The sequence below is a fragment of the Nycticebus coucang genome, chromosome 15, assembly GCF_027406575.1.
Source record: "Nycticebus coucang isolate mNycCou1 chromosome 15, mNycCou1.pri, whole genome shotgun sequence".
NCBI classification, from domain to species: domain Eukaryota; kingdom Metazoa; phylum Chordata; class Mammalia; order Primates; family Lorisidae; genus Nycticebus; species Nycticebus coucang.
Genome location: NC_069794.1, coordinates 48201184 through 48345362, shown reverse-complemented (window position 1 = coordinate 48345362; position 144179 = coordinate 48201184). Strand labels below are relative to the sequence as shown.

Genomic DNA, 144179 nt, shown 5'->3' with positions numbered 1-144179 from the left:
TTTAATATTTTTGAACCTAGTTTAGTTGATTTGAAAATGTGGGACCCTTGGGCGGCGCCTGTGGCTCAGTGAGTAGGGCGCCGGCCCCATATGCCGAGGGTGGCGGGTTCAAACCCAGCCCCGGCCAAACTGCAACAACAACAACAAAAATAGCCGTGTGCTGTGGCGGGTGCCTGTAGTCCCAGCTACTCGGGAGGCTGAGGCAAGAGAATCACTTAAGCCCAGGAGCTGGAAGTTGCTGTGAGCTGTGTGATGCCATGGCATTCTACCAAGGGCCATAAAGTGAGACTCTGTCTCTACCAAAAAAAAAAAAAAAGAAAAGAAAATGTGGGACCCCCAGAGGAGGGTCATATTATTTTTTAAGTATAAAAATTTAATAAGAAATGCATTAGCTGCTATATTTGTGTTTCCTGGGGCTGCCATAACAAAGTATCAAATTTTTGGTTACATAAAGCAATGTAAATCTATTCTTTCACAGTTCTAGAGGCTACATGTCTAAATGTATGGTATTGGTAAGGTGATACTTTCTCTAATATCTATAGGAAAGAATCTTTTCCTACCTCTTCTAATTTTGGGTTTTTAGGCAATCCTTGGCATTCTCAGGTTTAGGGATGCATCAGCCTAGTTACATGACCATCTTACCCCCGCGTGTCTTCTCCTGGTTTTCTCTTTGTGTGTGTCTGTCTTTGTTCCCAAAATTTTCATCCTTGTAAGAACAATTACCAGTACAGAATTAGAGTTCAACTTAATGACCTCACTCTTACTTGACTGCCTCTGTAAAGACTCTATTTTCAAATAAGTTTGTATCCTAAGATACTAGGGGACTTCAATACATCTTTTTTGTGGGGATACAATTTAATTTATAGCAGCTGCCTAAGCTAATATGAGTGAAAACTAATAAATAATCATATATTTATAATCTTCGACAAGTTTTACAATAGTTTGAGAATTAAAAAAAAACCTCTGATATATTTTCTTTTTAGATATTTGTTACCCTAAAGCATTTCGGTTTTTTGTTTTTGTTTTAGTTTTTTTTTTTTTTTGCAGTTTTTGGCCAAGGCCAGGTTTGAATGCACCACCTCCAGTATATGGGGCAGGCGCCCACTCCTTTGAGCCACAGGCACCTCCCCCTAAAGCATTTCTTAAAAATTAACTTTTATGCTAACCTTAATCTTCTCATTGAACTTCTTTATGTTATTCATATTAAAATCTGGTCTTTACTGGCGTTTGGTTTTATCTTTGAAAAAGTAGTATGGATCCATTTTACCTAGAATGAACTACTTTACAGATAGAAAAGCTTAAAATCATCCTGGTATTTGATAATGAATAGGCCCATATCTCTACCTGTTGGTGCTATAAGGTAATATAAAAGCCCTTTCATCAAGGAGGAATTTGTCTACACTGTAGACTCTAAAGCATATTTATCCCTTTCATTTTTATAAATTGTTTTATGTTCACTATTTTATTTGAGTATTCTTATGTATCATTTGTACATTCCTGATAACGTATGATTCTTTAGCTGTTTAAACTTTTTTTTAATTTCAGAATATTACAGGGGTACACGTTTGCTTGCATAATTGCTTTTGCACATTTTAAGTCAAAGTCATAAATGTGTACATAACCTTGAAAGTATGTGATATACCCATTAGATGTGAATTTACCCATCGTCTCCTTCTCCCTCTTAGTTACTTGAATTTAATTGAGTTTGCATCCATATGTGCACATAAGTTTTAATGAACTAATTCCAACTTACCTTGTAGTGTTCATTGTTTTCCATTTTGCAATATTCCACAAAGGGGAATGGTCTCCAATTCCATCTAGGTGGTTAATTAGTCACCACTTTTTTATGGCTAATACTCCCTGGTATACATACAGCACATTTTATTAATTCATTCATGTACTGATGGGGACGTGGGATGTTTCCACATCTTTGCAGTTGTGAATTGTGCTGCTATAAACATTCAATTGCAATGAATGTATTTATGATAAAATGACTTAGTTTTCTTTCAGTAAATACCTAGTAGCAGGATTGTTGTATCCAATGGTAGGTCTAGTATTAGTGTATTAGTTCTTGAGGTATCTGTCAACTTCTTTCCATAGACGTTGTGCTAGTTTGCAGTCCCACCAAACAGAAACAAAAAAGTAAGTGCTCTAATGAGCTCAATCAAAAATGAAAATGAAGAAGTCACTACTCATAATACAGAAATACAAAACATCATCATTGAATACTATAAAAATCTGTATGCTCATATATTTGAAATGTGAAGGATATGTACAAATTCTTTAAATCACATTACCTCCTTAGACTCAATCAGGAGGAAATAGAACTCCTGAAATGAACAACACCAAGCAGCTAAATTGAAGCAACAATAAAAAGTCTTCCAACAACACAACAAAAAAAGCCCTGGACAAGACGGTTTCATGCCTGAATTTCACCAAACATAGAAAGAAGACCTTGTACCTATATTGGAGAAATTATTCCACAACATTGAGAAGAAAGGAACCCACCATAACTCAACTCATTCTATGAAGCAAATTTCCTTCATACCAAAACCAGGAAACGGCACAACAACAACAGCAACAAAACTACAGACCAGTATCTTTGTTTGATTGTGGATGCAGGTACACTCAATAAAACCTTAGAAAAATGAATCCAGTTGCACATCCAAAAAGTTACCTATCATCACCAAGAAGGCATCACCCCAGGAATGCAAATGTGGTTCAATGTACACAAATCTAAAAATGTTATTTACCACACAAACAGAAGCAGAACAAAGGACCATGTGATCCTCTCAATAGGTGCAGAAAAAAACACTTTATAAAATTCAGCATCCTTTGAATACTTAGGAAAATAGGCATAGAGGGGATATACCTCAAAATGGTAAAAGTCATCAATGACAAGCCTACAGACAACATCATACTGAATAGGAAAAAATCAAAAGCATTCCCACTTAGAACTGGAACCAGACAAGATTTCCCACTAACACCATTCCTATTCAACAGTACTGGAAGTCCAACACAGAGAAATTCAACAAGAGAGAAAAATCAAAGGTATGCAAATGGGGTAAGAAGAGGTCAAATTTTCACTCTTTGCCTATGATATAATTTTATATATTAATTTTTTTATTTTCACAAATCTTGAAAGTTAGTGTTAAATTGAATAAAATGTATCCAAATAGATAGCATAAAGAGGAAATACTAAAGAACTAGAAAATATAGTTATTAAATACAACTATAAAAGATGATTAAATTGAATTATATTTTTCATTACATAAATATCCCAATTTTTCTGCAAAAAAAAAAATAAATAAAAGGAACTCAAATTCCCCAAATAGGCCATTTATTAGACCCCTATGCTGTGGGGTATCTAAGTATGAAGGCATATCAGATTTTGCTTCTTAAATGGAAAAGTTCACATTTTAGTAATCAGACATACCTGAAGAAAAATCATTAGATGTAGTTTTAAGATATTCCATATTCATTATATTAAAGACATATTGTAGCTTTAAATATTGAGATGACAGTTACCAAATACCCTGTTACAAATATCCAGTGAAAAATGTTTAAACATACAAAAACATATGATCTTTAAATGAAACTTCAAGAATATAATTTTTCATGCTGATGTGTAGAATGAAAGCACAGTTCAAATACATAAATTATAAATGATTTGTGAGAGAGAACAATTGTTTTCTTATGGGAATGATTTTGATATTATTTAGTCTTACACATACAGAATCATGAAGTACATTTATTTACATTGACAACTCAGTGCTTCTTCAATGTCTTTCATTAATAACAACACCAATCTGAACTATAAATTTGCTTATTATATAAAAGTAAATATTTTCTTTTGACCAGTTTACATCCTTGTTCTCTTGAACTCATGTCAGAAATCAAGAGTCAGGCATCTTCACAATAGCAATAATGAAATATAAAGATTTGTCTTTGCAATACAACTAGTTAATTGTAATCTTGCTCTGGGTTGGGGGAATGTAAAGAAGAAAAAATATGTAAAGATGTCCAACATATTATAATAATGTTCTTATTCGTGGAAAAATCACATTGTGATTCTGTTTGTCTGAACCTCACTGATTTCCAGTTTGCATCAAGATTGATTTTTTTAGTGTTTTATACGGCCTCATCTTTTCTCACTGCCATATTTTTTACCTCCTTATTTTTAATCAATCATTCATACTGTCTGAACAATCAAAATTCAAATTGTTTCATAACTATTCAAGTATAGACCTTTTTTATATTTCCTAACTATGAACTTCTCTGTGATTATTTCTGGTAAGGATAGGCAGCTTTCTACTGAAAAAATAAATTTCTGTAACTTACACTTTCAATTTTTTTATATTGACATATTTTGATAGTTGGCACATATTTATTTGCTACCAAATTATTTCTCTATGAAGTGCATCACTTTATCAAAAATGTTTCTTTAAACATATCTATAAGCAGCATTCTACTTTGTAGTTTATTTTCTGAGACTAATAAATAAATCACCACAATATAGAATATTTTAAAAGAAAAAATTAGTTTTAAAGAGGCCAACAGAGGCATATAAAAGAAAACAGAGAAGATACTGGCATGCTATGAATTTGAGAAAGAGCTAATAGCTAGCATTTACAGAGCATGCAAATTCATCAAGAAAAGAGCAAACAATCCCATTTATAGGTGGGCAAGAAACTTGAACAAAAACTTCTCTGAAGAAGACATATAAATGGCCAACAAACACATGAAAAAAATGCTCATCATCCTTAATCATCAGAGAAATACAAATTAAAACCACTCTGAGATATATCATTTAACCCCAGTTAGAACAGCCAATATCATAAAATCCCATAACTGCAGATGTTGGCATGGATGTGCAGAGAAGAGAAGACTTTTATATTGTTGGTGGGGTTGCAAACTATATAGCCTTTTTGGAAAGAAGTATGGAGAGCCCTCAAAGAGCTAAAAGTAGACCTTTTTTTTTTTTTTTTTGATTCTGCAATCCTCATACTAGACATCTACCCAGAAGAAAAAAATCATTTTATCCTAAGGACATTTGCACACTAGTTGAGTGTACCTCAATTCATAATTACCAAAACATGAAATTAACACAAGTGCCCATCAATCCATGAACGGAATAATAAACGTGGTATATGTGTATTATGGAATAGCATTCAGTCATAAAAAGAAGGAGACTTTATATCTTTTATTACCTTAAGGGAGTTGAAGCACATTCTCCTCAGTAAAGTATTCCAAGAATAGAAAATCAAGTATCCAATGTACTCAATGCTAATAAGAAACTAATAGATAAACAACTTACATGCCCACAGGAGAGAAATGGCACAATTATATTAAAGAGGGGAGAGAGGAGGAGGGAGAGAGGAAAGGGAAGGAGAGAAGAATATTCCTAATTTCTTACCCAGTGGGCACAATGTAAGGGTATACAGCGCACCACCCTGGGGGAAGGGCTCGACTACAACTTGAACTTTACCTTAGAAGCACAATGTAGCCTAATATTTATACCCTCAGATTAATTAAAAATAAATAGTAACAAAAAAGAATAGAGGAATTAAACGGCTGTCGTGGACCAGCCACAACATGCAGTGGGTTTACTTCCTAGTGGCATTGTGGTGCCAGGAGACTGAAGAAAATTATTAGTAGGAGTTATAGAATATTAATATAGAGAAATAATAGACACAGACAAAGAGATAGTTTTAAGAGCAGCAGGGCTAGGGAGGCGGCGCACGCTTCCTCGTGAGGCTTCCAGTATGCGCGCGCCGAGTGTCAGGCTGGCTCTATATTTATTTCCTACATCAGGGTTACAGTTCTAAATCTCGTGAAAGCAAGGCAAACAATCCCGTCAAGGTTCTTGCTGCCCTTGCATTTCTACTAACTAGACTAACTCTACAGCTGATTATGTTAACTGCAAAGATTTACTTCTTGCTTTTTACTACTTCAAAGTAGAATGGTCTTAATGTAAACAGAAAGTCTTCATAAGGAATCCAAAGGCCAACTCAAGGATCACATCCTAGCTGACCCCCAGTCACACACCACAGATGTGATGTTTTAATACTCTGGCAGCCTTGTGTCCAAACAGATAGACTCCTCTGGCCCAATCAAGGTGACAGAAAAAAGATCTTTCTTCTCCTTACCTGTTATGTCGCAAGTCGTCCTGAGTTGGACAACGTTTAAAGAATTCACATTCTTAACTCCCAGAAACCACACCCTCAGAGCACACAGCCTTGCCCTGGCTGAAAGCTTCCAAGGCCCCAGCCAACAGCTGCGCCACAGCTGGGAGGAGAAGGGGAAATAAACAACACGCTAGACTACAGAAATATTAAAGTGATAGGATCTCTCACTTTGTGCTGAGCCAGGAAAATGGGTCCAACACGACTCCCTTTGTCTAGCCCTTGTTCCTTATTCCTAATAATATTTCTAATCTACTAACAATTAATAATCGACTATTAGTTTCTAACATATAAAATCATTATTACTAGCAATGCAAGCTCATCAAGATATAACTCCTCTCTTGTGCGGCGCCTGTGGCTCAGTGAGCAGGGCGCAGGCCCCATATACCGAGTGTGGCGGGTTCAAACCCAGTCCCGGCCAAACTGCAACCAAAAAATAGCTGGGCGTTGTGGCGGGCGCCTGTAGTCCCAGCTACTCCGGAGGCCGGGGCAGGACAATCACCTAAGCCCAGGAGTTGGAGGTTGTTGTGAGCTGTGTGACGCCACGGCACTCTACCCAGGGCCATAAAGTGAAACTCTGTCTCTACAAAAAAAAAAAAAAAAAAAAAAAAAGATATACCTCCTCTCTTAAGTCTTCCCACCTGCACCCTTCAAAAGGCAAAATAATCCAAACGCATTCCATTCTAAGTGATGAAGTAGATATATAGAAATATTGCTACCACAAAATAAGCAACAACCATAGCATTGTGAAACAAAAATTTAGAATCACCTTTTGACTGTACCCATACTACATTTTGGGATTGATACTACAATTAAAATCACTGAATTAAATGGTATCTGTGCATAGGGCTGTGTCTCTGTGTATGCGTTACTGTGCATACCTGAAAATTTTAGTATGGAGTATATGGCCATAGTGTAGCCTTAATATAACAGATCTCACAAGTTCCTGGAGCCCTTAGTGCAGTATATTGCATTAAAAAACACTGTACATAGATCAAAAGGAAAATCTACTCCCTAATATGAGGTTATAGCCCAATGGTACACTTAACTTGTCTATACAAGATTGACCAAAACATGAGCAAAGTGTTCATTGCAGGCCTGGATGCACACCTCCATCACCTAGGAAAAATAAGTAAATGCGTTGCTTTCAAGTCACAAAATATATGTATATATTTATCTATTTATTTAGAGACAGGGTTTCACTTTGTTGCCCTTGGTAGGGTGCTGTGACGTCACAGCTCACAGCAACCTCCAACTCCTGGGCTTTGGCAACTCTTGTGCCTCAGCCTCCTGAGTAGCTGGGACTACAGGCGCCTGCCATAACACCCGGCTATTTTTTGTTTCAGTTTGGCTAGGGCCAGGTTCAAACCCACCACCCTTGGTACATGGGGTGGTGTCCTACCCACTGAACCACAGGCACCACCCAGTTACAAAATATCCTAAAGCTCTAATTACTTAATATATTTAAATAGTAAAGCAACCACATAAAATTGTCCAAATAAATATTAAATTCTTGTGTATAGACATTCATAGTAACAAAATATAAATATTTATCCAATTTTCTTTTTTTAAATGACATAAAATTATTAGAAAAAATAAAATTTTAGCTGTGGTAAAAATTATAAAAATCTGCCATTTGGAGTCCAAAAATTTTGAAAGATAGTGAAAATTTGTCAATTTAAAATGGTTAAACTGATGAAGAAAATATAGAGAATACAGAAGTTTGTAGTACATGTAAAAAGTCAATATCCCAGAAGACCCTATAAATCCTAATAAAAAAATACAGATGAATGGAACTAACTCTAGGCTCAACATCAGAGTAGGTAACATACCACAGAAATTCTGAGCCAGTAATTCAAACTTTAGAAATTATATAAAATACCTTGCTGTGAATTATCCTCTTGCTATAACTAGTATCTATGTAATGTTTAAAGATTAGATTAAAGTTGTAGCGTGATGATTTTAACTGGATACATAGACAACATATTTTATTAATATTTAAAAGCAAAATTTAAAGTTAAATTTAAGTCTTCAATTCTAAAGTCTTTGCCTGACATTTGTTGGCTGTAGGCTATTATTGCTATTACTAACATTAACACTTAAGAGTAAGTTGCCCAAGAAGTTCCTCTTTAAGTTGGGCATGTTTTCTAGTGTTAATATGCCTACAAGAGGTAGCTAAATCACAATAATAAATTTTAAATATTCAAGTCATAGTCATGAAACTTGTGTATAAAGATTGCATGTCAGAAATTGATTTATAAGATAAAACATTAAATATCTTTATTGTACCTTATTAAGATAAGATTTATTATTGAAATAAATCCCAAAGTATACATTTTATTGTTGATTTGGTGATTGGGTTAGTCAAACATTTATTTTGAATTATTTAATTAGGATCATAAAAAAATGTTCAAAACAAACCTTAGCACTATTTTCAGTTTGGAAGTATTTAGTTTGATTTTTTTTTTTCCACACCAGTGAAATCCATTTTATGGATATGTACTTAACAGGGGATAGAAATTTTAATTCTACAAGCTAAAGGATGGGTCACAAAAGGAAAAGGACTCACACTTGATAAAAAGGATAACTGCACTCTAATGTTTATTGCAACACAATAATTGCAAAGGTATGGAATTAACCTAAGTGCCCATCAATTAATGAATTAATGACTGGAAAATAAAATGTTATATGTATGTGTGTGAGAGGGTATATATACACATGTAGTCTACATTTTGAAGTGCTACTCAGCCATGAAAAGGAATGAAATAATGTCATTTGTAGCAACTTGGAAGTGCTTGAAGCCTATCATCCTAAGTGAAATATCTCAGGACTGAAAAACAAAACACCCTATGTTCTCACTACTAAGTGGAAGCTATATAATGGGCGAAAATGGGCACAAGGTGATAGAAAGAATATGAGGAACTAAAAAGGGAAAAGGTAGGGGGGTGATGGATAAAAACTTACCTATTGGGTACAATGAGCACTATTCTGTTGATGGACACACCAAAGACCCTGATTTACTACATAAGGGTTATAAAAGGTATACATGTAACAAAAACACTCACATCCCCTTGAAATTTTAAAAAAGTCTTTCTAGAACTATTATTTACCTAAGTCAATTTTTGAATGAAGAATAGCAAGAAAAAGTTAAAAGACAGTACAAAGGAGTACGAATTTCCAGTCGAAATTTGCAGTCTGTTAAAGGTTGCAGGATAAGAGATTCTTATAGCTGACTCAGAAAGCTGGTATGTGAAGAGACTCACTGAATATTTAAAAACGAGGTTTCATGTATCTTCTCTGACATAAACTGCTGACTGGCCTTGTCAAATGCAACAGTTTAATAAGTGGAACACAGCAGAAAAGGATGGATGTGACAAGAGATAAACTATTTTGGCCTCAATTTGTTACATGCAAAATGAAGGTGCCCTTCAGATCTTTTATTCTACTTTGAGTGTTTTGAGTCACATCTTTTTTGCTGAACAAAATTGTTAGAAACTGTCTAACTTCTGCTCACACATTTGGTCAATTATTGAACTGAAAAAAATGAGTAAGAAGAAGTAATTTCTGTCTACAATTTTTTTTCTTCTATTTGTCTTCTTTTCAGTAGCCTTCATGGCATACATTAATGCACATACACATAAAATGCACAATTTTATAAATGTTGACCTACGTACACACACCCAAGAAGCCATCGTCACAACTGAGATAGGGATTTGTCACATTTGAACTTTCCTTTGGACCATTTATAATGCTTTTTACTCAACTTTCTCTCATTCCTCCTTCAGGCAAACACTGTTAATATAAATTAGTTTGCATTTTCTGGAATTTTATTTAAACCGAGTAATACAGAGTACAGTATATGTTCTTTTCAAGTTTGACGCCTTATTCACCAAAATTATTTTGAGATTCATCTATATTGTTGGATGTGTCAATATTCTGTTTTCTATTGCACAGCTCTACTTGATTGTCTACGTACTCCACATTTATTTTTCTATTCTTCAACTGACTCATATTTGTTTCTTTTGGGGTGATCATAAAAAAAATGGTACCACATTCACTGGTGTATAAATCATTGACGTACAAATCTTTGCATGGTATTATGCTTTTATTTCTCTTGGGAAAATACCTGGGATACATCCAGGTAGCCGGATCAAATAGTAGGTGTCTGTAAACATGTCTGTTCAAATGTTTGGTCTACATATTTTTTAAATCAGTTGTTTGTCTTTTTACTCTTGAACTGAGAGATTTTAAATATGTGTGTGTATACACATATTCTGAAAATAAGTACCTTATCAAACACTTGTGCAAATGTTTTTTCCATTCAGTGGCTTATATTTTAATTACATTAACACTCTTTCAAAGAACCAAGAGTTTTAAGTTTGATGGTCCACTTTTTTTGGTGAATTGTCTTTTGGCATCATATTTAAGAACTCTTTATACAACTTCAGGCTGTAAATGTTTTTTTCCTATGTTTCATGATAGAAATTTTATGATTTCAGATATGATATTAGGTCTATGATTTACTTAATTAATTTTAGTTCAAGTTTTATTGCATGAATCCAAGTTCACTTTTTGCATAATGGTATGTTGCATTCCAGTATTATTTATTGAAATAGCTATTCTTTTTTCCCATTGAATTACCTTGAAAATGTTCTGAAAAAAATTAATTGTTCATTTATGTGTAGATTTATTTCTGTATTCTGTTCTAATATTAGCTGCGCAAATATTTAATGTTGTTATTGCTTGGATTAATTGACTCTTATCTATGAAGTAACTTTTTTATTTTGTAAATATTATTTGATTGAAAATCTACTTCAATGTTCATATAGCTTTCTTTTGATTAGTGTGAACATAATATTATTTTTCCTATCCTTGTACCTCCAATTGGTTTTTGTCTTTATGATTACCAAGAGTTTCTTCTTTAAAGCACCATATAGTTAGGTCTAGCATTTTTATCCCATATAATAATATGTTCTTTTTTGATGGGTACTAACATCATTTACATTTAATGTGATAATTGTAAGGCTAAGTATATACCATCGAATTTTTTATTTCCCTTTATACCACCTATCCTTCATTTGGATGGAAGAAGTGGCATCCTTCATTTTCTATTTCCTTCTTTCTTCCTTCTTTGGAATAAATGATTATTTTTATAATTCAATTTTAACTCCTTGGTTAAATTAATGCACATAACTCTTGGTTTTCTTATTTAAGTGGGTCCTCTGGGGTTTCTAGCATCCATTTTCTTATTTTCTTTAGATATATAGTTCATCTTGATTCGTTTTCCCTCTTGCTAAAAGTCTTTAATTGTCGGTGTCGCTCGGCCGCCGACCAGCAGGGACGAACACACCAACGCAAACAGCTTTCAGCAAGTTTATTATCGGGGGCAAGCAGCTTGTCGGGGAGAGCAGGATGGAAAAGCTCTAACCTTGTTTACAGCACTCTATATTTATACTCTAGGACACTTCCTGTTGTCGGTTTCTTGACTTAGATATCTCTCCAATGAGCGCAAAGGGCACGGGGCGGCAAGGTTGTTGCCAGGGTGCAGCCTGCCGAGTAGGTTTCCTAAGGTACGCCTCCGCCATCCTGTTTTTGTGCCTCATCGACACATTGTATAAGGGCCCTCCACATTTAATATTATTTATACAGCAGGTATACTGGTGATGAAGTGTTCATTGCTCTAAAAACATCTTATTTCACTTTTGTTTTTGAAAGATATTTTCATTGGCATTCAAATTTTAGGTTGTCAGTTTTTTTTTTTTCCCCAATATTTAAAGATACAAATTTGCTGGCATCCTCATTGTGTCTCTGAAATTTGTATAATCTGTATGCAAATATCAGGGTATTCATATAATCACCTTGATCAAAATTTCAAGATACAGAATAAAGGTGTACACACAACATACTATTTTTCAAGTCATCTTTCCAATTGTAGTAACTCATATATATTTTAAAATAATTTAAAAAATTTTAAGAAAACTTGCTGATTTAGACACAAAAGATTACATTATGAAGAAGCATGTTTTAAATAACCTACTTTTAAATATTTTAAATAACTAAAAATTACATATCTTTTTATACAACATTTTGATATTTGTACACATTGTAGACTAATTAAATCAAGATAATTAACATATCTATCACCTTATTCTTTGTGGGGAGATATTGAAAAACTACTCTCCAATCCAGCATGCTTCACAAGAGATTTCCAGAATTTACTCCTTCTGTCTCATTGAACTTTGTATCCTTAGGCCACAGCCTCTTTGATCACATTATGCAATAGAAAGTGGAAGTATATCCCAATATTGTTTAATGGGTAGAAATGAAAAGTTGGTGTCTTATTTCAACAACCATTACTTAATAATAATGTAATACTTGGTTGTGGAATATCTGAGAACTTACTCAGCATTTTAAGCAATCTAATGGGAAAGAAGGAACTTTTCAATGACCTATCATTTACATATTAAAGCTTCCTCAGATAAAATAACACTAGAATGAGAAAGGAAAAAGAAAAAGAAAATAAAGATTGGCTAATTTCCCCTGAAGGGAACAGAGAGAAGGGACTTTGTATCCTAAGTCTTGACCCTCAAAACATCAATAAAAGAGTTATCTGTTGTTATTCCCCCAGTGATATTACCTTACATACATTAATAAACAGTGTAGTTTTTCTTATCAATTGGATTATGAGAAAAAAATAGATCAGTATCTTTGGAACTAAGAAGATTATCAGCAACAAGCCTGTGACAAGTAGATGGAGAAGAGAAGACAGATGGTTGTGTGTGTGTTGACAGAGGCACCTTAGTTTTATCTTGACTAGAGAGCCTATGAATCCTGGCCCAGGGAAGAAATGGCACTGCTAAAAAGGAGCCATCAGCAGAGACCAGAGAAGAATCAATGCTAGTTATAGACTTAGGCAACTGTAGGCTCACACATAATCAGGGTCATGGGTGAACACCTCGTGACAGCTGTGTCCAGGATCTTTGCAACTCATAGGAGTAATGCTACCAGTTCTTTAGTACACAGAACATGTACTAAAATAAGTTGTCAGATAAAATGAAGAATGACCAGATAAATTTGTATTTCAGATATACACAAATAATATTTTAATATAAGTATGCCCAAAATACTGCATGGGACACACACTAAAAAACAAACAAACAAAAAAAACACTGTATCTGAAATTCAAATTTCAATGAATAGGCTGCATTTTAATTTGCAAACTCTGCTATTCTTACTATAAAAAGACATAGTTCCACAGTGCACAGAGGACGAGGTAAAAGCACAGTGCCCAGAGCACAAAGTAAGTTATTTTGTGGGACAGAACAAATAGTTGCCTGTTCTTTCATTTGAATTATGTGTTCTCATCCTTTTTTCTTTTCTGCCCCATATCAGAAGAAGAGTTGCTTTGGGCCACATATCAAATACACAAACACTAATGAAAATTGATTAGTGGAGAAAAAAGTACATGCTTACCTTGCGTGATAGGTAAGCAAAAAAAAGTAAGTAAAAAAAAAGTCCTCACAAAATCAACATATGACCTGTGGGCCACAGTTTGGACACCCCTGGGCCAGCATCCTGCCCTGTATCCAGAGGAAAATAATGCACATTCCTAGTAAAATAGTACAATTTTCTTTAAAAAATAAGTAAATGAAAAAGGAATAAGAAGTCTATAAAATTATTGTTATCCCCATTTCCAGCTAAAACTATCTCAAACTGGAACATAAAATTTCATCTCTCTATCCTTCGTCACTCCCTTAAGCCTTGGGGGAGTAGGAAGAAGCAGATGTTTACTTTTTTTTTTTTTTGACAGGATCTCATTTTGTCACCCTAGATAGAGTGCCGTGGTGTCACAGCTCACAGCCACCTCAAACTCTTGGGCTTAAGCGATTCTCTTGCTTCAGCCTCCCAAGTAGCTGGGACTGCAGGCGCTTGGCACAACATCCGGCTATTTTTTAGAGACAGGGTCTCGTTCTCGCTCAGAGTGGTCTCCAACTCATGAGCTCAGGTAATCCACCCACCTTGGCCTCCCAAGTGAGGGCATTAATTTGATATTTTTTGAATTCAAGTCAGCTTCTTACACTCAGGACTTTGGCTTAATTACTTAATTGCTTTAAAAACATCTCTATGAACCTTCTTCTAGAAGTAAAATAAGATGTTTCTTCTTTTTTCAGATCCTTGTATACATTAAGATCTTGATAGTTAAATCCCCTACAATGTTAAGAACTTCCTTATGTCACAAATGGAAGAATATTTAAAGAAACAGACCTAAATATATTACAAAGGTATTATACTAATTTCATCATAGTGCTTCTGTTATAGAAGTGAAACGATTCTTGGTCTTAACGCCTTTGGCTAGTAGCTTGTATTTTTGTTGTTCTTTTAAAATTTGTGACTGCGCTCACCCTATCTATTCCTAAGGACTAAATCTTCACCTGTTAATGAATTCTGTTTTGCTCTCCCCAAAGAAGACAAATGCATCAATTTAAGATGAATATCTGGAAGGAAGGCTTCCTATAGCTCAGAATAACAAACATGCATCAGTATGTTTAGCTATGTTTATTTGTTTGTTTTAATCCCAAATTATTACACTTTTCATAGCAAATAAATAAATATAATTTCACGGCGCTAAAAGTACAGTGGTATCCATGGTACATGACTCTCAAAATCTCCTATGGTTCCACAGAGTATGTGATTATAATATGCCAAATATATTAGAGCTAATTCATTGCAAAAACATTATTCAGGTATCCATTGAAAAATCTGGTCATTCACAACTAATGTTCATTTGCTTCTCTTAATGACTATTCTGGTTATGAAAATGAATAACATGCTTCTATCTTGAGAAATTATAAGGGCAACTGCTATGTTTCCCAGAGTCATAATAATTAGAGGTGGAAAAGGACTGTTTGGTCATCTCCCCCATCTTTCTGTCTGAGCAAGCTTTTATCCTTGAGTAAATTCTCTTGCTCTGTCTAACATAGCACCAGTGGAAAACTTGGAAGACTTTAGTGAATCTAAAACATCTGGCTGCTGGAAATTATTATAATAATATTAAACATATTTTTGCTTTTCTTAATTTCCCACTAGTTTTATCTACATCACTTGGGAACAGCCTTAAGCAATTCTGCACACAACACACAAACTCTCCCCCTTGGTGTGCCACAATTCAAATCATTGTGAATGTTGGTCATGCCCAAACTAACAAATTTAATCTTGTTTGACAAAATGATTTGTATCAATTTTAGGAACACTATGTCTGCCAATCCCCCTAGCATCTTTGAAATTAATAAATTTAATTTCTAACAGATGAAGATAAAATTCTAGTAAGAAACAATTAATGACGTCTATCATAGGAGGAAACATCTGAGACTTTTTAGTTAATGTAGTCTAGGGATTATTGGTTCAGAATATGAGAACATAGAGAATATGCCATGAATATCTTCAGAAATATCGTTATTTCCATTTATACATTTTTTTGGATCCAGTTTCCCAGGACTCATGCTTTAATTCATTAGCTGCTAGCCACATTCCAAGTGCTTTTTGTCCAAGGCATTAGTCCAATAACAACCAAAAAAAAAAGGCTTTTATCCTATAAATAACCCACTTAATAACTGCCTAGTAAATTGTTAACAAGTCCAGACTAAAATAGAATGAATGTTAATACTTGTCTTCTAAGAAATATTTACATTTGAATGTAATAATTAGAATAGTAATGCTATGAAATAATAATGTAGAAAATTCAGGCAAGATAGAGAATTGGCAGAAGGTGGGGGCATTTTTAAAGCGAATATCACTAGAATGGAAGTTCTATAATGGCAGAAGGTTTTGTTTCTTTCACTGATGTACCCTTAGTTTCTAGACCCATGCATACAAGTTTAATGGATAAAGAGTTTCTTTCTCAATAACTCAAATCACAAGTGGTAGGGCAAATGAAGATGATCCAATTTATTGCTTACCACTAAATTATTCACTGGGAAAATTTTCTTGAGCATCATAATAATTTTCTCTACTTATTTCTCAAAAACTAGTGTTTCAGTATGAATTGAGGCCTTTATTATGGAAATAAAAGAAGTGGCTATGAGAATTTACTGAAGGCAAAAGGAGAAGGATTGCTTAATGGTTATTATTACATAATCTTTAAACGCTATCAAGGATTCTTAGACCATAGCAGCTCTGAAGTAATGTCTTGGTTTGACTAAGAAGGAATATATCATACAGACTCTGAATTTTAAATGGACCCAGGGTGAAAGTTAATCTTAATAATGAAGTCATCAACTCATTGAATACACTGTCCAGCTTTCTATCTTGACTAAAGGAAGCATCTAACATACAGTATTTTCATTAAGCAGTTTAAGAAGGAACCTCATAGTCCTAGAGCAGGGTACTCAAAAATTAAGCATAGCTATGCCATCTGAGAGTAACAGCTTTCAAAAGATGTCTGCGGGCTGCCAAACATGCAACCAAGAAAGCAAGTTTCTATCCAATTGCTTTCTCCAAAGGAAAGTAAATACAAATGCAAATCAATCGTGTGCAATCTGCTATATTTGAAAAACTAAATACAAAATATCATTTTATTTTCATTCACTTTATTTACAAAGGGGCATGTTCAAAAACAAGAGGACATTCAAAATAAACATCCATTTTAAAATTACAAAGCTTTATAGCTCCTGTCAAAATCAGAAGACCTAAAGACTTATAGCTGTTTTTATCTTCACAGAATAGCTATGTTTGATCAATTAGAATTTATAAAGATGGAAATCAATTTCCTTTATTTCTGCTACTAAGAAAAATATGTACGAATTTTTATAATGGAATCTGTCAGTTGTCCTAAGTGCTGACCATCTCACTTAAATTGCTGAAAGCAGTGTGGGGAAATTTTCCTGTCAAGGAATTAATTGTGAAGGGTTAGGACTGGAAGACTATTACTAATGTCATGGCAATGATTAAAAAAAGCTCTAGTTTTAATCCCTTCTGGCTTTATTGAAAGAACTACCAAAGTGACAGAGTGTCTTAACCCACAGACAGATTTATTAGGGTGGAAATCTCTCTTGCTTTGTATTTAATTAGCTTAGTCTGTGTAGAGAACCTGGTAGTAGGGAAATCTCTCACTCTGACACAAAACATTGAACAAGGAAGCGCACTTCAAGCTACTGAAAAAAGGGTAAGGACATTCTAATAAATTAACTACTAAGGAGAAAATATGGCTATCAGATCATATCTTTAGATTCTATGCCTACATCTTTGTTACATAATGTAAAAGCTTCAGTTTGCCTGATTTTGCTTGGGACATTAAGTGGGAAAATCGAAAAAATTGTGGCATTTAAGATTGTTAGTATTAAAGTGTAATACTGTAGGTGCTAATTATTATAAAACAATTATTGAAAATTGACCAACGTATGTGTATTTGTGTGTGTATACACACAAATATAATGATATAATGCCATTAGTAAGTTATAATAACAACAAAACTGAATGTTAAATATCAAATAATTTAACATAAAACCTTATTCAAGAAAAAAGAAAACTCAAGAAACTATCCAGATTTTTCTTGAGTTTATTAAGCAAATTATTACATTTTATTCAATTTGCAGTGATCACAGGTAAAAAAAACAAAAAAAAACTTCTTTCTGGTGTGTACTAGTGCATTAAAAAAACAAAGATAAAAGTTTATTTATAGAAATTTGATAACTAGATATATTAAAAATACATTTCAAGATTTTTTAACGTGTTTGTACAGCAGAACCTTTTAGTATTTTCAATGTCTTTGTGGACTAAGTAATTTTTGATCGCTAGTCCACTTTAAGCATTTGAGAAATAAACAAATAGAAAATGACTAAGAAACAGTGAAAGGAGAGCTCTAAACAGTAGTAACAGTATTAATACCAGGAATAAATCTAACAAGATATGTAATATTTAAAAAGAGATTATCACACACTGAGATAAATCAATGAAGACATGAAGAAATGGTAGCTCTGACTCAATTTCAGTTAAAATCTCAACAGAGTTTATTTAGGTAATTCATAAGTTCTATTTTTGTAGTTTTAAAAGGAAGAGAAGGAACATAGCAAAAATAATCTTCAAGTCAATTGCAATACTTATATAGGACTATGAGGACTGTGTATTAAAATATCATAAAGTTGTAAGTAAGAAAATAGAGTATTGCACTATGGGCAAACAATTATATTGATGAAACAGTAAACAAAGAAAAAAAATATATATTGGCCCAAAGGCACATAATACATGAAAATCAATTCCAAGTAGAGCAAAGCTCTTGATACAGACTAATAGCTCTTTCTAAAGGATAACCTAATAAAAACTTCCAGGTCTTAAGATGGGCAAAATTATTTTTAAACAGGCCAGGGAGAACAAAAAAAAGGAATAATTAGTATCTTGGTCCATATTTTTATTGATTCCTTTTTCAAAAAGTACCAGAGATTCTAAAAGCAAGTTAGAGGGAAAGTTTTACATAACAAATATCATTATAAACAGGATTATAAAAACAAAAAAAACTACAATAAGATAACAACATATGCATACCTCAATTACTAAATTTAAGCAAGCAGAAAATGCTAAATGTTGTACAGATGTGAGGTAGCTGAAATTCTAATACTCTACTTCAGAAAAACTGAAGCATTTCCTAAAGCTGAATGTATGTTGACCCTACAAAGGAACATTTCTGCTCTTGAGAGTATATTCAACCTATCTCTGAATATATGTACCAAAACCAAGCAAGAATATTCAAAGCAGAAATATCTGTAACAGCTTCAAGTGTCAGTTCATTAGAATGGATAAATATCCCTATTTCTACAATGGTCAAATGGGGAGTGAATGATAATAAAAATTAACCAAATATCCCTACATCTTACAACGTAAACAAATTTCACTAACATAATGTTGAGCAAAATAAGCCAATTAGAAAAGTGTACATACTTAAAATTGCACATACATAATGAGCAAAATCAGGCAAATTAAATGCATTTTGATGGACCTGGAGAAGTGGTTATCTTCAGGTAAGAAAGGCAAGTACTTCTCAGCACAAGGAACATGGGCTCTGACAGACTCAATTCCTATCAAGGGTGTTCAACCTTTTGGCTACCCTGTGATACATTGAAAATGGAATACTTGTCTTGTGTTACACAGTAAATACACAAACACTAAACAAGCAAAATAAGTCCACACATAATTTTTTTGATATCTGCCACTAAAAATTAACAAAAAGTCTTCACATATACTGGCCCATGGAACTAAAAAGTTTTCTTTTTCTTTTTTTGCAGTTTTTGGCTGGGGCTGGATTATGAAACCACCGTCTCCGGCATGTGAGGCTAGCGCCCTACTCCTTTGAGCCACAGGCCCCACCCAGAACTAAAATGTTTTCTTACCTTTAAATTGGAATACAGGAGAGGAAGAACAACACAACCGTGTCCTATTCAGTCTTCACTTGGGATACACATGGTAACAAGAAATGAGGCTGTGTGATCCGTGCAACCCAGCTCAGAGAATCCTTCTGAGTTAGGGTTCTTTCCCATTTATATTTAGTCTGTGCCTTCTGAGGTGTGTGTCACTAGCTTGTCTTGTATCTTCCTCAAGGTTAAGTGATTAGTGGCCATTATTCACCACAGCTGCATCTAATCAATCCCAGTGGCTTAATACTGTAGAAGGACAGGTGCTTGGTTTGGTACATCAGCTTGAATTTGATAATCAACTCATAAAAATTAGACCATAAATGATTCATGGGTGGTTAGGACCAAAGTTAAATTTTGACTTCCCTGAAGCTAAATGGAAGGTAGTCTGTTTGTATTTCATTTCCATTTACATGGTACTACAATGAAAAAATTACTTAAGTTAAAAAAAAAAAGTTTCCCTCAATGTAACTTTAAAAATCACTTTTTTCTTAGAATGATTGAAGTTCATTTTAGAAATCAATTGTTCTACTCCAAATACTTATAATCGGTTTATATTTTATTGCAACATAATAAATTACATTTTTACAGAAATATGATTCATATTACAGGTGCATCATTTTTACTGTATGTAAACTATACTTTTTTTTTGACTCATCTAGAGATATTATAGCAAATGGTGTGGAAAAGAGCAAAAGTAGGTATGGGCAAGGAAAGAGAGCAATTGGATAAAGCAGACTTGCAGTAAATTCAGAGGAAATTCAGAAAAAATTTTCTCTTTCTTTGCTTATGACAGGTCATTGTAGTTTTACTTACTTATTTTATATGTATGTATCTTTTCTCCCTCACACATTATCCATGAAAACATATTGCATACCTAAGCTTTTTTTTTTAAAGAAATGTATTTTTAGTATAGAACTGTGCCTAATTTTGATCTTAGTTTATTTAATAATAATTTTATGTGTGGTGCCTGTGGCTTAGTGGGTAGGGCACCAGCCCTATATACCAAGGGTGGCAGGCTCAAACCCAGCCTCAGCCAAACTGCAACAAAAAAATAGCCGGGCGTTGTGGCAGGCGCCTGTAGTCCCAGCTACTCAGGAGGCTGAGGCAAGAGAATCACCTAAGCCCAGGAGTTGTAGGTTGCTATGAGCTGTGATGTCACAGCACTCTACCGAGGGCAACAAAGTGAGACTCTGTCTCTACAAACAAAAAAAATAATTTTTACAATATTAAAATTTCAAATGTGAGCACTTGGTTCCTGGAGTCTCTGACTACCCTGATAATGCTTTTTTTTCTTTTTAAATTTTCTTTCTCTTATCCCTGGACTACCACAAGGTAAAGCTTAAAGGGAAAGTTATGGGAAAGCAGGTTGGTGGTAACTTTGTAAATTGAAAGGAGAAAAATGAAATTAACTTACTCTAATATGACTGTGTGTAAGGTGTTTAATATGAACTTTTTCCCCACCTGGACTCTCCCAACTCTTACCTACCACACTTTTGAAAACATTTTAAAACATCTTTAATTTAACTAAAATTTATAGAATTGTGTTAGATAAACAGATAAGCATGTAACAGGAACTAAGGTAATGGAATGATTGACAATTAAATGGGAAGACTATATCCCATATATCTTGGAAATGAGGACAATATCTTTATTGAGTGAACTACAGAGAAAATGAATTTTAGCTATCTATATTAATCCTGACACTGTTGTGCCAGCATTTGAATTGGCAAAATTCTTCATATTAAACCATTCTTATAATATCTCATTAGAGAACATTCTCCTTCAATTCAGGTTAGGAAACTTAGATTAAGCATGCCACTTTTGCGGTATTTTTCTTGGTGTTCTATAACTTTAATGTAAGACATTTGTTTTTTCATTTTTCTAACTATTCCTTAGAACATTACTGTAATACATTTTGGCTATGTTTCACATTTTAATTTTATTTCCATAAAAATCCAATTGTAACTACAAAAGAAAAAGATAGCCAGATGCATGTTATCTCTCCTTTTTGATCACTTGAAAGGCTAACAAAATGTTTAAAAGGAATTATTTAGAAGGCATATCAAACCTTTGCCTTGGATGTTCAAACTTACTTTGATATGTGTATAGATTTAAAATGTCCATAAAAATCATACACAGCAAATGGTTCAACTCATTATGTTTAAATTAAGATATGTGCTCTTATTTTAGATTAAACTAAAAAATAACTCAGTGAAATATTTAATTGCTTCACTTCCTTTAATCTTAGATGGTATACTAAGTAGTTGTTTAAGGAACAGGTAAGAAATTGAAAGGACTATCAATATGAGCACAGGGGATGCTGTCTATGACTTCATTATGATATAGGGCTGGTGGCACCCCAGCCAGTGCAGCTAGAGCTGAGGGGAGGCCCTGCCATCTCCACCCTGGGGGTCTTGGTACATGGCTGCCAGCAGAGGAACCAGTAGGTTGGGTGGGCACACAGGAGGCTCTAGTAGCAGGAGGGACCAGACACCTGCTTCAGAGACCCCTCCAGATTGCCAGCCACGGGAGCTCCCTCGTGTCTCTGCCCAGACACTCCCTGCCCTTGCACTTGGCACTAAACCAGAATCCCTTATTTCCCAGGCCTGGTCAATTTCATGTAACTGTTCTAGGTCTGGGAACCAAGGAATTATATTCATTCATTTGTTGAGCTATACATATATATACTAGACAAAGGACCCAGGAGGGGAGATATTTTTCTGATTTGAGTTATTCCCTCTGCCAGAAACTCCGATGCTTTCTCTGTATTTTTTTGTATAAAATAAATCCTGTCTTACTACTGATCTGTGGTCTGTGGATTCATTCTTTGAATCCGCGAGACCAAGGATCTACTGGAGAAGAAATTCTGGTATCAATTATATGTATCAAAATAAGTTATGTGATGACAGTGTTGATTAAATGTGTTAAATATTACTTTTATTTGCTTTTAATAACAGTATTAGGCACAAAAAACAAAATTATTTTAAAATCTTTTGAAACTTGAAGTCATTTTCTCCACTAAATTTGACAATCCTCATGAAAATTTGGATTTCCATAGAGTAAAATATTTAAGCATATTAAAATCTGCACAGAAAACTCCAAGAGCAAATTTTCTGTTTTCTTGTACTTAATAACTTGGAAATAAAGAAAATTAAAACTAAAACAAAGCATGTTTGTATTTTCAAAAATTAACCAAAATAATAAACTTCCAAATATGTTTTAATTGGAGCAGATGTAAGCCAAATCTGTTTTCCACTAAACGTTTTTTTTTTTTTTTTTAATCATAGCTGTGTACATTAATGCAATCATGGGTACAATGTGCTGGTTTTATATACAATTTGAAGTATTTTCATCTAATTGGTTAACATAGCCTTCACGGCATTTTCTTAGTTATTGTGTTAAGACATTTATATTCTACACTTAGTAAATTTCACATGTACCCCTGTAAGATGCACCACAGGTGTGGTCCCACCAATTTTCCTCCTTTCGTCCACCCACCCCTCTCCCCTCCCCTCCCTCTCCCCTTTCCCATATTCTTGGGCTATAATTGGGTTATAGCTTTCATATGAAAGTGTAACTTGGTTTCATAGTAGAGCTGAGTACTCTGAATATTTTTTTCTTCCATTCTTGAGATACTTTGCTGAGAAGAATATGTTCCAACTCCATCCATGTAAACATGAAAGAGGTAAAGTCTCCATCTTTCTTTAAAGCTGCATTATAGGCTAAAAGCCTATATGCTTTGTGCCCAAGTGGCCTGAGAAAAGCAGTTTAGATTTCTCACTGCCCTAGGTTTCATTTTAGGCCTGGCAACCTCAGAATGTGGCTGTTAAGCCTGAGGGCACTGGAGCCAAAACTCCACTCCCAGAGATACCACCCAGAGGCTGATGCATGCAAGTCATGTAATCAATACTCTGTACAGCCTCCTGACCATGGTTAAGCAGGATACTAAATTTCTGCCTCTCAGGTTCTTATGGGTTTCCAGGGATTTTAAAGAACAATCTACTCTTTCTTTATTGTGGTCTTGTGGTTTATAGTCTCACAAGCAGAGCAGCTGTTTTGGGTTAGAAAAATGTATATTAGTTAATCAGCAGGCACCAAGAAAAAGTTAATCGGATTTTGCCGTATGTTTTGTAAAGCTATTGTTAATTATAGATCAACAGTGTGTACGTGACTAGCTGGCTATTTAAGCTAGCTGGAAATAAAGAATATCGCTACTTGCCATCATGGACTTGTAAGCCGTTTCTTGCCTTCATACCATTTCAGGAGCTGGTTTTACACCTGTGACGCCAGTCACTCCAGGATCCCTCGCGCAACACTGCATAATATTCCATGGTGTACATATACCATAATTTATTAATCCATTCATGGGTCGATGGGCACTTGGGCACTTAGCAATTATGAATTGGGCAGCAATAAACATTCTGGTACATATATCTTTGTTATAATGTGACTTTTGGTCTTCTGGATATATACCTAGTAGAGGAATTGTAGGATCGAATGGCAGGTCTATTTTTTGATCCCTAAGTGTTCTCCAAACGTCTTTCCAAAAGGAATGTATTAATTTGCATTCCCATCAGCAGTATAGAAGTGTTCCCTTTTCTCCACATCCACGCCAACGTCTCTGGTCTTGGGATTTTGTGATATGGGCTAATCTTACTGGACTTAGATGATATCTCAAAGTAGTTTTGAGTTGAATTTCTCTAATAATTAAGGATGGTGAGCATTTTTTCATATGTCTGTAGGGCGTGCGCCTGTCTTCTTCAGAGAATTTTCTCTTCAAGTCCCTTGTCCACTCTTAGATGAGATCACTTGTTCTTTTCTTGCTAATATGTTTGAGTTCTCTGTGAATTCTGGTTATTAAACCTTTGTCGGAGACATAACCTGCAAATATCTTCTCCCACTCTGAGGGCTGTCTGCTTGCTTTACTTGTTACTTTAGTAACTTTCATTTTTATGCTTCACATTTCATTATTTTTTATACTTCTGATCCATTTAAAAACTTCAAAAGAAGAACTAATTTAATGTTACATTCTTCAAGTATAAAGTGATTATTCACTTTCATTTGTCATCTTCATTACCAGAATTAATATGTTTAGAAAGCATTTTCAAATTTAAGTAGTGAATAAAACCATTTTTTCCCTAAAACTTAGCTGGAAAAATGTATCACTTTTTATAATTATAAAATATAATCATTGATATTATTTTTTAATGTTTTGGTCATGTTTTGAATTTTATTTATGATTGTCATGTTTTTATCTGCCTGTCACTGTCATTAAAGAATGCTTCTGGGGGTGGGGATTGATAAAAAAAAAAAAGAATGCTTCTAACACTGTAATTCTTTATGTTGTAAAATGACTTGATTAAACCTCTCAATAACCAAAAAATATTCTTAGTATTATAAAAGTTGTAGAAGTAGCCTCTCTACAAAGGGTTTGTTAATAATTATTATATTTAATAAATAGAGCACAAAATTTTTCTTAATATCAACTTCAGACAAAAAATTCCTAGTAATATGTAAAAGGGAAAATGTAATCCTATTCTCAGGGACCAAAAAATTATTAATTTAAAATAACTTGGAAATATTGCTTGCATTTTTGTCAATATTTTGCAACATTTATAACCATGCCTGGCTCACAGTATAAGCTCACTAAATATTTAAAAATAAATTCTGTAATTTCAGTTGATCAGTATCACTTAAAGAGTATCTGCTTATCAGATAATTTACCAAATTATTTTTAAAAAACACAAAGAATTATCTTAGAATAACATTTTATACAAAACATATGGGAGAAATATAATGTTATTTAGTAATAATATGATAAATTTTAGAAGAAGCAAAATTTACTTAGTTTAAGATCAAAGAGAAAATGACATTTTTTTATTTTAGGGTGGATTCTCAGATGCCTAGCTATAATTCCCATCACTGTTAGGTGCACAAAGAGTGAAATCTTAAGGAAAAGCCCTAGAAGTTTAATAACCTCAGATATTATCTAAATGTATGAAACATTTGCCAAGGTTTATAAACATTGCTATTTCTTAAGAAACACTCTGTACCTAGCATCTTTTAATACATTTTTTGATATAACTGCTATGTCCTGAATGACTGTGTCTTACTAAAATTCATATGCTGAAACTTAATCCCCAAGTATTAAGAGGTGAGTGTTTTAGAAGGTGATTAGGTCGTTAGGGCTGAGTCTTTTTGCATGGCATTAGCACCCACCTAGCAAGTTAGTTTGTCTTTCCTCCAAGTGAAGACTCAGTGCAGTGAGAGGTGCACTCTATGAGAAAGCAGGCTTTACCAGAAGCTTAAGATGCCAGAACTTTAATCTTGGACTTCTCAGCCTGCAAAATTGTGAGAAATAAGATTCTGCTGTTCATAAACTACCCAAGCTATAATATTTTGTAATAGCAGCTTAACATTCCCAAGATATCATAGCTAGTAAATATCAGGAATATCATACATAGTACTTAGCTCCTAAACTCATGCCCTTAGTCATTTTAGCAAATCAGCTTCCTCATAGCAGTTGTGCAAACAATAGTATGATCCTTCATTCTCATGCTTTCTTCTTAACAATACACTTTTTCTCTTGATGCTATTAATTAAATATATATTTTTATCATATGATTAAGCAGATTTTTGTGGAAATAGTAAAATAGTTCCCTTTTTCTTTTTAAATTTCCATGTTTTTGCATATTTTTTAAATTAATTGTTTCTTTTAATTTGCACTTTTTTTCCTTTCCTTTTTATTTTTTCCTTTTTAATTAGAGAATTATCTGATTATTTGTGTCATTACTGTCTATATTCAGTGCTTTGGAATTATTATATAAAAATATTTGAAAATAAATTTACATTTCTCTGACAGTTTATTATAGTTATTTCTAGTGTTCCTTTTTGTCTACAATTATCAAAAATGACCAATAATTACCTATTCTCATTTAAATGGCAACAAAATAATAACAATGACACTTAATATTAAGCATCTTTTCTTAACAAATATATTTCACATTGAGGAGAGCATATTTCCACTGTTGTTAAATTAGTCTAGTAGTATGTAGCAATTTAATTGAATATAGACGGAGTATTTACATTAAAATAAACAAAATATTGTCCAGATCCCCTGAGTCTTGTCCTCTCCTTTTTCTCCTGCGACATCATGTCCCTCACCATTCATTCCACCACCTTCTCACAGGGATGGCCAGAGGCCTGGCCATGGGGATGGCAGGGGGTCTGGCAGGAATGGAGGGTATCCAAACTGAGAAAGACGCCCCGCAAGAATTGAACCTGAACAGAGTGAGAAATCTGGAGACTGATAATTGGAGGCTGCAGAGAAAAATCTGGGAAGACCTTCAGAAGAAGGGGCCCCAGGTCAGAGAGGGGGCACACTACTTCAAGACCATTGAGGACCTGAGGGCTCAGATCTTTGCAAGTTCTGTGGGCAATGCCCACATCATTCTGCAGATTGACAATGCCTATCTTGCTGATGATGACGTTAGAGTCAAATATGAGACAGAGCTGGCCATGAGCCAGTCTGTGGAGACCAACATCCATGGGCCCCTGCAAGGTCATTGATGACATCGATGTCAGTCGGCTAAAGCTGGAGACAGATGGAGGCTCTCAAGGTAGAGCTGCTGCTCATGAAGAACAACCAGGAGGAATTAAAAGCCCTACAAGCCCGGATTGCCAGCTATGGGTGGACCATGGAGGTAGACACCCCCAAATTCCAGAACTTAGCAAGATTATGGCAGACATGTGGGCCCAGTATGATGAGCTGGCTCGGAAGAATTGAAAACTGGACTGGTACTGATACCAGCAGGTTGAGGAGAGCACCACAGTGGTCACCTCACAGTCTGCTGAGGTGATGCTCACAGAGCTGAAACGGACCTTGGAGATGGAACTGGACTCCATGAGAAATCTGCAGTCCAGCCTGGAGAACAGCCTGAGGGACGTGGAGACCCGCTATGCCACGAAGATGGAGCATCTCCATGGGGTCCTCCTGCATTTGGAGTCAGAGCTGGCACAGACCCCAGCAGAGGTGCAGCGTCAGGCCCAGGAGTAGGAGGCTCTGCTGAACATCAAGATCAAGCTAGGGGCTGAGATCACCACCGCCTGTTGGAAGACAGGGAGGACTTCAACCTTGGTGATGCCCTGGACAGGAGCACCTCCATGCAAACCATCCAAAAGACCCCCACCGGCAGGATGGTGGATGGCAAAGTGATGTCTGAGACCAATGATACCAAATTTCCGAGGCACTGAGGCTATAATGGAGTGATAAGGGCGGATGGTGCCCCAGCTCCAGCTAGAGTTGAGAGGAGGACCTGCCGTCTTCGCCTTGGGAGTGTTGGTGCAGCAGCAGACTCCACAGCAACCAAAGAGTTGGAGGTTGGGGGCGCAGCCGCTGGAGGCTCCAGTGAGTAGCCGGAGGGGCCTGACAACTGCTGGAGGGACACCTCTAGGTGGCCAGCTCAGGGAGTGCCATGGTGTCTCTGCCCGGCGTCTGTCTCCTTCCCCTTGCACTTGAGACTGAAAGGGGAACCTCCCCATTTCCCAGGTTTGGTCAATTTCATGTAAATTTCCTAGGCCTGGGAATGTATCCATTCATTTGTTAGGCTGTGTATATATACCTCCTAGACAAAAGACCCAGGGGGGAGATTTTTTTCCCACTTGGGTTTTTCCCTCTGCCAGGAGTTCTGGTGCTTTTTCTCTGTATTCTTTTCTATAAAATAAATTCTGTCTTACCACTGAATGGTGGTCCTTCAATTCATTCTTAGAATCCCAGAGACCAAGGACCTACTGAAGAAGAAATTCTGGTCACAGAAACAGGGTGTACTTCCACCAACAAAGCTTTCAGAGGTCACTGGACATCAAAACATATATAATGATAAAAAATAAACTAAATATTTTAAGATATAATCATTTAAAATGTTATTATAATCATTTCATTCTTTAAAACAACAGAATACTGAAATGCAATTAAAATACTCTGATTTCAAGTAACTAACATGTCTAGAGAAGGAAATCAGTGTTGTTTAAATGTTGAAAAAAATCTTGTTTTTGATTCAAGCACTGACTTTTATTATATTATAAACTGGTATGCAAGTAAGTGTCTTACTTTTGTTCATAGCTTAAGTCTAGGCTTAGCTCTATTGGGAAAGCTACTATCATGCACAGTTTTTATCTAATCACATTTTATCACCATATTGAGTTTATGATCAATGTCAAATAATAAGAAATTTAAAATAACATAACCATTAAAAGTTTCTTTATTCCCCATCACCTTTTTTCTTTAAAGGGCTAGAAAAAAACAAAAAACAAAAAACAAAACTGTAGACTTTGCAGCCAGTCAAGTCTGAGGTCTGATTACCTCTGCCATTATAGTATGAAAGTAGCTGTAAGTAATACATGAATGAATGAGCAAGGTTGTGATCCATTACTACAACTTTATTTATAAACAATAAGATTTTAATTTTACAGAAATTTTATGTATCATGGAGTATTATTTTTTACTTTTTTATTATTATTTAATTTAAAATCCTAACTGTATGCATCTACAGGGTACAATGTGATGATTTGATATACAATGTGGAATGCTTAAATCAAACTAATTAACATAGCCATCATCTCACTTACTTATTTTTTGTGGTAACACATTTAAAATTTACTCTTAGTTATTTTGAAATATACCCTTCATTATGAACATTAAGTGAGATCTTGCTTATTCTTTTCATTTTTGAAAATAAATGTTTTTTTTTCTTTTTTTTTTAGACAGAGGCTCACTCTGTCACCCTTGGTAGAGTGCCCCGATGTCATAGTATAAAGCAACCTCAAAGTCCTGGGCTTAAGTGATCCTCTTGCTTCAGCCCCCTGAATAGCTGAGACTATAGGCATATGCTACTACACTAGGCTGTTTTTTCTATTTTTAGTAGAGACAGAGTGCCAGTCTTGGTCAGAGTGGTCTTGACCTCCTGAGCTCAAGCAATCCTCCCACCTCAGCCTCCCAGAGTTCTAGGACTGCAGATGTGAGCCACCCTGCCCAGCCAAAAAATGTAAAGCACTCTCTGCACTTGGATCTTACAAAATCAGGCATATTGGGTCTAATTTGGTCATAGGCCATGGTTTCCTCCCTTAGATAAATATAAAAATGATAAGTTTTCCTTCTCTCTAAATAAAAATAGGATATTTTTTGAACATTTCATTGCATTAAAAATAATCATAAAGCATTAGAATTAAAGACATTTGGGCTAACACAATTATTAAATCATAGAACACATTTTATCTCAGTTCAATATCTTAAGTTATAAAATAGAAAGCATTTTTAAATTACAAATTTCTATTCTCCAATTCTTTTTTTTTTTTAAGAAACTCTCTGATGAAATACTCTTCAATTTAATCTGACTCATTTTTTTTCTCATAAGTGAAATGGATTATTTTTCAGCTTTCACCATTTATGCCTAATTGCCATTTGATGTTCAGATCTTTTACACTGTGTCTTAGAATCCATTCTATTTTAAATGTTATAAGACTTCAGAATATCTTATTATATAAGTCTCATGTAAGTCAGCCTTTGAAGAATAATGATGGTTTCATATTTGACTCTTACTTCAATAATTCCTTTTAGTATATTAACTTCTGTTTGCTCTCTCCCCGTTAGGCTTAATCATAAGACCATTTATTTGAAGGTGTCTTTTTGTTCAGTTTTGAATTCCAACGAATAAAAGGCATATTTTACTTTTAAAAATTCTCCTAAATAGTTTAACTACTTTGAGAAATAGAAGAGAATATATTAGTTTAAGAATTAACACAAGATACAAGGAATAGATGTCATTTTGATTTCATAAATTATCCATTTATTCATAAGAATGCCACTCTCAGCCTGATTAGCTTGCCTCAAATTAGACAAATTACAGGGTGTTCTAGTGCTTTTGTAGACCTCCTACTTTGCATCACTATACCATGGGGGATTTTAAGTTATTAACAACTTAAACTTCATCTTCTTAGAACCAGTTGTATCTAATTATAACAAAACATGCTCAATTCCCTATCTGAACTCACCATCAATATTGTTAATAGACCTGTTACTTCTTTGTTCACAAAGTAAGGAATTTCTCATATACAAAGGATGAACTTGTGTTTATTTCCCACATAAGGGCTTAAATTTGCCTTTTCTTAAAGGAAAAAAAAAACTGTAGAATCCATCAATAAAATCTCTTCTACTTCAGCTTAGCAGACTAAAAATTATTGTATGGCAAAAGTTCTAAAATCTGGATTTAAAACATTTATGCAAAAATAAGACCTTTTTTCTCACCTTGGCTGTTGCAGTTCAAGGGTTTCAATATTTTTTCCAGAGTTTTTAAAAAAGTATTTTCTATAATCTATTAATAACAACTGTCCTTTGAAAGAAAGAAAAACATGATGTGATAAGTGTCAAATGTTTAAAAGTCAGTATGTATTGGAGTTACACTTTACACTACCGCTAGTACTGGTTTTATTGTTCAATTCCATGCTATCGCAATGTCAAATTTAGCACATCCTCAGAGGCTGTCCTCAATTTTCTCCTTGCGCACCTTCAGAAAATAATTTTTTTTTTTCAAAAGTAAGTGAGAATGCTCAGAAAAACAGTGCAGAGAATATTTTTTTCAGTATTTATTCTTTACCTCCTAAGTTTATCATACAAACATAAATAGATAGATATATCAAAGATAGGATCTCAGTGGATATAAGGAAAACATAGGTTTTTTTTTTTCCACAAAATGTTGAACTGAATTACAAAAGAGTTGGCTTGTAAGATCTTGAATGTAGGTGCTGTCAATATAGCAACCATGGAGTGATTTTGGAAAATGTCAAAAAGCCAGTTCATTTCAAAGAGTATTTATGTGATGTGTTATTTTCACTTGACATGCAGAGCAAATGATTGCTCATCACTATTTTTTTTTTTTTTTTTTTGCATTTTGTTTGTTTCTTCTCTTTAGGTTTAAGCGCCCAGAAATCAGCTCATGGTTCTTTTCATTTTGTATTTTTTCCTGGTGATCTTATTCACTCCCTAGGCTGTTACTATCATCTGTATAGCAGAGACTTCCATTGCTATATATCCAACCCAAATCTTCCCCTAAACAGTCTTTAAGTTGTATCCAATTTCTTTCCTCATTCCTTCACTTTACTGAATAACTTGAGTTTTCATACTGTGCAAGGTGGCCTGCAAATCTCCCCCTCAAACATGCTCCAACAATAGCCTTCTGTATCTCAGATGATGACATCTCTGTCTCTCAGTATATTCAGACCAAAAATATTGAAGCTGTTCCTTTTTCTTTATATCACACACCATGTAAAATCCATCAAGACATTCAGCTAATACTACATAAAAAAAAAAAATACTTTCATAATCTGAGCACTCCCCAAGCCTCACACCCACATCACTAACATCCCGATTTAAGCTCCCATTATCTTTTACCTGGATTAGAGCAAACGTCCAGTAGCCTTTTAATTCGTCTCTCTACTAACACATTTGTAATTTTGAAATTCTTTTTCAACATGGATGATGGAGAAACATTTCAAATGCAGATCATATTCCTTTTATTCTCAAACTTCTTCATCTGTTACCAGTTCACAGTGTAAAGCCTAAGTTATTGGAAAATCCTGCAAATACTCAACACACTCAGACCCTCACCTACCTGTCTGATCTTTCTTATCACTCTTCTCATACCCCTGCTTTGCTTCATGAGTCTCTTTGTTGTTCTTAAAACACCCTAGGGATGTCAGTCCTTATGGGCTTCTTTATTTCTTTTCTCTAAAATGCTCTTCTCCCATAACCTTATGACCTCTCTAAACTCCACAATGTCCTTGTTCAAATGTCACTTTTGAAATGAGGCTTACCTCAATACTTACATTCTTTTTTTTTTTTATTGTTGGGGGTTCATTAAGGGTACAATAAGCCAGTTACACTGATTGCAATTGTTAGGTAAAGTCCCTCTTGCAATCATGTCTTGCCCCTATAAAGTGTGACACACACCAAGGCCCCACCCCCCTCTTTCTGCTTTTCCCTCCGTCCCTCTTTCTGCTTTTCCTCCTCTTATTCTCCTAAATTTATTCGGCTTTTTTCCTTTATTTGATAATACTTTATACCTTCTAGTCTAACATACAATGAACTTATTTTATGTGTATTGTTTATATTTGTCTCCTCTTGCTATAAAGAACTATTCCTTACATACTATAGGCTCATAATAAATGAACATAACTTGTGGGGATTCTCATTTTAAAAGATAATTCAAAATTAGTAAAATGCAACTTCTAGTCTCAATAGTTTATTGCATACTGTGAAAAAGGGAGAGAAGAGCAAGCAGACCATTCTAATGCAGAATGATGAATATTTCAGCAGAAATATTTATATGGAACTAAACCTTCAGAGAAGAGACATTCTAGACTATGAGTTAAGGAGAATTAGTTTCTTCCCCAAAGGCAATGTCTGAGCAGTGTCTTTTAAGTATGATTAGGAAGTATCACATTAATACAATTTGGAAAGTGAACGGCCATGAAATACCATGGAGCCTAGAATATTATATCTAACCCCAATGTACTACAATCAAGGCCCAGCATGGATTTGGGAATGAAGGAAGTTCATTTAGCAAAATTTTAGGAATGTTGTTAGAGAACTGTGGGGATTTTAGTGACAAGGTTATGAAATTAAATTAAGTGGTTATGAAGGCTGGAGTGACTAAAAGGAAGGGATTATGATTTGTCTTATAGGTAATGGCAACACACACATACTTAAATTTCAAAAAAGATGAGAGGTACATTATTTTCCATAGGAGTCTGATTATTTTAATAATTAGTTGGCATCTATGAATCTATCTATCTAATTTTTTGTGGCAGGAAAATACCAAATTGATGAGAGCTAAGCTAGAAATGGGGATACCAGCTGCTAGACAGTTGAAAATTACAGCTGAACCAAGGACAGGAGAGAAAGTAGAAATAGATTTAAATGACTGTCTTAACTAATGCATTGCTATTATACTATATGATACCAGAATTCATAGTGGCATTGAGTAAGACAGGGAAATGTACTTCTTAAAGAAACAACCACTTTTAAATAAGAATTTTACTGTATGAAAGCAAGAATATTTGGTGGCCAGTTAGCTATCTTGGCAATAGTGATGAATTTTTTAAATGTGAAAGAAAGAAACTATGAAACATAAAAATTTAGCTAGACTTGGTAATTTATTGAATGTAAAAGTAAGGGAAGTATAGGGAAGTAGAAAGATGTCCAAAATTTTATTGTTAACAGTTAGTCAATGATACTTTTAAAAATTGCAGAAGTAGGGGTGGCGCCTGTGGCTCAAGGAGTAGGGCACCGGTCCCATATGCCAGAGGTGGAGGGTTCAAACCCAGCCCCGGCCAAACCCCCCCCCTCAAAAAAAGAAAAATTAAAAATTGCAGAAGTAAATAGAGAAATAGTTTTTGATGAAGAGGCTGATTGATGCATTTGAGGATTTGGGGTAGTAGCCAATACAAAATTTCCAACATATATTGAACTAATAATTTCAAAATATTGAATGTAACTGGAATAGCAAACAAATAAAAAAAGGAAAAGGAACTTTGATCTCATAAAGACTATAGATGAAAATCAGAAAGTAGATAAGATTTAACTAATAAAGCATGAAAAGTAAAAAAAGCAAGGCTACCTCAGATTTCTGAAATAAAAATACTTAAGTGTAGGCAGAGGCAAAGAATACAATTGTAGCAACAGAAAGTGCATTGATAACCTAGTGTGTCATAAATACATTAACATATGTTTTACATGTTATCTTACTTAATATAATCCTTACCTTTCACAGACAGGGAAAACTGAGGCAGGAAGGTAGCATAGTTTTCTAAGATTTACATATATAGGTACATATATACATTTCAGATCAAATTGTGTATATATACATGCATATATACACACACATATACATATATATAGACACACATATTTGTATACATACATGAATGTATCTAGAAGAAGATTGAGCTATGTTTTTCATTTTCATAGGTAGTAGTACAATACTGATATCTGACTTTAAATTATTTTCTCACTTTTCAATGTTTAAAATTTTACTTTGGAAATGATGATGATGATGCCTACCACTTAAGAATCTAAGAAACATGGCTTGAGAAGTAGGAAGGAAGAGGACCAAGAGGTCCTTCCTTATTAAGATGCACAGAGAGTCAGTATACTCAGTGCAGCTGAGATGTCTGGAAATAGAAGCTAGAAAAGAAAAATGCCTTTTGGTTACTGAGAAGCCAAAAAGAGTAGTTTCAGAGGCTCTCCCAAATTATTTTTCTTTTTCAATTCTCAAAATTCTTACCATTAGAATCCCCCTTTCAGATCAAATTGCTTTCTTAAGTCTACAAATAAAATTCAATAACAATATATGGAAGTATTATGTTGGGTTATTATTTTTCATTATTTTATGGATAGAAATCTGTTTGTCACCATTACAATGGTGGTATAATTAGTAGAAAATTAGGGCACTGTATCTTGCTTTTAGCATCAGCTTTGCTAACTAAGAGTGATGGGACTCCTGAATGACTGCTAAATTTTCCTAAGATTCAGTTAGTTTTCCCTTCTTTTAGAACTCAATTAGATGCTATGTCAGGTAGGAGATCATATTTTGACCTCCTACACTGAGATTACTTCCTTGCCTATCTTACACTACTTCCATAGTTCCCTATTTACTATTGTACTTAGCACATTAAATTAGAATTATTATTTTTGAATTATTTTTTATGCTTTTTTAAGATTTTTTTTTTTTTTTTGTAGAGACAGAGTCTCACTGTACCGCCCTCAGGTAGAGTGCCATGACGTCACATGGCTCACAGCAACCTCTAACTCTTGGGCTTACGCGATTCTCTTGCCTCAGCCTCCCGAGCAGCTGGGACTACAGGCGCCCGCCACAATGCCTGGCTATTTTATTTTTTGTTGCAGTTTGGCTGGGGCTGGGTTTGAACCCTCCACCCTCGGCATATGGGGCCAGCGCCCTACTCACTGAGCCACAGGCGCCGCCCCGCTTTTTTAAGATTCTAAACTCATAAAGGATAGGTTTAGGGCTTAATTTTATTTATCCCTAGTGCACAATATCATGTTCAGCATATGAGGAACTGTCAGTAAATGATTGTTGAAGTGAAATAATACATAAATGAATCATTGATATGTACATGGGTCATAACTATTTTGAAAGATGAATTTAATTTACATGTGAAAAATTGTAAATAATTATTGCTCAATGTACTAAACTAATGCTCCAGCTCTTGAGGAGCTTATCTTGTATAGCAGATATGACTTGCAAGTGTGTGTTAATATTATACCAGAAGAAAAAAGATCTTAAAGAGTTACACACACTTGCAGATATTTTGGAGTGGTGATAGCAAATACTATCATTTGACTTTTATAAAGAATATACTAGTAAAAGAAACCAAAGTTTCTAAACAAACTTAGAAATTTCTGTTGGGACATCATAATAAAGGATGAAAGAAAAATACTGAGACTTGGAGCATTTATTCTGCCCAGTAGAAAAATGGATTTAAAAGAAAACCAGTTAAAATGAATTAAGGAAGAAAAATGGGAGAGAAGCCAAAGGCAATATAATTATAACTTTAAATTGGCAGTTCTAAACTCTGTGTGTGAGGGGGTGGGGGTGTTTGTTTATTACGTATAAAATGAATGTGAAATAAATGTTAATAAACTATAAATTAATGCTATTCCTTCCATTATGATATAGATTTTTGCTGACAAAGGACAGACACAAAACACTCAGGCTATTCATTGATCCTAAACATTGACTTATTTTATTAATGAGACAGATTTCCCATTCTTTATCATTAACATTTTGGCAGCAACCAATTATTATGGTATTTGTCCATCTACATAAGTTTTGGCTTTTAATTTTTGTCACATATGATCATGAATGTGTCTGTCATATTGAGTCTAAATTTTGATGTGTAAAGATTTGGAATTCTAGTCTAGGCTGTTAAAGAAGTGATAATCTGGGCTAACAAAGCTGCTGTAGAAAAAAAGAACCCCCAAAATGAGAAGCACTGCAGATGTACAAGACAAAGAGTTTAATAACTGCTTAGGTAGGAGAGGAAAACTATCATTGACACTCAGGGTTGACTTTAAGGCTTTGAGCATGAATGAGAGGAATTCCGGAGATAGAAAGAGATAACACAATGGAAAGAATTGGTTTGGGAGAAAAAAATATGAATTTACTATACTAAGTTTGATGTATCTTGGGAAAAATCTAAATTAAATCTAAATTAAATAATTTTTCAATATTAGAAATGTACTTAGGATATTATCAAGGCAGTTACCTGGCTAACGTCTGTGTAAAGTCCCTAGGGGCACCTCACTATGTGTTCCAACTAGGGAACAGTCTCTAGCCATAACTTAGTTCCTAATTTCTGCCCTTAGTAACTCCCCATAGTCTTCAACTTATGTAGGAGAGAAGCTACATACTACGTAGGAGAGAACCTACATAGTATATACCCTCCCAGGCCCAGTTGCTCTCACACTACCTGTCAGTGAGAAATGCTGGGGCTAGTCAGAAAGAGAGAAACTGAGGCAGGTATGACTACCTCCTCTGGTACCACACCCCCTGAGGGTAGAACAGGCCATGTGAAGGCTAATGGTGCACACCTCACCCCCACCCCTTGCTGCATTGAGGGCCTGTTGAGTGTGAGCTTGGCCAAGCTGGATCCAGGGCACAAAGACACTGTGCCCAAGCCAGGCCAGCACCACCCAACAATCGGATGACTCTAGTGATATTCGGCAATGAGGTATGTAGCACTTTTTCTAGAATGAGTTCACAAAGTTAATTGTCCAACTTCAAAGGTACAACTAGATTTTTAAGATTTAAGTAATGCATGTAGAAAACCTCCTTACTGATGTAAGTGTGAACTAATATAAAATCCTAAGGCTCCCTACATAGCATCTGACTGGCTGGATACCCCCTTAGCCAAGAGGATCCCTGAAACTGAGTGGCTAGCCATGAGAAGGGAGATGAGACAGGCCTCCTCATGCCCCCCTCTCTTAGAGATGTCCTTCTGACTCACTAACAGGCCTAAGGCTAAGCAAGACCTACCAGCATGTCCTTGTTGTACACAACAAATCACTTGATCTCTCTGGTACTTTGTCTTTAATTAACAGACCCTTTATCTTAAGAATTTATTTTTACTGACTCCTGGTCTTTGAGATAAAGCCTAACTCTTTCAACCAATTATCAGCTAAAAAAAATCTTAAAACCCACCTATCACCTGTAAGTTCTCCCTCCCGCCCCCAGATATTGCACCTTTCTGGGCCAAACCAGTGTATGTTTTCCATGTATTGATTTATGACCTCATCTGTAATTCTTGTTTCCCGAAAAGGTACAATACCAAACTATAACCCCACCACCTTGAGTCCATTTGCTCAAGGCTTCTTGGGTGTGACTCTGGGACATGGTCCTTAAATGTGGTTCAGATAAACCTCCTTAAATTATTCTACATGCTATGGCTTCTTTTTCATACACGTAAGTAAGATTGTTGCAGGAAAATGAGGCCCAATGGAGAGAAAGAGCACACAAACACTGTGTTTAAAAGAAGAAGGACTTCATTTCAGCCAGCGGAGTGGAGGCAGACCCAGAGTCCCAAAATGGCCATGCTCCCTGACTGGCTCAGTCTTCTCCTTTTTATCCCCAGTCAAAAAGTTCTGGCCCAAGGGTACCTTTCTCATTGGTCTGTTTGAATCAAGCTGGGGGAGTGAGCTCCAGGTTTTACAGAACCACAGGCTTTTGCAGAAGCAGAAGCAAGCATTAGTTTCCAGGTCCCAGGAAGTTAAGTCTATAAATTCCTAAGAGCTGAGACACAATGGGGAGGACCCCACAGCTGTATCCTTGGGGTCTCCTTGAGACGACCTCTGTTCTCTCAGGCTTTTCTTTTTCCGAGTATCCTCTCTCAAGATTAAATATCAAATGTCCCCAAAGAGGAAAGTAGATAATCTCTCTGTCTCTCTTCCTTGATAGAAAGACAGATAGATAGATAGACACATATATACACTCATGCATTATGTAATATTATTTCAACAATGAGCCAGAACTATGACCATGGTCCCTAGATTATAATACTATATTTTTTACCATACCTTTTCTGTGTTTGGATATGTTTAGATACACACATACTTAGCACTGAGTTACAATTACCTATAGTGTTCAATAAAACAATATGCAGTGCATTTTTGTAGTCTAAGAGCAATATGTGCATAGCAGGCTATACCATCTAAATTTAAGTAGACCTTGTGATGTTTGCACAATGACAAAATTACCTAATGATGTATTTCTCAGAATATAGCACTGTCATTAAGTGACTTGTGACTCTGTGTGTATACAAAGCCATTATTCAAAAAAGAAATTCATTCACAAACACACATGAACCAAAATAAAATCTTAAGGCTCTCCTCCCACCCCACCCCCAGCAACTGATGGACTGGACTGGACCCCTCTTGGCCAAGAGGATCCCTGAAACTGAGTTGCTAGCTATGAGAAGGGACATCAGACAGGCCTTATCTTGCCCCCTCCTCTTCTGAGAGATGTTCTTGAGACTCACTAACAGGCCTATCGCTGTGTAAGACCTACCAGCAGGTCCTCAATATGCGTAACAGACCACTTGATCTGTCTGGTGCTTGGTCTCTGATTAACAGACCCTTTATCTTAAGCATTTCTTTTCACTGACTCCTGGTCTTTTATTTTATCTTATTATTATTATTTTTTATTAAATCATAGCTGTGTACATTAATGCGATCATGGGGCACCATACACTGGTTTTATAGACCGTTTGACACATTTTCATCACACTGGTTAACATAGCCTTCCTGGCATTTTCTTAGTTACTGTGTTAAGACATTTACATTCTACATTTACTAAGTTTCACATATACCCTTTCAACAAATTGTCAGCTAAAAAATTGTAAAAGCCACCTATCATCTGTAATCCCTCATCCCCCTTCCAGATGTTGCAACTTTCTGGACCAAACCAATGTATCTTTTCCATATATTGATTTATGACCTCATCTGTAATCTGTATTTCCCTAGAATGTATAAAACCAAACTGTAACCCCACCACTGTGAGTCCACTTGCCTAAGGCTTGTTAGGTGTGGCTTTGGGTCATGGTTCTCAAGTTTGGCTCAGAATAAACCTCCTTAAAATCATTTTACAGAACATGACTTTTTCACACACACACACACACACACACACACAGTGTCAAAAAATACACATTTTAAGAAAAGAAAAAACTATAACACTCAATAGGTACCAGAAACATGTGTTATCTCGTATATTGTATTTTGTCTCTCTTATAACTCCAAAAGTCAAACATGGTTTTACAATTTTAATACAATTTTTTCCTTCTTAAAATGTGTATATATTTTGTGGCCCCCTTTGTGTGTGTGTCTCTGTCTATGTATATACATGTAGACACACACATCCACACACACATATACAGGCAGAGTCTTCGGGTTACATTCAACTTGATATGAGGCACTCCATACTTATGAACTGGTCCCCAAGGCTCCTCATAAGGATAATTTATAATTAAATAATTAAACTAGCATTTTGGGAACTGCTTTTTCCATGCATGTAAACAAACGTGGTGGGAATGGGGAAACTGTGGCCTTTAGATTTCAATAATATTCTTTCTTAAGCACCAAAGGAGGCAAGGAAACTTCATCTTTCTCTGTCTTAAATAAAAGGATTTGTTCTGTAAAATTTGGATTCATTCAAAAGGTTACACTTAAGGGCCTAGAAGCTCTATGCAGGTTCCTACCCCTGGGGCAGCATGTTTACCCTGGTGGCTCCTCTCATTGTTTACATAGTCAGCCATTTTTGCACAGTGTTATTTTAGTCTTTTTTTGATTTTTTTTAGTCTCTGTTGACCCTTCTGACCATGGCTTCAACGTGAAAATGATCTGAAAACCTAGGTGAATCTGCAGTGAAGTTAAAGGTGATTACAATTAAAAATTAAAGCAGAAATAATTAAATGTTCAGCTAAAGGCCAGATTCCATCATTCATTGGGAAAGCATTTAGGCTTCAGTTGCTCAACAATTGACACAATTATAAAGGGTAAAGCAGAATAATAGAACATGTGAAATGTAGGGCTCCAATGAAAGCATCAATTTTTACAATACGTGCAATGGATTAACTACGGAAATGGAAAGTTATTATTGATTTGGTTAGAAGGTCAAAATAAGCATAACATTTCTATTAGCCAAGAGTTGATACAACATTAGGTAAGTGGAAAATGTCAATATTCATTTTTGAATTTTTTATCTCTAATCTATACTTATAACAGTTTGGTTTTATGTTCTGTTTGTTTGAATTAAAGAGCACAATAATTTCTAGAATTTATTATTGTAGTACAGGGGTGTGAATGTCATTATTATTATTACCATAGTTTTATACTGTATTGCTATTACTGTGTATGTGCTGTTATAGCATTTTTGTTATCATTATGATTATTATCATATACATGTGTGCTGTTGATCAGTGATCTGAGTTACACATAAATCCAAACTAAACATGTTCTTAGAAACACATCTCATTTGTAACTGAAGAACTGCCTATATATACGTACACAAACATAACAGTGATTACCTCAGATGATATGTCATAATGCAGACCCTGGGCACAGATAACAAACATTTTCTTTTGATGGGAAAAATAAAAAAAATTTAGGCTTTCAGAAGTCTGCTTTTTTGTTTTGATTTGAAAATTTTGATACAGGATTCTACCACACAGGTCTAGACAGGGAGCCAATCCTTTTTTTTTAGAGACAGAGTCTCACTATGTCACCCTCAGTAGACAAAGCTCACAGCAACCTCCAGCTCTTGGGCTCAGGTGACTCTCTTGCCTCAGCCTCCTGAGTAGCTGGGACTACAGGCGCCTGCCACAACGCCCAGCTATTTTTTTGTTGCATTTTGGCCAGGGCTGGGTTTGAACCCACTACCCTTGGTATATAGGGCCAGTGGCCTACTCACTGAGTAACAGGTGCCGCCCAGGGAGCTCCCATTCTCTAGACCCAGGGGAGATCAGAGGTCAGACTCCCATTTCCAGGCACAAGCAGACTGCCTTTTTCAGAACACACCCTCTAGGCTCTGATAAGATCATGAACAAAGCAAAGTTTTTTGGGTGGTTTCAGCTTGAGTAGGAGCACACACCTAATCCCTTCTCAGAAACAAAGACTGTAAAGGACCTGATAACCTTTCCCTAGTGGAGGAGGAACTACCTTCATTCATTTGTTAATACACTCACTAGCTTTGAAAAGATGTTTTTCCATCTACCAACTGCCTCCGTGTGTAATCCTCTAGACCTAAGACCCCCTAGATAAAAAAGATCACATGGAGACTCCCCAGTTATTTCAGTTCTTTCCCCCCTCCAGAAGCTCTGGTCCTTTTTATTTCTTCTGTATTCCTTTCTAACTTCTAATAAAAGTCCTATCTTACCACTGATCTGTGGTACCTCAAATCCCGGAGACCAAGGACCTACTGAAGAGCGAAATTCCAGCATCAGTTTGGTTTAATTGGTTTTCAGATTCTTTTAAAATGTAAAAGCCATTTGATTATAGTTCACAGACTGTAGTTTGCCAACCCCTGATATAAATTATTAATTTGGAAAATGGCCAACTACAAATCTATTATGCATACCGTAACACTGTTCTTAAAATGGCTATGTGTATTTGCAGTTTTGTATATGTATGGGTATTCATTTGCTGCTTAGAAGAGTAAAACTCTGTGTTGTGAGAATAGTGAATTTCCAATTGATATTTACACTTTTCTTCTGCTGTTCCCAAATTTTATTTCACAGACAAGACATGTTCAATAAATACTGACAAGTAAGATTTTCAAGGCTATCAATTGCACAGTCCAATATGTATCCCATATTGGTTAGTGTCTACAATTAGCTATACATTAAGTATTTCCTCTTAAAAAGCTGTAACACAAATCAGCACATTATAGGTTCTGAAAATATCTTAGAAAATCATTTATTTTTCTGTTTAACTATTCAATGAGTAAAAAACCCCTAAACCTTTTTACAATTGAAAATATGTTTCCAATGAGTTTTTCCTAATGCTAGTCAGAAAATAATTTCTTATAATTTTTTATGAGTATTATCTCTATGAATAGAAGAAAACTCATTAATTTTTTTATTAACGTTAATTAAAGTTAAAGAAACCCCTAACTTCAATTAATAAGCTAAGGTTCATAATAATATAGTCCTTGAGAAGTTATTTATATGACTATGTAAATAAAAATAACAGAAACCAGTTAAAAGGTTTTTTTCAGGCTATTATTATTCAAAACATAGATGTCATCTGTGTAAGACTCATGCAAATAAGCAAATGGACAAACAATACCACCACCATCACCATGACAAAGAGTTTTAAGAGTGTCCTAATAATTACAGATACTATTAGAAAAATGTTTGAGATAAATAATAAAATAAAGGGGTATATAAAAATGAGCTATTTATACACCAAGGCTGGCGGGTTCGAGCCCAGCCCAGGCCAGCATAACAACAATGACAACTACAACAAAAGAATAGTTGGACATTGTGGCAGGTGCCTGTGGTCCCAGCTACTTGGGAGGTTGAAGCACGAGAAACACTTGGGCCTGAGAGTTGGAGGTTGCCATGAGCTGTGAGGCCACAGCACTCTGTTTCAAAAAAAAAAAAAGGAGCATTTATATCACAATTTTGGACATACAACTAGAGTCACAAGATAATTTTATTTATTTATATTAAACGTACACAAGTTTATTCCAATCATTTTAAAATAGCTATTAAAAATGTGTATTTACGAATCCTATGGGGATAACATTTATTATTTATTACTTACAGGTATTTCTCTTGTAAATATTTTAAATGATTATAACTAGAAAAATCTGTCTATGGACTATTGAAACTATTTTTGTACTTTATGTAAAAAGTAGATTTTTGATGATGTATTAATGTTCCTAATAGTGTTTTAAGTAATATATGATGGATACACTTATAAACATATTTTCTCTTAACTTACTAACATAGGGCTACTGGGGAAAACAAACCAAAAAAATGATTTTAACACAGAAGTTCTTCCAAGCTGAGTTAAAATATCAGTCTTCTTTCAACTAAACATAATACAATGCCTATCCATTTATTTTCTAATTTCTTTTTTTTTTTGTAGAGACAGAGTCTCACTTTATGGCCCTCGGTAGAGTGCCATGGCCTCACACAGCTCACAGCAACCTCCAACTCCTGGGCTTAAGCGATTCTCTTGCCTCAGCCTCCCGAGTAGCTGGGACTACAGGCACCCGCCACAACGCCCGGCTATTTTTTGGTTGCAGTTTGGCCGGGGCTGGGTTTGAACCCGTCACCCTCAGTATATGGGGCTGGTGCCTTCCCGACTGAGCCACAGGCGCCGCCCCATTCTTTTGCAATATGTTAAAATCCCCAGGGTCCCTTTAATGAATAATGTATAACATTGAGTAGGTATGAAAGAATAGGATCTATAGATTAACGTGGAAATTTTTAGGGATTTCTCATTATTTAATTCTTCAGTCCTAGGAGGGATATATGTCCCTTAGGGTGAAGATTAATATACCTTGATCTACTGGTGACTGTATGATTGTTCATAAGTGATTAAAATTAAAATAACAGAATCTGCTGTACTACCTACATTTTAAGCTATTTTTCAAAGAACAGTTATTAATATCAACCATTGAAGAAAAATGCAATTATGTTATTAGTATGGCTCTATAGACTATTTTCAGGAGATCTGAATTATCAAACGTGCATTTCTGATGCTCAAAGTGTGCACCGATGTCTAAAACAATGAATAAGTAATAGCTACTGCTTTCGTCAGATAACATCTTTAATTGCACACAAAGATATTGAGTAGAATAATTGAAAAAGTAAAAAGAAAATATCTGTCATTAAGATTTAGGGAAATTAGTAATTCAGAATTTTAGTATAAAGTAACTTTCTAAGTTACACTCAGAATGTGGCAGTGTGAATTTGGATATTAAGTTAATTTCCCATTTAAAATACTAAATTTTTAACTGATACCAGCCTAGTAGCTAAAATCCAGAATTATAGAATCCGACATCATTGAATTTGCAGTCTGTCTCCAATATTTACTATCTGATTTTGTGCAAATTATTCAGCATATCTAACCATAAATTTCCTGATTTATATGATGGTAAATAACAGAGTGAAGGGTACTTTTGCACATTAAATGAGATGCCATGCTAATGAACAACAACAACAACAACAACAACAACAACAACAACAAAAGCTTGGTTAGTCATGGGATATATTAAGCACTCAAAATTGATTTTATTATCATTTACAATCTGAAAATTAAAGATAACAATAGACATACCCAGAACTCAACATTTTTATCAATATTAACACAAGACCAGGGAATGAAAAATCACCTTTAAAAATTAGAAAGTAATCACTTAGCCTTGGAAGACTGACCTTTGATTTACTGCTCTTTTTTTTTTCCTTTGTTGCCAACATACTTTTGAACTAGGATTATCTCCTCCATGCTAATTCCCTTTTCTGTGCTCTTATTCCCTTCTTTCCCCTTGCTTCAGATTAATTGCACTCTTCTGGGCATTGTTGTGGGTGCCTGTAGTGCCTGAGGCCTGATGTTTCCACATTACAAAATTCTAGTATCTCTTCTCTATTGGAATTTCAAGCATAAATTTGTCTCTTCAGATATTTGGTTCTCTTCTCTTCTCTATGTTCCACAAACAATTATATGATACTTAGCCATCTTTGCTGCCATTATTAGTCAAGGAATTTTCATGTGGCATCTCACTATGCCAACTTGATTGTAAACTCATACTCTTCACAGCTAGTGTGTTTTCCTGAGTGTCCTCTCTTTCACATTTTCAAAAAGTCTATACAATTTCATACTTTTTATAGATTGAATAAAGGGACTATATTTATATAAAGTTGACCCTTTGTATCTATGTGTGCTGTATCCACAGATATCAACCAGAAATATAATTAATGTTTTGTATTAATATTAAAACATATTGGAGTGAGAGCAAGATGGTGGCTGAGTAACAGCTTCCCTGCAACTGGGCACCATGAGTCTGGGGAGATAAGACTCCAGGAATCTCTGGCTAGTGGGATCTGCCTATAATCATCACTTTGAGGATACAGGGATTATGCTGGCTTGAGGATACAGTTCTGCCATTGTGACAGAACTGACCTGGCAAGCTCTGCCCTCAGGGTTGCAGAGCAAGGATCAGGTGGGAGCTAGTAACCTAGAGACTGAGGAGCCTAAAGGCGGGGACTGAGCTGCCTTACAACCTTAACCCTCAGAGGCAGAGTGAGACTGGTTTTGGCACACTGGGTAAGTGGATAGCCACTTCAGCAGTGATCCCAGTGACAAGCACTTTCCTGGGTAAGCTTCTGCTTAGCCAAGTTTAGAAGTTTAAAGTGCCTTTTAAGAGGGCTGAAGAGAGATTTAGGGTCTCCACCCTGTGGGGTTTGAGAAATCACTGGAGGCCTCAAGTTGTATCAGCATTGTAATTAACATCTCATACCCCAGAAGACCACCTGTTGCCCACACAATATTCAACAAGATATATATACTCCTTGTTTTTTATTTATTTTTTTCTGTTGTTGTTTGTTTATTTGTTTTTGGTTTATTTCGTCGTTGTTGTTTTGCTTTTGAATTGCAACCTTTTCCGTACAGATTTTTTCTTCTCTATGTTTCTTTTTCTTTCTATTCTTTCTCCATTTCTCTAGTTTAAATACAATTTCCCATTGCTGCCTTTTTCAGTAATTAGAACTTCATTTTTGAAGTGTTGCTAGTGTTTTGACCCCTATTATTTGATTTTTTCACCCAATTTTATCCCATAAAGTTTTCTGTTTCCTTGTTTTGGTTTGATTTATAGCATTTTTGTTTTTCCTCTGTACTTGGTAGAGGTGGGGTACTGTGTCAGATCAGGTTAGCAAAGAGCTGCTGACGTCAACGGAACCACCTAACTGGGCACCCCCAGAGGTTGGTGTTTTTTTAAGATTGTGTCAAAGTACCCTACTGTACACCTATATTGCTCTGTCTCCCTCTTTCTGTGCCTCTCTTCTTTTTTTTCAATATTCCCTTTTGCCCACTCCCTCTCTGTTCTCTATTTTCTTTTCTTTCTTTCTTTATTTTTCTTTTTTTATCCCTTCTTGCTCTTCAACCTTCTCATCCTTCTGTTCCTATACCAAAATGACTCATCAAAACCTTACTCCACAGGCAACAAAACTTAAAGAGCAAGATGAAATGAAAGGAAAAATAGGACAAGGAAACATACAAAAGAAATTACTCATGAGGAAGAATCAGCAGAAAACTCCTGGCAACAAGAAGAACCAGTCGAGAGTAACCCCTCCAAGGGACCATGAGGTAGCTATGGCAGAGGATTCCACCTATAAAGAAAATTTAGGAATGACAGAAAGGGAATTTAGAATACACATGATGAAAACAATGAAGAAAACTGCTAATAAAGTGGAAAATAATCAAAAGAAAATCCAAAAAAAGAATCAAATAAAAGATGAACTATATGAAGTATATAGAAAGAATATAGTGGAGCTGAAGGAACTGAAGCAGTCAATTAGGGAACTTAAAGATGCAATGGAAAGTATCAGCAACAGGTTAGATCATGCAAAAGAAAGAATTTTGAAGGTAGAGGACAAAGTTCTTGAAATAACTCAGATAGTTAAAGAGGCAGAAAAGAAGAGAGAGAAAGCAGAACGTTCAATGTCAGAATCATGGGACTTTATGAAGCGTTCCAACATACGAGTTATAGGAATCCCAGAAGGGGAAGAAGAATGCCCCAAAGGAATAGAAGCCATACTAGAGAATATTATAAATGAAAATTTCCCAAGTATCACCAAAGATTCTGACACACTCCTTTCAGAGAGATATTGGACCCCAATTCCCCTCAACTGTAACTGAGCTTCTCTAAGACAAATTGTGATGAACCTGTCCAAAGTCAAGACCAAAGAAAAGATTCTGCAAGCTGCCGGAAGTAAGCACCAGTTGACCTACAGGGGCAAATCCATCAGAGTAACTGAAGACTTCTTTAATGAAACTTTCCAAACAAGAAGACAATGGTCGTCTACCTTTAATCTACTTAAACAGAACAATTTTCAGCCCAGAATTCTATACCCTGCTAAGTTTAGCTTTAAAATTCATGGAGAAATCAAACATTTATGGATATACAAACATTGAGTAAATTCACCACAATAAGACTAGCTCTACAGGGAATACTTCAACCTGTTCTACACACTGACCATCACAGTGGATCAGCAGCAAAGTAAGAACTCAGAAATTAAAGGACAGAATGTAACTTCCACACTGAAGCAAAAGATAAAACTAAGCAATGGACTCTCACAAAATAAGATGAATAGAATACTGCCACACTTATCAATAATCTCCATAAATGTTAGGGCTTAAATTGCCCACTGAAGAGACATAGATTGGCTGACTGGATTAAAAAACATAAGCCATCCTTTTGCTGTCTGCAAGAAACACACCTGGCTTCAAAAGACAAATTAAAGCTCCGAGTCAAGGGTTGGAAGACAATTTTTCAGGCAAATGGAATTCAGAAGAAAAGAGGAGTTGCAATCTTATTTTCAGATACATGTGGATTTCAAGCAACTAAAGTCAAAAAAGACAAAGATGGTCACTTTATGTAGGTCAAGGGAAAAAAAATCAAGAAGATGTTTCAATTCTAAACATTTATGCACCCAATTTAAATGCTCCCAGATTCTTGAAACAGACCTTACTCAGTCTGAGCAATATGATATCTGATAATACCATAAGAACAAGGGACTTCAAACACTCCTCTTACAGAGCTGGACAGATCCTCTAAACAGAAATTAAACAAAGATATCTGAGATTTAAATGAGACCCTAGAACAACTGTCCTGATAGACACACCTAGAACACTCCATCCCAAAGATAAAGAATATACCTTCTTCTCATCACCCCATGGAACATTCTCCAAAATTGATCATATTCTGGGACACAAAACAAATACCAACAGAATTAAAAGAAGTGAAATTTTACCTTGTAACTTCTCAGACCATAAGGCACTAAAGGTGGAACTCAACTCTAACAAAAAAGTTCGACCCCAAACAAAAGCATGGAAATTAAAAAACCTTCTGTTAAATAACAGATGGGTGCAGGAAGAAATAAAACAAGAAATCATTAACTTCCTTGAGCTTAACAACAATGAAGACACAAGCTTCTAAAACCTGTGGGATACTGCAAAAGCAATTTTGACAGGAAAATTTATCACTTTAGATGCCTACATTTGAAAAACAGAAAGAGAGCGCATCAACGAACTCACAAGCCATCTTATGGAATTGGAAAAAGAAGAACAATCTAAGCCTAAACCCAGTAGAAGAAAAGAAATATCCAATATCAAATCAGAGATCAATGAAATTGAAAACAAAAGAATCATTCAGAAAATAAATTAAACAAGGAGTTGGTTTTTTGAAAAAAATAAATAAAATAGATAAACCATTGGCCAGACTAACTAGAAATAGAAAAGTAAAATCTCTAGTAACCTGAATCAGAAATGATAAAGGGGTAATAACAACTGATCCCACAGAGATACAAGAGATCATCTCTGAATACTACCAGAAACTCTATGCCCAGAAATTTGACAATGGGAAGGAAATGGATCAATATTTGGAATCACACCTTCTCTCTATACTTAGCCAGAAAGAAATAGAGCTCCTGAACAGACCAATTTCAAGCACTGAGATTAAAGAAACAATAAAAAACTTCCAATCAAAAAATGCCCTGGTCAGATGACTTCACACCAGAATCGTATAAAACCTTCAAGGAAGAGCTTATTCCTGTACTGCAGAAATTATTTCAAAAAACTGAGGAGGAAGGAACCTTCCCCAAAATGTTCTATGAAGCAAACATCACCCTGATACCAAAACCAGGAAAACACCCAACTAAAAAGAATTTCAGACCAATTTCACTCAAGAGTATAGATGCAAAAATTCTCAGCAAAATCCTAGCCAACAGATTACAGCTTATCATCAAAAAAGTCATACATCATAATCAAGTAGGTTTCATCCCAGGGATGCAAGGCTGGTTTAAAATACACAAGTCCATAAATGTTATCCACCATATTAACAGAGGCAAAAATAAAGATCATATGATCCTCTCAATAGATGCAGAAAAAGCGTTCAATAAAATGCAGCATCCTTTTCTAATTAGAACACTAAAGAGTATAGACATAGGTGGTACATTTCTAAAACTGATTGAAGCTATCTACGACAATATTAGCTCCACAGCTAATATTTTACTGAATGGAGTAAAACTGAAAGCTTTTCCAATTAGAACTGGAACCAGACAAGGTTATCCCCTGTCACCTTTACTATTCAACATAGTGCTGGAAGTTCTAGCCAATACAATTAGGCAAGACAAGGAAATAAAGGGAATCCAAATGGGAGAAGAGGAGGTCAAACTCTCCCTCTTTGCTGACGACATGATCTTATACTTAGAGAACCCCAAAGACTCAACTATAAGACTCATAGAAGTCATCCAAAAAATACAGTAATGTTTCAGGATATAAAATCAATGTCCACAAGTCAGTAGCCTCTGTATATGCTAATAATAGTCAAGATGAGAAGCTAATTAAGAACACAACTCCCTTCACCATAGTTTCAAAGAAAATGAAATACCTAGGAATATACCTAACAAACGAGGTGAAGAACCTCTATAAAGAAAACTATGAAATCCTCAGAAAGGAAATAGCAGAGGAGATTAACAAATGGAAGAACATACCATGTTCATGGATGGGAAGAGTAAACATTTTAAAAATGTCTATACTTCCCAAAGCAATCTACCTATTCAATGCCATCACTATTAAAATACCAACGTCTTACTTTCAAGATTTGGACAAAATGATTCTGTGTTTTGTATGGAACCAGAAATAACTCCGTAAAGCTAAGGCAGTTCTTAGTAATAAAAATAAAGCAGGGGGCATCAGCATACCAGATTTTAGGCTGTACTACAAAGCCATAGTGGTCAAGACAGCATGGTACTGGCACAAAAATAGAGACATAGACACTTGGAATCGAATAGAAAACCAAGAAATGAAACTAACATCTTACAACCACCTAATTTTTGATAAACCAAACAAGAACATACCTTGGGGGAAAGACTCCCTATTCAATAAATAGTGTTTGAAGAACTGGATAGCCACATGTAAAATACTGAAACTGGACCCACACCTTTCTCCACTCACAAAAATTGATTCAAGATGGATAACGACTTAAATTTAAGACACAAAACAATAAAAATTCTCAAAGAAAGCATAGGAAATACACTGGGAGATATTGGCCTGGGGAAGGACTTCATGAAGAAGACTGCTATGGCAATTGCAACAACAACAAAAATAAACAAATGGGACTTCATTAAACTGAAAAGCTTCTGTACAGCTAAGCAGACAACAACCAAAGCAAAGAGTCAACCTACACAATGGAAAAGGATATTTGCGTATTTTGAATCAGACAAAATCTTGGTAACTAGGATCTATAGCGAACTCAAATTAATCCACATGAAAAAATCCAACATTCCCATATATCAATGGCCAAGAGAACTTTCTCTAAAGAAGACAGACAAATGGCTAACAAACATGAAAAAATGTTCATCATCCCTATCTATTAGAAAAATGCAAATCAAACCCACCCTGAGATACCACCTAACCCCAGCGAGAATGGCCCACATCACAAATTTTGAAAACTGCAGATGCTGGCATGGATGTGGAGAGAAGGGAACACTTCTACACTGCTTCTGGAACTGCAAACTAGTACAACCTTTCTCCATACTTCTCAAGGAAGTATGGAGAAACCTCAAAGCACTCAAGCTAGACCTCACATTTGAGCCTGCAATCCTATTCCTGGGCATCTACCCAGAAGGAAAAAAAAAGGTGATAAGTGTCCTTATCATAAGGACACTTGCACTAGACTGTTTATTGCAGCTCAATTTACAAGTGCCAAAATGTGTAAACAGCCTAAATGCCCACCAACCCAGGAATGGATTAACAAGTTGTGATATATATATACCATAGAATACCATTCAGCCATTAAAAAAAATGGAGACTTTACATCCTTCATATTAACCTGGATGGACGTGGAAGACATTATTCTTAATAAAGCATCACAAGAATGGAGAAGCATGATTTCTATGTACTCAATTTTGATATGAGGACAATTAAAGACATGGTGTGGGTGGGGGAAGAGGAGAGCAGAGAGAGAAAGAAGGAGGGAGGGGTGGGGAAAGTAAGAGCAGAGAGAGGGAAGGAGGGAGGGGGGTGGGGCTTTGGTGCATACCACACCTTTTGGGGGCAAGACAGGATAGCAAGAGGGACTTTACCTAACAAATGCAATCAGTGTAACCTGACTTATTGTACCTCAATGAATCCCCAACAATTGATAAAAAAAGCAATTCCAAGAAAAACCAAACCAAACCAAAAAAAAATTGATAAAAATAATAACAGTATAACAATTTAGATAGCATTTTCATTTTATTATCTAGCACAAATAATCTAGAGATGATTTGAAGTATATGAAAGGATGTTTATAAGTTATATGAGAATACATAATTTTAAATAAAAAGCTTGAACATCTCTAGATTTTGGTATTTTGGGAGCTCTGGAACCAATTCCCCAAGGACGGCCAGTAATGACTCTACTTCCTATGATTTTTCTAACAGTTTTTGTGCTTTTCTCAAAGGTATTTGCAAACAGGCTTAGTGCCTGTAGCTCAAGTGGATAGGACAACAACCAAATGCACCAAACTGGTGGGTTCAAATCCAGCCCAGGCCTGTCAAACTACAATGACAATTACAACCAAAAATTAGCTGGGCATTTGACAATTGCCTGTAGTCCCAGCTACTTGGGAGGCTGAGGCAAGAGAATTGCTTAAGCCCAAGACTTTGAGGTTGCTGTGAGCTGTAATGCTGAAGCACTCTACCACACTTGTCACTCAAGGGTGACAGCTTGAGACAAGGTCTCCAGAAAAAAAAAAAAAAAAGAAAAAGGTATTTACAAACATTAGTCTTCTCTTGTTCACACAAATACTAAGCACACAATCTTAACTTGGGGAAAAGATTCAGAATTAAGAATAGTGTCTTACATGTTTTGTTGAGCAGTAAATATAATAGTAGATAGAATGTGCCTACAATAATACCTGTATATAAGGTACACATATTTGTGCAGAGAATACTCTACGTGTATGGAAATTACTATAAGGACTCTGCACACAGTTATTATCATGGCTAAAATTTATTTGGGGACTAGCAGGACCAAGTTTCCAAGAGTTATTTCCCAGTGAAATCATGAAGGACATGTTTAATTCTCTAGCAACAGGTGTGAAAACCTGTGAGACAGGTTGTCTACCAGGGAAGATCATTAGAAATTCAATACTAAGCATTTAATTAGAAACTAGTTACATAAATTCATTCTCCTGACCGAATTCTAGAATCCCAGATTAAAAGTCAGTGTTCAGCATAAATCACTTTGTTTGCACAAACAATTTAGGCATAATAAGTCTCTCTTATCAAGGTCCTAAAGTCAGACCCTATAAGCAGACCATTCTAAGAACAGTTAGTCTCACGCCTACTATGTTAATAGTTTTCTCCATGGTAAGCAATACTATCATTACTGTTGAGAACATTATTATATTATAAATAAAAGTAATAAGTAAAAAAATTGTATGCTAAGTGAAAATACATCTTACATTGAACATCAAAAATTATTGAGAAATCTTGCCAATAAGCCATTTATAGACATTCATGATATTTACTTTTACAAATAAAATTATATTTTTCTATTGATAATGGACTATAAATGTACAAACATCGTCAACCATTAGATAACAGAGTACTCTTTATTTTATATTTCCTATGCCAATAATAATAGTGTTGCAGAAAAACAAGGACAGATGGAGAGAAAAGAAACACCAATATATTTAATTTCCAAAATACTGTTCTTCTAGTATACTGGGTCTGATTATTTGCATAAAGTACAGTAAGAATAATCATTAGCCATCTAAGCTTTTCTTTTTTAAAAAATCGGCTTTGCTGAAACCTTTTATAAGGAATCTCAGGTTTGACTTGAAAGCTTCTCAATAGCCAATTTTTTTTCCATGCTATTAGATACCTGTATGCATTGGGTAAATTTCTCTTCTCTTGGGGTTCCAAAGCAAATTGGGATTCCCAGATTTGTCAGAAAGTGACATTCTTTGCTCATGACAGATCAGAAAATGTTATTGATGAGTTATCTGGCCAGTATTTACCATGAGCATTTTCACTGGCCTTATAAGGTCAACCTTAATTTCTTAGTGCAGACCGGACACTTCTGAAAATGTTATTCCAGTCTAAGTAAAATAACCAGTGTCTTTCACTGTGTCCTATATAACAAAACAGATTCTTACTGAACTTATGCAAATAACTGTTTTGTGAGAAATTAGAAATACTTACAAATGGTTTTCAAATTCCAGAGAAATCAAGAACAGAGAAAAATAAATATTTCAAATTTTGCTTGTATGTACATACATTGCTAAAACATACATAGCTCAAAAGGTGGAAAATTGTTTTCTTGACTTCTGTAAAACAGAACACAGAAAGAATCAGCAATGTTTCAAACAACAAGCCTAAAAGAAAATCAACTCAGTTCCATGTAACTGATTTCTGTTCTGTTTGAAGTTAGGTCAGCAATATTTATGGACATATTAGCTTTCTAATTAAAGTCTTAGAAGTTTGCTTTCAGCCAGATTATCAAAGTTATCAGAAATTTGTACTTAAGAGAACCTGCCAACCTTTCCATTATTTTCCTTGAAGGACAAACTTGGGACATAGCCAGTTACAAATACACCTTCTGAGGTGAATTAAAATTATTGCAGATAACATACACTAAGATAGACTAATATTTTATAACATTAGAACATATGTGTATATATAAACATAATCCAGAGAATATTACCCACCATTTCATATTTGACAATATTCCCTATACATTTTTAACACACCAAATAAGCCTAATAATGTCTTTTTCACACTTTCAGGTGTCTTAATATTTCAAAAAGACTAAATTTACTTTTTCATTATGAAAGGTTTGTCAAATATCAAAGGCTTAAAATATTTGTTCAAACAGGATTACAGATCAAAAGATTCTAAAGGCAACATACAGTTAACTGTATCATATGCAAATTCTTTCTCAAATTTCTTTTATGAGTTTTATTTAAACTGCACAGATAATTTACAAACTTCTTAAACCTTCTGGTTTGCCCTATCTTTTATTTTTCTTAAATAACCAGTCATTCTGTTTCATGACAGAATTCACCACACATGATCCTTTCTTACACAATGCTATTATCTTTTTAATCATTTTTTACCCTCATAAAACCACTTTTCACAAAACAAGATCACAGTTTACTATAAAGTTAGTTATTCACTTTGTTAAACTGATAATTAGAAGACTTAAAAGGCAAAAATCTTATTCTTTGACTAAGACTCAGTTTCCCAAACAATATGAATAATCAAATTATTACATTTTACAAATGACAGACATTTTATGAAACATAACATGACTTTACTGTTTTAAGTTACTGAAACCACAGCATAGGCATCATTTCTGATGTTTTTTCCTTGTCCTCCTAAGTCTCACATGACCATGTGGTATCAAAGATGGCTACAAAAGATAGGACCTATCTTTGTCCATAATTCATTTATCAGGTGCAGAGCTCAAGAAATAAAGCAGGTAACAAGAGCATTCAGTTTCTCTGAGAATAGCCAGGGGGCAAAGTTGGAGCAGGGAAGAAGGGGCCATGTGAGCTAAACTGTACCCTGTAGCTGATGGTCTAAGTATGGGGAATATGTCCTCTAGGCCTCACCATAGCTACTTCTCTAGACTTCAGTCTTCAGAAGCTCAAGATCCAGAACATAAGCTCATAGTCATATCTAGCTAATTTAGAAATATTACAGAAATGACAGTTTTATAACCTTTGAACATCAGAACTTTCATAAGAGGTTTAAAACTAAATTTATATCAAAGGATACCAAAGTCGCCTGAACAAAAAGGCATTTCAGTTCTTTTCTTTTTTCCTAATAAAATACTTGATATAAGTTTTTACTTTTTCTTTTTTAAATCTAATTAATTAGAGCTCCTTTGCATGTTTTGATAGTAAAATATCACAGGCACACGACCTGTATAGACACACAGATAGACAGACAGAGAGAAGCAGCACAGATAGGGGTAAAAAGGGAGATAATGGCAGAGGTAGTTATATAATCGTTTTTGCCCTATGGAGGATGGAGCACTACCTATTGCCATCCATTTCTCTCAGTTTCAAAGCACTCACGCACATACAATTCCACATTATTATTTCCTAACCTAGGCAACCTCGGTTTCCCTCCTGAACTGCTATGTGAGGTACTCAGGAGACATTGGTAGGTAATCAGGGTCCCCTTCTGTTTTTCAGGAGTAGGTCCCTTTTAATTTTTCCTGAGCAGTCTTACCACAGTTAGAAGTCTGCCAGTGCAGGTGTCAGTTCCTCTCAGTCTTAGACTCTTTTAAGAATTGCCAATGGACTCCTCTCTCTGTCTTGTTGAGGCATCCACAAAGGCAGGCAAAATTGCCTCCCTGGAGTGCTCAGTCGTTCACATCACCCAGGCTGATCAGTCACTGATGGGTCACCAGAGGGTTGGCAGCAACCACCAGATGAGTCTGATGCTGTTCTCTCCTTCCTTCTGCAAAATAACCTTGCAGAACCTGGAGTTAATTCCTGCTTGACAAAGAAACAGTGTATTCACAGTCAGTAAATACTGTGAGCATAGTTGTGCTGAACAGGAAGCAAGCAGTAAACTTGTGTAAACAATTAAGGGTCTAGTTCACTTTTACATTATTTTAGTCATTAAAAAAAGTCAGGATACTAAAATCTCAGGAGGCCTTGCTACAGTTTAGTTACCACAGTTCCTAAGCAAAGCCCTAATAGATATGACATTAACTCTTTTATAAAATTCATATTATTAAATAATGTTTCCAAATATTCAGAAAAATTTCCAGAGAAGCTGATTCTAGAAACAATAACTTTACTACAATAGGAAATAGTTTAAATGGTAAAGATCTATGTGAGTTAAATCATATTTCTTCAAGATCAAAAATGTTTCTTATACAAAAAGAACTTATGCTTTACCCCAAAATGCAATCTATATAGGTTTTCTTGGATATTTATTACAATAGAGTATCATGATGCCATGTTTAATATAAACAAATGAATGCCTTATTTTATAAATTATACAGCAACATTGTCTGTAAAATGCTTTTTTTTGTTACAAGATCTTGTTACGTCCTATGGGGTACAGGGCAACAACATCAATCATTGTATCTTACTGAAACTTTAAACTCTTGGGCTCAAGTGACCTTCCTGCCTCTTGAGTAGCTGGGACTATTGGCTTGTGCCACCACACTAAGCTAATTTTTCTACTTTTTGTAGAGACAGGGTCTCTGCTCTTGCTCAGGCTGGCCTCAAGCTCCTAACCTCAAGCAACTGTCCCTCCCTACTTCCCAACATGCTAAGATTATAGGCTTGGGACAGAGCACACCTCTCTACCCACATCTACCCACACTGCCACACTGTTAATTTATGTCATTAAAAAAGAAAACAGAACTCCCGAATAAACTATGACACTATGCTTTCTTCTGACAGGTAATTTTTAGACTACTTTTATTTATTTATTTATTTGTTTTAGACAGAGTCTCAAGCTGTCACCCTGGGTAGAATTCTATGGCATCATAGCTCACAGCAACCTCAAAGTCTTGGGCTTAAGTGATTCTCTTGCCTCAGCCTCCCAAGTATGTGAGACTATAGGCACCTGCCACAACCCCTGGCTATTTTGTTGTTGTTGTTGTTGTTGCAGATGTCATTGTTGTTTTAGCTGGCATGGGCAGGGTTCGAACCCACCAGCCTTGGTGTCTGTTTTCAGCACCCTACTCACTTAGCTATTGACACTGCCCCTTTATTCTACCTTTATGAGACAGCATTTTCAGACATATTTAGCCATATATATGTTTATATTTTTCACTGTTGTATGAATATAAAAATCAAAATATAGGTACAATTAATGAAGAATGTTAAATAATTTTCTACATTCTGAATCTGACAGCTAAATTATTCTCTGACTAAGATTCATAAAAGCATGAAAAAATACTAATTAACATAGTGTCAAATTTTGATTCTAGATTTCCACCCAAATTATTGACACTAATTTATCTAGTTCTGTTGGATTTCTGGAAAAATTTGATTTTTTTTTAGAGATTTATTAGCCTGTGGAAAAAAAATTTTTTTTTTTCGTTTTTTTGCCAGGGCTGGGTTTGAATCCACCACCTTCAGTGTACTGGTTACTCCTTTTAGCCACAGGTGCTGCTCACTGTGGAAAATTTTTAAAAATGTATACCATAGAAGGAATAATGTTAGTTCTATGGCTGAATAAAAAACCCTAAAATCTCCTTCCCTGACATGAACACATTGTTTTTTCATTAACTCCATGAACAAATTCCCATTATGAGAAATATGGAACCTAGTTGTGAGATTTCTGCACCACAGGCAAGCATGAAACCAAATACATAGAAGCTTGTAGGGAGATTAGGGATACCTTATCATAGTAATCTCCTCCCCTTTTGCAGTGGAATGATTGGAAGGAATTCTCATGCTTATACTTCTCTCTCGAAAAGAAAAGAGAACAAGTATCTCCAATGGGCTGAGAGTTGTCTAGAAGATTTGTCTTGTCTCTCATGGAGTTCTGACAGGACCTGGCATACTCAAGCTGCCTGGAACTAAATGAGAACAAAGACAGCTCAGAACTATCAGTCACTATAGCCACATCCTCAGAGGGTATTTGTATGTCAGATTGGAGATCTGACAAAGCTTGGTCCTCAGAAAGCTAGGAGAAGTTACCTACCCACAATTTATGGCCTTCCCACAATGGGACCAGAGACAGTCACTCCCCATTCCCCATCCCCCACTCCTTCACATGCCCACAACCCAGGTAAGTCACTCTAAACAGGTCCCTAAAATAGAAAACCCAGTGAGCAGCAAATGGTTGAAATTCCAGTGAAACAGAACATAGAACCCTTGGGGATGCTTTGCCCAGTGGCAAGAAGAAACCTTGGAACCTTAATTAAATTCTTATCAGAATTTATTCAGATGATGTGAGTCCCAATGAGTGAGAGAGACATGACTATAAATCCCCCTCTTCAGAGTGTCCTGATAGTAGCCACTGGGAAAGATTCACAACATTCTAACAGCAGCAGCTGCAGCACAGAGTTGGTGGTGATGGTGGAAGTGGGGGTTGAAGATACTTTTCTCCTTATAAAAAGGGAGGGGAGCCTTGAAGATACTTTTTTCTCCTATAACACAGTACTCACTATCTACTCTTAACCCTTTTACCTCTTCATCCTGTCATACCCAGCAAAGGGACCCCTAAAAGCCCCTAACTGTCTCAGCCTGTTTCAGCCTTAGTCCCTCATATGTCCTCCCACCCCAGTTAATTCCTCAAACAGGTGTCAGAATAGAACAAGGAAGTTCCCTGAGTTCCCAAGAACTCCTAGCAACAGGTAACAATGGTAGAACTTAAACAATGGTGAAATAAATTGTGTATGTGAAGTTCCCAAGGTACTGCATCCCCCACGTTGTCCCCATGCCAAGTTTGTCTCCATGCCAGCTGAAAGCCCCTGACTCGCTGCAACTGGTGCCAAGCCCCCCTGAGCCAATTCTGTAACTCCGCCCCTGGGCTAACTAACTGCCACTTTCTGCTTTTGTTTTTGCTTGCTTGCAGGGCAACAAAAAAGGTATAAAAGGCAACCTGCTTTTCTTTTCAGGGCCGCTTGCCCTTTGGGGGCGGTGGCCCACCTGCGCAGGTGGAATTAATCACCATCTGATTTATACCTGAAGTGGGGTCTGAATCTTTCTTACAGGTGGCAAATAAGTACAACAATCCAGTTAGTGTTTTTTGCATTTATAACATGCCAAAAGCCTTTTGTTCAGGGCTTTCTTGACAATGAAATAATTTCCCCTGTCTGTTCTTACTCATCTGACCCTTGCCCAGTGCCATTTGTTAGAAAAATGGGACACTGGAGGAGCTGGCACCTTCTGGCCTTTTGTTCATACTATCCTAGTAAGTGAATGAAGTCTTGTCTGTTACCTTCATTTTTGCTTGTTGTCTTAATAAACTAATTTGACGGCTGGCTGCTCATCTCTCTGCAGCTTAGCTCTTGACAGTGGGGATGTGTGGAAGGATCTCTGTTATGTCTCATTTTTTTTTACTGTGGTATTTTAATAAAAAGATTAGTACTTTAAGGCTTTGATAACAAGTATGCTCAGATAGCTTTTGCTAGATTAGGAAGAGAAATAAGACTAGATAACAAATCAATTTCAAGAAAGAAAGAAAAAGGAAGGAAGGAAAGAAGAAAGGAAGGAAAGAAGGAGGGAAGAAATGAGGGAAAAGGGAAGGAAGGGAGAGAAAAAGAGAGAGGGAGGGAAGTAGGGAGAAAGGAAAGAAGAAAGAAGAAGAAATGAAAGTGAGGGTGAATGGTAGGATCACACCTATGATGCATATGCAAGGGTACATGTCGGATCAATTAAGTACAGAGTATAAATGTCTTAACACAATAATTAAGTAAATGAGATGAGGTATATATTAACCAGTGTGAGTGATGTAAATGCTTCTAATTCAATATGAAATCAGTACATTGTACTCCATAAATGCATTAATGTATAGATGATCTATGTGTTTATGATTTAATAAAAAAAGAAATGAAAGTAGATTATAGACTTTAAAATGAATACCATTTTTTAATAATATCAAGTTGTAATAGTTGAGATAGTAAGAGAAAGGGTTACATACATCATGATTAGAGTAGATGAACAAGAGCATCCTATTCCAATCCTAATGATAATACCTTATTTTAAATAAATATAGGGTTCAAAATGGAAGTAGACATTTATAAGAACTATAAATATCACAGTTACATTTTACCAACAAATTGTGCTTATGATTTTAAACTATATTTTTCCACCAAAATGAAGAAACTAAGCCCCAGTACTACACTGTTTTGTTATTCATGCAGCACAGAGACTTATGCCTAAATTTGTATGAGTAAATAGACCTTCGCTTAGTGTGGTCTGGAAAAGGGACAACATAAAAGAAGTTCCAACAAATGACTTTATTTCAAAACTCAAACTTCTGAGAAAATATTCTGCAATCTGCATTTATGGCTTAATTTTACTTTCTATTTCACATTCAGCTTGTTAAATTTTTTAATATAACTCAACTGCTAACATTCTAGATCAGTTCTCAGTATAGCGCAAAGTCTAATCTTTATCTAAGATTATTAACTTTTTGTTTCTCAAGTAACACTGTTCCCTACATGTATATTCTACTTCAGAATCCACAGTGCCCACACACAATAGATAGAGAGGGGCAGGAAAATGAGTTAATTTTGCTACTTTATTTGTTGCATACTGAAGAATTAGAAGATGACGATTCATAAAACTACATCATAGGAAAGTAGGTGACTTAGGAAAGAAATTAGACTCTTGTGAACAATCAAACATCAAAGGAAATCATTAACGAACAGAATAGAAGAAGAAAGAAGGCACACATTCCCAGCAGCTTCTGCAATAAAGAATTCTGTCTGAAGTCCTTTCCATAGCAAACAGATGGAGGTGGCTAATGATATGAGACTTACTGACTTGCAAGCTTCTGATAAAACAGCCATGGAAACTTCCACAGTACTTAATTTTGACAGGGGGTCATTGACAGCAACTCAAGTTTAGGGTGAGGATGATAGATGTCAGAAGCTATCCCTTCACTCTGAAAATTATCTTACAGCATATTTCTATGTCTATCTACTTTTAGATATATTTTATTTAATACCCAGTCATAGCCAAGAAATTTTCAACAGACTTACTTTCAGAGATATATTCATTGCTATTTCTAGTATATGTTCCAGATTCTTCACCACTAGAAAAAAACACAATGTGGCTGCCAATTAGGTTTGCAATGTAGATAAACAGAATTGAAGCCTCTAAATTAGACCACCCTGGTTTATTTTCCTCCCTGAATCTCATTTTAGCTAGTTTCAATGTTTATTCTAGAAGTAGACTTCAGCTTATAAATCTAGACTAAAATTGATGTTGTTCCAAATGAGCATGAATCGATGTAATTCAATATCTAGGAGGATTCAAACTATGCATCTTTCTTTAGCTATCTTATACAGTAAAGATATTGATTTTCACAGCCTAACCATCATAAATAATTGATTTTAATCCATAGTTGTACACTTGGAATTTTATTTCTCTTTTAATGTTTTATGTTCTGAATGAGCCATACTTAAATCTTCTCTCCTTTTTTTTTTTTCTTTTTGGCATAAAACATTGTACATTTTTAAATGTCACATTCTCTCAATTGTCTTTTCCCCCCTTATCCCCAAATATGATCTGATCTACTTTGTTCTAAGGCTTAGGACAGTGCTCTCAGTCACTCCTGAAAGTTTCAATGACTGCCATGACCTCTGATTTTAAAATAAGGAGGAATATTTCTCAATCCAAATAACTAGTTAAGGTTTGTTTTCTTCCAAATTTCTTGACTTTAAGAGTGCTTTACTTTGACAATATTTTTATGTTAATGTAATCTCTTTCATTATGAAAGATTCTGTTCTTTATATAGTGCTGGTTTCCATACTTTAAAATTGAAAAGCATCTGAACTGTTTTCAAAATATAGAAAACATATTTTACTGACGAGTGTAGCCAAATCATTTTAATACACATTTAAACACCTTTCATGTAGAATAAATATAAGGAACTTTTCCTCGGACACTCCTCTCTTCTTGTATTTTTTTGAGAAAGACAAATTCACTCTGTCCCTTGTAGCATGTTACATACAGGACATACAAACGTAAACAAAACACAGTCTTTGTCCTTGAGATACTCACAGTCTAGTAAGGTAAAACAAGCAGGCATAAAACAAAAAAAGGATGTTCTAATGCAAAGTAGTGCTGCAAAAAACATGAATTGTGGTTATTATTATAAAACACCATTTATTGATGTGTACGTGTTTCTTGAATAGCAATATACTAAAAGAAGAAATTTTCTAAACAGAGCAAGGAACTGGCAAAAAAGAAAAGAAAGAAAGAGATATTTTCTATAAGAAATAAATAACCAAAATATTTTTGAATTCTAGAGAAGAATGTTATTTTCTAAATTAAAACTTTATCCACAAGAGATGATAATCATAATTTTAAAAATGTATATATTAGGACTTGCTGTGCAGTGTGTGAAAGCCTTTACTTGAATTTTTCCATTTTATAACAATTTTACAAGATATTTAATTATTAGTTATATAAATATAATGTATTGAGAATATTTCATTAAAATTTAATTTCACTGTTATGAGTTAATTATTATAATGTAATGTATATGGATTGAATAAATCTGATATCAAATTGAATATTTAAGATTAACTCATATTCATAATTATGCATAAAGGAAACAAATGCCAGGTATTCATTCTTGGAGAAAAGAAATCAGAATATTACATAGTCAGCATGATAAAGAGCATAAGATTTTATTGTACTTGCAAGTCAACTTACAAGTTAGTTTAGCATAGCTTCAAGGAAAATAGAGATTCTGCTAGAGCTGAGTAGGCTAAGTCCCTTTTTATTTTTAAGAAATCAATTTATCAATTTTACTTTTATTTTATTATAATACATAAGAATGCATAGCCAATGTAAAACTTTCCACAAATACACCATTTATACTTGATAAGAGAGACTTTTGGGGTTCCTCCTACATTTTTGGTCATTTTATTCCAAACTGACCCCCCTAAATGTGGGACTATCAGGCTGCAAAGTTATAAACTCTGCATGGGCAGATGTTCCATTTTCAAAAGAGCACAGCAGTAAGCCAATAGCTGTTCTTACAAAGGCGTGTGTGGTACCTGATAGTCATATCATGGAGAATGAAAGGTGAAAATCCTGGAGGCTCCCTCTCCCTGCCAGAAGCTCCCATCAAAATTTCCAATCACAGCCACTTGCCACTGTTTCCAATATCCATGTCTAAATAAGATGCTGGGGCTCCTTTTCTTGTTAGCAAGAGGAGGAAGAGACAGCAATTTTTCCTTGAGGAGGCATTAAGCATTTTGAATCTACAGCATAGTCTCAAGGGAGTCTACTTATTAAGCAGGGCCCAGAATTTTGTCAGGATTTGTCATTCACCCCTTCTTGGAGGAGGTGTGATAACAGTGTAGTCAGGACATGAAGCGAAGCTTCTGACATGCTTACCAGGACATGAAGCGAAGCTTCTGACATGCTTACTGTCACTACTTCACCTGTGTTGTGAAAGCTTTTGGTATCAGAGGCAGAAGCCCTAAGTTCTGATTCACTCTTTAGTGGCACTTCTCTGCCTTCCCAGATCACAAAAGCGTCCACTGGCACTCATAGGATGTGATGTACATGAGCCACACGACAGGTCAATCCCTACTATGCATTCACATGTAGACAAAAAAAAAAAAAACAATGCATTGAATTAACCTAAGGGTTTCCACTTACAAGGTCATGTTAGTTTTTCTTTAACATATTTTATTTGATATTTCTCTCTCTCTCTCTTTTTTTTCTCCTGAAGGCAGAGATTTTATTGCTCACAGCACAGCAGGCATCATGAGCATAACTCTCCAAGCCCATAACAGTGATTTAGACATAACATAACAGTGGATGTTCTGTAAATAGGGGTTTGTGTCACAGCTGAGAAGCCACAGCTTAAAAAAAAAACAAAAACCCTAAACTTTGAAAGAGGGCTGCTAGTAAACCTGTTCTACCTTTGCCCTTTGCCTGGGAAGAAGAGATTATGTTTATTATTCTGGTCAGGAAGTAAATTTTCCCTGTACCCTGGAGGGAGACACCATATCTTCCAAGATTGTTTGCTATACAACCATCCACAAAAACTTGTATGGATTTAAAGCTGAAGACACGCAGGAACATTAGAAACCCAAGAGATCTATCTATGATGAAAGACAATATTGTAAATCGGAATACTTCGTTCATTATAACTTCACTAAGGCAGGGACCAAGTGCTTATTGGTTTCTTTTCACAGAAATTTGCAAATTCTCTAGAACATAACAAGTACATTTTACTTGTTGAATAAATGGATGAAGTGAAGTATAACAAAATTAGATCTGTATTTATAACAAAAGTCACCACACACTTTAGGATTATAGTGGCACCCCTAGTCTAAAACGTTTGAAAATCTCCACAGTTAAAAGGTATTAGTATTAGTTATACTCAATTGAGAAAAATTTGTCAGAGTAGAAAAAGTTCCTTGGAGAATGCTGAAGAAAATGTTCTTTAGCTTGGAGAACTAAGTACAGAGAGGAAATAGTATTTTTTCCTAATATAGAAATGCTATTTATAAAATTAGAAGGTACAAAATATCCAAATTAGGGAAAAAAATTAAACATAACTGAAAATTTATTGGTTAGAAATGAAGACCGTTGTAATAGTAATATTGAGGTACTGCAAAGCTTTATGGTTTGAGATCAGTAAGATAATCCCAAACACAAATTATTTTGCTGGTAGAGTGAATTTAGACTTTAAACATCCTTCTCCAGACTTATTTTTCAATATTTGATTACATATCATTTATGCTTCTCATAAATCTAGGCTTCCCTGCTCTTGCTCTACATTACATTTATAATATACACATGCTCCAGATGTCTGTTGAGATCCTAATACTGTTTCAAGGGCAATTTCAAAGGGTAAGTCCCTAATGAAGTACGTACCTAGGTCCTGAAGCATAGACCCTCTCTGGGTCCACAGGATGTATTTTGAATAGTCTTCTTAGCTCTTTTGTGTCTTCTTCCCACTCCCTTCATCCTTCACCCTCTTCTCTTTCTGTCTCTCTTTTCTCATAGATTTTTCTTATAGTATTAGACCAGCAACAGTTACATTACATTGTGGGATTACAAAATTAAAAACCTGCACAAAATTTTGGTACTGAACTTTCACATACATGAATTTGCTTTGTATTTTGAAAATCAATAAGTAGAATATCAAGGCCATGGTGAAATCTAGAGCTGATATTATTCCACAGAAAGAAGTAACTAAGTAATGACTATTTTAAGCAGCTCAGTCTTTAAGTTAATTAGTAAACAATTCATAGCAACAAGAGAAAGCATAAAGGAAAGTATTTTGTGAAATATAATGAAAATTCACAATTAGGTGCAAATTTTTTCATTATATTGTGCAAATCACTCTATTTAGCATGCTTGAAAGATCTTCAAACATTTAAAAACTTTGGGCTGACTAAGTCCTATAGAGGTGTGAGACTAAAAATGTATTCCTATGAGTCTGTAATAGAATTTTACATTCCCTCACGAAACTAACCTAAGACTAGAACATGGTTTGTATTCTGAAAAGAACTTTCCTTTTTTTATAAGGAAAACTTATAAAATAATCTAGAAGAGTTACAAATGAAAAATTTACCTGCATATGGGAATTAATGAGTCCTCAGGGTATATATAATTCTCGAAATATTAAATATAATCCATGTTGAAATCTGCATTTTTCCCGTGTCCCTTATGACATCTTTTTGGTAATTTCCATATACTGTCACTAGGTTAGACTTGCTTAATATAATAAAAATAATATAAGATACCCTTTCTTAAATTCTTTGAAAAACATGGAAAAGATTGCAGCCCTAATGTAAAGAAATATATCTTTACATTGTCTGTTTGCAAGAGTTCTTCAGAGAAAGAAGCAAAATGTTTTTACAGCTCTACCTGTCAACAATGAGAAATGCAAGTAGGAGAAATAATTTAGGGGCTATAAAGAATATCCCTGCAGTATAAAAATTGATTAAATTTTAGAGCCACAGTTTAACTTATTACTTATTTAATAAATATTATTGGAGAGATAAAAACAGTCTATAAAAATTAGGTGAAAATGGTAACATTTTAATAAAACTTGACTCTTATATGTGTAAGATTTAAATTAAGGTAACTTGTACGAATACCATAAACCTAAAGGTATGGTATCATTAAACCTAAACCTATCATTAAAACTATTTATTATCAATTTATAAAATATTAAGATGGAATTTCTTTAGAAAAGTACATAATGAAATATTCAATGAAAAATTAAAAAATAAATTGAAAAATATTTTCCAGATAAACACATTAACTATAAGTCAATAACATTCAAGACATGTATGTACATATAGATAGAAATTTTTTTTAAATAGTGCGACAAATAGTGAAAATTTTTTTTTATATATTAGAATAATTTGTAAATATGGGGATAAAATCCATCTGATGATCATAACCATGACGGACAGACTGCAATGCAACAAAAATAGATTTATTTGTTTGCTGAAACAAAAGAGAGTTTCTTAGAGGAACCATTGAATCACCAAAAAAAATGGGACAGGGTTGATATAGGATTAGGGCAAGATTGTTCATTTGGTAAAATTTAAATAAAAGATGTGATTTGATAATCTCAGCAATGCAGGGCTATGTGTAAAGGGTTTAGTATCAAGTCTTAGATTCTTAGCAGTCCTAGATCCTTCGGAAACTAAAATGTTTAAGAAAAATGTGAAATATTGTGTTTGGAAACCTCTGAGCTGAAGTCTTATACCTCGAGTGAAAATTGGACGATGCTTCTCTATGTCACAATAACTCAGATCCTTCAGGTGAGAGCAGAATTTTCCACTATTTCATGATTTCAAGCAGCAATGGTTCTGATAGTCTATGATTTCAGAGAGTATTTCCTCCATATTATGTCTTTTTGTTAGTTGACATAAATACTATTCTTATTTACAACATGAAAACAGGATCCCGCAGTACACACATTGTAGTAAATCATGTTTGACTTATTACTCCCTATATTTATCAAAAGAAAAGACTATCAAATGGCAGTGTGGCTAAAGATGATAGTGTTTAGTCATAGTCTTTGCCTCAGAATAGGAGCACCACTGTTCCATTGGATTCTACTATTGAATCTTACTGTGGAAAAAAATCAAAGGTCAGGCTGATATTTTCATTTAATTGACATTTTTCTATCTGTGCACAGGACAATTTCTTATTTAATTTCTTTGTGTGTCCGTGGTCTTCTGAGAAATTTTAGTGCTTATTCCAACTAATCAAATGTGTATTATAGCTCTTTATAATTATGACTTATGGCATCTTATTGGACCCTTAATTAAGCATGGCCTGGAATTTATACTTCAATCTATACATTAGCCTGATATTTTATCTCCCCTACTTTACTTAACTCTCTCCAATAGCTCTCTCTACTTGACTCAAAATATGGTTGAGAGTAAAGTACTTGTATTGTTATGCCTTATTTTTAATACTTTGCAATGGAGGATGATCTTTTCCTCACCATCTCTGTTTGTCCTCCTTCCTTTCAGAGGATCATGTGAAGTTTATTGTCTATTTGCTTTTGTGTTAAGTTCTGTAAAACCAGAACCCTAACTGGGAGGATTATTAGTTCTATAAAAATATGGTCAATTTTTTCTTTCTACTTCACTTATCTACTATGCATTAAAGCAGACTAAATATTAAATTCAGGCACTGCTCTTTTTGCTCCTGAGAACCTCTGGGGGAGATGGGGTATTGACAGTTCCTGCACATTTGTGTTTTTCCTGATTTTTTTATCCCATTATCTTCAGGGTATGTTTGTTTGTTTGTTTGTTTGAGGGTCTTGCTGTAGTACCTGGGCTGAAGTAGAGTGATGTGATCATAGCTCAGGCTGACCTTGAACTCCTGCACTCAAACAGTCCTCCTGCTTCAGCCTCCTGTGTAGCCGGGATTAAAGGTACGTGTCATCAAGTCTTGCTATTTTTTTTTTTTTTTTTGAATTTTTGTAGAGAAAGGACCTTGCTATCTTTCCAGGCTGATCTCAAACTCTCTCCTCAAGCTATCCTGCTGCCTTGGCCTCCTAAAGTGCTGGAATTGACAGAGAGCCACTTTTCTCAACTAGTGTATGTTAATATGCAGCTCCAGAATCTGATCAGCCTGCCTTCCTTTCCAAGCTCTGATTCTGTGGTGTAGGTGTAGAGATGTAAGCCAGAGACCTCTGCTGAAATCTTTCTGTCTTTGGCCACTTGCATGAGGTTTCTGCAGCTTTGTTTTTCTGTGGTAGATAATGACTTTCCTTATTTTGTTGTTGCTACTTATTTAACAACCATTTTGGGGTATAGTTGTGGAAGGTTCCTTTTGATAAGATATGGAGAGGTAAGCAGAAATGAAATTAATTCCTGGGTCTTTACCCAGATCTTAAGTTATGATGTTTAGAGGATTGGAGGTTTGACATTGTTGAAGAAGATGGAGTATAAAATAAGGACATTTTTATATTTGTTGTCAAGATTGCGGGTAAGTTTTACATATTTAAATGCAAATTTATATTATATTTTTACTTTTCAAGGTTTTGATTAAAGGACGTAGACAGTTATATCCAATAAATAAAATATATAAATATGATCAGTTTTTCAACACTAAATGTATTGTGGACATTGTAATAAATGTGATTCTTTTATTATTGCTTAAACTAATTTTTAGAAATGTTTAAAATATTTTATAAGTGATAATTCAGAATTATGTTTATCATGTTACATACATATTATAGGTAGCATAATCATTGCCATTTTTCCATGCAATGGAGAAATATTTTCAAATAAATAATGAAATTGCTAAAAGTTATTCCACTTTCTTAAGTAGCTCTCAGGCACAGTATTGATTATCCAGTTGTTCTTACATACTTCTATCTTTTAATATGTTGAATCACATAGAATTAAAAGCTGCAAAGCTTTGTATCATGTTATCCCACCTCCTCAAATTTTTCTCATCCCTATGATTTTTGTTTAACCTTTATTAAACTGTACCAAAAGACTTCTTATTTTTTTGCTAATACTGACTGTAGTTCCTGAACCAAATCGCATAATGTGCATAAAGATACACACTATTTTAAAAAGTGATGTGCTTTAATTTTCTCCCATCCTTTTCCTCACAGACCATATATGTAAATATAAATATAAACAGAAATACTCTGCAATCTTAAAGATGATTGCTATATGATATAATATTACCTTCCTATTTTGATTATTTTAATTCTTAACTATAGTGTGAATAGAAATAAATACTATATTATTTTAGATTACTATGTAGATAAATGTATCATTTTTGCCTAATCTCCTTTTGATAACGTGCCCAGATATACTTTGGAAATTCAAATACGAACTCCCTAAAATTCTTTGATTTAAATCCTCAGAAACCATGAAAGTTTTTAATCTCTTTATTTTTACGAGTTGGTATACTTGCCATACACTTAATCTTATTCTAAATATAAAATTACATGCTATCAAATATTCATTTTGGTCTATAAATAGCCTCCAGATTTCCACCTCCACTCCGAATCCTACTCCTTAATTCCTTTGATCCACTTCTGCTTATAATCTTACCCACAGGGACTCAAAGATTGCCAGGTGTGTTACATAGTTTTTCATTTTTTTTTTTAACCCAGAAATGGTCTCTTTGGGGCTCTTTATATTTTACTACATTTTTATTTTTCTAATTCAGATCTCTTTCATTTGTTCACTAATCCTGTTCCATTAATAATTTCTGCTAAATTTTTCCTAATGTTTTTAACCAGTTATAGTTGATTTCAAAATAAGTTTTTCTACAATTACTCATATATTTGATAAATATTAAAAGACTTGCAGAAAAGCAATGACCTAAATGACATTTTTTCAAAGATTTATTAAAATCTATATTATATAGTTGCCTTCAGTACTATAGAAAATGAATGTTTTTAACCTTACTATTTTTTCTATAAGAATTTTATATGATTCAGTTTTATTATTTAACATACTTCTTCTAGTTGCATTAATAAATTTAAACTTAAGTGCAAGAATAACAAAAAACAATGAAAAAAGAATTAGATAGTTAAAAATACTTGCTCTGGCCTTTTCACAGGAAATTGCTTTAAATAACCACATTTGAACTTATAGCAGTATGTTTAGCAAACACACTTTTAGAAATTGCGCATATTCAATGTACAGTTTTAATCATATTGCAAAACGTGAACTGTTGAAAATAGCAAAATTAATTGATTGGAATAGCAAAGTATTTTTGACATTGAAAAATGTACAAAGAAAATGTCATTTCTTTATCTTTGAACAGAGCATGGATTATCACTTTATGAGTATAAAAAATTCAGTGTCTCATTTTCATAAAATCTCAGACTTATGATACAAATGGTAGTGGGAAACAGGTGGCTGAATAGAAACTCTAATTGTCTCTCCTCAAAAACATCACAGTTAACAATTATCTTTCAATTATCATGTAATGAAGCATCTTCAGAAGAACCAAAAGTCACGTGAGTTATCACAGTACTCCCTGATGGTAAAATTATGTCAAGGAAAGAGATAGTAAAGATGGTAGAAAAGATGGTCTTGTTTGCCTCTCTCTCATCCTTCTCTTTCATCTCCAGCACTATTGTGCCAGTGTGCCAACTAGAGAGAGCATCTGTGTTCCCAGAGGAGGAAGAGTGAAATAATTGTGGGACTTGGCATTGGAACTCAGGGCTGCCATTTCACACAGGGCAGAATTCTGCTTACACACACAGAAGGAGCATTTACACCAGCCTGACTGTAGGGAAATTCTCTCCCCCTGGCCAGTAATAGAAACTTGAGTTCCAGTAAGTGCTGACCCCAGCTAGCAAAAGATTACTTGGGTGTTGGAATAAATTTTGAAGGCAGCCTGGCCAAAAAGACAGCAGACCTTGGCTAATTTATACAATTGTGCTGTCTTAGAGCTAATGGACTTGGACTATATGTGACCCAGTGAGATACTAGCAGTGGTCGAAAAGCCAGTGCCTGTGCCACCTCTCCCCCAACATTAGTCGGTGTATCTTGGGGATAGCCTTCTTCTACTTGGGAAAAGGAAAGAGAAGAGCACAGTGGACATGGTTTTCTAACTTGGGTGCCAGCTTAGCCATAGGAAAATAAAGTACCAAGAAGACGCCTGAAGCCCTAATGGCAGGCCTTCATTCCTGGATAGCATTTCTAGATTTTCCCTGAACCAGAAAGAAACAGGATTCCCTAAAAGTGAGGACCAGTTCTGACAAGATTCACCAACCTGCTGACTAAAGAGCCCCTGGGTTTTGAATAAACACCAGAGGTAGCCAGTCACCCAGTTACCATCTGTGACACTGGGCTAGCATCTGTGTCATGTGGTGCAGTCACAGCTGAGGTGGCCATAAGGGAGTACCCACATTTGCCACCCTCCTCCCAGCTTCAGCAGCCTAGCACAGACAGTGAGAAAAAAGAGAAAAAACCCAAGAAATTCTTCCGTATCTCTCACTCAAGCCCGCCAAGGTGGCACCATCAGGAGTCTGCAAGAATCAGAACATTACTAGGCTTAAAGTACCCACAGTGAATTATGGCTGCAAGTTTCCAAAGACATAGATCATAATACTTGATTCACTTTAAATCTCTAGAAAGTATTCTCAAGAAGGACAGGTTCAAACAAGTTCAGACTATGAAGATTAAAATAAATACCTAACTCTTTAATGTCAAGACATTGATGAACATCCACAAGTATCAAGAACACTCAGGGGGATGTGACCTGACTAAATGAACTAAATAATACACCAATGACCAATCCTCGAGTGATGAAGATACAAACATTCAAAGTAGCTGTTCTGAAGAAGTTCAATACAAAAATATAAAAGCATATTTGCTCATGATTATGTAAAGGAGATATAACATATCATGGAAAAGTTTGTAGATTTAATGCTATAAATAAAGCTGCTAAAGGTTTTTCTTATGACTAATTATTTATATTCTTTTCTGAAACTAGTTTTTGCCAGGTAATTAGCTAACATTATAGAGAACAGAAGACATATGTCTTCCTTAATAATCTATAAGTGTGAAGATTTTTAAAGTCATGGTTCACCATGAAAAGATGTGATCATAAATAGCCTTAAAACTTACATGCCCTCATGATTCCCATATTAGGAAAGAGGGAGGGATAGTAAAAGAATCTAAGAATCCTGGTTAAAGAAAAAAATTATGTGTAACAGTTTTAAAATATTTATAAAATGACTTAATCACCCAAAGTTCCAAACTGAAGTGGTATAGGTGATGTTAATATTGTTAGCCATTAATTTGTTTAAACACTCAGTAAATTAGCTTGTACAGTTCTATACATTTTAATTAATATTATTATATAACAGTTCTTTGATGGGATCAGAAAATGACCTTGTGAGAATAATGCCAGAAAGTAGGGTCTTATTATTTAAAGAACATTTTAACATATAATGAAGTTAATGATTAAGTCTTTTTTTATTATTATTGTTTCAGGTTCATTGAGGATACAAAGAATTAGGTTATACTGTTTGAATTTGTTAGGTAAAGTTTCTCTTATAACTTATCATGCCCCCAAAACGTGTGCCATAGACCTAACCCTCCAGACCCCTTTCTACTCACATGTCCCCGCTCCTTCATTCCCATGTTCCTCCCCATGAATTGATTTGTGTTTTTCTCTTTCGTGGGTATGCATTAGATCATCTACTGGCTTCATATTTGAATTAAGTATGTTGGATTCTTGCTTCTCCATTCTTATGATTCTTGATTAAGAACAATGTGTTACACCTCCTCCAGGTTAATATAAAAGATGTAAAGTCTCAATCTTTTTTAAATGGCTGGATAGTATTCATGGTATACATATACCACAGTTTGTTAATCCATTCCTGGGTTGGTGGACATTTAGATTGTTTCTACATTTTGGTGATTGTAATAGAGCTGCAATTAACAGATCAAGCACAAAAGTCCTTATGATAAAAGGATTTATTTTTCTTCTAGGTAGATGCCTAGTAATGGGTTTGCAGGATCAAATGGGAGGTCTCATTTGAGTTCTTTGAGGATTCTCCATACTTTCTTCCAAAAAAGTTATATTAGTTTGCAGTCCCACCAGCAGGGTAAAAGTGTTCACTTCTCTCCATACCCACTTCAGCATCTGCAGCTTTCAGACTTTGTGATGTGGGCTATTCTCACTGGGGTTAGGTGATATCTCAGGGTGGTTTTGATTTGCATTTCTCTGACAATCAGGGATGATGAGAATTTTTTCAAATGTTTTTTGGCCACTTTTCTGTCTTCATCAGAGAAGGTTCTGTTCATATTTTTTGCCAAGTGTTAGATGGGATTGTTTGCTTTTTTTTTTTTTTTTTTGTCGTTGTTGATTAGTTTGAGCTCTCTGTAGATTCTAGTTATCAACCTTTTGTCAGATTCAAAGCCTTTTCTCATTCTGAAAGTTATCTTTTTGCTTTGCTTGTTGTGTTCTTGGCTGTGCAAAAGCTTTTCAGCTTATTAAGTCCCATTAGTTAATTTTTGTTGTTGTGATGGTCACTGGAGTCTGTTGTAAAACCTTTCCTGGTCCAACATCATCAAGAGTTTTCCTCACACATTCTTTTAAGACTTTTATCATTTTGTGTCTTAGATTTAAATTTTTATACATCTTGAATCAATTTCTGTAAGTGGTGAAAGTTGTGGGTCAAGATTCAGTCTTTTACATGTGGTTATCCAGTTCTTTCAGCACCATTTGTTGAATAGGAATTCTTTTCTCCACTGTATATTTTTGTTTGGTTTAACAAAGATCAGATGGCAACTAGAGACTGGTTTCATCTCTTGGTTTTCTATTCTGGTCCATATGTCTGCCTATTGTCTCTTTTTTTGGCAATACCATGCTGTTTTGATTACTGTAGATTTGTAATACAGTGTGAAGTCTTGTAGGTTGATGCCTCAAACTTTGTCTTTTTTACTAAGAATAGCCTTGGTTATATGGTTCCATACAAAATGAAGTACTGTTATTTCCAGTTCTTCAAAATATGATGTTGGTAATATAATGGGGATCGAATTGAATCTATAACTTGCTTTCGGTAGAAAATAACATTTTGAAGTTGTTGATTCTTTCCAGCCAAGACTATGGTATGTTCTTCCATTTCTTTTTTTTTTTTTTCTATGCTTATTTTTTTTTTTTGCCTTTTATTTAGTTTTTTTTTATTAAATCATAATTGTATACATTGATATGATCATGGGGCATCATACACTCGCTTCATAAACCATTTGACACATTTTTATCACAGTGGTTAACATAGCCTTTCTGGCGTTATCTCAGTTACTGTGCCAAAACATTTACATTCTACATTTACCAAGTTTCGCAAATACCCCTGTAAGATGCACCACAGGTGTGATCCCACCGATCCCCCTCCCTCTACCCACCCCCCCTTCCCACTTCCCCCTATTGTTAAGTTCTAGCTGGGTTATAGCTTTCATGTGAGAGTCCCAAATTAGTTTCATAGTAGGGCTGTGTACATTGGGTACTTTTTCTTCCATTCTTGGGATACTTTACTAAGAAGAATATGTTTCAGCTCCATCCATGTAAACATGAAAGAGGTAAAGTCTCCATCTTTCTTTAAGGCTGCATAGTATTCCATGGTGTACATATACCACAATTTATTAATCCATTCGTGGATCGATGGGCACTTGGGCTTTTTCCATGACTTAGCTATTATGAATTGGGCTGCAATAAACATTCTGGTACAAATATCTTTGTTATGTTGTGATTTTTGGTCTTCTGGGTATATGCCCAGCAGAGGAATTACAGGATTGAATGGCAGATCTATTTTTAGATCTCTGAGTGTTCTCCATATATCTTTCCAAAAGGAATGTATTAATTTGCATTCCCACCAGCAGTGCAGAAGTGTTCCCTTTTCTCCGCATCCACGTCAACATCTCTGGTCTTGAGATTTTGTGATATAGGCTAGTCTCATTGGAGTTAGATGATATCTCAAAGTAGTTTTGATTTGCATTTCTCTGATGATTAAAGATGATGAGCATTTTTTCATATGTCTGAAGGCCTTGCGCCTGTCTTCTTCAGAGAAGTTTCTCTTCAAATCCCTTGCCCAGCCTGCGATGGGATCCCTTGTTTTTTTCTTGCTGATGCGTTTGAGTTCTCTGTGGATTCTGGTTATTAAACCTTTGTCAGAGATATACCCTGCAAATATCTTCTCCCATTCTGAGGGCTGTCTGCTTGCTCTGCTTACTATGTTCTTAGCTGTGCAGAAGCTTTTTAGTTTGATCAAATCCCAGTAGTGTATTTTTGAAGCTGCTTCAATCGCCCGGGGGGTTCTCCTCATGAAATACTCACCCAGACCAATTTCTTCAATGGTTTTCCCTGCATTCTCCTCTAGTATTTTTATAGTTTCATGTTTTAAGTTTAAATCTTTAATCCAATGAGAGTCTATCTTAGTTAATGGTGAAAGGTGTGGGTCCAATTTCAGTCTTCTGCAGGTTGCCAGCCAGTTCACCCAGCACCATTTGTTAAATAGGGAATCTTTTCCCCACTGAATGTTTTTAATTGGCTTCTCAAAAATCAAATAGCGGTAAGTAGCTGGATTCATCTCTTGGTTCTGTACTCTGTTCCAGATATCTACTTCTCTGTTTTTGTGCCAATACCATGCTGTTTTGATCACTATCGATTTGTAGTAAAGTCTGAGGTCTGGTAGTGTGATTCCTCCTGTTTTGTTTTTATTTCTGAGTAATGTCTTGGCTATTCGAGGTTTTTTCTGATTCCATATAAAACGAAGTAATGTTTTTTCAAGATCTTTAAAATATGACAGTGGAGCTTTAATAGGGAGCGCGTTGAAATTATATATTGCTTTGGGTAGTATGGACATTTTGATAATGTTGATTCTTCCCAGCCATGAGCATGGTATGTTTTTCCATTTGTTAACATTCTCACCTATTTCTTTTCGTAGAGTTTCATAGTTCTCTTTATAGAGATCTTTCACGTCTTTTGTTAGGTAAATTCCCAAATATTTCATCTTCTTTGGCACTACTGTGAATGGGATAGAGTCCTTAACTGCTTTTTCAATTTGACTGTTGTTGGTGTATATAAAGGCTACCGATTTATGAATGTTGATTTTGTAACCTGAGACGCTGCTGTATTCCTTGATCACTTCTAGGAGTTTTGTAGTAGAGTCCCTAGTGTTTTCCAGATACACAATCATATCATCTGCGAAGAGCGAGAGTTTGATCTCTTCTGACCCTATATGGATACCCTTGATCGCCTTTTCTTCCCTAATTGCGGTGGCTAAAACTTCCATTACAATGTTGAAAAGCAATGGAGACAATGGGCAGCCTTGTCTGGTTCCTGATCTGAGTGGAAATGATTCCAATTTAACTCCATTCAATATGATATTGGCTGTGGGTTTGCTGTAGATAGCCTCTATCAGTTTAAGAAAAGTCCCTTCTAGACCAATTTTCTTGAGTGTTCTGATCATGAAGGGATGCTGGATATTATCAAAAGCTTTTTCTGCATCAATTGAGAGAATCATATGGTCTTTGTTTTTTAATTTGTTTATGTGCTGAATTACATTTATAGATTTACGTATATTGAACCAGCCTTGAGACCCTGGGATAAAACCAACTTGGTCATGATGTATAATTTGTTTGATGTGTTGCTGGATTCTGTTTGTTAGGATCTTGTTGAATATTTTTGCATCTATATTCATTAGTGATATTGGTCTATAATTTTCTTTTCTTGTTGGGTCTTTTCCTGGTTTGGGGATCAGGGTGATATTTGCTTCATAGAACGTGTTGGGTAGTCTTCCTTCTTTCTCTACATTTTGGAACAGGTTGAGTAATATAGGTACTAATTCCTCTTTAAAGGTTTGGTAGAATTCTGACGTGAAACCATCTGGTCCCGGGCTTTTCTTTTTAGGGAGGTTTTGTATAGTTGATGCTATTTCTGAACTTGATATGGGTCTATTCAACATTTCCACTTGATTCTGGTTAAGTCTTGGAAGGTGGCGTGCTTCCAAGTATCGGTCAATTTCCTTCAGATTTTCATATTTCTGAGAATAAAGTTTCTTGTAATATTCATTAAGGATTTTTTGGATTTCTGATGAGTCTGTGGTTATTTCGTCTTTGTTGTTTCTGATTGATGATATTAGAGATTTTACTCTTTTCTTCCTGATTAGGTTGGCCAGAGGTTTATCTATTTTATTGACCTTTTCAAAAAACCAGCTTTTTGATTTATTGATCTGTTGTATTATTCTTTTCTTTTCAATTTCATTTAATTCTGCTCTAATTTTGGTTATTTCTTTTCTTCTACTGGGTTTGGGGTTGGAATGTTCTTCCTTTTCCAGTTGCGTGAGATGTCCCATTAAGTTGTTAACTTCCTCTCTTTCCGTTCCTTTGAGGAAGGCTTGCAGTGCTGTAAATTTCCCTCTTAGAACTGCCTTTGCAGTGTCCCAGAGGTTCTGATAGTTTGTGTCTTCATTGTCGTTTTGTTCCAAAAAATTGGTGATTTCTTTCTTAATCTCATCTCTGACCCAGCTATCATTCAGCATAAGGTTATTTAACTTCCATGTTTTTGTATGGGTATGCAGATTCCTGTTGTTACTCAATTCAAGTTTTATTCCATGATGGTCCGAGAAGATGCATGGAATAATTTCTATTCCTTTAAATTTACTGAGGTTAGACTTGTGACCTAAAATGTGGTCAATTTTGGAGTAAGTTCCGTGGGCTGATGAGAAGTATGTGTATTCAGTTTTGTTGGGATGAAATGTTCTGTAGATGTCTGCTAAATCTAAATATTGGATGGTTAGGTTTAAATCTAAGATTTCTTTGCTCAGCTTCTTTCTGGAGGATCGATCCAACACTGCCAAGGGAGTGTTGAAATCTCCAATGATTATGGAGCTGGAGGAAATCAAGTTTCTCATATCTGTTAGAGTTTCTCTTATAAATTGAGGTGCATTCTGGTTGGGTGCATAGATATTAATAATTGAGATCTCGTCATATTGAGTATTACCCTTAACAAATATGAAGTGACCATTCTTGTCCTTCCTTACTTTTGATGGTTTAAAACCTACTGTATCTGCAAATAAAATTGCAACACCTGCTTTTTTCTGATTACCATTTGCCTGAAATATGGATGACCATCCTTTCACCCTGAGTCTGTATTTGTCTTTTAAGTTGAGATGTGACTCTTGTATGCAACAAATATCTGGCTTGAGTTTTTGTATCCAGTCAGCTAACCTATGCCTCTTTAGAGGACAGTTTAAGCCATTCACATTGATGGAGAGTATTGATAAGTCTGGTGGAATTTTTGGTATCGAGTTTTTGAAAGGTCCAGTGGACATTTTTAATCCTTTCGCCAGTGTGGAAGTTGGAGTTTGATCCAAAGTTTCTGAGTGAGTTTACTTTTGTGGTATAGGATTGGGTTGGTCATTGTGGAGGATAGGTCTGAGAACATCCTGAAGAGCTGGTTTACTTATGGCAAATTTTTTCAACATGTGAATGTCATTGAAGTATTTAATTTCTCCATCATAGATGAAACTCAGTTTAGCTGGATACAAGATCCTGGGTTGAAAGTTTTTTTGCTTTAGGAGATTAAAAGTTGATGACCAGCCTCTTGTGGCTTGAAAAGTTTCAGCAGAGAGATCTGCAGTTATTCTAATATTCTTACCTTTGTACGTTATAGTTTTCTTTTGCCGGGCTGCTTTGAGAATCTTCTCTTTCATGTTAAGTTTAGTGAAGCTATTTATGATATGTCTGGGGGATGACTTATTGGGGTTGAATCGTGCTGGGGTTCTGAATCTGTCTGCTATCTGAATTTCAGATTCTCTAGGCATGTCTGGAAAATTTTCTTTCATAATTTCATGCAGAAGGGCCTCTGTGCCCTCGGAGGCGACTTCATCGTTCTCAGAAATTCCTATAATCCTTATGTTGCTTTTTTTCGAATTATCTGAGAGTTCTCTGAGTGAGTGATCCGTTTTTGCTCTCCATTTCTCTTCCTCTTTGAGAGATTGGGAGCGTTCGAAGACTTTATGTTCAATGTCAGAAATCCTTTCTGCTGCTTGCTCCATTCTGTTACTGAGGGATTCTACTGTATTTTTCATATCTTTGAGGGCTGTAAGTTCTTGCTTCAGTGTGTCTAAGTCTTTGGTGGTTTTGTCTTTAAATTCGTTAAATTCTTGAGACAATTTTTGAATTTCTCCTCAAATTCCTAATTCCATTTTATTAATCTTGTCTGCAATCCAAATTCTGAATTCAATTTCTGACATCTCAGCCAGTTGTTTATGAATGGGATCTTCAATCACATCTGCTGTATCTTTTCTTGGGGGGGTTGATCTATTCTGTTTATTCATGTTACCAGTGTTTTTCCGCTGATTCCACCCCATGGTTATTTTACTCCCTTTGGTTTTTCCCTTGGGGTTTTATCGAGGGCCCGTACAGTGTTGTGGCCTGAGAAACTGGGGCCCTGTCTGGTGTGGTGAAGCAAAGTGGTTCTGTCTTGCTTTCAGCTAGTTTCTGTTCTATCCTATTGCAATTTCTACTCTGGCTTGAAGTCTCAGCTGTGTGGAAAAATCAGCAATTAAGTCACCCCGCCTGCCCACCTCTGGCCCTAGTTGGAAAAGGAGAATCAAACCTTCCTACATTCGCACACCCAGGGCACTGCCTGAAAAGTCCTCAGTCTATTAGCCCAGTTCAAAGGTCCAAATCACCTGTCTCAATCGGCACTTGTCTCGCGTGGGAGAGTTCAAGAGGTCTCTGGGAACTGGATCACAGGGGCCTGGTGACTCCTCTGACATGGCTCACCCCAGTGCAGCATGGAGTCAGGAGGAGCCACCCAGCAAACAGAGCAGTCTGGGAAGGTTGACGTCTCCTTCCCCACTTTGCCCCTCCGTCGGACCCAGTCACTGGTATCTCTGCAGATGGCTAACCCAGTTGCCTGCAGTGAACAGACACTCCAGGGGTTTGCACCTGCCTGAATCACAAGGAAGTCTTCCAGGCCCCCGCAGACTGCCGCTATCTAGCAGGAGGAGATGGGGCCTGACATCTTTGAGTGTTTGATGCAGGGGATGGGAAGGAGGTGTTCACTCAGGCTTAGCCCCGTCCCTGATGGATGCTGCTAACAGAACAGAACAGAACAGAACAGACAACTTTGTGGGGTTCTGTCTCTGTTCCTGTCGATATCGCCTACAGAAGACGGGCTGTTTTGAGTTCAAATGTCTTTGCTGCTGGAGATTTGCGTCCGAACACCTCTCTGGGTCGGCCCCGCCCTGGAAGCTTCCTGGGTTTGTGAGCCGTGTCAGGAAATCCCCCGCTCACCGGTGGCCTCCTCTGGTTCCCCAGGGAGACACGGGGTGTGACCTCAGAATATCCAGAAGTGAGCGTTCTGCCGTTAAAGAAAAAACGGCTGTTGATCTACCTCCAGGGAACTGCTGCTCTGGTGTGGGCACTCAGGCGACCCTTTTCTCCTCTGTCCCACGCCCCAGAGTCAGCACTGAGCGGCCGCAGTTTGTGCTGGGTCCACACCCTCAAGAGATCCCCCAAGAATCAGAATTCTTGGGGGATGGGCCCCCAGACCCCGATTGGGAGTGGGGGGGAAGCTAGAGTTTCATTCAGTTTTACGCAACACTACGGCCCGGGGAGGGCTCCTGCACTGCACCGCAGGGAAGTGCCGCCAAGGCTTGATTTCCCCTCAGCAGAGTGCCCTCTCCTCGCTCACGTGTCCCAGAGTCGGCACTGACCTGACGCAGCTCAGGCACTGTGCACTGCCCTTGAGAAATCACCCAAGGATCCGAACTCCTGGGGGATAGGCCCTCAGACCCCGAGTGAGAGTAGGGGCTCTCAGCTCTCAGCGGGGAAGCTAGAGTCTTATTCAGTCTTGTGCCCCGTAATGTTGCCCGGGGAGGGTTGTTGCACTGCACCACAGGGAAGTGCCGCCAAGGCGTGACTCCCCTTCAGCCCGGTGCCCTCTCCTCACTCGCGCGCCTCAGAGTCAATGCTGACCAGTCGCAACTCGGGGACTGTCCACTCCCCTTGAGAAATCACCCAAGGATCTGAACTCCTGGGGGACAGGCCTCCAGACCTCAGTGGGCGGGAGGGGAGCTCCGGGGATTCAGGGTTGCCGGCAAAGTAGTCCAAAAGTTTTATTCAGTTTTATGCCCGGCAGGAGAACGCCACGGCACCCCAGTAGGGGAGGTAGGTCCAGTTTTTAGAAGGTCTCTCCCTGGAGTGTAGTGGGAGGGCCTTTAATTTCTGCCTGCTTGTTCAATTGTGGGGCTCTTGAGCCAGTCTCATGGGGGAGGGAGACTCCCGTCCGCTTGGTGGTGGATTTTGTACCTTTTGTTTGCGTCCTTGTGATCATAGCTTGCCTCAGCGGTGTTGATGCGCGTTCTTCAACCTTCTCTCTTGGTGAGGCTCAAGTCCACCAGGATACTTACTAAATTCCTGTCCCTTAACTCTCCTTCTGGATGGAAGCCTCTGTTGAAAGCTGGCTTCAGTCCTCCATCTTGTCTCCCTCCCTGTTCTTCCATTTCTTAACATCTTCTGGTATTTCTTTTCTTACAGTTTTATAATTCTCTTTGAAAAGAACTTTTACTTCTTTTGTCTTAAGTATTTCATTTTCTTTGAGGTTACTGAGAAGGAAATTATGTCCTTAATTTACTTCTCAAGTTGGCTGTTACTGGCATATACAAAGGTTACTGATTTGTGGACATTGATTTTACACCCCGAGACACTACTGTATTTCCTGATGACTTCCAAAGAATTTTGTGATTGAATCTCTAGGATTTTATGTCAGCAGCAAAAAGCAAAAGTTTGGCCTCCAGCGCCCCCATTTGGATGCCACTTATATCTTCTTTCGCTGATTGCATTGGCTACAACTTCCAGCACAATGTTGAATAATAGTGGTGATAGTGGACAACCTTGTCTGGTTACAGTTCTAAGTGGAAAAGCTTTCTTGTCTAAGTGGAAAAGCTTCTTTCAATATGTTTCACTTGCATAATGCAAATAATAGGTGACAGGAAAAAAATAACAGTCATATGGAAAAATAAATTAGCTTTGAACGTCTATTTTTATATTCTAGATGACCTGGCATTAAATAAATTATCTAGCAATAGCCAGCCGTATGATAGTTCAAATATTCCCAGATATTCTACTAATATAGTAAATGTACTTATTTTACATCACCATATTTTCATATGCCACATTGTTATTATTACAAAGAAGAAACAGAATTTTGTTTAAAAATCACATTTGTTAATCATTTGACTTGTATCATTTTCATAGCATTATTGAAAAGCATTATAACTATTAATTATATTTTACATAATGTCTTAGTCTGTTTTGTGCTAGTACAACAAAAATATCTTAGACCACATAGTTTGCAAAGAACAGAAATTTATTTTTCATTATCTGGAATCTGGGAAGTCCTAGATCAAAGCATTTGCTTTTGGTGGCTGGTAAGAGTCTTCTTACTCTGTCTCAGGTGGCAGAGTCAGGAGGGCAAGCTAGCCAAACATCACATGAAGCTTCTCTTACAAACAGGTCTCAATCCCAGTCAGGTTGAAAAAAATCCTTCATGGACTAATTATATTTTATTAGCTCCAATTTCTAATACTATCATACTGGCAACACCAGAATTTTAGAGAAGACATGTTCAAACCATAATCCTTGAGTGGTAGTCAATAATTTTAACTGTTTTTCTGGTCTTGAAATCATGATAAGTAAATTAAAAATACTGTATTAGACATTTCTTAATGTACATTTTCTTAACCTATTTGTAAATATAATTGATCTTCATGATTCATGCATTATTCATTTGTGAATTTCCATCATCATTAAAATGTATTTTCATCCTACAAATAAAAAAATTGAGTCCCTGTATATGTATGTTTCCAGATGGGATAGAATGAAATCATGCTTTGCCTTCCTATTTCAGCTCTTATACTGTAGAAACCAATGTTCTTTTAGTCTCTTGTGTAGGGGCATGCTTTTCACATTGTACTTTCTGTTGGTAATTCTGTCTTTGAAGTGGACCCACTCTAGTACTGAGGTGCTATCTAGGGTTCCTAAGCATTAGAATACTGTGATGTGTCTTAACACAAAAAATATGTGTGTTAGATGAGCTTAATTTAGGAATGAACCATAGTGTTATTGGCCATGAGTTCAATATTAATGTATCTACAAGATGTCTGTTAAATTAAATTTCATTAAAGAGAAATATTCATCAAACAATGTATTGATTAGCACCCCAAAATGTGACTAAAAGTTCATGGCAACCTGATCTTGTATTTCCCACAGGAACAATGGTTCAGTATTCGTTATTTTAAGATTTGTAGTGATTTTATAGAACATACCTGCTGCTAATAATGTGAATCAACTGTATATATTTTAATAATTTAACAAGAACATGTGTGAATGTGATTCTTTGTGTAATTTTTCCTAGAATCAGATATAATAGATATATTATTTGGTGTTTCCCTTCTTTTGTTTTCACTTTGTTTCTCTTAGCCATGGGATGTTGACAATTTGTTTTTACTTTTTATGTCTATATCTCTCTTGCTAAATTCTATATGCAACATATTCATGCACACCTTACTTTGAAATCACGCTCTTTTACGGATTAGAAACTTCAGTTTTCTTATAGAAGCAATCTGTTCTTATTTCACATTTTTTCAGCTTTATTTTAATTGATATGACATAAAAGAAAAATTGATTTTTTAATCCCTTCATTCACTCACTCAGTATTTACAGACTATTTTTGAACTGAAGTGATTGTTCTTATCTACTTGCCATTTTTAATCGGGTGCTGCTCTTGCCTATTATTTATTTGTAAGAATTATTTTTATATAAACTATGATATTAGTTTATATATTAGCATTATATATTATTTTTATATAATCTAATTTCATAGTTTGTATAGCTATTTTTATTTCTATAGTGTAGAGTAAATAAATTAAACTAATACCTTTCTTTTATCAGACCTATATTCCTCTATCATCTTCTCCTAGTCTGTGAATTATCTTTGTTTTCATAGTGTCTTTTGAAGAAACAAAGTTTTTTTATTACTAACCAAAGTTTTAATTTTCATTAAGTCTAACATAAATTTTTAAAAAATCATTTGCATTTCTCTAAGACTTATTTGCCTAGCTAAAGGTCACAATGATGTTTTCTATGTTTTCTTCTAGGAATTTTATACATTTGTTTTTCTTATAAATCTGCAAATTATTTGAATTAATTTGTAATATGTTGTGAGAAATGTATACTGTTTTTATTTTTCTTGTGAAAGTCCAATTGTTCCAGCACCATTTGTTAAAACACCCATCTTTCTTTAAAGTATTATGTTGGATATGGCCTTGTTTTTATGAATCTGTTTCTAAAGTTCACTGATCCAGGTGTCTTTCCTTTTGTATATACAATACTGTTGAATTATGAGTATGGAAAGTTTTGAATCAGGTCCTGTTATTGTGAGAATGTTGTTTTTAATATTGGCTATCCTATCAACTTGTCAAATAATTTCACTTTAATATGCTTTTGTTGTATCATAAATCTTTATTTCTCTGCCAGGCCTAACTAAGTTAGCATTTGTGTAGCTTTCTCACATTGTGAAATAGTCTCAATATCATTGATCATGAAAATAGTATTTTCAAAATTAGTTTTAATTTCAAATAAAGATAAAAATTATGATGTGCCTACATTTATTTCATGGTGGAAGCATCTACACACACAAGTATTAATATATGTTTGTGTGCATTATATGTTTTTCAAATTTACCCAGGTAAAGGTAATAGTATAAAGACAATAATGAGATATATTTCCTTTAAAGTTTCTCAATCTAATGATTTTTAAAATGTGGCTGTTTGTTCTTTTGAATTATATTTATTTATATTGTTTTACTAAAAACTGTATAACAAATGCTCTAGAACACATAGTGCATTATTTATAAGGCTGTGAATAAATACTTCTGTTTAAACAATTATATTACCTTCATCATCATCTTTTTTTCCTAAATTATCATGTCTGATCAAAAAGGTCAGTTTGACTTATAATCCATACATTTATTGCAGGTTGAACATCTCCATCTGAAAAATCTGAGCTTCTCTTAAATCTGAAACTTTTGGAGCATCTACATGACACCATAAATAGAAGATTCCCTATCTGACCTTATGTGAAGAATGACAGGCAAATGTAGATAAAATTTTGTTCTCTTCATAAAATTATTAAAATATTGCATATAATCATGTTCAGGATATATCTATGAGGGGTATATAAAACCTAAATTTTGGGTTTTGATATAGGTCCTATGCTCCAAAAAATTTCATTATATAAATGTGAAAATACTGAAATCCAAAACACTTCTGGTCTCAAACATTTTAGATAAGGAATATCCAACCTGTATATGTATTGATATATGTATATCTAGATATCTATGTTCATATGGCGTAAAATAATAGCCTCAATTTTAGTACCATGAATATCTATTGCCTGTAGTATTCCTCACCCTTAGAACACATAATGAAGAAATATAATTATCTGCAAAATATCATACTGCTGTAGCTTCAATGGGGACTAAAGATATGAAATAAAAATTAGTTTTAAGATTTGGAGAAATGAAAATTGATAGCTTTCTTACTAGTGTCATTATTTAGTTTCTTATTAGTGTCATTATTTGAAACAGTTGTTAAGTGTTTTTCAAACTATTTTTCAGTTGATTAAAGTTTTATGTTAGCAAAACAGAACATCAGGCATAAAGTTGACTTGAAGTTAGTTGTTTGAAGTTGACTCCAAAGCAAATATAGACTTAAGAACAAAACCTTACATTTGGCAAGATGGTTCTGTGGTAAGAATTATGCTTTCCACTTTAGAAAATATTTTTTTATATTAAAGAAGAATTATACCAGTTTTCCCAAGTTTTCCTTTAATGAGAAAAGAAGGCAAAGAAAGAAAATTCATAAAGAAAGGATGAGTAGAGTAGTTGACATGAAATCACATTGCTGTAACCTGTGATTCATGAGTGCTATTTTACATAATTTGTAACACTTGTAAATTTGTCCTTTCACTAAAGAAAACTTTGATTTTCATGCAATTTCTCTTCAAAATTATATTACCACAATCATCAGCTTTAAACATGACAGGCTATTGTTCATGTTGCCAAAGAAAATGCATACGATAGTAATTATTTTCTACATTTATGTTTTATATTTTTTGCGGTCCTAACTTATTCTTAAGACTCTATGATTCAAGTGGTTGATTATTGTTATTACTACTTCCTATCTTAATCAAATGTGCCCATTCATTTGCCTGGACTTCTCATGTCTCACCAGTGTTAAATACAGCAAGGAGAAAGCCTCAGCTTAAATGCCACATCTTATGTATGGCAAGCTAGAAGATGGATAGGACCAGATGATGAGGTTAATATTTATCATGATTATTCATGATTATAAATATGTTTTTTATTTTTCTTTTTCTGTTTCAGACATTACACAAGTTTCTTATCTGTTAGAAGGATGTAAGGTTGAGAATAAAATCTAGAATCTAGTCCCATAGAGGCCACATCTTCTTTGCTATATATTTACTAAGTTTTCATTTGTTCAGAATTGGGTAAAAATCCAATAGACTCATATTTCCTCGATGGCTTACACACTGAAACATTATTCACTTACATTTACCATTTGATTTTTAATGATATTTTAAAAAGTAAAAATGTCATTATGTTCATTTTGCTTTTTAAAAAATAGCCCACATCACAAAGTCTCAAAGTTGCAGATGCTAGCATGAATGTGGAGATAAGGGAACACTTCTACACAGCTGTGGGACTGCAAACTAATACAAACTTTTTGGAAGGAAGTATGGAGAATCTTCAAAGAACTCAAATTTGACCTCTCATTTGATCCTGCAATCACATTACTGATCATAAACCCAGAAGAAAAAAATTCTTTTATCAAAAAGAATAGACTGTTATTGCAACTCAATTACAATCACCAAAATATGGAAACAGTCTAGATGCCCACCAACCCAGAAATGGATTAACAAGCTGTGGTATATGTATACCATGGAAGACTATTCAGCCATTAAAAAAAGATGGAGATGCCACACCTTTTGTATTAACCTGGAGGAGGTGGAGCACATTGTTCTTAGTCACAATCACAAGAATGGAGAAGCAAAGAACTCAATATACTTAATTCTAATATAACAACAGTAAATGATCTAATAAAAGGGGTGGAGTAGGGGAATGAGGGAGCAGAGAGAGGGGAGAAGGGTGGGTTAGGGGGTCACGGTATATGGCGCACCTCTTGGAGGTAGGACACAATTACGAAAGGGACTTTACCTAATAACTACAATCAGTGTAAGCTAATTCTTTGTACCTCAATGATTCCCAAGCAATATAAAAAAAAAAATACATATAAGGGTTCATGCTTTAAGTTAGATATACAGGTAGATAATTACTAAGGCTTTGTCATGGTTTCTTCTTTTTATTTCTTAGAAATTTTCTATTGTCTAAGCCATTTTTGAAGACATATGTGTATGTATGTGTTTGTGCTTATATATGTGTGTGTGTGTGTATGTATATAGTGAATTTGTATTTAGTAGTCACTCTTCCCAATTGGATATAATAGAGATTAAGGCATCTTATGAATGATGGGTAAATGGCCTATTATGTGAAATTATTTCAAACTTAGAAATCTCCACCTGGCATAACACTATTTGTTCAAACACAAACCAACTACTTCCTTTATTTCATTTCATATATCCTGGTCAACCATGAACCATTAATAACTACTTTTGAGTACCACACTCTGACAACCTTTACATCAAGCCAACAATAGCATGATCTACACCATATTTTCCTGGCTTGTTGATGAGTATGCCATGTGGGACAGAGTTAAGAGACTTCCTAAGGTCAAGCTCCATTACACTTCCTGTAGATTGAAGGAATCAAGGCCATTATTCTGTCATAGTACAAAATACATTTGGTTTGACAATGATTTGTACTCAAGCCATGCTATTTATAACTGAGCACTTTGTGATCCTCAAAGGGTTTGCAAATTGGTCTTTGAATGATAACCTGTGGTACCTTTCTCCATTTTAGTTAAAGTAGTTAGTCTATGGTATGCATCACTATTTTTCTTCTTTGAAAGGTACTTTCTTGTTGTTAAAGCTTGTAAAAATAGTATCAAAATGTGAATTGACATGGGACAACTAACTGTACAAGTATGATGATTTTTATAATAAAATGTTTTGGTACCAATATATATGGATCAGTTTCTAACAGAAAGATAAATAATTCAATTCAACTGTTCATGGGATATAATTTGCCAGCTTTTGCGATAATTCAACTAAGTGTTAAATCAGATATATCTGTAAACACTCAGCTGATCATTTTATAATAGCTAGCAGAACACAAGATCCTAATTTTCAAATCTGTCCTTGCCAGTTTGAAGGTTACTTGCCATCTTGATTAGAACTGTCAGGCCTCATGACATTTATTACATAGTGTTCTTGTTAGGGTTGCTTATTGAAACTATTAGCCTTTTCTTTTGACATTTGCTGTTCTGCATGAATGAGTGTGCTTAGGATCCTGTAAACTTGTATCACTTTGAAGGTAGTCTAAGTATAATTCAGATTAAATGAGTTGCAAAAATGTCATCTTAACTGAATTATTTTTGTTTAAAATTATAATCTAATGTTTTACTTAATGATTTTGCTTTCTTCCTTTTTTTCTTTTGTCAATCTACAGTATCTAATGAAGGCATTTGAAAATTTATCTTTAGAATTACAATAATAATAGTTAGTTCAAAAGTGCTAAGTGGCCAATAATAGGACATGAATACAGTGAATACATTTTAAAATGTATTTCAAAATAACAAGTTTTACTTCTCAGAAGGCTAACTTGAAAAACCAAAACAATCACTTTTAAACTACATGTAATAAGCCATAATTTGTGCCCCACATAAGAATTGATCTCTTTTTCTTCCATTCTCCAATTACAATATGTACTTACAGAGCACATTACCAAATGGTTGCCATATAGATAAGTAGGTACATATTTGTTTCATTATTTTGAGTGAATATAAAGGTAGGATAGGAGTTACATTTTTACTTTCTCAGTTCCCAACACAGTGTTTTTAATGATATTAGCTCTTCAATTTTAACTCAAGTGAATGAAAAATAAAATCCTTTTTTTTTCTTTTTTAAGAAATTGTTCGGGGGTATGGTGGCTCGCACTTTTAATTCCAACATTTTGGGAAGCTGAGATAGAAGGATTATCTAAGGCCAGGAGTTTAGATCAGTTTGGACAATATAGCTAAGACCTCCCTCTCTACAAAAAATTAAAAAGAAATAGCATGTTGTGATGCTGCACATCTATGGTCCCAGCTACTTGGCAGGTTGAGGCATGAAATTGCAGTGAGCTGTGATTGCAGCACTACACTCCAGCCTGGGCAACAGTGCCTGGCTCTGTCATAATAAATAAGTAAAATTGTTTGTAAAATTATGAAATAATTTATGAGTATTTTCCTTTGAGGCACTTTAAAATACAGTTTAGCTCATTACTAGCTATACTTTAAAAGTTTAGTAGTTTATAAACTTAAGATATATATTTATACTTCCATAGGTATAAAATCTGATTTCAAGAATTAAAGAAATGTGTTTGAGGCTAAGATTTAGTTCAGCAAATATTTTATACAAGTTGTCCCTCAGAATATGCAGGAGATTGGCTGTGGGATGTCTGTACCCCAATACATGCATACTCATGTTCCCCACATAAGTGGACCTGCGCAGTTCAAACTCATGTCAAGGGTCAATGGCAGTAAAAGAAGATTGCCTAATTTCATTTAGAAGCAATTTTAAAATTAGTGGAATATTTCCATGTAAATATAGACTGGTTTTCTTTAACTTGTTTTACTTCTCTCTGAATGCTCAAAAACAACAGATTTTGAAAAATAAAAACAGGTCATCGATTTGCAAAGTTGTCAGAATAAACATATAAATGGAAAGCAGTGAAAGGGAGGGGACCACCTCATGTGGTACAATTATCAATTTAAAGTATGTATATTTACATACACCACACTTTAATCTTTGTTCCAGTCCCCCTGGGCATGAAAAGCCTTTGCTGTTTGTTTTCTCTGCTTGCTACTATTGAGATGAACATTATATTGAGGTAGAAACAAAACAACTTTAATAATAATTTTCAGATGAAGGAATTAAGTCTCACAATGGGCCATTGGCTTTCTCTCAATCATATAATGCCAATATATATATTTTTCTTTTATAAGAAAGTGTCCACCAGAATTCCTAATTTTGTCACGTATTTTTCTAAAGACAACTGACATATCCCTGGTTTTTTTTTTTTTTGCTGTTGTTGTTTGTTTGTTTTTGTAGTAATATAGCAATATTGGGTATTACCCATTGGGCATTACCCATTCTTTGTAAGGACAAAGATATAATATGTACTACTTATTTGACAAATTTTTGCTCAGCCTCTATTAGCAAAGATATTCAGTCAAAAGTGCCACTCAAATACAAGATTCTGTCTACTGTACTGTAGAGATTTTAACAATATTTATTGGCACCATAGTTTAATAACATTTTGTGGTAAACATTGAAGATACAGATATATAAAGTTAGAAGGATGACAGAAAAGTGTGAATTAAAATACAACAGAGCTACAAAATCTATTGTAGGAGCAGAGAATATAGTCAAGACCTCTGGGATTGGCACTAGCTCAGCCTGGAGGGAAGACAGCTTCTCCCAGAGCCACTTTCTCTGTGTGGTAAACCTGTATAATCTGAACAATAGCCAACATAGGGTTGGTGAGAAAGGCATATTTCATTCAATAATTAGGCCAATAGATGAGATCAAACCAATGATAATGGAAAAAAATATTTAGAGCAAGTTGAAACCAGAAACAAACAAACAAAAAATACCTTGGAATCTGAGCTCAAAGTAATATTTTGTGTTTGTGGTCAGTCTACTTTGTGTTTCAATCCTTGGAGTACACTAACGGTTTTAGCCACAGAACAACTAAAATAGATTCTTCTCCTTCCATGTTGAAAAGGTAAATAGACAATATTAGAGTTCACCTAAATTTAAGATAACAATATTATAGAATGATAAATTAAAAATCTCAGGGAAAAATAAGTGTAGAAAAATCTGCTCCAGGAAAAACAGTCACCCTATAGTGTCATTGACTCTTTATTTCAACTCCTTTGCAATTTTTCATGTTGAAAAAAAATATATATTTCCTTTTTAAATATTCTAATCTATTGGCCAAGTCTGTTCTTTTCTAGGACTCACTGAAACAACTCTCTTACCCTCTACTCTGTACTTTTGCAGACTGACAGAGTGAGTGAATAGGTGTACAATTAAGAATTCAGGTGGGGGTGGTGCCTGTGGCTCAAAGGAGTAGGGAGCCAGCCCCATATGCTGGAGGTAGTGGGTTCAAACCCAGCCCGGGCCAAAAAAAAAAAAAAAAAAAGATTTCAGGTAGTTCAGGTCAAGGTGGGTGGTCCTAGTGATTTGGGCATAATCTTGCCCTAGTTGCTTCATATTGACGTCATGTATTCCTTTTGAAAATAATGATGTAAGTTTTCTTTATTGTTGAGTAAAACTACCATGAAATAGATTGATATAAGGAACAAAGCATTTCTTATTCAAGTCTTTGTATTGGTACATATTCGTGCCATCCATAAGCAGAAGTTGATTACTTGCCATTTAAATTCCTGTGCTATGTTATGTAAGTATTTAGGGGAGAAGAGATTATTGCCTACCTTGCCCAAAGCTCATTAGCTACATGATGTTTAGAGTATACAAGTCTCAAAGGGGAGATGAGCAAATCTCAAAACCTAAAATAATTTTAGCATGAAAGATTCTTCAGGTTAAATGTGCTTCTTTTTAGCTAAAAAAAAAAAAAAAAGCTGAAGATGTGAGTGCCACATTTTGTTTTATAGCTTCACATTACTTCACATTCATGTACTTATTACCTGTTGAAACCCGAACAATTAACTTGTAAATCCAGTGATGTCAACTTGTAAAAGCCAGCTGACCATGTACTAGAAATTCTGTTCAACTTGGCATTACCTAGGTTATCTATTACATATTTTGTTCTCAGGCTTTTAAGTCCTAAAATCTATGTATATCTTCATTTCTAAGTTGATTAAACTTGGATTGGTTATCTTGTCATATTTTTTTCCATTGAAGCTATCATTAAATAATATCCAAATATCTAAAGACTCAAACAAAGATGATTTATTGATATACTTGAATACTGAGACACTTATATGACGCTAAGATATTAATTGATACCAAAATACGAATTTATTTTATGAACTAGATTTCTAAAGGGAAGTCGTACTAATTTCCTAGGGTATTCTGCTTTCAAATTTTGTTTTTTATTAGAAGTGTATTGGTTGAAGCTTGACTTAGAAGCTTGAATTGTTAAGAAGTTTGGTTTCAGTTTGATCCTTACTTTGTCCACATGCTAGTGATGTGACTTTGAAAAAGTCGCTGAATGTTTCCATATTCCAATTTTGTTGTCCATAAAATGGGGTCAGGTTTGCCCATCGTCAGCATGATGATTGTTATAAAAGTAAAAGTCAGCCTCATTAACTCACATTTGAGTATTGAATACGTTGCCGGTATACTACTATAATCTGGGTGAATAGTGGTGAATCAAATAGGCCCAATGACTCTTGCTCTGGAGCAAACAGAATGATGAGGAAACAAACAAAGGACTAATAACTATGTAAATAAATATATACAGTGGCCTTCTGCATCTGTGAGTTACATATCTGTGGATTCAGCCAACTGTAGATTAAAAATAATTTAAAATATTGCATCTGTCCTACACATGTACAGACTTTTTTTCTTGTTATTGTCCCATAAACATGGCAATATAGCAACTATTTACATAGCATTTACATTGTATTAAGTGTTATATGTAATCAAGAGTTGATTTAAAGTCTACAGGAGGACGTTCATAGGTTATGTGCAAATATTGTGCCATATTGTATCAGGGACTTGAGCATGTGTGGAGTTTGGTTTCTGCAGAGGTTCCTAGAACCCATCCCCACTGATACCAAGGGATGACTATAACTATAAATGATAAATTCTATAACGAACTGAATGGGACCCAATGAGTGTCAGGAGTACAGACAATCTGCCTTGGACCAATGTGGTTAATTCGTATTTCTAAAAAGCAGTGATATTTCAGCTGAGGCTGAAGGTACAGGGTAGAACCAGCTTCTCAGTAGTGGTAAGAAGAGTGGGATGATCAGAAAATTCAGTACGAATTAAGGAACAGAAGTAGTCAGGTTGTTAGAGATTTTGTAGACCTGAAAAAAAAAAAAAGGTCAATCTTTCTAGACTGAGTTGAAGGAGGACAGAGAGAAAACAGAGAGAGGAGAAAGTGAATTTTAATCAAGAATGAGTCTTGATATAAAAATATGACTCTGGCTCCCATACAGAAAAACGATAAGGGGAAGGCAAGACTGGGAGTGACACTGATGAAGCTACATGCAAAGGGCATATGTAAAACCTCCCCCATAGTTATCAATAAATTATAATGGTTATCTTTGCTTAGAAGTATTTCATGTATAATTAGAAATTCAGCATCATCATAAAGTAGCTAATAGGTTTATAGGTCTTTGAACTGAAGGTCAAATTATCGATAGTCTTTTCACTTGCTGCTACAATCTTGAGTACTTACTAGCATATTTTATAAAACCCTGGTATTGATAGTATCAAAATTTACTTTAACCTGCACTCTGCTTTTCTTCAATTGTCTTTTACAATTCACTTATTCATGCCTAGGAGGTTCATTATCACATTATTCATAACTAGTTCTCTACAATTAGGTCTAATGAATCTTTCTACAATGTATACATACGTATCCATCAAAACATCATTTTGTACCCCATAAATATACATAATTATTATTTGTTAAAATAAAACAATAAAAATAAATAAATATAATAGTACTATGTTTTAAAATAAATTTCTCTTCTCTTATTTCTCGGAGAAATTATTTTCCTATTTCATCCTAAGGAAGCAATCTATTATTTTTTTCTGGGAACTAGCATCTCCCCTTATGCTATTCTCCTAGGACAAGAAGAATTAAACATTAATAGTATATGTGACAACGTAGTATCTGTAAACATAATCTTTTTAAACTTTATATTTTTAGAGTTGCTTTATGTTTATTTTTAAAAGATTTTTTTAGCATTAATTGTAGTCTTTTTTCTCCCTTTCTCCCTTGCTCCTCTCTTTTTAAGTACTTTTAATTCAAAGGGAATGGTCTTCCTACACCAAGTAATCTTTCCATACTAAAATAAGACAACATGTTATTCTTGGTGTATTATTGTGCTAAAAATAATGTGTTGTTTTTTTTTTTGTTGTTTTTGTTTTTACATTTTCTGTCTTTTTGCTACTGGATTTCTAGAAAATAGAGCCTATATTATGCCTCTGATTTTTTCATTTCTTGCAAAGTAATTTTTCTTCACTATTTTGCTCTCATGAAGGTCATTACCTCATAAAGGTCATTCAATAGAGAAGTAATAGGCTATACTGCAAAATATAAATGTGTGTAATTAGTTCTACATTTTAAAAATAACATTATATTTATCATGAGATATTTTCTATTTTAGGGGACTAGGGGAGAATGGTCTCAAAAACAAATTATGTGGGTTCTAATTTTGGCTTCACTAATTACTTGTTTTTGTTATCACAGGTTATTACAAGTAAATAGATTGCAAGTTATTTAAGTTTTCATATCCTCATATGTAAACTTGGGATAATAACAGCACGCCACTTACTGAGTTGTGAAGATTCAATTATTTAATAAATTTAAATATCCCAGAACAGTGTTTGGTCCATTGTAATTCCTCTGTAAGTGTCAAGTACTGTCATTATTAATGACATTACTTATTTTTCCTTTTATGGTAGTAATTCCTAACAGATCTCCTTCCTTTCAGAGTGGAAAATCTTCATGGGTACTGTAGTATTTTGGCCATCTGCAAGTGCTGGTTTGGAAAAAATTCTTTCAAGTTTTTCAAGCATAACAAAGTTTTTTCAAAGTAGCAGCTTAATTTGTACATGTTCACTCCTGTGTCTCATATTATGCCTGGCAAATTGTAAGTGGTGAGTGAATATTATTAGATGCATGTATGAATGAATACCACTTAAAGTGTTTAGTCCAAAAAACTCTGGTACAATCTCAAATAAAATCTTAGAAACACTTCAAAAGGACTAAATGGTCACTTATTTATATGCTATTTGTTAGTTTTTTTTTTTTTAAATAAATGGAAGGACTTTATTCACCAGCTTACGGCATACAAGAATTCCAAATGGTGGCGGGACCCCCTGACTGGCTTGGTCTTTCCCTTTCTATTGACAGTCAAAAAGTTCCACTCTATAGGTACCCTTCTCATTGGCCAGTTTGAATCAAGTAGGAGATGCTATTCCAGCCCCTACAGAACTACAGGATTTCACAGAACTTGGAAATTTCCAAGTTCCAGGAAATTAAGTTTACAAATTTTCAAGAGCTCAGACACCATGGAGAGGACCCTGCAGGTGTATCCTTGTGGTCTCCTCGAGAAGACCTGTTCTTCTAGATCTCAACCTTTTCAGGTACCCTCTCTCATTTCCCCCTTTTGAGACTCCAATATATTTTAATTTGGGGTCTCAAAATCAGCTTGTTTCTGTAGGTGCCGATATTAATTACTTTTTAGTACTGAGGTCTTAGGGACTGTAATTCTTCTTGGGTTCTCTACACAGGCTTTAATAGTACTGAGGTGGTGGACTAATATACATTTGAGTTTTTACTTTTCCCTGAATCAAAGATAGTAAGAATTGTTTAACTATGTTCTTTCCTTCCCAGATCATGGAAGCTCCCATATCCAAAGTGTAAACAGCCAAGTAGTAGTTTTTATTTTCTCTTATTTTATTATTTTCTAATATCTGTTGGCACAAACGCTATTTTAAAATACTTTTCAGTTAACATTGCACTTAAGACATGCTAACTTTTATGATACTCAGGAGTTCACAACGTGTAAACACAGATTCCTATTTTCAGAATATCCTAATTTTCACAACTTATTATGGAAGATGCATCTGTCAAATTAAAATTATTATGGTAAAAAATAGCAATCAAACAAAATATTGTATTAGCACTTACTTCTAAATATGTATCAGGAGAGGTGACAACTAATGTCACTTTATTCATAGACTCACTTTCTCCCCCAGTGGATTTTTGAATCATGGTGATGAACGAAGTGAAGACATGGAAAAGTGATTAAGTCAAAACTGATTTTTCAGAGGGCGGCACCTGTGGCTCAGCGGGTAGGGCACCGGCCCCACATGCAAAGGGTGGTGGGTTCAAACCCGGCCCCGGCCAAACTGCAACAATAAAATAGCCGGGTGTTGTGGCGGGCGCCTGTAGTCCCAGCTACTTGGGAGGCTGAGGCAAGAGAATCGCCTAAGCCCAGGAGCTGGAGGTTGCTGTGAGCTGTGTGACACCATGGCACTCTACCAAGGGCGATGAAGTGAGACTCTGTCTCTACAAAAAAAAAAAACAAACAAACAAAAAAACCCTGATTTTTCAGAACAAAGCTCAGGAAATTTGTGAGAAAAACATTACAGAAGATCCTTTATCTTGGAATGTGCACACTAGTATGAATAGAAAGGTAGCTAGTTGTAGCAGAAAATGAAAAATTGTACTGTGGATTTTGAAGAGTTTGAGAGAGATTTGAAAAGGACAACAAAGAGATTTAAGGCAGTCTTTAGAGTCTGTAAGTCTGAGATGCACGAATAAAGGAGGGATGGCAGGAGAACAGAGATAATGACGACATTATTTTATTTTAAGTATTTTATATTTTAAAATATTTTCCTCATGGTATAAAATGCAATCTTCCTTTTGCATTTCCGAGGGTCTTTGCTAAATTAAATGATTTTATCATTACTTTACATTATTGAACTGCAATGCTTTTAAATATAATTCTATGCCAAGCCCAGCTTCAAAGCAAGAGTGAGGTAAACTTGCCTTATGCATTTTATATCCTACTTATGGAAATAATTGTTTAAGAAAATATTACCTAGCTCAAGAGTTAAAATATCTGGAGTAGAACATATGTAGACAGATTTGACAAGGCAGCTATAACAATAAGAAAGGAAAGTAGTTGGTAATGTAGTTAATTTCCCCCAGGTAAAGGTAGATTGTATTTGTTTTCTCACATATGAATGATGTGAAATGTATCCAAGTTAAGTGGCTACCTTAGTGATATTCTGTGGAAGTACAAGGTAAAGGATTTGAAAGTTAAGAAAATTTCAAAAATAAATAAGAGTAAGCAAATGTAAATTATTATTAGTTTTTTGTTTCCATGGGAGTTTAAATTTAAGCAAATAATTTTTAAATTAAGTTACTTTGGGATTATTCTAATTTTTTTAAATGACAGACTAAGTTTGAATTTAGAAAAGAATGGTAATTTTTTTAAATATTACTATTATCCATTGTCTGCATTAGAGTGATACCATCTTCCAAATATATCAGAATAACTTTAGTTATCAAGAACATGATACGTATTTTTCTCTTAGATAATTTTTCCTAGTCCCTGAGACCATTAATTTCCATTTCAGAATGGTTAATTAGATGATGATTTTCTCTCCCTTTTGATGATTTGATATCACGCACTGTCATCCTCCTCATTATGAAACTACCATGACTGTCTTGAATTTTCCACTAATAATTACAAGTACCTAGATAGGTTATCACCTTAAGTTTGCATGGAAACCATCCTTCTCAAGGCTTATCACAAAGTGACTATAAATTCAGTACTCCTGGATTGACAGTGGGTCTTGGGTTTTTCATGGTTTTAGTACAAGAGGAAGCAGGAGTGGGAATAAAAAAGATCATTAAGAGGGGTTCACAGGCATTCTCTGAACTTGGTAGTGAACAAGAAGCCAGAGCTTAACTTATGGGACATATTTTTTTTTTAATGGTCCCCTAATGTCACTGGAAATATCAGCAAAGCAGCAGAGTGGGAGAAAATGTGCCTTCAGAACACAGGTAGTCTGATTTGGCCAGGGTAACTTTTTAAAAATATCATTTAGTTATATGTGGCACTTTACAATTATTTTTCTTTTTTCTTTTTCTTTTTTCTTTTTTACTTGTATAAATTGTTAGTATGTGTGAGTAGATAAGAAAATATGAACTCAACAAAGTACTGAAATTTTCACTGAAAGTCAACAATTAAGTCATAGTTTAACATAACATTGTCACACTGTCATTCTTCTTTGCTGAAAGTTTTCTAAGCTGAAGCAAAACTGGACTAAGTTGACCTTACTTATGTATTCTGTGTGACTTTACCCACCTACCTTCTACCTTCTTAGTGCCTGTCTTGAATTAAAACTCTTGCTGTTAGAAAGCCCAATTCAATTCTATCACCCTTTTCACAAAGATTTTTCTCCACTGTGAGAAAATCCATCAACTTTACAATTTGCAAACTATGATTAAATTGTTCCCTAAGGAAAAAAATATATAAAAGAATAACATAAAATATGACACATATTTTATGCTCAGAAATTCTTTTTGTGTATTAAATAATATGATATTAATGGAGAGTTTCTGTGTCATTAAGTAAAACAGATTTTATTTTAAAAATTAAAATATTTAAGCTGGGCGTTGTGGTGGGCCCCTGTAGTCCCAGCTATTTGGGAGGCTGAGGCAAGAGAATCACTAAGCTCAAGAGCTGGCGGTTGCTGTGAGCTGTGATGCCATAGTACTCTACTGGGGCTGACATAGTGAGACTTTGTCTCAAAAAAAAAAAAAAGAAAAGAAAGGAAAATTAAAGTTTTTAATATGAGTGCCAGATATTTTGAAAAGTAGGGTCCATCATACTTTCAAAAAGGAAAAATTAGATCCCTTTCAAAGTCATTTAGTAGACCTAACAAAGTGTTAGATTTTCTCATCATCTTTATTTTTTCTCCTAATTTACACACTGAAATCAACCAATATGTGTTTATTAATTGTCCCCTCTTTGTCACAGACAGGGGTGGAAAATAAGATAGAAGAGAGAGATTGAAGAATACATCCCCAAATCAATTACATCATGGATGTTAAAAACCATGAAGGGTCTGAGATTTTACCTTAGTTTCAAACTAATAAATTACCTACCCATCGTTTCCTGTATCCTGACTGAAGATGTGAGACTTCTGGGTCAGAAAAACACTACTATTATTCATAGTACAATAGGGAGCATGAACATTCTAAGCATGGCAGTTCTCCCAACCTACCCGCACCAAAGTCTCCCATGGTTCTTAGGCTCAGTTAGATGCTACACATGCAATGGGCTTGCAGTAGAGCAGAAAACCTGCGATTATGAATCTCAGATAGTTTTATTTCTGTATCTTTATTCAGGTCATAAACACATTAAAAACTGACATATAATTCATTTTCTAAAAAAGCATCTATTTAAAGTGAGCAGTTAGTTTTTTGAATATTCAATTTATGCAATCATCACCAAGATCTATTTTAGAACATTTTTCATCACTTTCCAAATAAATCTTATATTTATCATGGTCATTTCCATTACCCAACTCTCTTCCAACAACCTCAGGCCACCACTATTCTACTTTTTTGTCTCTATAGATCTTCTTAACTCTGACTTTTATATAAGTAAAATCATAGACTATGTGGCCTTTTTTGATGGACTCCATTCTTTTAAGATGTTTTCAAAGTTTATCAATGCTGAGGAAACTCCAGTCTTATATTAGGGGAACTAGAAACCTGCTCTACCTTAGCCAAGAAAGATATCCTATGTTAATTATATTGGTAAAGAAACCTATCTGCTCTCTTTATAGTGGAGAACCTATCCATCTTCCAAGAATGTTTTCTGTGCACACATCCTTGAAAAGAAAGTTCAGGACAAATTTAATATTAGATATAGAGAAATCACATGCAGAATTGCTCACCAACAATTGCAACTGCACAAAATGCTAAGAGAAGGACAAGGTTTTATGGGAATACATACGAAGGTAATCAAACCCTGATAGGGTCTCCGGGGACTTCTATTTAAATTAGGACTTGAGAAAAAGATGACTGTGTTAGGAAGTGAAGGAACAAGAGAAAAATAATACTAGGCAGAAGCTCCATACATGTTCATTTATTTATCCTTGTCCAGATCATAAAATATCTTTTTAAAACAACAACTTTATTTATTTAAACACTGTGTAGAATAGTGAAAAGGAGGAAGGTAGAGACCATATGTCAGATATGGCTGGAAAATAAACCAAGATTGGAAGAATGTCATGAGATGAGACCACTATGGTGGGAAGATGACAGCATGCAGAACCTTCTAGGTAATGATAAGGACTTCCAAAATCATTTCAAAATAGTGAAATACAGTCGAAGCAATTTAAGCAAGTGAGTAAAATGATCAGATGTGTTCCTTCCATAAACAACTTCTCTGACTGTGATGAGGAGTCTGGTTTGGTAGTGTGAATATGAATTCAGGTAATCAGTTAACAATTGTCTGCAATAAATCAGATGATAGATAAAAGTAGTGTAACATGGAGAAGATGAGTGGGATATTTAGACAAAGTTTGGTAGATATCCAAAAAGGGGATGTTGAGGAAGGGGTTATGAATAACTGGATGAATCATGACACTGTTTACTGATCTCCAAATATAAGCAAATCTGGGGAAAAGATAATCAGTTCATCTTCAGATATATTAAATTTGAGTTACTTGTAGCTGTATTAGTCAGAGTCCTCCAGAAAAACATTATATATATATAATTATATATAAAATTTATATATATGAAATTATATATAAATTATATATAAATATGTATAAAACAATTATATATATTATTGGATTATACACACACGTCTGCACAATTATATGCATGTGCATGTGTGTGTGTGTGTATGTATGAAGATTTATTATGAGAAATCGTCTCCCACAATTATGGAGACTGACAAGTGCCCACTCCTATAATCAGTAAGCTAGAGATCAAGGATTGCTGATAGAGTAATTTTTTCAGACCCAAGGGTGGAAAGCTTGAGACTAAGAAAAAAACCTGTTTTTCAGTTGGAGATCAAAGGCAAGAAAAACCCAATGTCCCAGTTCAAAGGCAGTCACACTGGAGGCATTTTCTCTAATTAAAGGGAAGGTAAGTCTTCCACGCAGTCCTAGAACTGATGGAATGTCTATTCACAGTAGGATAGTGATTTACTCTAAGGAATCCATCAATTTAAATGTTAAATACCTTCTAGATACACCCTCACAGAAAGATCTGGACACCCAATAAGGAAATTTGTGTGAAGTTGACACATAAAATTAACCACCACACCAGCCAGATAGATAATGTAGCGGGATACCCAGCTCTAACAGATAAATGAGAAGAGAATTGCGGTACAATTTTGACATGTCTTTAGTTTGTCTGTTTATTTGTTCAGTCTTGTGCTTCCCTGTAGACTACACTGGTTTGCATCTTTACCACTGCAATGTCTTCCCCATCCTTACATTTCCAGGTGTAACCTGCTTTGCCAACCAGATATGTATTCTGTTGGGATGGATTATGTAAGAAAAGAAAGAAGAGAATATATCTAGAAAGTTGTGAGGAGTATAGTATGGGTAGAATTACTGAAAGATGTGCATAGTAGAATGTACAATCTACAAGAAAGTGGTACCAATAAAAAGAGATACGTTTTATAAGATTTTGAGGGGAAAAATGGTAGATAGAGCTGAGGTATATAAAAACTTTGAATGAAAAAAAAGTTCACATTCATATAAAAAGGAAAAGTAATTCAGTTTGATTTGCAATTATACTAAACTGCTTGGATCGTCTTATTTTGAAGATGACATATTGAGAGAGGATAGCTGAGAAGGGTGAGGTCCAGAAGAACAGGTCTTCTCAAGGAGACCACAAGGATACACATGCAGGGTCCTCTCCACAGTGACTCAGCTCTTGGGAATTTTTTTTTTTTTTTTTGTACACAAAACATTTTTTTTTCTATACAATACTACAGCGTTTACACTGGGAAGTGAGTCTCTTCACATTATGTTAGTTCCCGTCAGGCCCAGGCGCCAGCGTGAGTCAGATCAGCCGGCCCTGAGCTCCAGCTTCTCAGTGCAGGCTTTAGTCCAACACCATGGCAGAGAGCACATTCAGATCTTTCATGTACGGATAGGCCACCAGAATCTGATCAATTTTCAACCTCTGCTCTGAGTCGGGGAAGATCTTCAGGAGGGCTTCCCTCAGCTCGTTGGTCTCTGCAGAAGACCTCTGTGCTGGCATGGACAGATTCTGCTGGATGCTGGGAAGGTTCGGCAAAAGTGGGAAGTGGGGCTGCTGAGGAAGCCAGTGGCTTGGAGGGGCACCCTGGATCCAAGTGGGAGGCTGATGGTTGGAGCTGGTTGCCTGGGTAACAGGGACTCTGAAGCTGGGGTCAAACACACCCACATTTGGCAGGGCATTGAGTAGGGGCTGCATGCCTCTGAGAATGACTTCCTTCCGAAGAAATTCTTCTAATTGAGGTCCACTTCTTCCTAGAGGATCATCAGGAACCATAAATATGTCCCCCCACAAATGTGTACTGAAACAGTCTTTTTGTAATAATTTCTCTCCAAGAAATGGATTCAGTCACAAATTCTCTGAAGTTATCATTTGTTACAATTATGCCACCAGTTTTGTCTGCTAAGTGGAGTAGAAACCTGTCATCATGAGAGGCGATTCTTTCTCCAAACACCATCTGGGCAGGAGTTAAAGATAATATTCCGAGCTCCTGGAGCTGGGTTAAGAAGTGTTGTTCTGTGACATTAGGATCACGTCTTGTTCTCCACTGAGGGACAAATACAGTGATGTTTCTGTTGCCAAGCTTCCAAAAATATTCAACTGCAATTGCAAATCCACGACAAGAAAAGAACTTTTTCAGACCATGGGTAATTGCAACATTGCTCCCATCTATAACAATGTGCTTCAAATCCGTTCTTCCTGTTCATTTTTTAATTCCAGTTTGTATGGTACTTTTAGAGTATCTCAAAACCTCTGAACCCCTGTAACTGAGGAATCAATATAATCAGAAGGTCCTGCCAACTTTGTGTCCATAACTGAAGGTGATTGCTGGGGCAGCGGCATTGGTGGAATAAGGGGTGGACAATTTGGCTTAGCCTGAGGAGAGCTACAACATCCTGAATGTTTTTCACAGGGAGATTTCATAGTATTTGGAAGCAGGGGTTCTGCCTGATGCTGCAAACCATTTTCAGGAAAAGGTGGACTTCTGGGCTGGTGATTTGAAGCTCCCCTTGAAACAAAATTGACTTATTTGGGTCTTGATGGGGCAACAGAAGGTGAAAGGCCATCAGTTTCAAGGTCTACGTTACAAACATAGTTCCGGTTTGAAGCCCAGATTTCACATTTCTGTTCTATTGGCACTGTTCTAACAGTATTAATTTTGCAATTTGAGGTACATGGTTTAGCTTCTACTTTGAATGGCAACTGAGAACATTTTTCTCCTTTATTTTGCTGTGTGAGAGTCTGTGTCTTCTTTGGAGTTGAATCTGTTGTAATCTCATTTACATTGCTACAAAAACCTTTATTTTTGGTTTTGCTGGTCTCTGAATACACAGTATCAGGTGAAAATTCTCTGTCTTCTTGGAACCTTTTATTTTCTTTTTCAATTTCTTCTAAGAGCAATAATGGTTCGGTAGATGGCCCATATTCTCTAATAACCTTTTCAACATTTTCTTGGGAATAGCCCATGGTTTTAAAAAAGTTTACGAGGATGTTGTATTCCATTTCCTCAGAAGTGTCTTTTACATCTAGACTTAAATTTTCAGAAATGGTAGAAGTGAAACTTAATTTTCACTCAGATAGGCCAGTGATTACATTTCCAGCTGATGTCTTACCCTCAGGTAAAAGCTCCCCCTCTGCAATATTTTCCAGAGAAAACTGCTTCTTGGTACGTCTTTCTTCAGAATCAGAAAATCTCCTTTTGTGACAAACTCTGTCCTTGGAAAGCACTTCTTCATCTGGGGTGAGGCCATTTACCGGAACACAAAGCACATCTTGTGTACTAGAAAAGACTATGTCCATTTGTTTTGTAAGCTCAGACACAGGAGTCCCAGCTTTATTTCTTGTATCTTCCTGTAAAATAATTTCATCTCTGGAAACATTCAGCCCTGTGGCAGCATTCTGTGTAACCTCTGCTTGTTGAGAATCTCTAATTTCAATGACATTATCATCTCCTGTTTCAAAGAGACTCTCCTCACCTTGGGTGAGTGTCAAAAGTTCTTTTTTCAAGGAAGTGGGCAAAATCAACAAATCCATTGTATAATTGTCTGCACAGGCTTCAACAAATTGTCTGAATTCCCTTTTCACCTCTGATTCTTTCTGACTGCTGGGTAAGTTCTCATTATTCTCAAAGAGCTTTACAAACTGTTGAATGTGACTTCTAGCCATGACCACAGCCTCAGCACTGCCTCTGATGCCAAGCAGGCCAATGTCCAGAATGCAGAGGTCAGCACATGTACCCTGAATCAAGCTCTTCAGAAACAGGCTCTCTGCTCCAACAAAAATGCAGTGCATGGCCTGGGGTAACATTCTCTTTCTTCTAGTTCAGGTTCACAGATTCCTTTAATGTATTCCTGTGGCTCAAGGAGTAGGGCACTGGCCCCATATACTGGAAGTGGCGGGTTCAAACCTGGCCCTGGCCAAAAACCTTGGCGCTGTGCACCACCTCCTGTGCCCACGGAGCTGCAGCCAGATGCATGTGGGCAGCGGCTCTCCCCAGCTCCCCGAGCACGGCCAGGCTCACGCCGAACAGGCTCCATGTGGCCACGGCTCCGTTCCAGCAGCGCCGCTTTCTGGGCGGGCGCCCTGAACTCGTCCAGCACCTCCTGTGCCAACATGGCGGGCGCTGCCTCCTATGGCAGCAACGCCCCCTCAGCGTGCTGGCGGGGCACCAGAGCCCATCTGGCCTCGCCCCCACCCACCGCAGGCCACACTAGTCCATACCTCCTCCGCCTCCGCAATTTAGCAACTCAGCTCTTGGGAATTTATAAACTCAACTTCCTGAAACTTGGAAATTTCCAAGTTCTGTGAAATCCTGTAGTTCTGTAGGGATGGGAATAGCATCTCCGGCTTGATTCAAACTGGCCAATGAGAAGGGCACCTGTGGGGTGGAACTTTTGACTGTCAATAAAAAGGGAAAGACCAAGGCAGTTGGGGAGCACCGCCGTTTGGAATTCTTCTATGCCATAAGCTCCCAGCTGGTGAAAAAGCCCTTCCTCTTATAAACATGGTGTTTGGGTGCTCTTTCTCTCTGTTGGGCCTTGTCTTCCTGCAACAATATGGTCCTAGAGTCAAGATTTTGATCACAGTTTTTTAAATATGTTATCTTCGTATCAAAATATAATTATAGAAAAAGATTATATTGTTAGAAATGTAGGTTCAGCTGCTGGCAGCCTGAGGAGATGGTAGACTATGCTCTTGAAGACCATCTCATCTTTCTCTGTTTGTCCATTTGGTACCAAATTGGCCTGGGGATGTGACTTTACTGGCCTGTGGGCTGCATTTACAATATCACATAGGGAAAGAAAAGCATGAAAACAGAAGGAAGTCTAGGATTAACCCCAGAGAAATAAAAGAAGTAAATGAATATTTGGCATACAAAAAAATAACAGTCTTAGAAAGGGTAGTGAGAGGAAAACAAGAGAACCAGTGGACTGTATTATAATAGAAGGAAATTCAAGGAAAGATTTTAATGTTCCTTCCTTAAGCGTTAGCCAACGATCTAAACATTTTTTCCTTTTTTTTAAAAAAACTCTCTTCTTATCCTTTTATCTACTGAATATTTTCTTAAGCCATGAAAAATTAACTTTACTCTTATTTTTTAAACATAAATAACATTCAAAAGTCTTTGCTACTTTTTCTTTCTAATGTCATGTTTTAATAGTCACTTTCTACTTAGGCTTAATTTTATTTTATTTATTTTTTTTCAATTCTCAAAATTTATTAGACTGTAAGTATAATACATTAGGACACCTAGAAATGGACAGAAAGATTACGTATGAATTTAGATAATTATTTTAATTATAAATTTAATACCACCAAATAAATATTAGAAAATGGTAAAGTTTTGTTTGTTTGTTTTTTGAGACTGAGCCTCAAGCTGTCGCCCTGGGTAGAGTGCCATGGCATCACAGCTCACAGGAATCTCCAACTTCTGGGCTCGAACAACTCTCCTGCCTTCACCTCCCAAGTAGCTGGGACCTGCCACAATGCCCGGCCACTTTTTGGCTGCAGCCGTCATTGTTGTTTTGGCAGGCTGGGCTGGATTCGAACCCACCAGCTCAGGTGTATGTGACTGGTGCCCCAGCTGCTTGAGCCACAGGTGCCGAGCCAGAAAATTGTAAATATTTTAATCACTTACATTCCCTTTACCCTAACATAATCACTAATTATTTTGTTGTATCTTCCTCCAATCTTTCTTCAAACATTTTTTTTTTTTTTCCTCTTGGGCTCAAGTGATCCTCTTCCCTCAGGCTCTACAGAAGCCGCCACAATGCCTGCTATTTTTAGAGGGGGAGGTGTCATTCTAGCTCAGGGTAGTCTCAAACTCCTGACCTCAAGCAATCCACACACGTTGGCTACCCAGAGTGCTAGGATTACAGGCGTGAGCCACCGTGCCTGGCCTAAACGTATCCTTTTATATGTAGTATTTAATAATGGCCAGTCAGCAAATATTTACTAAATAAATACTATGTCCCAGATTCTGTGTCAGGTGCCTTTTGTACATTCACAGGGAAGAAAGTATCTCATTCTTAAGAAAAGAAGAAACTGAAGCTCAGAGAGATTAAGCAACTTGCCCAAGATCACAAAGTATTAATGGCAGAGATGGGTTGAACCCAGATTTTCTCACTTGAACAATCCTGCTCATTGCTCCTTACCCCAACCCACCTGTTAGCACTCATAGTATAAAAACTTAAACTCCTTTATAACTGCATGCAAATTTTATGTTTTTCTTTGGTACTATTATTAAAAATGAAAGGTTGTGTAGATTATGTAGCAACCTACTTAGGCTTAATTTTAAAGATGAATTTTTTTTAAAAGTACGACTGTGTTGCTTGCTGTCTGCCTAACAGTCTAAAAGACAATAACATCCTGGAGGACCTACAGGACTAAGAGTCAGAAGGATAAGTCACTAAATTTTAACTCTGTAATTTAACCTACCATATGGCCTCAGACATCACCTATGTGCCTTGATACTTTCTAATGAATTATAGGATAATTAGACTTTCTACCTAGATTGTGGTAAATCTCAGAGAAGGAACTCTTTAGCAGGCAATGACACATATCTGAGAAGAGAAAATCGGGAGCAGAATTTGGCATTTATTGAATGTCTTTTAAATGCCAGGCAAGTTGGAAAATATAGAAAATTGATTTAGAGTCTGAATCAGGTTACTTAGAGTCCTTTGTATGATTTTTCCTTATACATTTGTGGCTTTTATTACCATTTTAAAATGACATAACAATTGTAGATATTTGGGGGTTCAGTGTAATATTTGAATACGTGTATATGATGTATAAGGATTTAATCAAAGTACTTACCGTGTTCCTCATCTCATAGTTCTTAATGATTGAAACATTCAAAATCTTTTTATTTAAAAATATGTAATAAACTTTAAATTATAGTTACTCTACAGTGCTTTAAAATACTAGAACTTAGCTCAGTGCCTATTGCTCAGTGGTTAGGGTGCTGGCCACATACACCAGGGCTGGCAGGTTCAAACCCAGCCGGGCCTGCTAAACAACAGTGACAATTACAACAACAATAAAAATAGCTGCCTATAATCCCAGCTACTTGGGAGGCTGAGGCAAGAGAATCACTTAAGCCCAAGAATTTGAGATTGCTGTGAGCTGTGTTGCCACAGCATTCTAATGAGGGTGACATAGTGAGACTCTGTCTCAAAAAAAAAAATACTAGAACATATTCCCCTCATCAAGCTGTAACACTGATACATTTTTAATCCACAGTTTTATATGCTAACATATGTTTAATGCATACATGTACAATTTAAATACATCTATATTTTATCTATATCAATATTTTATGGATATATGTAATACAAATATATATATATATTGTATATATAAATAGAAAAAGCATGTCTACATCTATCCAGGTCAATATTATAAGGATATGCAATGCAGATATATATTGTATATGAAATAGATGAAGTATAGATAGATAGCAACTATACATTATATGGATGTCGTAGATGACTCTGTAAACAAATATACTAATAGTACTTTTAGGTATGTTGAATGAAAGCTACCGAGTATTGATATTTCTGCTATAGTTCATTGAAAACTATTGCAGACAAGATAAAGGGAGAAGAGAAACAGACGTACATAGTACTCTTTTCAAATTTTCAGAATAAAAAATAGCCCCAGCTTCCTTTGCAGGTTGTAATTATAACCGGAAAGACCATAATGGTTTATTTTTGTCCATAAAAGCCTTCAAGTTGAGTAGTACTAGTATTTTTGCATCAATTTGCCCCATTCCATTAGAGAACAGAAACACCAAAACATGAAATAAACTAAGAGAACAGAACAAATATATCCCAAATTAGATAGTGGCTAAGTGCTTTCTTCTGTGTAAAAGAAATAACAGTGAAAACCACAACAAAAACATGTCTATTCAGAACCATTTTCTTTGCCAACTACTAATAGACTTTTGCAAACTTTCTCAAGGGGAAAATAATTTACTCAATTTGATTTGCTAAATCTTCTTTAGTGCTCACAATAGCCAGGCTATGTTTGAATTTGTTTGGTTCCTTTCCACCCACATCCAGTCCAGAAAGTAATGTAACCATTTGTTTCAATATGTCAGCAGTTACCAACCAGAGAATGTCTGTAATGAGACTATTAGTAACAAAAAAGGCCGTGCTTGTTTTCTCTTCCTCTTCTTCTTCTAATGCAAGAGAACATTTTAAATACCATGTCCAAGAACAGTTTGAAGCCAACAAAAATTCAAAGATGTGCAGCAGGTGGGAGTACCACCTGTTTTTGTCTTATTCCAGAAAAAAACAATCACCTCTGCAGAGTTCACAGCTGTGGGTGAATTCCCAGGTCTGAATACAAACAAATATAAAGAAAAGCTGTCTTTGAAAGACTAAGTCTAATAGGAAAAGTGATCATTCATGTAAGATAGGCAAAATGAAGAGTTAAAAAAACTCAACTCAGAGCAGTAGGCAAAGGCTAAAGCCATCACCGCAGGTGTGAATCTTAATGGTTGTTAATTAGGTAGAGGATCAACAGAAAAAGAAATCATAGCAGGTGTGATGTGTGGGTTTTTGCTGATGAAGGAGCAGTGTAAATATTCAACTCTGTTACTGAAAAGACAAGTTCATTTTTATTTTCTCAGTAGTGTAGACTTTGTTTCAATTAGTGCCAGATGATTGCTCCCTTTTTGATTCAACAAAGATACAAAATTCTCCCTCATCTAAGTATTACCAACTAGGAAATACCAAGTGGCACATCTGTGTGTGCTTAATTTTGACTTACTTTGAATGGAGGGCTGATTTGCTGGGGTAGGTTAAATCAGCAGTCCCCAACCTTTTTAGCACTAGGGATCTGTTTCATGGAAGACCATTTTTCAATGGGGTGTTGAGGAGGTTGTTTTTAGGATGATTCAAGCACATTACATTTACTGTATACTTTATTTCTATTATTATTACATTGTAATATATAATGAAATAATTATACAACTCTCCATAATGCAGACTCAGTTGGAACTCTGAGCTTGTTTTCTTGCAATTAGATGGTCCCATCTGGGGGTGATGGGAGACAGTGACAGAGGAATAGATCAGGCCTGCCTGCCTCATCAGCTGCTCACCTCCTGCAGGGTGGCTGGGTTCCTAATAGGCCACTGACCAGTACCAGTCCACACCCAGAAGGTTGGGGACCACTGGGTTAAATAAAAAGGAAGGAAATTGTAACCTTGAACAATAATGACAGTATAAAATATGGTCTTATAATTTTTACTTGGGTGATAAGTTGAACTTCTACTTAATTTGAGCTAACCCTACACACAGCACACTTGGCATCTCTAACCAAGTCAAGATTGATCCAAGATACTTTTGTTTTCTACTTCTGAAAACATTCTATGACAATTCCCTTTGAATCTCCTATTTAATATATTTACACAGGCTGTTATAGTCTATTTTTATAACTTTTTTGGAGCTAAAATGAAAGGTCTTTTTCATATGGAAGAAACATATCAAGTACTATCTGTTTATAATCATGGATTCTATGCTACTGTATTTTGATATTTATATGTCATAATGAAAACATTGAACCGATAACAAGTTATCTTTTTTAAATTAACAAACTTCTAAAGTTCAGATTTTGCGATCTTGGAAGTGTTATTAACCTTTTAGAATTCTGGGCTTATTGTGTATGCCAGCTCTAATGTAATATTGGAGAATCCAATAGTCATGTTCCATAGTCATGTTCATCTCACTGACTTTACCACTGGCCTATAAATTAATAGATGAAAAATAAAATCTTATGGTGAAATAACATGAACATAATTAAACCACATAACCTTTTCTATTTTGGGAATGACATTTTGATAAATTGAAACTGTAATTACTTTAACTTTTAGCAGGAAATGATATTGGATGGAAACCTTTATTCCTTGGTCATGGAAAGAATACATCTAAACTTTATTTAACTTAAAAAAAGATTTTGGGCAGTGGATTTGTTCATTTAGGTAGGACTCCCTAAATTTAACAGGAAAAGCTATAGTATATTTGTGATAGATGTGTGTTACTTAGTTCAATGTAAGCATTTCACATTGTATAACAAAGCAGTACTCTGAACCCCATAAATGCATCAATGAGCAAAGTTATGATTTAATAAAAATAATTTTAAAACAATGCTATCAGTTGAAATTTAGCCACTTGACCCATGAAGAAAACAGGAGAAATGAATTATAATACCAGTAAGCATGTCTATATCATTGCAGACATTACTTTTCAAATCTGTTAAAAATTTTTTTATTAATATTAAATAATAGCTGTGTACATTAATGCAATCATGGGGCACCATACACTGGTTTTATAAACAGTTTGACACATTTTTGTCACACTGGTTAACATAGCCTTCCTGGCATTTTCTTATTTATTGTGTTAAGACAATTATATTCTACATTTACTATTTTTCACATGTACCCTTGTAAGATGCACTGCAGGTGTAATCCCACCAATAACCATCCCTCTGCCCATCCTCCCCCTTCCCTCCCCTCCTTCTCCCCCTTCCCCGTATTGTTAGGTTATAACTGGGTTATAGCTTTCATATGAAAGCTAATTTATGAAAGCCATAAATTAGTTTCATAGTAGGGCTGAGTACATTGGATACTTTTTCTTCCATTCTTGAGATACTTTACTAAGAAGAATATGTTCCAGCTCCATCCATGTAAACATGAAAGAGGTAAAGTCTCCATCTTTCTTTAAGACTGCATAATATCCCATGGTGTACATATACCACAATTTATTAATCCATTCATGGATCGATGGGCACTTGGGCTTTTTCCATGACTTAGCAATTGTGAACTGGGCTGCAATAAACATTCTGGTACAAATATCTTTGTTATAATGTGGTTTTTGGTCTTCTGGGTATATACCTAGTAGAGGAGTTATAGGATTGAATGGCAGATCTATTTTTAGATCTCTGAGTGATCTCCAAACATCTTTCCAAAAGGAATGTATTAATTTGCATTCCCACCAGCAGTGTGGAAGTGTTCCCTTTTCTCCACATCCACACCAACATCTCTGGTCTTGGAATTTGTGATATGGGCTAATCTTACTGGAGTTAGAGATACCTCAAGGCATTTTTGATTTGCATTTCTCTGATGATTAAAGATGATGAGCATTTTTTCATATGTCTGTAGGCTGTGTGCCTGTCTTCTTCAGAGAAGTTTCTCTTCAAGTCCCTTGCCCAGCCTGCTATGGGATCACTTGTTCTTTTCTTGCTTATATGTTTGAGTTCTCTGTGGATTCTTGTTATTAAACCTTTGTCAGAGACATAACCTGCAAATATCTTCTCCCATTCTGAGGGCTGTCTGCTTGCTGTACTTACTGTGTTCTTGGCTGTGCAGAAGCTTTTTAGTTTGATCAGGTCCCAGTAGTGTATTTTTGAAGCTGCTTCAATTGCCCAGGGGGTCCTCCTCATAAAATAATCACCCAGACTGATTTCTTCAAGGGTTTTCCCTGCACTCTCTTCTAGTATTTTTATAAAACTAAAGAATTATACAACAAATCAATAAATCAAAAAGTTGGTTTTTTGAAAAGGTCAACAAAATAGATAAACCTTTGGCTAACCTTACCAGGAAAAAAAAAAAAAGCATAAAATCTCTAATTTCATCAATCAGAAACGACAAAGATGAAATAACAACAGACTCCTCAGAAATTAAAAAAATCCTTAATGAATATTACAAGAAACTTTATTCTCAGAAATATGAAAATCTGAAGGAAATTGACCAATAGTTGGAAGCATGTCAGCCAGAATCAAGTGGAAATGTTGAACAGGCCAATATCAAGTTCTGAAAATGCATCAACCATACAAAATCTCCCTAAAAAGAAAAGCCTGGACCAGATGGCTTCACATCAGAATTCTACGAAACCTTTAAAGAGGAACTAGTGCCTATATTACTCAACCTGTTCCAAAATGTAGAAAAAGAAGGAAGACTACCCAACACGTTCTATGAAGAAAACATCATCCTGATCCCCAAACCAGGAAAAGACCCAACAAGAAAAGAAAATTATAGACCGATATCACTAATGAATATAGATGCAAAAATATTCAACAAGATGCTAACAAACAGAATCCAGCAACACATCAAACAAATCATACATCATCATCAAGTTGGTTTTATCTCAGGGTCTCAAGGCTGGTTTAATATACGTAAATCTATAAGTATAATTCAGCACATAAACAAATTAAAAAACGAAGACCATATGATTCTTTCAATTTATGCAGAAAAGCTTTGCACAATATCCAGCATCCCTTCATACTCAGAACACTTAAGAAAATTGGAATAGAAGGGACATTTCTTAAACTGATAGAGGCCATCACAGCAAACCCACAGCCAGTGTCATATTGAATGGAGTGAAATTGAAATCATTTCCACTCAGATCAGGAACCAGACAAGGCTGCCCATTGTCTCCACTGCTCTTTAACATTGTAATGGAAGTTCTAGCCACCACAATTAGGGAAGAAAAGGCGATCAAGGGTATCCATGTAGAGTCAGAAGAGATCAAACTTTTGCTCTTCACAGATGATATGATTGTATATCTGGAAAACACTAAGGACTCTACTACAAAACTCTTAAAAGTGATCAAGGAATACAGCAGTGTCTCAGGTTACAAAATCAACATTCATAAATCGGTAGCCTTTATATGTACCAACAATAGTCAAGTTGAAAAAACAGTTAAGGACTCTATCCCATTCACAGTAGTGCCAAAGAAGATGAAATATTTGGGAACGACGTGAAAGATCTCTATAAAGAGAACTATGAAACTCTAAGAAAAGAAATAGCTGAAAATGTTAACAAATGGAAAAATATACCATGCTCATGGCTGGGAAGAATGAGCATTGTTAAAATGCCCATACTACCCAAAGCAATATACAATTTTAATGCAATCCCTAATAAAGCTCCACTGTCATACTTTAAAGATCTTGAAAAAAACAATGCTTCATTTTATATGGAATCAGAAAAAACCTTGAATAGCCAAGACATTACTCAGAAATAAAAACAAAGTAGGAGGAATCATGTTACCAGACCTCAGAGTATACTATAAGTCGATAGTGATCAAAACAGCATGGTACTGCCACAAAAACAGAGAAGTAGATGTCTGGAACAGCATAGAGAACCAAGAGATGAATCCAGCTACTTATTGTTATTTGATCTTTGACAAGCCAATTAAAAACATTCAGTGGGGAAAAGATTCCCTATTTAACAAATGGTGCTGGGTGAACTGGCTGGCAACCTGTAGAAGACTGAAACTGGACCCACACCTTTCACTATTAACTAAGATAGAGTCTCACTGGATTAAAGATCTGTTAAAATTTTTATTATGCAACAATTTATTAGGCAGAACAGAACCAAAGAAACTATCATACTGTTTAATTACATGTTATCTTTTTATAGCTCATTTGGGTATTAGAGGAAAATGTGAATATTAAATAGTGATACTTTCTATATTTTGAACAAACAATAATTTTAACATAATTAAAATAATCTAAAACAAGTTAAAACACAAAATCTTCATTGAAAACAATGAACATATCACTGGCATAGAATATTGTTGGACGTGTAGTTGACCTGAAACCGGGACAGTGCCCAGCAAGAAAGACAGCACTGAGGAAAGCATGGAAATTATACCAAACTTGGTGCACAAATCTGGAAGACTGAAAGGACATACACTGCTCCCTGTGCCATGGAGGGCAGCAAGGAACAATGCAGCATCTGTCCTGTTTCCTGGAGTCTTTTGATTGGGTACGTAACAGAGGATATGTGCAAGGACACACATCAGTCACTAGTCAGTAGTCAAGGCTAAGAATGAGAAAGGGGAGATTATAGCCCCTAGGAAAGTTGAGTAAAGGGTAAGCAAGGAAGTAGGGTAATGAAATATTTGAAGTGGCCAGATAATAGTTCAACCAGAAGAGAAAGGGGAGAGCAAGTCTCATCTTCCTCATACAGATGTCTCAGCTTCTCTAGCCCAAGCTACTGGTTGATGGTCTTAGCTGCCTGCACTGCTGATTTCCCCAAGTAGGGATAGTCACGGAGACATTCTCCTGACCGGGCACCTTACCTTGAGTTGGAAGATCCGTGAGGAATTCACCCTGTCCACTTCCCACAGAATATAGTGAATCATTTTTACTTTTGTGAACTTGAGTCAGCCTCAGCTCTTCTTTAAAATTGTAGGGTTAGGACAAATCATTTCTAAGACATATGAAATGATGAATAATTGATATAATAATGAAGTGTTAAATAAGAAAAATGATTTCCTGATATTCATAATCTTCATAAGATCTCCAAGATTTTAATATTATTATAAACTACATTGTATATATAAATAAACTCAGATAATTTAGAATATTCTTATTTTGACCCAAGTTTTTAAATTCTAAATTCAGGGTCTTTACACTATGTGTATGTGTACACATTAATAAAATCTGAATATAAAAGAAAATCATATTTCTTTTTTTTTTTTTTTTTTTGTAGAGACAGAGTCTCATTGTACCGCCCTCGGGTAGAGTGCCGTGGCGTCACACAGCTCACAGCAACCTCTAACTCTTGGGCTTACGCGATTCTCTTGCCTCAGCCTCCCGAGCAGCTGGGACTACAGGCGCCCGCCACAACGCCCGGCTATATTTTTGTTGCAGTTTGGCCGGGGCTGGGCCTGAACCCGCCACCCTCGGCATATGGGGCCGGCACCCTACTCACTAAGCCACAGGCGCCGCCCAAGAAAGTCATATTTCTTATAATTATTGATAAATGTATCTTATAGATTCAAAATTTTATCCATGTTAGGGCAATAAATCTTTTTGATGAAATTGATTACATTTAATTTCTTTATTACATTCTTCTCTTCATTTTTAAGTATATTATCTTAAAATTATTATTCATTGTCATAAAACTGGGAGCAACCAACTTCTAATATGTAATAAATATTGAGACTAGAATGTTCTTATTAGGTCACTAATAAGACCCCAGTACGTCACTCTAGTGACCCCAGTACATGAGTTTTCATTTACATACTTTGCATCAGACATTGAAAACTAAATCAACTAATTTTTAAAATAAAGTTTTATATGGACACATCCCATCCATCATTCACATATTGTTTTTGATTGCTTTCCCACTACGAAGCAAGAAACTGTGGCAGAGATCCTATTGCATATGAAATCTAAATGTTTGCTACCTGACCTTTCACAAAAAAAGTTTATTGATCCTTATTTTACATAACTAAAATCTCTTACTCCAAGAAAGGCATTCTTAAGCTAGCTTCTATGAAAGAGGGCCATAATAAAATCCAGGGTGTCTGTGAGAAAAGGGGGGAAAGTCTGTCACTATTTACTTCTAAGTGAAGCACTATCTTCAATTACTAATAAAATTACCCCACAATAATATTAATTGTAATTTTTTACTTTAAAAATAATACAAATTACAAATATTTTGATAACATATAATAATGATTGAAGATATCTTAAAAAGTCATTAATGTTTATCACTATTTCCAAATCATGGTACTCAGACACTCAGAAGTATTTTTAATATGTTATAAACACATCTGATAAAATATCAAAAAGTTTAAAGATGTATTGGTAATTACATTTTTAAATAATTTTTTTCTTTGTAACCCTTTATATTATGTGTGTTGTATTTTAAGATATTATTTAGAGAAGGTTCTATAGACTTCACCTAAATATGAAAGGAGTCTACAGCAAAAAATAAACAAATAAATGAAATGAAATAATTACTATTACAATGTACAAACCTCTGAAATATAAAATAAAGTGAATTTCCTAAGATTTAAATGGCAGTTATCAAAAGTCATCAGTGAATGACTTTTTGTCTTGATAAAATTAGGTTTAAATTATTCTTTGCAGCATTATATTAGGCCATAGGAAAATAGGCTTAGATTATGTAGAAGTTGGTAATGTTTTGTGTGTGTTAAGTTGACACTGAATATAAATAGATGAATAGTCCATAAATAAGAAAACATCAGCCATGAATCCTTGTTTGATTATGTCTTTGTTAATACAACATTTAATGTTGGTTGCAAGTCCAAATTAAAATTCCAAATTATCAACAAAAACTGTGTGTTATTGTACTTAGCTCTTTCAACCTCGGAGCTTTCTTTTTTCTTGAAATGCATATTCAAGAGAACATTTTCTTCTTGAAAAAGATTATTTTATTAATATTGAAATGTCTTTTCTTTTATTATTATTTTGGCTCCAGCCTGGAAAAGTACTTTTTCATTCTATGGTTTGAATTCCTTCCTCACATTCATACACCATCACAGAAAACAATCTTTGAAGAAATTGTGCACACAATATGTACAGGTCTTTGTAACATAAGCCTGCTATGTTATGGAAAGACTAGAGAATTAGATGTGCACAGTTGTTTGTGCTTATATTCCTAGTTAGTTGATATTTGAATCTCCACACAGGATCTCTAACAGCTCTGAGACTCCATGATCAAAAACAATAATAGAAATACATTACACAAAGATATTCTGTCGTTAAAATGCAGACACTGTTTTGGTACTTCTTACTTGTAGCTCCTCCTTCTCTCATTAACATTCTTTGCTAAAAATCAATAAAGATCATCATCATTAATTATTTATAGTTTTCTTAATCTAATATACTCAGTATGAATAATTAGAAATAAAGGGTGGTAGAAAGATTGTATATCAACACTAAATGAATTTTTCTAATCTTTCTCAATTTATAAAGTAAAATAACAACTAGAAATTTTTGAATTTGTTAATGAGATAGGATTCAGATATCTTACAGGCACTTAGGGTAGGGGTCAGAAGAAGCAGCTCAACAGGATTAGAGAGTCACACGAATGTGAATATGCTTAGCTACGATAAATGTAACCAAGAAGACCATGTAGAATAATATTTAGAAATAAACATATCCTACATCAAGCACACATAATGAACTCAGTGTGATTATTAAATGGCTTGCTATTCTTCCAGGGGCTTAAGGGACCTGGACCCCCCTGGGACACAGGCAGAGTTAGCTTGCCTGGAGTTAAAATTCCACAAGCCAATTCTCTGAAGTCGTGCACCCCGTGAAGCATGAGGCCAAAGGGCATGCCACCCTTTCTCAGAGATACAGGCCAGAGGGTTGACATATGTTAAAAACATATTGTTGGAGGTCTATAGGTGCTCTGCCCTGAGGAAAGAGACAGTCTGTTACTTCATACGAGTAAACTGAGTGAACGCTTGAAGGTACTCTTCCATTAACTCTGTTCTCCTGTGGCATTAATGCTAAAAAAATCTTTTAAAAATAAACATAAAGAAACTCTAAAAATATAAAGTTTAAAAAGATTATGTTTACAGATACTACGTTGTCACATATAATATTAATGGTTTATCTGCCTTTTGTTTTTTTTGTTTTTTCTTTTTTCAGACAGAGTCTCACTCTGTTGCCAAGGCTAAACTGCCATGTCATTACCCAGCTTACAGTAACTTCAAACTCCTGACTTCAAACAGTCATCCTCCTACTTCAGGCTCCCAAGTAGCTGAGACTACAGGCACTTGCCATGACCCCTATATTTTTGATAGAGACTGGGTCCTGCTCTTGCTCAAAATGGTCTACCACTCCTGAGCTCAAGGGATTCTCTGCCTTGGCCTCCCAGAGTGCTGGTATTACAGGCATGAGCCACTGCACCTGGCCTGGTTTACTGTTTTAACGTCATTGTCAGTGAGAGTTTTCCTGTTATTCTATCTCCTTTCATCATTAGTTTTCTCTTTTTTTCCTCTTGTAATTTTGTAGGGTTTTTCCGTTGTTGTTGTTGTTAGTTCAGCCTCATTCCTAATTAGCTCAAAAAATGTAGTCTTTAATATATTTGTTGGTTTGAAAGATACTTTTCAAAAGGAACTGTATTAGGGTTCCCTCAGGAAGCAGTGATTGTCAATTAGTGGCTTTATGGCATTAACATACAAATAAGAAGGTACTCCAGTACAAACACAGGCATGCATCTAAAATTCTATATTCAAATTAAATCATTAAAAAAATTCATAGATATATTCAAAAACCTTCTTAAGTGTTACCTGAAAGATTTTTCACATGTTCGGTACTTTGTTGATTTACATGGTAACATGCATTTTAGCAGAATAAAGAAACAGTGCAACATACACAAAAATGTTTCTGTATTATAAAATGTAAGTATATCCTTTTAGTCATTAGTTTTCTCTAGAAATTTAGGTAATGCAATGGCTGATTTTATGCATTTTTGACACATCTAGAAGATTCCGATAGAAACACAACAAAGAAAGACTAACAGTAAATTTGTACTCTCCCTTCTGGTTTAATCTAAATTTTTTAGATTTGATAAATGCTTTTAATTTTACAAAAATATATTGGTGAGCTTTCCGTGTTTGCAAAAAACACATTTCTTTTCTGTTTGGTGATGATTAGATTGAAGTTTTGGAAAAATGGCTCTAATACAAATATGGATATTTAACTCTCATATCTAACTGATTTTCTGCTTCTACATCAAATATCAGTGGTTCTCTTTTATGGGTAACAAGACTGTTTTTTGAAGTTAATAGTATGAGACAGTGAGTAAACTAAAGTGCAAAGGCGAAAACATTTTTTTGTTATAGTATTACTTTCCACAAAATTTAATTTCATACTTGAAAATAAATGTGATGAATTGATGCTGTTGTCATCTCTTTAATGTGTTTAGAAAATAGCTTTAAAAATATTTAATTATAAATATGAATATATTCAGTTTTGCATTTCATACAGTAAAATCTAATATATCAGGCTAAGTAAATAGAACTCTTCCAACAAAAATATCTTAAATTACTGAATATTATTAGGAAAATGAAATTTATTATTCTTAAGTGTAGTATATAGTATATGTTTTAAACAGGGTAACAGGTACATGTTAATAATTAAAATTGAAATTAATTTATTAAATTTAATTATCCACTAAACAGGTATAGTATTTTAATATGTATGTTGCTTTATAGGTTTTAAATATTAAAACTGTAAAACACCTTCAGAGACTATGCAGGTAAGTGATAAATTGATAATTATAATTATTGTCTGATAAGAGAGAGTAAACTACAAGAAATGAGATGAGAAGACTAGACCCTGAAAGACCATGATGGGATTGGTTTTCCAGGCAAATAAATTAAACTCACTTCATATTATGGGATCTTTCCTAACTTTTTTTTGAGTAGGAATATGTTTATGATCAAATTTTTTACTACATAAAGTACTCTGGTAGCAATTGCAGTAATGAACTAAAGTACTAAAGACATTATAGGAAGATATTGCCACAGTCAAGCTGAGAAATGAGCCAAGAGAAAACTGATGTCATATTGGGAGGAGTGAAAAAGTAAAAAGAAGTGCCACTTCCTCTAAGAATGTCATCAATGCAAACTACTGAATTCCATCTATAAGATCAACTGAAGAGAAATTACAGAAGAGGGATAGAAACATGATGTTCTGGGACTGATGGCAACAACAATCACTAACACACACACACACACACACACAAACAACCCACAACCTACTTTTGAGAAAACAACAAGGGTGACTCAAAGTTGTCCTTAAAAATTTGCACGAGTAGGGCTGCGCCTGTAGCTCAGTGGGTAGGGCGCCAGCCCCATATACCAAGGGTAGCAGGTTCCAACCTGGACCCGGCCAAACTGCAACAAAAAAATAGCCCGACATTGTGGTGAGTGCCTATAGTCCCAGCTACTCGGGAGGCTGAGGCAAGAGAATCACTTAAGTCCAAGAGTTGGAGGTTGCTGTGAGCTGTTACGCCATGGCACTCTACTGAGGGCAATAAAGTGAGACTCTGTCTCTAAAAAAAATGAAAAAACAATTGCAGAAAAAACAATCTGTCTCTAAAAAACAAGTGTGGTGTGTGTATACCATGGAGTACTACTCAACCACTGGAAAAAAATGGTAACAACCTGAATGAATGGGAAGCCATTCTTCTGGTGAAGTATCACAAGAATGGTAACATCACAGTGTATGGCACACCTCTTGGGGGCGGGACACAATTATAAAAGGGACTTTATCTAACAAATGCATTCAGTGTAACTAGTTCTTTGTATCCTCAATAAATGCCAAACAATTTAAAAAAAAGGAATGGAAAAACAAACACCACATATATTCATTATTAAACTGCAACTAGTCAATTAACACACGAGCACATATGGATATACCACTTATCAAATTCAAATATGTGGGGTGGGGAGGGATGGATGATTTCACACCTACCAGATACAATGCACACTTAGTACTTTGAGTCAAAAAACACCAAAGAAATCTATGTAACTAAAACATTGGTACCCGCCCCCACCGCTCCACCCCTGTGTAAGGGAGGTGTGAGAGAGGCAAGGGGAATAGTTAGTGTTTGCTGACAGCAGCTCCAAGCAGCAGTGCAAAGACTGGTTAAAGAAATGGTTTTAAAATATGATCTTTCCCTGAATTTTTCTCTTTGTTGCAAGGTCTGAAAACTCTCTCTAGGCAGTAAATTACCACATGCATAGGATTTTTCTCATTTGTTTCCTATTTCTCCAGGATATTTATTCTTTCTTACCTGATGTCCAGTACCTTGAAAACTACTGTTTAGATAATTTGTAAGGATTTTTAACAGTTTCAAGATGGTGGCTATATCTGGTTTCCGTTAAGTGCGCTTTGCATGGAAGGACAGTCATATTAGAATTTTATATTTTGTTTTTAATGGCAGGTATAAGCCAAGGTTTTCTATAAAGGGCCAGATAGCAAATATTTTCATTTTATGAACTGTATAGTCTCTGTGACAACTACTCACCTCGGCTGTAGTAGTACGAAAACAATTAAAGACAGTTTGTCTTGCAAGATATGGTTTGCAGTGGTCTAGAATAACTTGCTGAACTCTGTTCTACGATAATCACTAAAAACTGGAAAAGAGTGTGTAACTTTTAACCTAACAGAAGTAAAGCAATAAAATGAGACAGGAAATTAAAAAATAAAAATTTTAAAGAACACAGATTCTTTTAAAGAAGAAAATCCAAACACAAACAGAAAAATTAGAAAACACTTCAGATTTATTTAATTCAAACACGATAGGAATTACATTTGGCACACATGAACTAAATGATCCATTCAAAAAATAAGTGCTATCATTTGGATTAAACAACACTAATTTCCGGTAAGTGGTATGTAAATGATGTAAATACACAGACATTTTAAAAGTGAAGAGAGAAAAGACACCACATAAAATGTGCCTAAATGGAAAATCTTACAAACATATGGTTGCTAGACAATGTACATTTTAAAAATAATAATATTAATAAAAATTTAAAATTTCTAGGAAGATATACATATTTTAAATCTGTAGGCATCTAGTAACATGATCTCGATCAATATTAAGCAGATTTCTACAAAACTACAAGAATAAAGGAAAAGATTTACAATTAAAGGATGAGATTTTAACACTCTCCAGCACTTCATAAAAACAGCAACCAAAAAAATCATAAATAATTATAATAATGAAAATAAACTACCAACATAAGACTTTTTAAATGAGTATAAAAAAACAAACTAAATGTGAGTGAACAAAGATAAAAAAATACCTATTGTATAATTCCATTTCTAAACATTTAAAAAATAGGCAAAATTAAATTATAAAGACAATGAAAGTAAAAATTAGGCTTAAAGTCTGGATATTTGTTACACTATCTGTCTATCTGGCTTATTGAGACTATCAGGCATTAGAATTGAGAAGAGAACACAGTGGGCTTCTGAATCTGGGCAGAAGCCTTCCTTCCACCCTGAAGCAGCATTTTATATTAACAGAGACATAAATATTCAGAGAGACCTTGGATTTTCATTTCAAGGACACAGTAGGGGAAAAAAGGTGGGGAAGCATTTGGAGCCCCAATTGTGTTAATCACAAAACAGAATATTTATGGTTGCAGGTTGCCCGGTACCAGCTCACTCTCCATTGGCAAAGGTGCCAAGTTGTTTTCCGTAAACAGTATACATATGTTTTCTTTGAGGAGGACTCCCCTGAAACATGGGATCAGGGGTCCAATATTTTTGACATGCCTTGTAAAAATATTTTACACACTTAGTATCTGTACCATTCAAACCACTTTCATGATAGAGTTTTTAATTTCTGTGTTTTGTCAGGTGGCATCATTTGCTGAGTCTTCTGGAGCATTGCTGGCACACTTTTTCAGAGAGCACTTCATCATTCTGCTCCAGACCTGCCAATAAGCCCCTAAGACAAGGAACAGTGCACCTTCACTAGTTCACAACTTCCTGCCTGACAGCCATGATGTGCTCCAATTCTTAGTTATCCTTAGAATTGATCAAGTGAACTAAGAAAAGCAGAAGTAGGAGCTAAAACAATTTCTCTTCATGTTCATCGTGGTGCTTTCCCAAATTCTCCATGCCAGATATTCTTGGAAATACCTTTGCCTCCACATGTGTATGGGAAAATAGATATTTTTGAAAATAAATTGTATGGAATAACAAAATGAAATACTATGCATCCTTTAACATTATGTAGTGAGGGTATGTAATGACTTGCAAATCTATTTAAGATATTTTATATATTATTTATACACGTATATACAAGGTTGAACAATTCACGTTGTGAACTTATCCTAGAAAAGGTGCTGAGTATCACTGTGGTAAAAATATATACTAAAATGTTATCTCTGAGATAGAATTATGAATAACTGTTTTTATTTGTTTTCCTTTACTATATTTCTATTTCTAATTTTCTACATTTTATATGAATTACTTTTACCATGTAAAAATGAAAAAGAATGTATTCATTCTGTAAAGTTTTTACTATACAATTTTTATAACTTTTGTTCAGATACAATTTCTGATAATTTTAAGTTTCTGATTAATCTTGTATTAAATATAAGACTATAATTCACTATAATCATTTAAATATGCCCTTTCTACACCAGAGATTTATTATAAATTTTCATATTCCTTTTTGTAATTTTAAAATAGTCAAATGATTAGTCATGAAAAACGGATTATCTTCTTCACTGAAAAAGTGTATAGTTAAAACCTCTCAGGAAAAATTGTGTAACACAAACCTAATTTTGTTGCAATGATTGTCCAAAAGTAGTTATACGAGGTCAATTGAGTTCAAGAACTCATCCTAGAAAAATTGCTGCAAAACCCATTTCTGAATATCACTACAGTCATCTTTGAAGGACCCTCTTGGGAAGCTATGCACCAGTACCAGCTCTTAGTCCACCCTTTGAAGCAGGTTTGGAACTCTTTCTGGAATGGCCATCAGAGCTGTCATATGAAGGCCTGACAATAAAGTTCATGAACTCAACCTAGAAAAAATGCTTTGAAGGGTGAAATAGGTCTTGGCACAAGTGCAGAGCTTTCCAAGGGGAGCACTGCAAATGTGACTGTACTGATCGTCAGCACTGAGGTATATAACACTTTTTCTAGGATGAGTTTGTGAACTTAATTGTCAGACCTCATAACAGAAATAATCTCAGGGATGTATTAACCATTGGTCTATTAATTAAGCAATTGCAGTTTGTGCTGTTAATGATCAGGAGTATTGAAAGGGTACTTCTTCCATATTAATATACACTTAGTGTATACTTAATTTGGATTATTGCAATCCTTTCCACATGTTTTTAATTATGTTTTTGTGTTAATTTGAAGAGAACTGCACAACTTACTTTCTTTTGTCTCTATTATCAACACCTTTTCCATTCTCTTATATCAACAGATCTAAATAGTCAAACCTACTTGAAATTTATTTACTCATTTCAAGCTTTCTATATTCTGAAGAAAAAATTTTCAAAAAATGTCAAATCTGATGGCAAATTATGTATAGATATTTATTTATATTAAATATCTAAAAATCTTGAAAGTGAAATGAATTTTTTTTTGAGACAGAGTCTCACTTTGTCGTCACCCTTGGTAGAGTGCTGTGGCATGAGCAACCTCAAATTCTTGGGCTTAAGAGATTCTCTTGCCTCAGCCTCCCAAGTAGCTGGGACTACAGGCACACAGCACAATGCCTGCCCATTTTTAGAGATAGGTCTCTCTCAGGGTCTGGCTCGTCTGGAACTCCTGAGCTCAAGCAATCCACCCATTTCAGCCTCCCAGAGTATTGGGATTGCAGGAGTGAGCCACTGCGCCTGGCCTGTGAAATGAATTTTTCTAAGACATTAAGAGAATATATGAATATGCCTTCTATGTATCAGATCAAAATTGAATTTTACCCAAATTAATTTATAAATTAGATGTTTCCTGTGTTTCCATCTTGGTTTTTTATATCAGGTGTCTTAACAGAAAAACCACCAGCTTTTTTAAACATTGCTTTCTAATTGTTCTTTTTAATGTGTCATACTGATAAATGGGCAATGTTTTATAAAGGATAACTTTATAAATATTATGTTATAAACACAAATAATTGTTTATTTATTATATTGAAAGAGTAGTTGATAATCATATTTTACCATGGTTGAAGAGTGGGGAAGCTACATGCATATGCATTGCCACAAATTATGTACAGAAATGTGTCTTTTTATAATTCTATTGATTCCCTAATTTGTTATCAAAGATGTCTCTGAAATGATTTTGAGCATCCCCAAACCAGTAAATGGATCTTAAAGTTTTTGGATGTCTTAAAATGCCCAATACTTTGATTCTTATAAGTGGATGGTAAGTATTTAAAATCTGAGCATTGGTGATTATTGCCACTTTTAATCCTAAAAATATAATTTTAAATGTAACTCAGTCTTATGTTTTGAGTAGGAAAAGAGGAATTCACAGTGTTACTCTACCGTTAAAAAGTTGCAATTACTGAAGTGCTGAAAGAGAAAGTACTTTCACCTGAAGATAAATGGAGTTGAGCATTAACTCTCATAATAGCAAACCAGGCAATTAGAACCAATCTGTCCACAAAGACAATGAGCAATTCTAACTGGAAGAATTTTTTATAAGTCTTAAGAGATTAGGAATGAAACAAGATGTTCACAATCAATAAAAGTATTTAGCATTGTCCTAGGGTCCTAGTCAATAGATTAAGCCAAGAAAAGGATTTGAAAAACAGAGGGAAAAACCATACTTATAAATAAATGGTAGGATGGTGCATGGGAAAGGGCAATGGAAAAAAAAAGATTAGTAAGTGTAAGATATCTGGCTATAAAATAAATATTAAAGATCATTATATTTTTATTTATATTTTCTATATAAATAAAACAAAATGAAATATATGTGTATATATACATATTATATAATGTGACAGCATATTTAATAACATATTCATCGATATTATTATACATTTAATTAAATGCACAAAACAGTACCTAAATATTCAGAACAGCATAACATGTTTATGTAAGGACACACAATGTTACAGACATCAAATGGTCATATGGCATTTATGCTTATATCTTTTAAACGGAATTTAGTTACCTCACAACAAGTAACAAGATACACTATACAGTTGTTATATTTCTGTTATGGCAACGTAAATGTGAAAAATTTTCTTACTGGGGAAAGGGAAGAGCAGATACTCAGGGAAACAAATAGTTGGTGCTTTAAATTATGTATTTTTCTGAAATTATTGTGTACCACACACACACACACATATATATATACACACATTTTTTAACTTAAAACATTGCTTTGGACTCTAAAAAAATGTAGGATTCTTGAATAGTTATTTATCTTAGATTTGTGACCTGCTCACTAATAATCTATCTCATATAGCATTTTCAATTTTGAATTTATATCTATTTAGTGAAGCTTTTTTATTCTGTGTCTGTGCTTGTTTTAAAACAACGTCATCATTTTTTTTTTGTAAATAGAAGACTATCTACTCCATATATGAGTAAGAATGTCAGATATATTATTTCTTTAATATTTTCTACCACAATATTTGATTTCTTTTTTTGTTTTTATTTTCTGAGACAGAGTCTCACTATGTTGCCCTCAGTAGATTGCTGTGGCGAGCAGTTATAGCTTACAGCAACCTCAAACTATTGGGCTAGAGCAATTCTCTTGCCTAACCTTCCCAAGTAACTGGGACTACAAGTACCTGCCACAACACCTGGCTAATAATATTTGATTTCTTAAATCGGTATAGAGTAAGCCTTCCATATCCATGAGTTCTGCATGTGTGAATTCCATCAACTATATATCAAAAATACTCAAAAACTTCCAGCACTATGTGGAATAGCAGTGGCGATCCTTGTCTGGAATAGTAGTGGACATCCTTGCCTGTTTCCAGTTCTAAGTGGGAAAGCTTTCAGTTTTACTACATTCAGTATGATATAAGCTACAAATTTGTCACAGATAGCTTCAATCGGTTTAAGGAATATGCCACCTATACCTATATATCTTAAGTAGTACAAGGGAGACTCTACCTAACAAAATCAAATATTTTGACCTTTTTTTTTGTACCTTGACATTAATACGAAATAAATTTACTTAAAAAAATACTTGAAAAAATTGTGGATGATTATGTCTGTACTGAAGATATACATGGTTTTTCCTCATCCTTATTCCCTAAACAGTGCAGTATAACAACTATTTATATATTATTTCCTTGTATTAGGTATTTTAAATATCTAGAAATAATTTAAGAATATGGGAGAATGTGCAAAGATTATATGCAAATACTATACCATTTTTTTTGAAATGAAGTCTCACTTTGTCATCCTTGGTACAGTGCCATGGCATCACAGTTCACAGCAACCTCAAACTCTTGGGCTTAAGCCATTCTGTTGCCTCAGACTCCCATATAGTTAGGACGACATGTGCCTGACACAATGTCCAGCTACTTTTTAGAGACAGGGTCTCGCTCTGGCTAAAACTCGAGAGCTCAGGCAATCCATCTGCCTCAGCCTCCCAAGTGCTGTGATTAACACTATTACATTTTATATCAAGGATCCAAACATCTATGTATTTTGGTATCCATAAGTGGTCCTGGAATAAATCTCCCAAGGATACTGAGGAATGACTGCAATCTATTGGTTAAATAAGTCCCAGGAATGAGGCATAAGATGATAGCTACCTTTACATTTTTAAAGAGATAAAATTTTCTGCACATTTAAATAGACCCTGAAAATGGGGGGTAAAAGAGGAGAAATACAGCATGACAGCCACAGTTGTAGTTTGGGCCTCTGGGCAGGTGGTATTGGATATGTAAATAGGACATAAAAGTATGGAGTCAAGTCAGAATAGAGTGAAGTGAAAGTGATGAAAAGAGATAGACAGTGGCAGAAATAGAATCAACAGTTGGGCCAAAACTCCACTAAATATACTTGAATATTCTTCTCTTGCTTAAGAGTTTCATTTTTTTTTTTTTAATTTTGCTAAATTGTCTCTATAATCTAAGGTGGGAGTTGGCGAGCTATGGCTCATGGGCTAAATTCAGATTGACATGACCTTTTTGTCAGTGAAGTTTTACTGGATTATAGGCAGACTCATTCATTTATCTCTTCTCCATCCACACTTCTGCCCTATCAGCGAAGAGTCGAGTAGTTAGGAGAGACCGTGTGGCCTGCAGAGTAAAGAATATTTACACTTTGGCCGTTTCAAAAGGATTGCCCAACTCTGGCCTAGGAAATAATTTCAACTGTGAAAAATCTGAGTTTGAGTTGGTGAAACATTCTTTGAGAGAACTTTCTAAAACAATTAGGGAATTACTATTTTCTGATAGGGTTATAATTATAATGTATATATTTTGCATATTATAATAATATAAATGAGATATGATCTAGAAATGATACCCTGGAAATTAACATTTTTAAAGATTTATCTTTTGTATAATTCTATACTGATAAATATATAACATGAATAAAGAAAAACATGTATTAAGTCAAATATCTTGCTTTTGTTATGTTATTTTTGGTCTTTAATTTTTTCCTGTCCTGTACTGATCCATATACACAAATGTTTTTAATAAGTTACTTCAGAAAATTTATAGTGTTTCTGTAATTGTATCAAGTTCTCTTTTTAAACTACAAAGTCCTTGCTAAGTTTATTTCTGTATTTCTGCCTATATTTTGTTTTCATTATATCTTAGCCAGTTTTGTATGAGTTCTGCAACTAAAAACTGTTGCTTCTTCCCCAGTTTTGTAAAATGTCTGATATACCTGTCTATTCTAAATTGCCTTCTTCGTGTCATAATAATAGGTAGGATTTTACACATCAGCAGTGGCTTTTTGTCAGCAATTGATGAACTTCTAGGCTGAAAACTACTAGAACACATAGGTATAATTGGAAATCATTACTCCCAATTCAGTGTTTAAAATTATTCCCCTTTGTTGTATTTCTCTGGAGTTTTGTTTTCTACCCCATTTATACCTTGTTAGTTTCTAGGTAGTAAAACAATATAAACGAAGCAAAATAAATACAAAAAGCAAGCAAGCAAACAAAAAATAATGGTTGTGGTACTCTTATGAGTTTATGAGGTGTGGGGATCTATTTGATTTTCATTTTCCTTTTTTTTATTAAATCATAGCTGTGTACATTAATGCAATCATGGGGTACAATGTGCTGGTTTTATATACAATTTGAAATATTTTCATCAAACTGGTTAACATAGCCTTCACAGCATTTTCTTAGTTATTGTGCTAAGACATTTATATTCTACATTAAGTAAATTTCACATGTACCATTGTAAGATGCACCGTAGGTGTAGTCTCATGGGCTACCCTACCTCCATCCATCCTCCCCCCTTCCCTCTCCCCTTTCCCCATATTTTTGGGCTATAATTGTTTTATAGCTTTCAAATGAAAGCTATAAATTGGTTTCATAGTAGGGCTGAGTACATTGGATACTTTTTCTTCCATTCTTGAGATATTTTGCTAAGAAGAATATGTTCCAGCTCCATCCATGTAAACATGAAAGAGGTAAAGTCTCCATCTTTCTTTAGGATGAAAAATATTCCATACTGTACATATACCACATTTTTTTAATCCATTCATGGATCAATGGGCACTTGGGCATCTTCCATGAGTTAGCAATTCTGAATTGGGCTGTAATAAACATTCTGGTACAAATATCTTTGTTATAATGTGATTTTTGGTCTTCTGGATATATACCTAGCAGAGGAATTGCAGGATCAAATGGCAGGTCTATTTTTAATCATCAATTTTAACATACACCAATTTTTAGCAAGTTATAAGCATCCACTAAAGAGTTACAATTTTTTTAGCCCATTTCAATTAAAACACTATTATACTATGCAAACTGTACCAATTTTTACTTAACCTCTGTAAATGTATTTTGGTAGTTGCAACATATCTATTACAACTATTAAAAGGATATATAAGAAAATTAAATTCACTTAAATCATAGAAGCATTATCATTTTTAAAAATGTTTAATAGAATATAAAGGGAGTCCTAGTAATTTGAAAATAATATTTAAAATCTATATTTGCAATACTTGGGCAATTTATAAAACTATTTGTTTATATGCTAGCAATGATCCTGACTTTATTTTGCACTGTGGACTTTATTTTCATAGCTACATCATTTGTTAATAACTTCTAAATCTACCTAAATCTACCAGAACCTTGTTTCAAAACATTTTATAAATGAGTTTTATAATAAACCCTGACATACATAAAGGTCAAAAATGAATATATTTTATTGGCCTTGATATGATTAATATCACCAGCATTATATAGCACAAGAAAATAATGAGTATCATTATATTGCTAGAGTAGGCGGTTTTGTTTCTAGTATGACCTCTTAGATTCATGAAGACAAAATTTATCTTTATACGAAGTAATTATTTCCTCTTAGAGAGGTGTACAGCATTACATTGGAAATATAATAATGTGATGACCCAAATATTAAATTATTATAGTTAATTATGAACATTGGATATATAGATAATTGGAATATTAAATGTTATATAATTTTATATGTTAAAATTGTTTTATTATAAAAAACAAAAAGCACTTTAGATATACGTTACATCCTTAGTTGTGATTTTAAACAAAGTAAAAAATAATCATCATAAAATTATATAGGATCCAGGTTAAAATTAGTACTTTTAATTTTTAGAAAGTATTAAAAAATATTATTGTTAGAAGGAAGCTTATTTCATTAAATATACCCCTATGGTGTTTTAAAATTATTCCATATATTGGGCAGCACGTGTGACTCAAAGGAGTAGGGCGCCGGCCCCATATGCCGGGGGTGGTGGGTTCAAACCCAGCCCTGGTAAACGGTCTGTAAAGCTAGTGAATGATGCCCCATGATCATATCAATGTACACAGCTATGATTTAATAAAGAAAAAAAAATTATGAAAAAAAAAAAAAACCCAGCCCTGGCCAAAAACTGCAAAAAAAAAAAAAAAAAAAATTATACGATATTTTCTTTTAAGTGATAAGTATTAGGCAGTGGAAAAAAAAAAAAAACAGACAAAAGTCCTGTTCTCGTAGAACACTACATTATAGTGTAGGAATGTGGTAAGAATATGGTAAGAAACAAAAACATGTACTGAATATTATTTGGTCATTAGGAAAAATGGGAAAAATATAGTTGAAGAGGTAGGACTGAAAGGATTTGTAAATTTTAAGGACGTGGTCAGCAAAGACCTCGCTATGAACGGAATGTTAAAATAAATATCTGTGGAAACAAGGCCCAACTAGAAAAAAAAGCCTATACAAAGTTTTTAAGGAAGGTAATTTTGAAGTCTAGTTTAGCAAAAGTGAAAGATACAAGATCATTTTTAAAAGTCAAACCAATATAGAAAAAGATCAATATACACAAAATGCATTTTTTTTTTTTTTTTGTAGAGACAGAGTCTCACTGTACCGCCCTTGGGTAGAGTGCCGTGGCATCACACGGCTCACAGCAACCTCTAACTCTTGGGCTTACCTATTCTCTTGCCTCAGCCTCCCGAGCAGCTGGGACTACAGGTGCCTGCCACAACGCCCAGCTATTTTTTGTTGCAGTTTGGCTGGGGCTGGGTTTGAACCTGCCACCCTTGGCATATGGGGCCGGCGCCCTCCTCACTGAGCCATAGGCGCCGCCCACAAAATGCATTTTTATTGAACAGTAATGAACAAATAAAATTTGTTGGAACAATAAAAGCACTGTTCCAAATACAATTTAAAAATATGAAATAATTTAACATAAATATGACAAAGATGTGCAAAATCTCTACAATGAGCTTCAAAACAGAGCTAATAGAAATTAGGAAGTCTTAAGTAAATGGAGAGATATGTCATGACATACATCATACTGTTTAATAATGTTAATATGTCAATTCTTTCAAAATTGATAGATTGAAAATAATCAAAAACTCATCAAGCTTTGTTGAATAAATTGAGAAGCTGGTTCAAAAATTAATGTCAGGATTCAAAAGACTGCATACTAAAACGAATTAGAAGACTAGTACTACCAGACTTTGACAGCTATGACAACCAAGACAATGTTATTATTGCATAAAGTTGAATAGTTTAAGTGTTTAGAAAGAGACCCCAGCATTTATTTACACCTGAATTACACAGTGGTACAAAGGCAATACTGAGCAGAAATCCTACACTTTTTAAAAATGTTGCTGAAACAGGCCAGGTACAGTAGAGTACACCTGTAATCTTAGTACTTTGAGAGGCTGGGGCAGAAGAAGTGCTTGAAGCCATGAGTTTGTGACCAGCTACATAACTTTGATGTATTCCCTTGATGTTTTTAGCCAGTAAACAAACAATTGCATTGGCACATCCTCCCTATTCACTCAATTTGGCATCCAATTTTTTTCTCTTTCTAAAGATAAAAAAATATTGAAAGGAAGACATTTTGCTGTCATTCGGGACATTAAGGGTAATATGATGACAATTCTGATGGACATTCTAGAAAGAGTTCCACCCACCTTTGAAGGGTGTACTATGCACTGGTTTTGGTTCATAACTTCCCAAGTGGAGTGCTTTAAAGGCAAACAAATTAATATTCAGCAATGAAGCATATAGCATTCTTTCTAGGGTGAGTTCTCAAACTTAATATTCAGAACTCATATAGCATGGCCAAAAAGTACATGAACAAATTTCAGCTTTGTTAAACATGAGCAAAGTGCAAACTAAACCTACAGTTAGATGTCAATAAGACTCGACTGGCTGTAAGTTTAAAAGATAAATGATTATAGTTGTTGGTGAGGATATAGATAAAATAAACTTATCATAAACCACTAATAGAAGTTTATTAATTTAAATAACTTTGAAAAATTATAAGCTTTAAAGAATTAAACATGTAACTGTTATATGATTCAGAGATCCCATTTCTTGGTATTTACACCACAGAAATGTAAGCTTCTGCCCATATAAATAATTGTACACAAATATTTATAAGAGCATAAACTCTAACAACCCAGAACTAGAGAAAGAGAAATAAGTCTATAAACATGTTAATGATAATCTTAGAAATATTTCCATATAATTAAATACTATACAACAATAAAAATGAATAAATTATTGATACACGCAATAACATGAATGAACTTCTAACTATGATGTGTAATTAGAGTATGTGTTTTACAATTATATTGGATTCAAAATCTAAAAAATACAAACTAATCCATAGTTCCAGACCACAGATCAGTTCTGAGCTGGGGACGTGGGGAGGGGGGTCTGGTGATGTGAAAAGAAAGGGATGAGAGTGAGGTATTGTGAAATGGTATAATGAAAAGAAATAATAAATACATTTAATATCTTGATTGGGGAGATGATTTTATGGATATGTACATATGACAAAGCATTAAATTATACATTTGAAATATAAGAATTTTATTGTAAATAAATTTTGCTCCACTAAATCTTATAATTTCTTTTTATACTTAGAATTCCAAATTACACTGTCCAATAGTTTGGTGTTCAAGGGAGTCGAATAGGTACGACATATGAATGTTAAAGATATAAACTATAAACCATGTTTAAAATGATAAAAAGAGATAACATATAAGAACAGAATGAAAGATAAATGACCCAAGAATCAAGTTCTGAAACCCTATAATATTTATAATTTCAAATAATAAAGAAAAGAACTAGAAAAGTGACTGAAAAGAAGTATCCAACATGGGAGAAGGAAATTCAGGATAGTGTAGTGTCCTGGAAGTTACTTGATGCAATTAATTTAATGTTAAGAGAATGGTCAACTATAACAATTACAACTGACAGAAATTCATCAAGAAAGATGAAGATATAGAAGCATTGGACATATCAGTGTGGAAATCATTGATAATGATGATCAGGATAGCAGAATGGTTAAGAAAGAAGTGTTGACTAGGCAATATAATAGTGTTATTGATGCTAATGAGGATGACATACTAGAGAAGAAAAAAGTTGATCCTGGAGACAGAACAAGAATAAGTGATGTTCCTGAGAGAAAGGATTTTATTCACAAGGAAAATGATTATGAATATAGTCCATTCATAGAGTATGGTGGAAAGGAAGAATATATCATTTGAATGTGTTCTTATATGTTATCTCTTTTTATCATTTTAAACATGGTTTATAGTTTATATCTTTAACATTCATATGTCGTTCCACTACACTTATCTACCTATGTGTAGTGGACAGGACCTTGTAGGAGTTATTTTCTGACCTATTTCCTCAGGGAAATTTACTCAAAAAGTAAAAGTGAGAGTAAAAATGAGTAGTTTTTGATTTAGTCAAAGAGAAGATAAGAACCAGTAGGTAGGAAAGATGGAAAGTTGTTAGACCATGGAAATGAAAGGAAAACAAAAGGCCCACTTGTATTTAGTAATATAGATTTAAAGTAAGATTTGTTTTAAATTGTTTTTAAATACTTTTCTATTTAAGAATATTTTTATTTAGTTTATTTTTTATATATTTTATATATTTTTAAGATATACAAAATTGTGTATATTTATTGTATACGACCTGCTGTTTTAAGGTATGACTACATTGTGCAATGTCTAAATCCAGCTAATAAAATGTGAATTATCTCACATACTTATAATTTTTTTGTGTATTGAGAACTCTTAAAATCTATTCACAATTTCAAAAATATATAGTTATGATCTATGGTCATTATGTTGTACAGCAGATCTCTTGAGTGTATTCTTCCTTTTTTTTTTTTTTCTTTTTGTTGTTTGGTATTAATTGAGGGCACAAAGAATTAGGTTATACTGATTGCATTTGTTAGGTAAAGTCCCTCTTATTAATGTGTCCTGCCTCCAAGAGGTATGCCAAACACCGTATTCTTCCTATTTAATTGAAATTTTTATACTTGGCCAACATTTCCCCAGTGTCCCATTTCTAGGCTCAGATACCCTGCCCCCACCATTCTACTCTCTACTTTCATGAGTTCAACTTTTATAGATTCCACATTTAAGTGAGATCATACATAATTTGTCTTTCTGTGCCCTGTTTCATTCATTGAACTCACTGTTCTTTAGTAGCATCCCATTGTGTGTGTGTGTGTGTGTGTGTGTATGCATATCACATTTTGTTTAACTGATCCTCTATTCATATGCTCTTAAGCTGATTGTGCATAATACTTTGGGCTATTGTGCATAATGATGCAATGAGCATGGTAATACATATATCTCTTCTATGTGCTGATTGGATTTCCTTTGAATATACTCATAGTAGGATTGCTGAAATCTATTTTCAAGAACCTCCATCTTGTTTTCCATAATGGTCGTACTAATTTATAGTCCCAATCACAGTTACAAGAGTTCTCTTTTATCTGCATTCTTACCACTGCTATAGAAAATACAGGGAGTTTCAGTCTAGTCTGCTTGCTCATTGCAAAAAGATCCAATTATTGAAACAAAGAAGATTGCCAAGGAAGAAAAGACTTTTTTAATATGACAGATGTCTTATTGAGAGAATAAGAGAAACTGCTTCAGTTTCTTCCCCTAAGGAAGATCTTGGGCTTTTCAAGGAGGGGAGTCATGTATCTTGGGGCACATTATGGGTAACTAGTAAGGAGCTGTGTATGTTGGGGGCTTATGAATCTTAGTATCAGGAAGTTTGCTTAGGGAGAGTTCAGAATCTCACCTTCTTTTTTTTTTTTTATTAAATCATAGCTGTGTACATTGATATATTCATGGGGCATCATTCACTAGCTTCACAGACGGTTTATTACCTTAGAGAAAACCGATCATTTCTAGGAAATAATTCAGAAGTTTAAGTAGTTAATTAAAGGAGTAAATTTAAAAAAAACATACAGGGTGGAGGTCATTAAAATTGGTCATTAACAGTTATATCACCACTTGTTATTTTTTGTCATTTTTGGTAATAGACATCCTAATAGGTGTGAGATGATATCTCATTGTGATTTTAAATTGCATTCCTGTGTTAATTAGTGGTGTTGAACATTTTTTCATATACCGTTCATCATTTGTACATCTTCATGTGAGAAATATCTATTCCAATCTTTTGCTTATTTTTCAAAATTAGGTTTTTTTTCCCCTTTGGATTTTTAGTTCCTTTGTGTACAGTTATGAGTTGAATAACAACATTTCAGTCCATGACAGCGTGCTTATAGATGGTAGTCTCTTAATATTCTAAAACTGGGCTCTTACTGTCCCTTCTCTATGTTTAAATATATTCAGACACACAAGCAGTTAGGGGTGGAAAGAGTCTACAGGAAGGTAGAAGAAAAATCTGACCACCTTCTGACTTTTTAGTTAAAAAGGGCTCTGCAGCAGACAATGAGTTTCAGGAACCTTGGGACGTAGTTGATCAAGTATGACTTGTTTTCCACAAAATGCACTTTCTAGATTGTCACAAAGTAGAGTAATGGTCATAAGTTAAAGAATAGTGCACACAGCAAAGGTCACAAACATCACAAGTCTACCAGTCACCACCACCCTGTACTTGGAAAGTGACAGTAGTAATTATTGTTAACAAATGTAAAGAAAAATGGGCACAGAAGATAACTAACGTAACCTGTAATCAGTAAGAAACAGACAAGATTACCTAAGGATCTCAGGGAATCAATGGGAAACTCTTAAGCATAAGGACAGGGAGAACTGGGATAGGATACTCACACTGGTGTACTATCTCTGGGTCAGTGTCTCCTCTCACTCATGAGGGGGACCTTTTCCCAATCTCTCTGGAAAAGTCCATGCTTTTCGGTATTTAAGTTTAAATAAACTATATTCTTTTTTTTTTTTCTCCCAGGTTCCAGCTGTTTCATTTTCCACTCCCCCTTTATCACTTTGACTTGGCCTGACTTGCTCTTGGAGCAAGCGTCTTGGAGACCTCTGACAACAAGTACTTAGCATTGTATTAAAATTACCTGCAGTATTCAGTACCGCCATATTTTATACATATTCATAGCCTAGAAGGAATAGCTATATAGCTGTGTGTGTAGTAGGTTATAGCAGGTATGATGCTCCACAATGGCACAATTCCCTAATGATGCATTTCTTAGAACAAGTCTTGATAAGTGATGCATACTTGTTTTGAGTATTAACCTCTTATCAGATACATGGTTTTCAAATATTTTCTCCTATTAATACATTGTCCCTTCACTCTGTTGATTGTTTTTTTGGTTGTGCAGAAGCTTTTGCATTTGATGTGATGCTATTTGTCTATTTTTGCTTTTGTTGCTTATTTTGTTGCGGTTCATATCCAACCATTATTCAGTCTAATGTAATGAAAATTTCCCCTTATATTTCTTTCTAGTGCTTTTATAGTTTTGGGTTTCATGTGTAACTCTTCAATTCATTTAAATAGATTTTTGTATTGATGGCATAATTTCATTCTTTTGGATGTGGATATCCAGTGGCCCCAACACCATTTATTGAAGAGTCCCCCCTCCCCAGAGATATTTTAATTTTTTTCTAAGTTTATGTTCTAACAAAGTTTAAATAAATAATAAAATTTTGCTTTTTATGAAACAACAAGTGCAATGATTCATTTGTCATTTACCTACATTTAATTTGATTATATGGCTAACATATTTTATTGGGATATATGCTTGTTTTGAAATACTTCAAGAATATTATTATTCTTCATACTGACAGAAAAAGCCAGATGAATGGCATGGCTGTTCTTAAGTGTTTAAATAAAGCCATCTTATAGGGCACGGTTTTTCAAACAGCTGAAAAGACTTTAGAACCTGATAATAACTAATGTATAAAGTTTAGGTTGAATTTACTTTCTTATCTCTTTATTACTGTTCGTAGAAAGAGTAGCAGTCAGTACAAATGTGAAAGCAAAAACACTGGTTCTATAATTCTCAGAACTATTTTAGTTTTCATCTATAGACATTTTAGACTGTTAATTGTGAATTATAATGAATAATATTAGGATTAATTATGTGATAATTTTTAGTAACAGAATTAATAAAATCAAATGACATAATTGATTTGTGTAGCTAATTATGTCCTGATGGTAATAATTTTGAATCTGGGTCACCAAGATTTAAATACAGTGATAAAATTTAATAAGATAGGTGTAACATGTTAAAATGGAAAGTTGAACTTATTCCTTTATATTTTATATAAGACTTCCATTTTTACTGATAAAAAAGTCATTAGAAATGTGAATCAGCTATATTTTCAATGCTCTTTTTCAAATGAAGAAAGGTCATTTAAAAAATTCAGGTGAAACTTTTTTTTAATTGTCATAGATACATAGATAATGAATACATTTATGCATATGTGGGGTAAAATGTGTTGATTTTTTAATATAATCTGACGTGCTTACACCAAACTAATCAACATAGCTTTTGCCTCATTTACTTGATTATTGTGTTAAGACATTTATGTTCTACACTTGACCGATTTGACTTGTACCCTTGCAATATGCTGCATAGGTGTGGTCACATCGTTTACCCTCCCACTATCAAACCTCCCCTCCCTTTCCACTCCATTTTTCTCCTTCATCCTGGGCTATAGTTGTGATCTATCTTTCATAAGAAAATATGGGTAAATATAAATTGGTTTCATAGAAGCACTGAGTACATTGGATACTTTTTCCTCCATTCTTGAGATACTTTACTCAGGTGAATATGTTCCAGGTCCCTCCATGTAAACATAAAAGAGGTAAAGTCTTAATATTTTTTCAAGACTGCATAGTATTTCATGATGTACATGTACCACAATCTATTAATCCATTCATGGGCTGATGGGCACTTGGGCTTCTTCCATGACTTGGCTATTACTAATTGAGCTGCAATGAATAATCTGCTGCAAATACCTTTTTTGCAAAGTGATTTTTGGTCTTTTGGATATACTCCTAGTAGAGAAATATTTATGTTATCAAGTGTGCATATAATCATGAAAAGATAACTTATACATTTCTCACTTTTTTAATATATGAAGAATATTGTATAGACAGAAGAAAATTAAAATACATACTTAATATATGAAAGGTCAAAGTGAAAGAAATGCACTAGGCCTTCCCCTTTGCAAAGGAGCATAGACAGAACTGTAAAATGTATAAATTTTCATTTCATTTTGGAAAAATAAATTTTAATAATTAGATTATGCATGGTATACATTTCTTAAAAAATATTGCCTGTATGCTGATATATACTTTCTCCTTTAACTTAAAGAAAGAAAAAAGCATTAATACATATCTATATCTATAGCTATGTCTATATTTATATATATGTATATATACATATATATATATACACACACTTGTGTGATTCATTTTAGTTTATGCTGTATGGTTCTTTTGAAATATCATTAAACATAAAAATTCTATAGATTTTTCTTGTAATTGAACTTGAGTAATTGATAGTTTTATTTTAACTACACTTAGTGCATTTGTCTGAATGAGTAATTATTGTGGAAATGGTAGCCTGTGGGACTATCTTGACACTTCCACACTATGTTTTTGATTGTCTATTCCTAACTTAGGTATTAAGCAATAATTATTTAAATAGCTATTAGGAATATAAGCAAAATAAACAACATAACCTTTTACATATCATATTCTCAGTGGGTTTATGTTGGGCTTACATTAAAAATTGATGGGTTTAAAGGATAGGTATTTCCTACGAAATCAAATTTCACAACCTTTTTATATAATCCTAGGACTTTATCTAGCTAATTTTATTTGCATACAAAGGAGATGTGAAACCTACTTGTAAAATAAATTTTCTTATAATATCAACTGTTTGTGTGATAGTCTTCATTAGAGTATACTAATGCCATCAATTGATCATTTTATGTCACTTTCCATGGAGATTCTTATTTTATTGAATCCCACATTTTATCTGGGCATTTTTGGCATTGAATTGAAAACTCAAACCAAACTAAACCAGACCAAAACAAACCAAATCAAAATTAACAAACAAAAAATGTGAAACAAAATAAAATAAAATATCACAGAAACAAAAATAAATCTATCAAAACTTATCAGAAATTCAGGTTGACTTTTTCTCCGTTTCCATTTAAAAGTTTCTTCTTTTTGCTTCATTTTCCTTAGAGACTGAAATATGGAAATCCCTCATCTGTGGAGGTAATGCACATATAAGAATTTTTTTTAATGCATAAATTAATCTTGTGTCATTCTCCCAAACTTTTGATTGCTTTGCCTAATTCCCAAATCACTCCTATTCCATCATGTTTATGTACAACGTTTAATACAATTAGTACTCCAGAAGTTAAATTCAATCTCATTATAAGCACATATAAAAACATATCCATTCTGTAAGGATCTGTTTATTTTACAACCAGCAAAGAAATCTCTATGGTCTCTGCAGTATTATTCCTTCTTGCAGTTTGGAAAGTCACTTCCCCAAAGAACCATTTTATACTAGCTGGGGAATTAAAAAAAAAAAAATTACTAGCTGAAATTAAATGCTTTTGTTGGCATGGAATTGATTTACCATCCTTTTGTCCAATGAGACAAATATAAAAGTGATAAAAATGACTGTAGTTTAACCAGCTCATTGCATATGTGAATTTCTGTTGTTGAAATCATTTTATGACTAATTTTGTTTCCTTAAAGCCATTGATACTTATTTTGAAATACTTTCCGGTTTCAAATGTGGCTCTTTGATAATAGCTAAAAACAAATCCATGAACGCAAGTATAAGATACAGAAATAAGGCTTTTGTGTCAATGAGCTAATATCATTGGAGACATGTTTAATGTGACTTGCAATAATTAATTATCTTTTGACAATTACTTGACATAGTAGAGAAAATTCTTTGTTTTCTTTTTAAAATTATTTTTCTATAAAAGACAAACTTCAAATAGAAAGAAAAACAGTAGGAAAAATAATGTAAAAACACAGTAATGGTTTTCTGCTTTAGATATTTTCCATCTAACAAACTCAGTGTCTCCAACTAGTTGCTTTGCTCTCATTTCCTTTACTTTCTTTTGATGCTGCAGTTTAATGATGAAGCTATCTGCATTTTATCTTTAAAATTTGATAAACATTTTCCCCAATTGTGTTCAAATCCTTCATCTTCCAAGAAAAGGTTGTGTTCCATCAAGTCTAACCTTGTTCTATTGCCTGTAATATTTATTTTCATGTTTCTGCACCATATTGCATAGTCTTGCCCAGTAGTATCTACCTACTGGTTAATTATTTTTCCTTAAGCAAGTTTGCAATCTTCATAGGAAAGTCATACTGCATTCAGAGAGTCTCTTATAGCTGTAGCCAAAATGATTTAAAACAAAAATAAGAATTAACTGATTAATTTTTTATTAGTGAATATAAATAATACCCATAATATTATTGAATTCTTTTGTAATATCCAAATAAATGATTCAATATCTTTTATAAAATTTAGCTGAGAATCTCATTCAGAATAGACTTCTTTGTTCTCAAAAACTAGCAACACAAAAATACATTGAGAGGCATAACATTAGATTTCTGAAGTTCTTGAATTGAGTACTTAAGTTGTGAATTCACTAAAGACTAAGATAAGTAATCACTATAATTGAGCCCTCTGCCCCCAGTGAACGAATTGTAAATCCCAGCATCCTGTATTAATCCTGTCACATTAATAAGATGTGCTGGATGCACAAACAAAGTTAATGATTGTCATATTTGAACTGCTCTGAAAAGAGAATGATGTTTGCTATTGCAGCCTCCGGAAAAAAAACCTATAGGGCACGGACGCCTGACCTGACATGTTTTGCATTCCAATGGCAGGATTGACTTGACCCTAAAATCAATATCCTGAGAACTACTTGAAAGCTTTATTCTCTAGGATTTAAGCTTTGGGATACTGCTAAAGGACTCAAGCAGGTGTTTTTCTCTTTTATAAGTCTCAAAAATCTCAATGTTTGAGGGGGCTGTATTTGCTTTTTTTTTTTTTTTTTAGAAATGTGTCATTCATAAAACCAGCAGAAGACATTTCTATAACAATATCAACCCACAATTTGATAAGTGTGGTGCTGGGGCAAAAAAGAGTCTGTCTGGCTTCTCTGCTACCAGCTGTCTGGCTTCTCTGCTACCTTACCTTAAAAAAAAAGAAAAATACTCTGGGGCGGTGCCTGTGGGTCAAAGGAGTAGGGCGCCAGCCCCACATGCTGGAGGTGGTGGGTTCAAACTTGGCCCGGCCAAAATCTTCAAAAAGATACTCTGAAAAAAATACTCTGTGCCTATTCTTTAACAGACTCTCATTTTTAAAAATGCAATCTGGGGTGGCACCTGTAGCTCCAAGGGGTAGAGCTCTGGCCGCATATGCCAGAGGTGGTGGTTCAAACCCAGCTCTGGCCAAAAACTGCAAAAAGAAAAAAAAAAAAAAAGCAATCTATACTGTACCACATTCAAAATAATTTAAAATATTTTCATTGTCTTTGCCACAACATAGTATATCAAATCATTATAATAGAACTCAAAATTTAAATATTTAACCCCCATCTGGACCTCTAAATTTTTACCCTTCCACCATTATACTGTCCATTGTTCCTTCTGCTGCTTACTTCTTTCTATTCATAATTTAGATTACATATGTATTTCAATAATTTCTTCTCCGTATTACTTCAAACTGCTGGACACTCCCTCTGACATGAATCCACCTGGATACTCCCAGAATGAACCCGTATTTCTCTGCTCTCAGTAAATATAGATACACTAAAGTTTAATCTTGCTAACTGAAACTTGATGATTCAGTTTTTTCTATTATTCTTCTGCATATTCCAGGCAAATTTGTTTTAATCTTTCCCAGATTGCCACTTCACATTCTTTTCTCTCTTTTAAACTTCCAAATCTCTCTTGGATCCCTTTCACTTCCAATAACTTGAAGAAAAATAATAACTTGCAAAAGAGTATTAACCTTCTCTTCACAACCAAATCTACCAAATATGTGTGGTTTTTTACCCATATTCTGCCTTTCCTCCAGTTACAGTGAAGGAACTGCTACTGTTTTACAGGTCATAGCAATTACTTTTACACTGGATCCCATTCCTCTTTCCTATTTAAAGTTTTTACTTGCATAGTTACCTCCCTTTTTTCCTGCCTCATCATCCTCTTCCTTCTATACTGGAGCATAATTCCTGTCAGTACATAAAAACGTATATTTTACATGTCAAAAGTAACACTCTCTGACATGATTGCAAGAGGGACTTTACCTAACAATTGCAATCAGTGTAACCTGGCTTATTGTACCCTCAATGAATCCCCAACAATAAAAAAAAAAAAAATGTAAATAAAAAAAACAAAAAACACGAAAACCAAAAAAAAAAAAAAAAAAAAAAGTAACACTCTCTTGGGCCCGTTATCTCCTCCCTCAACTGATATATTTCTTTCTGGCAGTTAACAACAAAAACCTGTGTTTGAAGTGTCTGTACTTACTGACTTCTCCTCCCTTACCGCTATTCTCCCATAAATCTTTAAGAACTATAGTAGGCTTCTACCGTACAGCCTCCTTTAAAACTTCTCTTTTGGAAAAGTC

At 34.8% G+C, this 144179-nt stretch overlaps 1 pseudogene; it reads right to left on the bottom strand.

Annotated features, from left to right (window-relative positions):
• Positions 1-102693: 102693 nt before the first annotated feature.
• On the bottom strand, positions 102694-105464 carry LOC128566712 (NEDD4-binding protein 1-like; annotated as a pseudogene).
• Positions 105465-144179: the final 38715 nt, after the last annotated feature.